General features: G+C 41.8%; 2 protein-coding genes across 8 annotated transcripts; one reads left to right on the top strand and one right to left on the bottom strand.

Annotated features, from left to right (window-relative positions):
• Positions 1–20984: 20984 nt before the first annotated feature.
• On the bottom strand, positions 20985–100294 carry BTD (biotinidase). 5 transcript variants are annotated; one of them, XM_058433690.1, is made up of 4 exons: positions 100267–100294; positions 31096–31360; positions 24723–24872; positions 20985–22490 (listed from the first exon to the last, which is right to left on the bottom strand). In XM_058433690.1, the coding sequence occupies exons 2-4, from the start codon at positions 31354–31356 to the stop codon at positions 21318–21320; spliced, it is 1584 nt and encodes a 527-aa protein (XP_058289673.1). In that variant the 5' UTR covers positions 31357–31360; positions 100267–100294; the 3' UTR covers positions 20985–21317. The 5 variants fall into 5 exon arrangements, with proteins under 5 accessions (XP_058289673.1, XP_058289672.1, XP_032000167.1 ...); XM_058433689.1 differs by lacking the exon at positions 100267–100294 and adding an exon at positions 68079–68210; XM_032144276.2 differs by lacking the exon at positions 100267–100294 and adding an exon at positions 67956–68035.
• On the top strand, positions 68212–107183 carry HACL1 (2-hydroxyacyl-CoA lyase 1). 3 transcript variants are annotated; one of them, XM_032144275.2, is made up of 17 exons: positions 68212–68343; positions 68532–68636; positions 73272–73312; positions 76672–76752; positions 78755–78827; positions 81543–81620; positions 82804–82898; positions 85168–85280; positions 88147–88282; positions 93047–93152; positions 94889–94972; positions 96264–96365; positions 99438–99592; positions 100022–100180; positions 103275–103382; positions 104396–104582; positions 107031–107183. In XM_032144275.2, the coding sequence occupies exons 1-17, from the start codon at positions 68263–68265 to the stop codon at positions 107061–107063; spliced, it is 1737 nt and encodes a 578-aa protein (XP_032000166.1). In that variant the 5' UTR covers positions 68212–68262; the 3' UTR covers positions 107064–107183. The 3 variants fall into 3 exon arrangements, with proteins under 3 accessions (XP_032000166.1, XP_058289669.1, XP_058289670.1); XM_058433686.1 differs by lacking the exons at positions 68212–68343; positions 73272–73312 and having other exon boundaries at positions 68548–68636; XM_058433687.1 differs by lacking the exons at positions 68212–68343; positions 73272–73312; positions 76672–76752 and having other exon boundaries at positions 68560–68636.
• Positions 107184–108658: the final 1475 nt, after the last annotated feature.

Raw genomic sequence — 108658 nt, 5'->3', positions numbered from 1 at the left:
CAGAAAGCACCAGACCCAGATGGATTCACTGCTGAATTCTACTGAACACGCAGGGTGAAATTATACCAATTCTCTACAGTGTTTTCCAGAGATAGAAGCAGAAAGAATATATCCTAACTTGGTCAAAGAGGCCAGCATTACCTCAATTTCAAAACCAAAGATTATAAGAAGACTGTAGGCCAGGCGCGGTGGCTCACGCCTGTAATCCCAGCACTTTGGGAAGCCGAGGCGGGCGGATCACCTGAGGTCAGGAGTTCGAGACCACCCTGACCAACATGGAGAAACCCTGTTTCTACTAATAATAAAAATTAGCCAGGCATGGCGGTGCATGCCTATAATCCCAGCTACTTGGGAGGCTGAGGCATGAGAATCACTTGAACCCAGGAGGTGGAGGTTTCAGTGAGCCAAGATCACACCATTGCACTCCAGCCTGGACGACAAGAGCAAAACTCTGTCTCCAAAAAAAAAAAAAGTCAATATTTCTCATGAACGTAGATGTAGTAATTCTCAGCAAATCAAAATACTAGCTAGATACAACACAATCATGATAAAAATTCTCAGTAAACTAGGAAAACGGGAACTTCCTCAACTGGATAAAGAACATCTATTTAAAAAAAAAAAAAAAAAAAGCTCCAGCCTGGGCAATATGATGAAACCCTGTATCTACAAAAAATACAAAAATTAGCGAGGCATGGCGGCACACACCTATAGTTCCAGCTGCTCAGGCGGGTGAGGTGGGAGGATTGCTTGAGCACAGGAGGTCATGGCTGCAGTGAGCCATGATCATGCCACTGCACTCTAAGATCAGGAACAAGACATGGATGGACCCCTTCACCACTGCTTTTCAACATCATACTGGAAGTTTTAGCTAATGCAATATAAGACAAGAAAAGGAAATAAAAAGTATGCAGGTTAGAAAGGAAGAAGTAAAACGTTTTCACAAATGACATGACCATTTATGTAGAAAATCAGAATGAATTTTAAAAGTTGGAACTAATAAGTAATTATACCAGTATTGCAAGATACAAGGTTCATATACAAAAATCAATTACTTTCTCATATGCCAGCAGTGAACAGTGAATTTGACATTTAAAACACAATACTATTTACATTTGTACCCAACATACAAAGTACTTAGGTATAAAACTTGTAAAAATGTATAAGGTCTATATGAAGAAAACTCCAAAACTCTATTGGGAGAAATCAAAGAAAAAATATGCTGCAGAGATAGTCCGTTCATGAATAAAAAGACTAAGATGTCAGTTCTTGCCAACTTTATAGATTCAGTGCAATCTCAATTAAAATCCCAGCAAGTTATTCTGTGGGTATCAACAAACTGATTTTAAAGTTTATATGGAGAGGCAAAAGCCAAGAATAGCCAACACAATATTGAAGGAGATGAATAAAATGAGAGGACTTACACTACCCAACTTACACTACCCATACTATAAAACTACAGTAATCAAGACAGTGTGGTATTGGTCAAAGAATGGACAGATCAGTGGAACAGATAGAGAACCCAGAAATAGACCCACATAAATATAGTTAACTGATCTTTGACAAAGGAGTAAAGGCAATGTGACAGAGTGAAGACAGTATTTTCAACAAATGGTGCTGGAATAATTAAGACAACTACATGCAAAAAGTGAATCTAGACACAGATCTTACATCCTTCCCAATAATTAACAAAATGAATCAGAGACCTAAATGTAAAATGCAAAACTATAAAACTCTTAGGAGAAGATCTACCTGACCTTGGGTTTCACAATGACTTTTGAGATATAACGCCAAAGGCGCCACCCATGAAAAATGATAAACTAGACTTCACTATAATTTTTAAATTTCTGCTCTGTGAGACACTGTCACAGAATGAAAAGGCAAGCCATAGACTGGGAGGAAAAAATTGCAGAAGACGGATAAAGAACTATTATCCAAAATATACAAAGAACCCTTAAAACTCACAAATAAGCACACAACCAACTTTTAAAATTGGACCAAAAACCTTAACAGGCATCTCACCAAAGAAGACACAGGTGGCAAATAAGCATATGAAAAAATGTTCCACATATCTCATCAGGGAAACAAAATGAGATACCACAACACACCAGTTAGAATGGTGGAAATTCAGAACACTGACAACACCAAATGCTAGTGTGGATGTGGAGGAGCTCTTTTTCTTTTTCTTTTCTTTTTTTTTTTTTTTTTTTTTTTTGAGACAGAGTCTAGCTCTGTTGCCCAGCCTGGAGTGCAGTGGCATGATCTGAACCCACTGCAGTATCCACCTCCCAGGTTCAAGTGATTCTCCTGCATCAGCCTCCTGAGTAGCTGGGATTACAGGCATGCGCCATCACGCCCGGCTAATTTTTGTATTTTTAGTAGAAACGGGGTTTCACCATGTTGGCCAGGCTTGTCTTGAACTCCTGACCTCAAGTGATCCATCCTCCTTGGCCTCCCAAAGTGCTGGGATTACAGACATGACCCACCATGCCCGGCTTGGAGGAACTCATTCATTACTGGTGGGAATGCAAAATGGCTCCGCCACTTTGGAAAACATTTTGGTAGTTTCTTACAAAACTAAACATACTTAAACCATATGATCCAGCAATCCTACTCCTGGGAATTTAATATGGCATGCTGGAAAAGGCAAAACTATGGGGGCAGTAAAAAGATCAGCGGTTGCCAGGGGATATGAGAGAGGAAAGTAATAGGCAGAGAACAGAGGATTTTTAAAGAGCAAAGTTACTCTGTATGATACTTTAAACAAAACCACCTGTAAACTTGCCACTAAGAGATCATAAACACATAAGCTGGTTTTACATTTTCCAAATCTATAACTATGAATATGAGTCATTTTTAAATGGAGTTATATGTCCAGTTTGTAACTTTTCTATTTGCTGTAAATTTCTGTGTCAACACATTGTATATAAACACAATAAATATGATCCTTGGTGGCTTCTTAGTGTTCAATTGTAAGACATTGGATATGTAGGCTATTGTGTTTTAATATGGATTCAAATGAAATGAAAAGCAGAGGGTTCTGAAATAAGACTAGACCTGTGTCTGGAGTCGAATCAGAAGTGGAAAAGGTCAGTTTTCCTGAGTTGTAACTCCCTTCATGGGTAGCAATGGATGCAAACAAAACCATATGAACAGCAGCTAAGGTAAAGCACCTTTCCGTATGGCTGGGACAGTATTGCCATGAGTGGGAGGCAAGAAGGAGGGAGCACATGGGCTCTTGGAGCCAGTAGGTCCCAGCAGGAATTCTGGCTCTGCCACTTCCTAGCTGGGTGACCCTGGGCAAATCTCCTAATTTCTGCCCACCACAGTTTTCTTGTCTGTGAAATGAGGACAATAGTATCTCCCTCATGGGGTTGTGGCAGGAATCAAATGAAAAAATACATGGGAAGTGCCTGACACCTAAGCGTCCAGTAAGTGTTAGCTTTTCTTATTCTTGCTTATATTTTCCACTGGGTTTATGGGAAGAATTAAATGAAATAATAAACAGTCTAGAATCTGAACGCTGTCACTTTTTGGCTTTGTGACCTTTGGGCAAATAATTTAACCTCCCTGAACCTCAGATATCCTATCTATGAAATGATAGGACAGTCATCAGTAGGATGACCTATCAGGATAATAGGAAAGTCATCCTACTGATCTCACAGCACTGTTGGAGATTGAAGGGAAGACTGCATATAAAGGACTTGGCACACTGCCTAGTATGTGGGACACACTCCTGAAAGGCATCTTAGAAAAGAGGGATTTGCTGCTCTGACATTCAGTTCCCTAATCTACATGGTCATCTTAGAGTGAATAGAAGTAAAGTCATTAATGATAAGGAAATGAATAAAAAATTGAAATATCAACTCTGTTAGTCTGGGTCTTCCAAAAAGCAGATGTCAAGACAGTTTTAAACATGCAAGAATTTTACTAGAGAAAGCGCCTGTGTGAAAGGAAATAGAGATGATGGAGCCAGGGGTGGCTGAAAAGCTGTCAAACCACAATGCAAGTCTAACCCCAGTGAAGGAGATCTAGATCAAAGGTTGAGTGGGAACATCCTACCTGCCACGTGTGTCTAATGAACATTTGGCAAAGCACTTGGGAGTCTTTGAACTGAAGTGAGCCACTGACCTAGAATGACCCCCTTCCCAGGCATGGGTCTGCCTTATTATCCCCCTGACACTCAGTCATGGATGAGAAGCCATGTGTGGAAGCATGACCTTCATTATAAGCACAGCAATGGATTTCAAACTGCACCAGGAACCCCAGGTCATTATGCTTCCTAAAGTAGAAAGTGTGTGAGATACACCAATTTTGAGTTAGGATTCTTAGGCCCATAGAGCCCTGGAGATACCCTCAACCTTTATAAACTTGATTCAAGCATTTACTGAGAATGTACTAGGTGCTGGGAGCCTTGCTCAGCACCAGCCCCAGGCCTAATGGAGTTTGCAACCTGATGGGGAATTGGACATGGGGACAGATACATATAGCCCCCTGTGATGAGTGGGAGGCAGCAGGGCTGTGTGGTCAAATTTGTGGACTTTTGAGGCAGACAGGACAACCTGTGTGATTTTTGACAAGTTACATAACCTTCCTGAGTTTTCATCGACTCTGTCAAATGTGGATGGGAAGACTCCATGGTTCTGGTATAAATGAGATGAGTTGATTCCCAAAAGTATTCTGCAGAAAGGGAGTGACATAGTAAGTATTCAATAAGCTATTCTAGAGGAATGCATTGAATACAGATTGGAGAGCAGTTCGTTCTCCCAGAAAAGTCAGGGAAAACTAAAGGGATAAGGTAGCATTGAAGGTGTGCCTTGCCTGGGAGGACTGAGCTCAGTTCCTCAAAGTGTCAAGCAGCCTTGCTATTGGGCAGGGTAGCTTCCTCTCTGTGTTGTTAGGGGATCTTGGATTAAAGGGGTTTGACTCACTCTGAATATCTGGTTTAAAAAAAAATCAGTCTGAAGTCTGGGCAAGATAAAAGTGGGCTACATGTACGAAGGCTATACCTGAGTGCCTGGCAAGATTGCCTTGGTACTATTTCCATGGCACCCAAACATTCCATTGTTCCTGTGGGGCAGCATGGCGTCACTCAATTAACAGGTGCTGGAAAGAGATATTCTCTCACTAACCAGGTAATAGCCATCAGGGGGCTGAAACACATGTTCCACGCAGAACAGGGCTTTGTTAGCTGTGCTGTCTGTAACTTGTCCATAGGACACTGTGGACAGGACCACCAGTGTAACTTGTATTCTCTCTCTGAACTCTGAAATTCCCTCCGTTTTCTTTTTCTTTTTTTTCTTTTTTTTTTTAGATGGAGTCTTACTCTGTCACCTCAGGCTGGAGTGCAGTGGCGCAATCTTGGCTCAATGCAACCTCCACCTCCTGGGTTCAAGCGATTCTCCTGTGTCAGCCTCCCAAGGAGCTGAGATTACAGGCGTGCACCATCATGCCCAGCTAACTTTTGTATTTTTAGTAGAGATGGGTTTTCACCATGTTGGCCAGGCTGGTCTCCAACTCCTGACCTCAAGTGATCCGCCCACCTCGGCCTCCCAAAATGCTGGGATTACAGGCGTGAGCCACCACACCTGGCCCCTTCCAACTGTCTTGTCAATCTGTTATATCTTGGGTTTCTGGTATTTTTTTTTTTTTTTTTTTTTTTTAGTGTTGCTTAAAGACTTTTATATTGTTTGCAAGATTCATGCCTAGAGAAACTGACAAAGATTCCTGTGGAAGGTGCCCTCAAACAGTCCATCACTCACCCATAGGCACAATCTTCTGAGCCCACAGCAAAAAAGCAGCTGGGACCATCCCCACCCAAGAAGGGTGCTTACCTGGAATATGGAAAGGCTACTTAGTTGCATAGTGCTTATAATGTGCCTTATTATTGCTGTAATAATTACATGAAGTTATGATAATAAATAGCCTAGTTAGCTCATTAATTTCCCATGTGCAAACTGCTTATGTTCAAAACCTAGCTCACATACAGCTCTGGGAGGGATTGGGCCAGTTGTTCAGCCTCTCTGTGTCTCAGTTTCTTCATCTGTAAAATGGGGTTAATAAAGATATCTATCTTACAGAGTTATTGGAAAGATTAAAGGAGCTACTATGCCTGCTAAGCACTCAATAAATAAAAACTGACATCAGTACAGCAGCCTACTTTGAGGTAGACTTTAAATAGCCACAAATTCTTTTACACTTCTCCCACTGATGAGTGGGCTCTGTGTTTCCTCTCCTTGAATCTAGAAGGGTGCTGTAGCAACTTTACTGATAGAATATGGCAGAAGTGCCACTGTGCCTGTTTCTGGCCACAGCTTTAAGAAATTGGCAGCTTCCTCTTCCTGTCTCTTATAATACCCTCTCTGGGAAACCTGAGATGTCTTGTTAGAAGTCTGACTATCCTCAGACCAACATGCTGAAAGGCCACATGGAGAGGCCCAGAGGAGCCTTCCAGCTGCCCTGTCAATGTGCCAGGGACCTGAGTGGAGAAACTACCCTGGAAGTGGGTTCTCCATCCCCCACCACTCCGGCCAGAAAGAGGTGGGCTGCATAACTGAGTCCTTCCCAAATTCATGAGCAAAATAAAATGACTGTTCAAGCCATTAAGTTTCATAGTTGAAACTTAGAAACTAAGTGGAACTTAGTGAAACTTAAGTTAGTGGAACTTAATGAAATGAAGTGAAACTTATGCACTTAGCAATAGATAATAACAACACCGATTAAGAAAATCTAAACGTATTAAACAAATGAATGAGTTGGGAGGGAGTGGCTAGCCTCCAGCCTGGAGGGAGAGGATTCATATTACAAACTGAGTCTTTGTTTTTGTTTTATAAAATATTCTATGTTGGATATAAAAATGCTCTAGGAATAAGTGCTCAGTGCCGCAAAGTAAAACCAGCACTCAGGCAAAAGTTTTCTCAGCAAGGCAATTTACTTCTGCAGAAGGGTGCCACTTGAGTCAATCAAGATTGCAAGAGCACAAAGAACAAAGGAGACCAGGCAGTTTTTATATCCTTAATGCAATCCCTACCTCTGTGTCCCTCCCGCATGAGCTGGGGTCAGACTGCGCAATCTGAGCTGACCTGACTGACTACTTGCAAATATTTTTCTAAATATGGAGGGGAAGGGGACGTGAGGTACAGTGGTGAAGCGTGTGAGACATGCAGTTTGAGGGGAACAATGGGTGCAGGTAACCAAGGGAACAGATGTGAGGTATTGACTAGAACTGATGGGAAGGGTGTAGGCTATTTTACAATAACTAGGGGCAAGGAGGAACAGGAAAGTTGAGGTTTGAAAACAAAGGTCAAGGAAGTTAGCAGGCTAAATCTTTAAAGAGAAACTCAGAGAAATTCATTGTATCTTACATCTATAATAATAACAAAGTAGGCTGGGTGCAGTGGCTCACGCCTATAATCCCAGCAATTTGGGAGGCCGAGGTGGGTGGATCACTTGAGGTCAGGAGTTTGAGACCAGCCTGGCCAACATGGTGAAACCTTGTCTCTACTAAAAATACAAAAATTAGCCAGACATGGTGGCAGGAGCCTGTAATCCCAGCTACATGGGAGGCTGAGGCAGGAGAATTGCTTGAACCTGGGACGCAGAGGTTGCAGTGAGCCGAGATCATGCCACTGCATTCCAGCCTGGGCAACAGTAAGACTCTGTCTCAAAAACAAAACAAAGTAAAAACAACAAAGTATTCTCTGTCATACATGAATACTGTTTAGTTTCTTATTTACTATTAGAAAAAGCGTAATTTACAATTAGAAAACAATGAGAGTCTCCAAGGATATTTGAGCTGAAATCATCTAATGTAGCCCCCTCTTTTGCAGAGAGAGGACCTTAGGCCTTGAGAGGCACAGGTACATGGCTGAGGTCACACAACAATTTAAAAGCAAGCCAGGCCTGGTCTCTGGGCTCCCAAGCCAGCACATTCAAAATCTGGGTTTATTTTTTCACTTCTTATTTTTTATGTAAATTTGTAGGAATAAGTCTGTTTTGTGACACATGTCCCTTTTACTATTCAATATACACTGCAACAAGGAAAGATCTGAAACAATTTTCAGTGGCCAATAGAACACAAGGGCCACATTTTGCGGTATTAATTGCAAAACAATGAAATTCTTCACCCTTTTCAGATTCATTTATAAATGCCAAAATACTGGCTTTTATTATAAGTATCTTTATATTCCATCAACCTAATAATTCTCCTTACATACGTCAAACTCCCAGCATGGTTTAACTCCTAATATGCAGCAATTTAGATGAAATGCACATTATAATTCAGAGGACACAGCCTTCTTTGTTCTTCTAATAGTTACTAAACAATTTGGATTGCAACCATTCTTTGAAGATGTGCATGTTTACTGAAAACAAAGCCTTTCTGTTGTGCGTGAATGTAGGGCTTTTCCTCCCATGGCTTTGACGTGTCTGATGTCTTTTAAAAACTGATGCAGGCCGGGCACAGTGGCTCATGCCTGTAATCCCAGCACTTTGGGAGGCCAAGACGGGCGGATCATCTGAGGTCAGGAGTTTGAGACCAGCCTGACCAACATGGAGAAACCCCGTCTCTACTAAAATACAAAATTAGCCGGGTGTGGCGGCGCATGCCTGTAATCCCAGCTACGTGGGAGGGTGAGGCAGGAGAATTGCTTGAACCGGGAGGCAGAGGTTGCGGTGAGCCAAGATCGCGCCATTGTACTCCAGCTTGGGCAACAAGTACAAAATTCCATCTAAAAAAAAAAATTAGCCAAGTGTGGTGGCAGATGCCTGTAATCCCAGTTATTCAGGAGGCTGAGGAAGGAGAATCACTTGAACCCGGGAGGCAGAGGGTGCAGTGAGCCAAGATCGCCACAGAGTGAGACTTCATCTCAAAAACAAAAAAAAAAACAAAAAAACGAATGCAGGACTATATTAGAAAATGCTAAGCTTAACATGAATAATTCCAAAGAAATTTTTTGGTTTTTGTCCCTTAAACTGCTATTATAGATTTTTTAATTGTTATTTTTCTCTTAAATAGCTATTTATTACATTCCCCTCTGTTAGGTAACAAGAGCACCCTAATGGTGCTGGTTCCAGGTTCTTCTTCCTCCCCAACACAGGCCCACCAAAAGGAGCCAATCAGAGGTCACACCTTCCCGCCTCAGCCTAGACCCAGCCCCTCAGCCAACCAGCGACCCCCACATAACGTCCCTAGGCATAAAAGACGGAGGCTGCAGAGCCCTCGCTCTCTTTCTTCTTCCGCTTCGGCTCTCCCTCGGACTCCTCCAATAAAGATCTCTTGACTGCAACCGGTGTGGCGTGGTCTGAGTCTGAGCCTACAGAGTCACCCTTTCATTGGTGCCATGACTCGGATTGGGACTCCCCACCTTTGGTGGGACCCCAATCCCTCTCAGGCTCAGACCAGGCCCTGGTCAGTCTTCGCCCATTTTCCTGTTCGCCACGCTCTTCGCCCACCACCGGCCTCATCTCGGTAAGTTTTCCCCTCCTGGGCCTACCTCTCAGGCAGATCGCCAGACTGTAGCCACTCCCGCGACAAACACATTTCGCCCGACGCCCCTACGGCAGTGGTAGGTCTCTATCATTTGCTTCCCCTCCTCGACCAGAAGGGAACGGAGTTTTCTCCCTCTCCTCCTCGCCCCTCTGGCCTGAGCCTCCGCCCTGCGCCATACTGTTGGCTACATACAAAATCCTGGTACCAGGTGGCTCACGGTCCCTCGGCCATCCTGTTGGCCCTTCAGTCCCTTCCCCTTGGTGACAACCAACCGAAGGCTCTGAACCTGGTTAGAGTGTTTGGCTAATTAGGGGACGCCCTCTTAGCCATCACTGCCCTTTCTCCCACTATGGGAGGCTCCGCATCCCTGCCGGCCGACTCCCCCCTAAAATGCCTTCTAGACAATCTGGCTACCCTAGGCCTTGCCGCCGACCTCAAACCTAAACGCTTAATCAAATTCACAACTCCTTAAACAACCAAAATAAATGACCCATTTATGGGCCTCTAAATATTGTGAATGAACAGGAGAATGGGAAGAGATCCCCTATGCCCACAGCCCCGTATAACCCTCAACATTGTATCGCTGCCCTCACCTTCCCCCCAATCTTAACTCCATATCACCACCCTCAGCCCCACCCTCCAGCCGCCGCCCGGCCAGCGGCAGCCCCGCCCTTTACCACATCCCCCAACCTCTCTCTTCTTTCCCCTTCCTCCACAACCTCCGCCGCTCAGCCCTCCCACCACTCGTTCCAGATCACACCTCTCCATCCTCGCCCCGCGTACAGAAGTTACACGAACAAAATATATTGTTCCTGTCCATGTTCCCTTCTCTGTGACTGTCTTGTCAACGCTTAGGCTCATACACTTCTAACTCCACCTCTTACATCAGAATTTCTCTAACCCCCTCCTTCTCAGGAAGCGCAGACCAGTCTAGGAGCAGGCCCGTACTTATGCAGATCAGGTTCACCAAACAACCCCAGCCTTACCCATCGGGGCGCAGGCAGTCCCCGAACACGACCCTGGCTGGGACTATAACTCCCAGAACGGTGTCTTGGCCCGAGACCACTTCGCCACCTGTTTAATAACAGGTCTCCGCAAGGCAGCCCAAAAGGCAGTCAATTTTGAAAAACTTCACGAAATCATTCAGGAAAAACATGAAAACCTGTCCGCTTTCCTCGCCCGCCTTACACAGGCACTCCAACAATACACCAACATAGACCCCCGAAGCCCCGACGGCAGGCAACTTCTCATGTCCCATTTCTTCGCACAAAGCTTCCCAGACATTCGGGCCAAACTAAAAAAGCTAGACAGAGGTCCCTTTACCCCGCAGACCAAGATCCTCGCCACCGCATTCAAAGTCTACCACAACCGTGATGAGCAGGCAAGGAGGCAAAAGTGCCAGATGTTGGCTCAGGCCTTCAAGACCTCAACCCAGCCTATCAGACGCCATGCCTCTATGTCCACCACTCACCGCCAACCCCCCGGACCCTGCTTTAAATGTGGGAACGAAGGTCATTGGGCCCGTCAATGTCCTAATCCTAGGCCACCCAAAAGACCGTGCCCCAAGTGTCAACAGTCCGGCCACTGGGCGACCGACTGCTCCAGCTTCCCCGGGGGAGCTGGGCCAGACCCCCGTCCTGAAGCTGATTTCATTGGGTTAGCGGCCTACGACTGACGGGGCCCTGGGACCTCTTCCCCGACACACACCATCACCACGCAGGAGCCCAGGGTGCCTCTTACAGTGGATGGGCGTCTCGTCATTTTCCTCCTTAATACCGGAGCTACTTTCTCGGTTCTGCAGGAGTATTGGGGCGCTGTCTCCACCTCTGGCCCTCCCATAGTCCAGGCACGAGGCCAGACCATACGCCCAACGACTACCCCGCCTAAAGGCTCCTACCACGACCCTGAGGAACGACCGCTTCCTCCAAAAAGCATAGGCGAGAGAACTCAGACTGGATAAAATGGTCTCGTTTTCCAGAGCACCCTCTTTACCTTCCTTTTTACTCTTTGCCTATCTGTCCCTCCTACTTCCTTCAACACCTCATACAACCACCTCTCCCCTTCCACTAGCTCCTAATTACCTCTACAAGACTCTCAACTTAACTCACACTCTGTTAAACCAGCCCAATCCTTCCCTGGCAAATGACTGTTGGCTGTGTATCTCTCTATCAACCTCTGGCTATGTTGCCACTCCCATTCCCGCAAAAAAACTAGGTCTTCACCAACTTGACCTACCACCCTCGTTATGAAGGAAAAGACCCTTTCCAACTTCTAAACATGCAGTCATTAGCCGACTTCCCCATCTCTGATACGACCAAAAATACCATGACAGGACGTGCAACCCAACTTTTGCTTTCTCACATTTCCAACACCACCCGTTACACAAACAATAAAAAGCCCATACACGGCCCTGTAACCACAAATACTATTTTAACTTTCCAGGCCCCTTTATGCATACAACGCAACCTGTCATCTGGCCTGCCTCTAGGGCACCTACCACCACATCAGTGTAATTACACCTTACAACTTCAAGCCCCAATGGATCATGCTAGCTTTCAAGTCACCCAAACAGCTCCATTCAACCAGCCTGTCCGCTTCTCTGGGCCCCCCAGAATCATCACCTCCTCCCTACTCAACAAACAGTCCGGGTTCTGTAATGGCAGACATACTCCCTGCATGACCATTCACCCCTGGACTCCCTGCAGCAGCGCCCCCACCACTAGTGAGTGCCTTCTCATCCCCTCTTTCAATCGCTCTCTCGAATGGCTCCTAGTAGATACAAAACGTTTTTTCCTCCAATGGGAAAATAAAACACAGGGAGCCACTCAGTTTACTCCCAACACCCCTTTCCAGCCGCTCACTGGAGCTACCTTAGCAAGTACTCTAGGAGTATGGGAAAATGAAAACAACAAACTCACACACCTTTTTAACATACATAATGAGTTCTGTCTACCCAGCCAAGGCATATTCTTCTTATGTGGAATGTCAACCTATATCTGCCTCCCCACTAACTGGACAGGCACCTGCACCTTAGTCTTTCTAAGCCCCCACATTGACATTGCCCCAGGGAATCAGACCTTATCAGTACCCCTCAAAGCTCAAGTCCATTAGCGGAGAGCCGTACAACTAATACCTCTACTTACAGGGTTAGGAACGGCCACTGCCACAGGAACCGGAATAGCTGGCTTATCCACGTCATTATCCTACTACCACACACTCTCAAAAGATTTCTCAGACAGTTTACAGGAAATAACAAAATCTATTCTTACTTTACAATCTCAAATAGACTCTTTAGCAGCAGTGACTCTCCAAAACCGCCGAGGCCTAGACCTCCTCACTGCTGAAAAAGGAGGACTCTGCATCTTCTTAGGGGAAGAGTGTTGTTTTTACACTAATCAGTCAGGGATAGTGCGAGATGCTGCCCAGCGTATACAGGATAAGGCTTCTGAGATCAGACAACGCATCTCAGATTCTCGTTCCTTCTCCTGGGACACTCTAAAAACGCCTCTTTTAGCTTGGGTCCTACCGTTTCTCGGACCCCTCTTAGGCATAGCGGCCTTGTGTATTCTCCTCCCTTGCCTAATAAAGTTCATACAACAACGAATCTCCTCCTTATCTAACCAGACTTTTAAGCAGCCTCTCATTAGGCACTACCAACTCCTAGCAACCGAGGAAGACTACCAGGACTCCCGTACCTATGGCCTCCGCCTCCAGGACCTGTAATTTCTTAGATTTCCTCCAGGCCCTCCAAGAAGATACGTGGCTCATAGCAGATCCTTCCCTGCCATACGGATGGCTCGCGTCCATAGATGACCTCTACTTACAAGGGACATTTTAGACTTCACACCCCGGGAAGTGTTCACCTTCAGCGCCGTCTTCTTTGGCCTCCTGCTGTTGCTCCGCCCCTACAGTCCTCCAATATCCCTTCCCCACGACGCCCCCGTTCAGCAGGAAGTAGCCAGACGAACACCAACGCCCACCTCCCCACTTCTTAAAAAACAAAAAAGGGAGGAATGTTAGGTAACAAGAGCACCCTAATGGCGCTGGTTCTGGGTTCTTCTTCCTCCCCAACACAGGCCCACCAAAAGGAGCCAATCAGAGGTCACGCCTTCCCGCCTCAGCCTAGACCCAGCCCCTCAGCCAACCAGCGACCCCCACATAACGTCCCTAGGCATAAAAGACGGAGGCTGCAGAGCCCTCGCTCTCTTTCTTCTTCCGCTTCGGCTCTCCCTCGGACTCCTCCAATAAAGATCTCTTGACTGCAGCCGGTGTGGCGTGGTCTAAGTCTGAGCCTACAGAGTCACCCTTTCACCCTCAGTGAGTCCTCATGGCTTGGACATGAAGCGTGACTGACTTAGGAGGAGGTGAAGCGTCTGAAAACCTGTCATCAGCCAGAAGAATCATTTTAAATGACCATGTTATTCCCCTGCCTAATCCCCTGCAATGCTGCCTGCCCACATAAACCCTAACTCTTCCCCCAGCCTGCAGAGCCTGCAGAACCAGCCACTGCCCTCTCCCCTGACTTCATGCTCCTTCCCTCCCCTTCACTTGCCCCAATGCCCAATGTTGCCTTACTGGCCTTTTACATTTTTAAACTTGTTCTTCAAATATTGTTGTAGCCATTTGGAAAAATAAAATCTGCACAAATATCCTTTAGCAATTTGTTTTGGGGGGTGTGTATGTATTTAAATCCTATGTTTATATGAACACTAGGTGATAATAAGCTCTCTCTAAAGGTAACAGTCTTGGCCAGGCACGGTGGCTAACGCCTGTAGTCCCAACACTTTGAGAGGCTGAAGCAGGCAGATCACTTGAGATTCAGCCTGGCCAATATGGAGAAACCCTGTCTCTATTTTAAAAAATATATTTTAAAAAACAGTAACAGTCTTATGTGACTTTGCATCCCCCACAACTTCTAGCACAGTGTTTTACACGGAACTAATGCTTAATTTTCACACATGATTTTTTGAGAGTTGCAAGACATCCATAGTTGGATCAACAATTTTAAAGAATTAGAACACCCCCAAAGTTATATCTTATCTTACAAATCACATTATACATAATTATATCTTTCTTTAGTTATGAAAGAATCACTTTAGAACCTTAGAGTTCTTCCAGATCACCGAACAGGAATTTCAACGATTACATTCCAGTACTTAGAGAAAATGTAAATGTAATTCCCTTTAGTCAAACAAAACAAAAATAATATATTTGGATGATGAATGACTCACCCAGAAAGGGCTCAAAATTAGCATGACAGGGAGAGAAAACATTTCTGGGTTGGCGATGTGGAAACACTGGCTGTGCATTAGTCCAGGGGTGGGAATTCCAGGCTCGTCCTGTGTTGCTGGGATTCTGTTTAGTCTCGGGCAAGGACTTCCCTTCCAGGCCTTAGTTCCTTCTTCTGTAAAATGGACACACTTGCCTGTTTCAGAGGACTAAGGTGATGATTAAGACCCGTGCACCTGCTTTGGTATGCACCACATTAAACAGTGGGCTCACACTTGATTAGGATCAGAATCACCTGGAGGACCTGTTAAACACAGATTGATGGGCCCTACTCCCAGAGTCCGATTAAGTTGATCTGGGGTGGAGCCCAAGAATTTGCATTTCCAACAATTTCCCAGGTGCTACTGGTGCTGCTGCCTGGAGCCCACCTTTTGAGAGCCCCTGGTCTGCACCATACCAGGCTGTTGGATAACTCTGTCTGGGGTGGATTAGACAAAATTCTGGGGGCAGGAGATTTTCCTGGACGCTGTCAGAATACCTCCTCTAGAACTCCCGATTTCAAAGCAACCAAGTTCTGTTCAGCATGGACCCTTCTTTTTGTTGTTCTCCCTCTATCTGAGAACATCTCCCTGTTGCATTTTGCTATTCAAAACCAGAAGAAAAGAGAGTAGATGTAGATGATTTCTGGCTTTGTGTAACCCAACAAATAATAGCCACTGATAGCACTTGATATATATATATAGTGGGAAAGATACCTGTATAGAAGCAGTCAGGATAGCTGGGAGATTCAGTGTTGGATGAATTTTAACTTTGATGTGGGAGATTAAGGTGCTGGTAGCAAGATTATTGTATTAGTTATCTATTGCTGTATAATAAATTACCTCAAAACCTAGGATTTTAAAACAACACACATTTATATTTTATAGTTTCTGAGACTTACGAAATCAAGAGTGACTTCGTGGGATGGTTCTGGCTCAGGATCTCTCATGAGGTTGCAGTCGTTCCCCAGGGCAGTGGGTCATCTGGAAGCTTGACTGCAGCTGGAGGATCCACTTCCAACATGGCTCACTCATGCAGCTAGCTGGTGGCTGTTCCTTGCCAAATGGGCCTGTCCATAGGGATCCTTGGTAGATGGCAACTGGCTTTCCCCAGAGGGAGGGACCCAAGATAGCAAGTGAGCAACCAAGATAGAAGCTGCAGTATCATTTTTTAATGGAGATGGAGTGTCGCTCTGTTGCCCAGACTGGAGTGCAGTGGTGCGATCTCAGCTCACTGCAACCTCTGCCTCCCGGGTTCAAGTGATTCTTCTGCCTCAGCCTCCCGAGTAGCTGGGACTACAGGCATGTGCCACCACGCCAGCTAATTTTTGTATTTTTAGTAGGGACAGGGTTTCACCATATTGGCCAGACTGGTCTTGAACTCCTAACCTTGTGATCCGCCAGGCTTGGCCTCCCAAAGTGCTGGGATTACAGGCGTAAGCCACCGTGCCCGGCCTGCAGTATCTTTTATAACCCAATTTCAGAAGTAACATGCCATCGCATCTGCCATATTTTATTGGTTACACAAAACGACCCCGGAAAAATGTGGGAAGTGTTACACAACGGGTACCAGCAGGTGGGGAGCACTGGGAGCTAATCTTGAGACTAGCTACCAAGGTTATTTTCATTAAGAAGCTTCTCTCTCCCCTAACTCCTCTATTTCTTCTCAGATGAACTGGTCTACGAGCTTGCAGAATGTTCTGGAAGAACCATGCCAGGGCTGCATTTGTCTTCCCTGCATGCTCTACCCCTCTCCATTCTGTTCTGTGACCCCCAACACTCACTTCTAGATAGCACCAACCAGATTCTCTTGTCCTCTGCTTTCCTGTTGGGTCCAGCCAGTGGGAAGCCGCAGCAGGAGTCAGGAGCGGAGAAGAGAGAGGAAACAGGATATGGATCACCCGGCTCTCTGCCTGTCACACCACTATGGTCTGGCTGTCTCTCTCACAGCCCCTGCTCCCGCCGGCCTGCTCTCTCCATAAGCTTCCCTCTCCCGCTGCTGGTAACCACTTCAGCCCTTCACACCTTCAGGCCTGGGGTGCTCATAGCTCCTGCTGTCGCTAGCCCCTGGGTAGTGCATTATCCTTTCTGGGTTCCCTTACATCCTGCCCACACCTGTGGAAATCACTCTGTTCTTAAGCTGTCCTCAATTAATCAAGATTTGCAGTCTCCCTCCTGCCATGGCCCTTGCAATACCTGACTGGCATCACAGTGAAATTTCTGCTCAGAGGAAAAAAGCCTTGTGGACATTTACTGTTTTGGCCCGATTATATCCCACTCCCCTTCCCCTGGTAACGCTGTCCCAGTGTTCCCCTGGGAAACAGCCCCCACCCCTCAATCCATGAATTTCAGGTCAGAGCTAAGCCTATCATCCCTCACCCTAATAGTGGCCATGTGACTCAGTGCTGGCCGATCAGAATATCACAGCCTTGGCCAGGTACGGTGGCTCACGCCTGTAATCCCAGCACTTTGGGAGGCTGAGGCAGGAGGATCACGAGGTCAGGAGATTGAGACCATCCTGGCTAACACGGTGAAACCCTGCCTCTATAAAAATACAAAAAATTAGCTGGGCATGGTAGCACGTGCCTGTAGTCCCAGCTACTCGGAAGGCTGAGGCAGGAGAATAGCTTGAACCCGGGAGGTGGAGGTTGCAGTGAGCAGAGATCGCGTCACTGCACTCCTGCATGGGCGACAGAGCAAGACTCTGTCTCAAAAAAAGAGTATCACAGCTCTCTGGCCGATCATTGACTCAGGATGGGCATGTGCCCTAAGCAAGAGCCCAGGTTGTTCAGCTCTGAGACTTTTATTAGGGACTGTGTAAAAAGAGGAGCTTCTTCTCTAGAGTTGCTGAGAGGGGCAGATGAAGTCTAGAACTGTCATGGCCATTGTTGCAACTACACGGAGATTGTGTCTGTGGGAGAAAATGATGAGTGCAGAGTAGAGTGCGATACTGTGTCCAGAGACACCATTTGCGCCCCTGGATTCAGCAGTGCCTGAAGAGAATTTATTCTTAGACTCCCCAGTTATGAGTTAATACATTCTCTCTTTTTTTGCTCAAAGAAAGAAAAAGATGAAGAGGAGAAGGAGAAGGAAAATGAGAAGAAAAGTTATCTATGAAAAAATTATATATGCATGATGCCTAGAGTTCATATATTGGTAATTTCATTTTTTTTTTTTTTTTTTTTTTCGAGACGGAGTCTCGCTCTGTCGCCCAGGCTGGAGTTCAGTGGCGCAATCTCGGCTCACTGCAAGCTCCGCCTCCCGGGTTCACGCCATTCTCCTGCCTCAGCCTCTCCAAGTACCTGGGACTACAGGCGCCCGCCACCATGCCCAGCTAATTTTTTGTATTTTTAGTAGATACGGGGTTTCACCGTGGTCTCGATCTCCTGACCTCGTGATCCGCCCGCCTCGGCCTCCCAAAGTGCTGGGATTACAAGCGTGAGCCACCGCGCCAGGCCTGCGGATATCTTGACCGCAGCCTCGGCTGACGTCTTGACTGTAGCCTCATGAGAGACCCGCTTTCCTGCCCCACAGAACTGGGTGAATTAACAATGTCCGTGCTTGTTTTAAGCCATTAAGTTTTCGGGAAATGTGTTATGTGGGAATAGGTAACTAACATTCAAAGGGAGGTTAAGGAATAACTAACATTCAAAGGGAGGTTAGGGAATGAAAGCCTGAAGCCAGGAAACCAGGACCTTTCTCTGGCCTGAGAAGCAACATGGCCCAAGCAGTCCTACTCACAGATCTTCAGGCCACATCAGCTCGTCTCAAATCTAGGCCTTTGTGCACAATACGTTTCATACTTTTATGCCTATTTTGTCCTATATAAATCCACTTTGTTGAGACATTTTTCTTTGAGTGGTCATTTCATTTGAGCAGTTCTGAGTTTCATTGAGAATCGGAGTGGCTGAATCACCGTCGGTCCTCTCTGAGCAGATCTGCTGTGCTGGAACAGCTCCTGGGCTACTAGCCAGTGCTCTGATGGGCTGGCCTTGAGGTAGGTGCCTCCTCCTGGTTCAATATACCATGGCTGGGGGGTGGGGGCACAGCTACCACGCAGGGCCACCTGTGGGGAAAAGTGGCCTGGGTGGGTTTCCCTCAGCAGGGGCCCTGGACAGGCCTGTCTTGAGAGCAGACGTGGTGGGCTCTGGGACTTGGCAGTCTGTGAGGAGGCCTGGTTTTTTCCTCTCTAAGAACAGGGCTTTTAAATCCAGTGTGAATACAGCTCACTGTGCCTCTCACTTCCTGTGTGAGAAAAACCACAGAAAAGCACAGCTGCACCTACATGAGAAACCACGCAAACCAAGCTACTTCCCCCAAGTCTGGTTTAGCCAAAAATGCATTTGATTTCCTGTCTCCGTGTTGTGGTCAAGATTGCCATTTGCTTCCTGAATTTCAGGATCACAATCGACAAAAACATATCACAAACATTAGTCATAGATATATTTTTTCCCTGAGAATGATTTATTTTCCCATCCTCTACTTTGTTCTGTCATCTGGCAGCTACTTCTAATTGTAAAAATTACTTTGTTCTACCACCATTAGTTGCTTTTCCCCTCATTTCTACTTCATGAGCAATTCATTCTAAATTGTTGGTAGAAAATAACTCAGGGAAAGTTCGTGGTGCTCTGCCCAGAAGGGCAGAATGAGGATCCTGCAGGTGCTGATTAGATGTTTACCGGGTGAGGCAGTTCTGCCAAGTTTGTATTTAGCACTGGCCTGTCTTTCTCAGGCTTATTTGAATCATCTTGGCATAAAGCAATGATACGCATTTTTAGGTAATTTCTGTCTCCCTGGGGTTTGGGGCAGGGAAGCAGACTGGGCAGTGGATAGCCACATCTGGGGCTGCTTCTGGCCTGCCAGCTCAGGCCTGGTGGGAGCTGCATTGGGCGGGAAAGCGAACTCTGTCATCTGGTGGGAGAGGTCCTGCTCCCCTTTCAGAGGGACTTCCTAGGGTGTGGGGAACCCAGGGCTTGCTCAAGAATTCCAAGTCCTTCCTGCTTATTCCCTGAGGACTTGACTCATCCCAGACCTTTTCGAGGGATCAGTGAGTCAGCAGGGGCTGGTGCTGGCTCTGCTTTTTCCCACATGGTTTATTCAACGTGCATTCTACGAATCCAAAAACCGAGGCCAGTGAGGAGTCAATGGTGAGGCCGTGCGTGGAAACCCATCAGTCTGACTGTAGAATCCACGTTGTTAATTGTCCTGCCTAAAAGCCAGAAAAGGATCTGGAGGCCCACACTGTGGCGGAATAGGGAGATCATTTCATTTTTCTTGCTTTATAAAATCGTGTGATGTTTAAGCATATACTGTTTAAAAAAACTAAAAAGGAGTTCAAACTAAACGGCCACATTTAAGAGGCAAATCACTGAAGACTAATTATCCATTCTGCACTTAAAAAATGATCTGAAACAGCTACTAGGCATGAAGTCAAAATCCTTTTTAAAATGGCTTTGAAACGTTGGACACAAATTACACAGAAATCAGTGGCCTAAAAACGTCTTCACCGTATTGAATCTGATAATTTTGCATCTGGAATTCCTAACATGGGAAGCTCCTGCTCTGTGCCTGTTGGGTGACTGAATAAATGCCTGACTAAAGTGGGCCACCCTTCATGGCAGTCCTTGCGGCTTATCTCTATGGGGTGCCAGGCATTGCTGCAAAGCAAGGAGATCCTCTATAGGGCTCCAGATCAAATTATACCAGCATCAATCCATCCTGCACAGTCGGGCAACGTGCCCAACTCTTGCCCAAAGCTACTGTGATTTATTAAGGTCCCTGGAATCCCTGGATGAGCTGTGTTGGACAGAAAGAATTCTATTACTCATACCTTCCCATGGCTGCCCCCGTCTCAACATTTTCCAGTCCCCACCTGCCCTTCACCCCGAAGCGCTGCACTCTCTCCAGTCATTCCAGGTCCTGCCTACACATTCCACTTACTGACAGAAAATTCCATTACTGGCAGATGTGAGGAACACTTCTTTTCTATTTTTAAAAGCCATTTTAAGGTCTACATTTCTGACATTGCTGGTGGCGCTAGCACTGCCATTTCATCTGGATAGAGTTCTGGTTGACCAGAATGGGAAAGTTCCCCACAGGGGCCATTTCTAATTGAGCTTTTGCTTTGAGAGCTTGTTTCTTACCTCGGAAAATGTTTAAGGCTTATGAAATATTTACATGTCCTGGGTGTCACTTGATCAACAAGATTAAAAAAAAACCCAAGCCACTGCTTTGTGGATGTGTAAAATATAAACTGACATTTATTTTTGTTTTAGCTGGAGACCAATTGCATACTGAGAGATTTGTTAGAGGAAGATGTGGCTTGAAAAAGATAAATGTGAATAGAAAATACCCCCTAATGTCTCGATGATTGACGTTTAAGAGGAAGACACTGAGGGAATCTGCCTCTCCTACTTGTTCCACAGTTCCCAGGGTGGAATCTGGTGCCACAGAAGTGGGCTCCTGCCCTTAAGGCAGAAAGGTGGTCCCAGGGCTTGTAGCCTGTGGAAGTGCAAGGCTGTCAACATGATGCCAGAGTCCGCCCCACAGACCACATACTTTTCCTAGTCCCTCTCATACAAGCGCCCATAGAGAGCCGCCGTCACCAGCCCGGAGGACAGCCTACTCTTCCTCAGGAAATAGTGGTCATTCTCCCAGCCAAGCTGGTCAGGGACTTCTAGGGTCATCCCTGAGGTCAGAAACAAAGGAAAGATATAGGAAGTACTGAAGTTGCCCCACAGGTGAAACTCAAATATCCCCGTGGCCTCTGTGATCTCCTGTCCACAGGTGTCGAAGCCAAGACCCCCACACCTGACCAGGGCGCACACTTGGATGTAGTAAGTGCCATGTACTGTGTGAAGCCCATCAAAGACCCCCAGGGCATACAGCTCTTTGGATAAGGTGGGCCTCTCGTAAAGTAAATAACAGCAGAGGCCATTGGAACAGACATGGAGATAGCCTTCCTTTCCCCAGACAGGGACCAGGGTGAAATTGTCATACATCATCTCAGAGTGAAATGTGGGAGGAGCATTCACGTTCCACTTGGTGGCTTCATCACAGTGGACTTCCTGAGCATCCTTCTCACAGTACGGATCGCCTGACAAAATTTTTAAAAACTTACTATGGGATGGGTCCGTTTCACCTGTTGCATTCTCTGCACCAATGAGACCCACTGGATTTTTGGCCACCTGGGCAATTATAAGGTGACTTTTGGGATTTTCCATGTCATGGTACCAAAAGGACTCCAGAGGGGTGTGTATGCCACTCCCTGTCATCCCCAGAACTGGGTGGTGGATGTTAGCTGCCAGAACGTTGATGCCAAAGGCAACAGCAAAAGCTTTCTGAATCTCAATTGCTGCCAAGAGCGGGAGCTGGTTCATCCAGGCAGTCGGGTACACAACATGCTTCACCTTGTAGTCTCTGAGGAGTCTGACGGCAGGGTCAAAGAACAATATATCAAAGCATGTGAAGATGCCAAACCTGCCAGCAAAGGGGGTATCAAAGGTGATGTGATCCACTTTAAGAGGAACATCAAATGCTGCCTCAAAGTAGAGGTTGTGTTTACGGTAGCGGTCAACAAGGGTTCCATTATTGCTGAACACGACATTTGTGTTGAACTGGTATCTCCCATCTTTTGGGCACCCTGGGTCACTGCTATGACAAGGCTGCTTTGTCCCAAGATTGGCCACCAAGAACATATCTCCCCTGATGGCCATACAACTCAGGCGCTGGAGCACCTAGAGGAAAAAAAGGTGGAAATAAATGAGTTTTTTGCCTGTAATCCCAGCACTTTGGGAGACTGAGGCAGGCGGATCACGAGATCAGGAGATTGAGACCACCCTGGCTAACACGGTGAAACCCCATCTCAACTAAAAATACAAAAAATTAGCTGGGCGTGGTGGAGCGTGCCTGTAGTCCCAGCTACTCGGAGAGGCTGAGGCAGGAGAATGGTATGAACCTGGTAGGCGGAGCTTGCAGTGAGCTGAGATCGCATCACTGCACTCCAGCCTGGGCGACAGAGCGAGACTCCGTCTCAAAATAAATAAATAAATAAATAAATAAATAAAATAAAATAAATGAGTTTTTAAAATCCTTCCTTTTGCTTCCTCTTCTTTTTTTTTTTTTTTTTTTCAGAGACAGGGTCTTGTTATATTGCCCAGGCTGGACTCAAACTCCTGGCCTCAAACAATCCTCTCATCTCAGCCTCTTAAGAAGCTGGGACTACAGGTGTGCACCATTGTACTTGGCTCTCACAATTTTTAAACATAAAAGTACTTATATTTATCCATAATAAACAGCTATCATAAATCAATAAGAAAAAAGCAACCACTACTGAAAATGTGCAAAGGATATAAACAGGTGATTCACAGAAGAACAAAGAAAAATGACCCACGAACATCTCAAAAGATGCTCAATCTCATTAGTGAAAGAGAAGTGCAAATTACAACAATGAGATAGCTATAATTTCTCACCTTCATAAGACTGGCAAAAATTCAAAAGATTATTCTTTTTCTTTTCTTTTTTTTTGAGGCAGGGTGTGACTCTGTCACCCAGGCTGGAGTGTAGTGGCACAATCTTGGCTCACTGCAACCTCCACCTCCCAGGCTCAAGCCATCCTCCTATCTCAGCCTTCCGAGTGGCTGGGACTACAGGCATGCACCACCACACCCAGCTAATTTTTGTATTTTTTGTAGAGACGAGGTTTCACCATGTTGGCCAGGCTGGTCTCGAACTCATGAGCTCAAGCTATCCGCCAGCCTTGGCCTCCCAAAATGCTGGGATTACAGATGTGAACCACCGTGCCCAGGCTCAAAAGATTATTGTATCTTGCATTGACCAAAGGATGGAAAAAGAGGCACTCATACTGTATCACTGGGGCTGTAAAGTGAAATCAAAGTTTTTTTAAAGGGGAAATTTGTACTCTTTAATATAATTTAAAATGTACATATCCTTTGAGGGATTCCATTTCTTTTCTTTTCTTTTCTTTTTCTTTTTTGAGGCAGAGTTTTGATCTTGGCTAACTACAACTCCTGCCTCCTGGGTTCAAGTGATTCTCTTGCCTCAGCCTCCCAGGTAGCTGGGATTACAGGTGTGAGCCATCGCACCTGGCCTGAGGGATTTCATTTCTAAACGTTTTATTTTACAGAAAAACTTGAACATGTTTACAAAAATATAATAGCAAAAATTTAAAAATGAATAAGCATATAGTATGCTTAAAAAGAGGATGTCAAGGCCGGGCGTGGTGGCTCATGCCTGTAATCCCAGCACTTTGGCAGGCTGAGGTGGACAGATCAAGAGGTCAGGAGATTGACACCATCCTGGCTAACATGGTGAAACCCCGTCTCTACTAAAAATACACACACACAAAAAATTAGCCAGGCATGGTGGTGGGTGCCTGTAGTCCCAGCTACTCGGGAGGCTGAGGCAGGAGAATGGCGTGAACCTGGGAGGCGGAGCTTGCAGTGAGCTGAGATTGCGCCACTGTGCTCCAGCCTGGGTGGCAGAGTGAGACTCCATCTCAAAAAAAAAAAAAAAAAAAAAAAAAAAAAAAAAAAAAAAAAAAAAAAAAAAAGAGGATGTCAATAACTATGAAATGCATAGAAAAGAATACAGCTGAATGCACATCAAATTGTTGATGGCAGTTTCTCTAAGCAAGGGCATAGGATGAGGGGCAGGCTGTGGTGAAGATGAACTTTTCTTTTTTTACTTTTGGTTTGGTTTAAGTATACATTCCTGTATTTCTTGTGTAATTAATAAATGGAAAGATCCATAGATGAATAAGTGCCTTGTAATGTCAGACATTCTTTAATGGAATGAACATGTGGCACGTGGATCTTTGGGAGTTTGGGTTGGATTTTTGGGATCTTAAGGTCTCCTTTCAATCTTAGTTAACATGTCACAGCTTCTGGTCCCTGACTTAGTTCACCTCTGTGTACCCTCAGCCTACTGAGGAAAAAGGCGGGAATCACCTCCGTGTCATTGAAGCGGTGAGGCTCCAGGCATGGGTTCCACCTGACCACCTGGGGAGATGGCATGAGGTCCAAAAATGGATAAATGGATGTTCTTGTAAAGTTGAATCCATGAATGCCATCTTCTGGAAACACTATAATCTGTACACCCTGAAAATGAAAACATCAAAGAGTAGTCTGTTATCAGATGGCAGGAAGCACTGCTGCATTCATTCATTCTTCTGTTCATTCTTTTGGCAACCATCAGGAAGTTACTCTGTAGCAGGAACCAGAGGCACAGAGATGGTGTCTTTACTCTCCTCAGAGATCTTAGTCTTGGGGATACTGTCTCACTTCACCTAATCCCCAAGGAACAAAGTCCTCTAGGAACAACCATTAACTGTGCCTGGGGTCATGTGAGGGAAGGAGGGAATGTGTAAGCTCTGTTGAAGGTAAGCTCAGGAGTTTGACAAGCAAATAGCTAGAAAGGATTTAGAGTTCTTAGGGTACCAGGGGAGATGGGGCTGACTACAGGGCCTTGAATACATTGGGCCCATTAACACATGTGGTATCTTCAGTCTGGTGGTTGTCAACTTTCACTGTGCATCTAAATCAGTTGGGGAACTTCTGAAAAACCACTGATGCTGGGGCCCATCCCTACAAAGTCTGATTTGATTGACTGTGGGTGGGATACTGACAACAGTGTTTGTTTAAAGGTCCCCCGGGTGATTCTCATTTGTCGCCAAGGTTAGGACCCACTGGGCCAGTGGGTAAGAGGCAAGTGTGTTGATCTCAGCCTGGAAACAAGAACTCGCTTGAAATCTCCATTCCCCAACTGGGAATTAGGAGGCTCCCTTTGGGACTCTGACCACCCTAAAGACCTTTTCCCACACCTGGCAACATCCTGTGCTCCCGGGCTGTGATGGCCCAGGACTCCCTGTGACATCTACAGCAACCTAAGAAAATACAAACAAACAGGGCAGCCCTCAGCTCTCAGGGCTGGGGCATCATTCTTCCACTGCTCTCCACTTACAGGGTTTAAAATGTCAAGCTGGGAACACCAGCCCCAGGGAGGAAGGTGGAGAAGGCAGGCAGAGAAGGCAAGAATAATTCAAATTAGCAAAGTTTGAGACACTTATTTCTGGAATGCATTGCAAACTTTTGAATTTCTTTCCTGGTGATAAAAGCTTCAAAAGTTTTACTGTAGAAAATTTGGAAAACAGGGGGAAAAAACAATCATAATTCTATAACTCAGAAACTTATTCTTAATATTTTGGTTATTTTCATTATTTTTTCTCTCTGTATACGTGTATGTGTGTATATAATGGAGATAATAATAAATATATGGTTTTACATCTTGACTTTCCTCATTAAGAACTTTAAAAAATACAGCCAAGCATGGCAGCTCACGCCTGTAATCCCAGCACTTTGGGAGGCCCAGGTGGGCAGATCACCTAAGCTCAGGAGTTCAAGACCAGCCTGCCCAACATGATGAAATCCTGTCTCTACTAAAAATACAAAAATTAGCCAGGCATGGTAGCGGGCACCTGTAACCCCAGCTACTCGGGAGGCTGAGGCAGGAGAATCACTGGAACCCGGGAGGCAGAGGTTGCGGTGAGCCGAGATCGCACCACTGCACTCCAGCCTGGGTGACAGAGTGAAACTCCATCACAAAAAAAAAGGGAAAAAAAAAAATTTCAAAAATACATTTGTATTGGGGCCACATCATATTTAAGAGGACGCCATAGTTTATCCTCTATTACTGGAATTTGAAGTGTTCCCAACTTTTTGTAATAAAAAGAAAACTGTGGTGACCATCTGCATAGTGTGCTCAAAACACTTATTGCATAATTATACACTTCACACAAATCTTTGATTACATCTTTTGATTATTTCTTTGGAATAAAGTCTTACAAGTGAATTTATTGGATCAAAGGGTATAAAAATTAGAGTTTTAAGTTTTGTTTTGTTTTTTGAGAGAGAGTCTTGGTCTGTCGCCCAGGCTGGAGTGCAGTGTTGTGATCTCGGCTCACTGCAATCTCCGCCTCCTGGGTTCAAGTAATTCTCGTGCCTCAGCCTCCTGAGTAGCTGGGATTACAGACAGGCGCCACCACATCTGGCTAAATTTTGTATTTTTAGTGGAGATGGGGTTTCACCATCAGGCTGGTCTCAAGCTCCTGATCTCAAGTGATCTGCCCGCTTTGGCCCCCCAGAGTGCTGGGATTACAGGCATGAGCCACAGCACCTGGCCTAAAAATTAAACTTTTAAGTTCTTAACACACACTGCCAAACTGCTTTCCAGAAATACTATACCAATGTATGTTCCTTCCAGTACAGTATCATCTCATTGCACACTTAGCAATGACCATGTAAAGAAAAATTATCTCAAACCTAAAAATAAGGCAAGATGGAGACGCAGCCTTTCCAAATTATACTAGGGTGTGGTTTAATAGGCTCGCTCAATTATTCCTTAATTAGCTAGAGAATGCACCACTGTTTGACTTTGTTATTTAAAAGATCACCTCAAAGATTACAATTGTTTTGCCCTATAGGACATTACCCAGTTTTGCATCTATTAGGAAATTCATTTCAACAATCACTGGACTGACTGATATACACATTTCCATTCCTCGAATTTTCCTTTGAACCAGCTTTACCATCTTACTGGTTCCTTAATTAATGAATTAAATAAAAGCTTTATTCATTCTATATTTGTATGAGTCATCTTTTCAGATTTTTGAAAATTATATTTGGATAGACATTTTTCTTTATTAAAAATGAAACTTTGAGAGCACTGAATGGTTTTTCATGGAGAATAACATTTAAATTATGTATACATACTAGATTATTATCAACCAGGAATGAGGAGAGGAACCAAACCTGAGCTGGGGCAAAATTTTGGGTCTGATGTGATGAGTAATCCTATCTAGGAAGTGAGTTGCATTCCTGATAAATGGCTTCAGCAATTTTCTGGTAGACCTCAATGAGCTCAAGAGCCCCTTCCTTCTGAGGAATGAAGGTTACAATCCCAAGTGACTGCCCAGCCTAATCATCTCGAAACTGGACTCTGTTTTTCCCCTATGAGTGCCTCTACTGAGACAGAAATGTAGTCATGCACTGCATAATGACATTTTGGTCAATGACAGACCACATATGTGATGGTGGTCCCATAAGATTATAATACTGAATTTTTATTGTACCTTTCCTATGTTTACATACACAAATGCTTACCACTTGTTACAACTGCCTACAGTGTTCAGTACAGTAACATGCTGTAAAGGTTTATAGCCTAGGAACAATGGGCCATACCATACAGCCTAGGTGCGTAGTAGGCCGTACCATATAGGTTTGTGTAAGTACGTGCTATGATGCATGCACAGTGACACAATGGCCTAATGATACATCCTTTCAGAACATATCCCTGTCATTAAGCAATGCATGACTGTATTTCAATTGGTTTGCTCAGGAACCTCTCATAACAACTTTGATGTAAAACTTTCACACAAACTTGCCATCAATTTGTCTTAGAAGTTGCTTTAAAACATATAACCAGATTTGCTTAATACCCTGTACGTATCTTTGATTTCAACCCTTAGTACATGTGGCCTGGTCACTTTGTGGTTAAGAAAGTGTTTGTGGAAGACAAGTCTGTGGCTTGGTGAGTCTGCGTGACCAGCAGTCTCTGATCTGTGCAGGCTATTAATATGTCAGGGCTGCGTGTTCTGCATTTCTCTAGAGGCTGGCAAGGGCTCCTGAACCAGTTGTTTCTGTGCTGCCGGTCTGTAAGGGTTGGAAAGTCCAAGACTTAGGACCCAGTTTCCTTTCTTAGCTGATGTTTTCTGCCAGAACACTGTGGGCTGTTACTTGTCTGAGTTGAAAGTGGTTTGCATTTACACCTGTAAATGTACTCATCTTTTTAATTTACGTAAGGTTTTTCTGTACGCAATTCTCGATGCTTTAAAGAGATGACAACAAATTTTGGTTTTCTACTGTTATGTGAGAACACTAGGCCCCAGCAACACGTCATCGTGTAAGGAAAAATAAAAGTGCTGCTGGAAAACAAACAAAAAACATATAACCACATATGGGAACTGAGATAACTATAAATTCTAAAAGTGATCATATCAACAGCTTCATCCTGGCTCCTAGAAAACAGAGACAGAGTGATGCTGTGCAACTGGCGTGGGTTCAACAAAACCGTGTTAAGTGTTTCCTTTGGGGGCAGATTATTGAAAGGTGAATGCAGGAGAATTCTACAGTCACAGTCTGAGTTTCAGTGTGTCATTTGCCAAATGTCTCAGAATGGTCCGGTGGACAGGGGAGGGAAGAAAGAGGCAGATGACATTTCAGGTGCTGGACTCAGTGCCATGCAGGCAAACATCTCTATCAAGAGAATGCCTGCCCTCTAGGAGATCAGTGTCATCAGGAGGTCTGAGGGCACAGCCTGGGGTTTTTTTACACTGACTTCAGCATAGACACAAATGAGGTGTGTATCATATGTGTGAATGACGTAAAGGTAACTGATACTTGGGATGTCAGTAAAGATCCCTAAATAGCCCAACAGGCTGGAATGATGAAATTTAACAGCATAAATGTGAAGTCTTGCCCTCAGCTTAAATCAATCACCTTTATAAGTACAGGATGGCAATGGCAGCATGTGTGTCTGCTCATGTGAAAAGGTGTTTTAGTTGACAGCAAGTGCCTTATACACCACACTGAGACATGTGGCTGCCAGCAGTTTTCTGGGGACAACATCTAGAATGAGACAGGTGAGAGTTCTCCACCCTGCCCTTGTTAGACAGAATTGGGATAGCTGCATACAGTTCTGAGCACAGAGAAAACGTGGAAGTCTTTAGCAGAAGGTTTGGAAACTGAGTCTCCTAAGGAACTGTGGAAGGGACTGAGGATATAGCCTGGGGGACAGATGCCGGGGGGATCATGACAGTTGTCCTCAAAGGTGGAGAAGATGGCATGCTGTGATAAGGGACACGGTCTGCTCCCTTTAGCTCTGAGGATAGAATCGTGGTGGCAGTTACGGGGAGGCTGACTGCTGCTCACTGAAAGGAAGACCTGTCCAGAAGTTCCCACCATTGGAACAAATGGACCTGTGAGTCTGAGCCACTGAAGGTGTTCAAGGAGAAACCGTATGTCAGGTTGGGACTAAAGAAAAGTGTCACCCTTGCAAAAGTTGATCTTGGTTGAAAAAAAAAGAAGCTGGACCAAGTCTTCAAGTTCCCTTTCAACATCATGTTATACACACATACATACCCCCTGCCCCCAAACACCCCCCCCACCCCATACACATAGCCTTTGTATATATATTATAGACTAAAATTTTAAAATGTTGCAATTTTTTAATTGCTGTGGCTGTCCAGGCCATGCTGACCACCCTGCTCTAAGGCAGGGACTGTTTGGGGCAGGACCTGCTGGTTCTGCCCTTTACGTTCACAGAGAGCAGGAAAGTGTTGCTCACAATGAGTTTACATCCTGTTGAGGCACAGCAGGGCTTCCTCAAGCAGCTGCGCTTGGTCACCCTGCCACCAGAGTTACAGCCCAAACTTCCCTTCGGGTTTGTGTTTTCCAGCAGGGCATTTTCTTAGGCAACCTCTGATATTTCTCTCTTTGCCCCCAGGGGGGCCTCTCCTTTGTCCCCACCCTTCCTGAAGGGAGCAGGAAACTCAGGCCAACCAGGAAGCCTTCACAAAGGCTGGCACTGACCTTCCCTTTGTCAGTTTGGGGTCAGTTCTATCTGGGCGAAGGTCTCAGACTGATCATAGTCCGACATAGAGACCGGAAACGAGCCCCAAACAGTCTGAAGGGAGCAAACGGCATTCTTGCAGATGCTTACTACTTCAGTGAAGCTTTGAATGACTCAGAGAGGTCACCATGCCCAGTCATCTTCAAATTTTTCTGCACTTTAGACTGCCCTGGGGAGCCTTAAAACAATCCCAGTGCCAGTCCACACCCCTTCCACACCAATTACAACGGACTCTCCGGGACCCAGGCAGCCATACTGTTTACCACTTGCCTGGTGACTCTTATGTACAACCACACTTGAGAACCGGGGCTCTAGTCCTGGGCTTCTCATACTTGCCATGTGAGAGCATCACCTGGGGATCCTGCTGAAATGCACATTCTGATTCAGCAGGTCTGGGGTGCGGCCAAAGATTCTGCATTTCTAACAAGCTCCCAGGGGATGCTGATGCTGCCGCTCCACGGACCACTCTCTGAGGGGTAAGGCTCCTAATCCAACTGACTAATTCAACTCAGGTTAACTAACTGGATGATTTTTCAGAGGGTGGTAGGAAGCCTGGGATCACCCAACCACTGATCAAGGGGTAAAGAGCAATTTGCTCTGTATGAGAGAAACTCAGGTTCTGAGGAGCATTCTTGCCTTTTGGGCTGCAGTCATCACTTGCTGTTCATAGATGTCAAGGTTCTGGTTCATGAGCTCCAAGGCCTCCTGGCGGCTGATGAGAGCCAGAGGGTTCAGACTCAAGATGGATGGATGCTCGTACACCGCAGCCACGTAATATTCAGCCTCGTGATGTTCAGCCACGCTCTCCTCCCCCGTGTGGGCTCCCAGGACAACCACGTAACAGCCGCAGAGGAAAAGAGCAAGCTTACTTCTGGTTCCAGACATAATGCAGACCATAAATCTGGAATGTAATGGGGCAAGGGGAAAACAGCTGAATAAAGAATCCTGCCAAGAATTTAACGTTTGCAGCTGTGATTTATTAATCCCAGCAATTAAACTCACTCGCAGTGATACTGCGGCTCAAAGAGTTTGTTTCATGTTCCTAATAAAAGAGTATGTGTTTCTCTCCAAACACGTAGCAAGCCACGTTTAAAATGGCTCACTGTGTTAATAGTCTGGTTTTAGAACATTTCCAAAACAGACTCAACGTTTGCTATGATTTTCTTACCCAGTGTTCAGCAAGACTGTAGTGTGTCACTACCCACTTTTCTAGCTGTGCACTTAAATTTTAAGCAGTGGTAATTATCCAGATTATCTGACATAATTCTGTGATATATTTCACACTCTACCCTCTGCCCTCTATCCATACAAACACACTATAGGTCAGCCATCCATAATGCCTGTGATTGTCATGACCCTAATAACACAGCTTGGCTTTCCTGGCCATCAAAACCTGATGAATTACAATTCTCCTTGCATTTCTTTGGTTAGTAATAAATAATATGGATAACTCTCCCTTTATTCAGCACAAAATTACTTATTTGGTGCCAAGAAACTGCTGACTTCTACATAAATGCCAATAGCTACTTTCTTTTACAGACAAGCAAAGTCTCCCAATAAAAGCATGTTACTTTTTTCTCCTTGAACTTGAGAATCGCCATTGCACATTATCACTTTCTTAACCCCGTCTCTGTGACTCCAAAACTCTTGCTCAAAAGCCTACTCATTTGGAAATAAAATCCTTTTTGCAGTGACAAAATGCAATTTTCTAGAAAATAAGCTACAAATTTCCAGAGAGTAAACTCAGCTTCATAGCTTCTACCAGAAAAGACTAGAAATAAATGACACTGATGTGTGTCCCCTCCTTCCTCCCAGAACAGGAATGTTTCTTTCTAAACAGCGTGTGTTACTGAGTGTTTTAGAGTAAATAGTCCAATTCTGCCTTTAAAAATCAGCCTGGCCTCCCAGCTAAAGCGTCCTCTCAGGCAGAGATTTACTGGGTAGTGAGCCAAGGCCAGGCCACCTGCCCATGGAGATGTCCTGGGGCTGACCAACTGCCCAGGAATCTGGATTAAAAGTCAAGATAACAAAGACAAATCAAAGAATCATATTGCTGCCCTTTAAAAAGAAAATGACACCCTGTCCAAGTCTCAACTCATAACTCCTGTGTTTGCATTTTAAAACCAAACTCCCCAGGCTACAAATTTCTTTATTTTTATCAAAAGTTCCAGAAACAAACCATAGTTCTTTTCATCAACAGACTAAGAACTAGGAATGCTCATCTTGGCAAAATTAAATATTCCTCAGAATGAGAAGTATTATCCCACCCCAACCCTGCTCCATCTCAAACTGTTATTTCTTTCCCCAGGGAATAAATGTACCATCCAAACACCAAACCCCAGGATTTGTTGCCATTCATCTGGGACACTGTAAACAATGTTTTAAGATAAGAACAAGGAGCCTTTGAGTGAGCAGTCATGAGTTTTTGAGTAGAAACAAAAGTATAATTGATAAGCTTTCTTATCTGAATTTTGCCTCTAAAGACAAGCAAGGAATAATTTAAAATGTCTCAGAAACCCATTTTTCCATTCCATCTCTGGTTTCACAATGATAACAGAGAGTGATTTTGGGGGCAAACTTTCAACTTCAAAGTCATTCTGACAATATTTCTGAAGTATAAGGCAAAGGCCTCACTAAGAGGTATGGAAACTGAGGCCAGGAGAGGAGGGTATGAACCAGTCCCCAGTGGAGGCAACTGAGGAGTGCCTGGGGCCAAGAGTGGCATTTACATTACATCTCTTTCTCAACTGAGAGCTGGGTACCACCGATGTCAGGGTACAGAACATTTATTTATGTCCAAAGGACTTGCAATCCAGCAAAACAAGGAAACCGCAAAATCTGCAAGGTATCACATTTCTTTCTTTTTTTTTTTTTGAGACGGAGTCTCGCTCTGTCGCCCAGGCTGGAGTGCAGTGGCACGATCTCGGCTCACTGCAAGCTCCACCTTCCGGGTTCACGCCATTCTCCTGCCTCAGCCTCTCCGAGTAGCTGGGACTACAGGCGCCCGCCACCGCGCCCGGCTAATTTTTTGTATTTTTAGTAGAGACGGGATTTCACCGTGGTCTCAATCTCCTGACCTCGTGATCCGCCCGCCTCGGCCTCCCAAAGTGCTGGGATTACAAGCGTGAGCCACCGCGCCAGGCCTTATCACATTTCTTTCTATCTGGAGAAAATAAAATTTATTTTACAAAAGGAGCCTGGTAGGAGAGCTCTAAGTGGCAATCATTTGTGTGTGAACAAAGGCAGGTCGATAATAAGAGGTTATGCAGATTCAACCAGGTATTCATGCTTGAAAGCACCAAGCTTAATGAGGTAGAAGAGAATGAGTAATTACAATAAAAATAGGTCTAGTCAGCCGGCCCTCAGTATCCATTGTTTCTGCCTCCATGGATTCCACCAACCTTGGATTGAAATTACTGGGGTGGGAGGGGGAGGAGGGAGCCCAATAAAAATAATAGCACAACAGTAAAAAATAATAGCAATTTTAAAAATACAGTATAACAATTATTTATATAGCATTTAGTTTGTATTAGGTAGTATAAGGGATCTAGGGATGATTTAAAGTATACAGGAGGAAGTGTTCAGGTTATATGTAAATTCTACACCATTTGATATAAGGGACTTGAGCATCTGAGGGTTTTGGTATCCACAGGGGTCCTGGAACCAGTCCCAACAGATACTGAGGGACAACTGCACATCAATTTGCCCTTCCCAAAGAAACATTTTACCCAAATTAGCAAATGCTGCTTTTCTCTCTTTGGCATCACACATACCTTCTCAGGAAAAAGTAAACAGGGCCTGCGGCAAGGACTCTGAAGGGCTTAGCAGGCCGCAGCGGGAGGTGCTCAGTTGTAAAGTGGCAGGACTAGATGTAGGGCTGGAGGGGCCCAGGCATCCCCCAGAAGCCTTCCAGCAGCTACCAGGTGCTGGCCCGTGAGGTTATGCACAGGACGACTGGGGTGCGGGGCCTTCCTGGGAACAAGGGGCCCTGGAAGTCATGGGGTTCTTGGAAATACAGCAGCTGACCCATCTTTAGAGCTTGTCAGGACCTGGACCATAAAGAAAATGGTAACTACAGGTGTGACAAGGTGGCAATGTACTTGCTTTCATTGAAGGCCATCCGACATAGGAGAGTAAACTGCAGGAAGGGTCCAGTGTGAATGCACAGTTGAGGCAACCATGTGCATGCCCTCTAAGATGAGGGCCTTGGCTCGTGGGGTGCACTGAACCCCACTTCCAGGGAACAGCAGAACCAGGAGGGTGCTGGCTTCAGATAGCCATGCAATTCCCAACTGTGGGCCAGCCCCAGGGGTAGGCGTCAGCGGTCCAACAGTGGACAAGACAGACCCTTCCTCATGGGGCTCGTGCTCTGGATAACTGTGTCAGATGGTGATTAAGTACAAAGGAGAAACGAGGCAGTGAAGGTGGTAAGGTGAGGCGAGGGGGACAATTTTAAGCAGTGGGGTCAAGGAAGGCCTCAATGAGAGGGTGATGTTTGAGCAGAGGCCTTAAGGGGGTTCAGGAGGAAGTCACGTGGGTCTGCGAGGTGAGAGCATGGCAGGCAGAGAGCCTGAGGCAGGAGCATGGTAGGTGCAAGAAACAGCAAGGACAGCAAGGGGCTGGAGCCAAGGGGACAAGGAGAAAGTGGCAGCAAAAGGAATCACAGAGAGAGAAATGACAGGGACCTGCCCAGTGGTCTCCTAACATCCCCCTGCATTTGTCCTCATCCTCTTCCATTCTGGACTCATAAGAGCAGCCAATGAGATCCAGAGAAAGCCTGAGTCTACCAAGGTGCACCTCTGAAACTCTTCCAGTGACTCCCCAGTTCATGCAGCATAGAAGTCAAAATCCTTACAATAAGCCAATAGGAAGCATCTGGGAGACAGGAAACACTTGGCAGGTGGGGAGATGCAGAGTGGCATCTTGAAGTAAGCATCGTGATCTCAGATGGCCCTACAGAAGCTCTGCTTCTGATTTCATAAGGAAAACATTCCCCCAACACCAGTCCTGATCAGGAAGGTTCTTTCCATCGAATAGGAAAAATCAGTCTCAATTACATGGAAATCTATTTCATGTAAATTTGGTAACATGTCAATCACTAGATATTTTTACACACAAGGGATTTTTCCCCACCTTGCTAAATGATTCATCTTAATAATTAGCTGTGTTTCCTTCCTAGCCATACTATTACAATAGTGTCTTCTGCAATAAAATGAGAGGGATTATTATTAAGGCATTCTTAATAATTTCAGAGGCAGATATATACATTAAAAAATCTTTAAAAGATACATAAAACATCTTTGTAATAAAAGATCTTGTCATTCTTGTCAGGGAGAAAAGCAATCCTATGATTGGCAAAGGAGACAGGAAAAGTTGGCAGAGGAAATGTCACATCCTGTGGAACAAAGCCTGAGGGACCTGCTAAGTCATTAGGAATCGGCATAGTATACATTTCTATGTGTAGTGACTGAATGCCAAGAAAAACAATGGGAAGTTCCAACAGTCTTTAAATTATTGTCATGAATTTCGTGACTTCATTGTGTAAATTCTTTTACATAAACAGGAGAAATAATGTCTATCTCCACCTAATTTATACGATCTGAATTTAAAGAAATCACAAAAATGATCTTTTATTTCCCAGAAAGTCTTCTCTTGCCTCTTGTTATCTGATCGTCACATCTGAGTGTGCTGGTCATGAGCTTGTCCGTGACTGGCCCCTGGAACAAGAAGCTCCACAATGGTTCTCGCGCGGGCAGTTCTGTTTAAACCCACCCACTACCAAGATGTTTGATGTCTCATTCGGAAAGCTCAAGTGTAAACACTTGTGAGTGGCAGCTGATGATTTAGGCCTGAACTCACCAGCAACTGTGAGTAAGTTATCAAGCTAATATGTCCTCTGAGTTGAGGTGGTAAATTGTAATTTCACTTTCAAAAAAATTCCAGCTATTATTTTCAAAAAAGAGAATGATATACACTAGTGTAACTGTGCACTGTGCCTTTGATTAGCCAGTTTCTGCTCCATTGGCTAGAATAATTTATCCTAGGAAACTAAATATGCAATCAAAGGATCTTGACATTTCAACTGACACGTTATTTCTTTCTTTTCCTCAAATGAGAAATTGCCTTCACAATTTAAGTCAAATAAAACTTCTTCCTGAAATGCCCAGGTATTTAATGTAAGAAGGCTTTTTTGCATGTGGAATTTGAGTAACAGTCTGTCTTTCACTTTCTATAGACAGAAGGAACCCCGGCTGAGACTGATTCTCAGACAGTTGCTACTGCCACTCCGTGGACAAACCGAGTATCATTAACCCAAGTGGCTACACATGTGACCTTAGGTATCGCAATAGCAGAGCCATTCTTAAGCAGTAAATGGATGGCTTTTTCCCCCCTTTCCTTCATTTCTAACACTTCATCTATCCCTTTTACAGTTAAACAAGACCCAGAGAGCATCTGATTTTCAAGATTTGAGTTTCACAAAAGCTGTTTTTTATTCACCACACTCCCACGATGGCATCTTTTTGAATTTGTTGCAATTTCATACAATATGACTGGATGTAAAAAGTGATGCTGCCCATTCCCCCTGTGACACACAGCGTCTGCATGGGGAAATCTGTCTGAATTAAGGGATCTACAATCAATGCCACATTGCATTTTACATGCAATATAAACTGTTTGAATATCCATTATTATTTTTTTTATCTTCCTGCCACACAAAGCAGAAAAAGCAGATGGTAAAAATTCCATTTTCATGGTGAGGGAAAACTCCAGGACTGGTTAGTAATGATAATGAGACTGGGAGCCAGGTCTTCTGGCTTCTGGTACAGCCTGCCTAGTGCATGTTGAAGAACCAGGGCAATTTTAGTGGTCAAGCTTTAACGACCACTGCAGGGTGAAATCTTGCCTGTACTAAAAATACAAAAAGTTTGCCGGGCATGGTGGCACTTGTCTGTAATCCCAGCTACTCCAGGAGGCTGAGGCAGGAGAATCACCTGAACCCGGGCGGCGGAGGTTGCAGTGAGCCCAAATCGCACCATTGCACTCCAGCCTGGGCGACAGAGTGAGATTCCGTCTCAAAACAAAACAAAACAAAACAACCACTGCAGAGTCTTCAATATGCTGCAGGGGAAATAAGCAGAAATTTCAAGGTAGCTCTCCCAAGGGAGATTCTGGGTGATCAGCCAGAGCAGAGGGTCTCAAATGTAAGCATGCCATCAGAGTCACCTGAGGGGTTGAACACACAGATCTCTGGAGCCCATGCCTGGAAGTTTTGACTGAGTAGGTATGGAATAGGGTCTGAGAATCTGCATTTTATGGCAAATTCCAAGGTGATGCTGATGCTCCTGGTCTGAGTCACAGTTGGAGAACCAATTGAGTAGAAGATAAAGGAATGTATATCCTGTACTCTGACTCCTATCGTTCCCTTATGTCAAAGAAAGTTATGAGTCAGAAACATCATCTTCATTTCTCAGGTGCCTCCCCAATAGGGCTGATGGAATTTGGGCAGATTTCAAAGTGTTTCTATCATATTTAGTGAAAATAAGCAGCAAAGAAAGCATTAAACACTCAAACTAGAGGGAAAAGTCTCCCCTAAACAATTTGATGCAGGTCAGTTAAAGGACTCAGTGCTTGTCTTGGCTATGGCAGGAATACCATTGAAAAACCAGGTTGTTACTGGTTTTTGCTTAAATAAAGTTCCTGATTTAAAAAAAGGTAGGGGGGGCAATATGGTAAACTAGATAATCTGAAAAATGTTTCAACCATATCCTGCAAAAATGGAACAGATTATTTTTAAATGCATATTTGAGTTTGCAGGAAAGTTAAAGGAAATCCTGGGTGGTCGAAAATGAACTGTGAAAAAGTCTTAAACTTTTGATTGGAGACCTTGACCAGGCAGCAAGGAAAATACACACACATAAGGCTTTTCCACCATCAGTCAGTCCTCGGACACACGAATGGTGGGGGCACTTCTAGCTACTCTGTTCTTCTGGAATGCTTATGGCTTCCAAAAACCATCATGAAATTCTCTGAAATGAGTTTCAATGAGTGTCAGCAATGTATTGCTTTTAAAAGCCTTTGGGAAATTTCTTCCCCATTTCCTTCTTGGACTACCTTAAAGAACCACCTTCTAGATAATGTGGACCTGAGGGCTTGACATCCAGAAGAAAAAGAACCAGTGCATGGAAAATGTGATGTCCTAGAACCACATGTCAAAATTTTCAGGGAAGATGTGCTCAGAAATGTAGGCAATGTAATGGCTTTGTGATTATTAAATGTATGATGGACACAATGTTGCTGATTGTATAGTGCACACAACATCTCTAGATGTATGGTGGATGCAACGTAATGGTATGATGGATACAACCTCTCTAAGCCTGTGGTGGATACAGAATCTCTAAGCCTGTGGTGGATGCAACCTCTGTAAGCGTGTGGTGGATACAATGTCACTACATCAAGTCCCATTACCCTTGTGCTCATCTCTGCCAGTACTCAGGAGTGAAAAATGCAGATGGAGATGCTCAGGATGCAAAGAGTGGAGAACAATGTGGTGGGTAACAGGGCCAAGGAACCCTGTTCCCCAAATCAAAAGAATAACCCATGGGGCTGGGCGTGGTGGCTCACGCCTGTAATCCCAGAACTTTGGGAGGCCAAGGTGGGTAGATCACCTGAGGTCAGGAGTTCAAGACCAGCCTAGCCAACATGGTGAAACCCCAACTCTACAAAAAGTACAAAAAATTAGCCAGGCGTGGTGGCAGGCACTGTAATCCCAGCTACTTGGGAGGCTGAAGCAAGAGAATAGCTTGAACCTGGGAGGTGGAGATTGCAGTGAGCCAAGATCATGCCATTGCACTCCAGCCTGGGCAATAAGAGCGAAACTCCATCTCATAAAACAAAACAAAACAAAACAAAAGAATAACCCTTAATAGGATAGGCTAGAAACACTGACACTGGATGATAGTAGAAATTATGAAAGAAACAATTTAAAAAGCTAAAGTAAACCACCGTGCTGGAAATAACACACCAAAGACCACCTTCTCTCATGCAGAGGCCAAGAGGTATATATTTAGGAATGGCATAGTCAAAATTACCAAGAGAGGCCAGGCACGGTAGCTCATGCCTGTAATCCCAACACTTTGGGAGGGTGAGGCAGGAGGATCGCTTGAGCCCAGGAGTTTGAAACTAGCCTGGGCAACACGGAGAAACACTATCTCTACCAAAAAAAAATTTTTTTTAATTAGCTTGGCATGGTGGCATGCACTTGCAGTCCTACCTACTTGGAAGGATGAGATGGGAGCATCACTTGAGCCTGGGAGGCAGGGGTTGCAGTGAGCTGTGATTGCAGGACCCTGTCTTAAGAGGAACAGCAAAAAGCAGGCAAATGGGTCCTGGTGCCGTAGCTTCTGAGAACCTGTGGATGTGCTCTTGATCCATGCGTGGTGGGAAGCACGGTGAGCCGGCATGCTGTGGCTGCTCAGGGGTGTTTGGTTGGAGGGCAGAGCTCAATCAAGAATGATGGTAACCTTTCCAGATCTGTTCACCAACTTGGCTGTCTTCTTCACCCATGGCATGGCAGATGTGTAGAGAAATTATTAGTATCTCTATCTTTGCCTCTCTTCCTGGAGGCATTGGACATTTTAGTTTTCTTCTGCTTTGGTCAAATGAGTAACAATTTGCATGCCTTTTTTCCTCTGACAGACGGTTCCAAGTCAGCCATAGCTGCATTCTGGTTCTAACACAAGTGCCATTGCCCTGTGCCATCTAGACTCTTAGTAGAACAGACATATGACTAGCTCCCCTATGTCCTATAGCTTCTTTTTCTTTTCTATTTTTTTTTTTTGAGACAGGGTCTTGCTCTGTTGCCCAGGCTGGAGTACAGTGGCATGATCATAGCTCACAGCAGCCTCAAACTCCTAGGCTCAAGTGATCCCTCCCCAACAGCCTTTCAAGTAGCTGGGACTACAGGTGCATGCTACCATGTGTGACTAATTTTTAAATTTTTTGTAGAGATGGGGTCTTGCTATGTGACTCAGGCTAGTCTCGAACTCCAGGCCTCAAGCAATCCTCTCACCTGAAGTGCTGGGATTACAGCTGTGAGCCACCATGCCTGGCCTCCGTCCTACAGCTTTACCTGGCATGAGTGTCCGAGTCCTCCAGAGCTGGGGCTCCCTGAGGGTGTTGGGAGTACAGGGTTGGGTACTGGAGGTTTCAGTGTCTTCCATGGTAGTTGTAGGTGCAACACTCCTCAGTGTTAGAGGCAAAGCAGAGGATCTTCTAGCTCCTTTTGTGAAGAAGTTACTCTTAAAGTAGAAGGAGACTACTACCCATAGCCAGGATTTAACCCAAATCTATTCTGACCAAAAGCCCACATGCTTTTTAATGCAACCACACTCAAAATGGTGGTGGTGGGGGAGGCCGATTGAATATGATACTGGGATGGCTGAATAACAACAGGAATAATAGCATCTTAGGCCATACACAAAAATAAACTCAAAATCAGAAGTTGAATATCAAATGTTAGGAAATCTAGCGTAAATTAGAATTAGGTATCAGATACTTGAAATAACGTTCTAAAATTTGGAACAGTCAAAATAAAAGAAGAAACAGATTGACAAATTAAAATGTACATGCAAAATATAAACATCAAGACAACACTTATAAACAGGCAATGAACAAGAACAGATTTTAACATGAAAATAAATCATAAACAAACACTTTGGAAGGCTTTGAACTTATATACAAAATAAAAAATTAAAACTGGGCCAGGCGCGGTGGCTCACGCCTGTAATCCCAGCACTTTGGGAGGCTGAGGCGGGCGGATCACAAGGTCACGAGATCGAGACCATCCTGGCTAACACGGTGAAACCGCATCTCTACTAAAAATACAAAAAATTAGCCGGGCGAGGTGGCGGGCGCCTGTAGTCCCAGCTACTCGGGAGGCTGAGGCAGGAGAATGGCGTGAACCCCGGGGGGCGGAGCCTGCAGTGAGCCGAGAGCACGCCACTGCACTCCAGCCTGGGTGACAGAGCAAGACTCTGTCTCAAAAAAAAAAAAATATATATATATATATATAAACTGGTACTACTCAAAATATTAATTTTGGAAAAAAATTAAGGGATAAACTAGTATAGTGATAAAGAATAGCAATGTCTTCCTAGTATAAACAAGTTTGAAAACTCATATTATGAGTCACAAACAGTGTATTTCTGGGATTTTATCTTAGGAAGTCATTCAAAAAAAGATATTTGCTGAAGTAATGGCATACCATGGAGGTAAAGAATACGGGCTTTTGATTTTCTGCACATCTGAGTTGAAATCCTACTCTGATGCTTACTTGTTTCATAATCTTGTTATATTTAACATAACTAAACTTAAATTCCTTCCCTGTAAGTTGAAATAAAAACATCTGATGTGGCTGGGTATGGTGGCTCACATCTGTAATCCTAGCACTTTGGGAGGCCAAGGTGGGAGGACTGCTTGAGGCTAGGAGTTCAAGACCAGACTGGAAAACATAGTGAGACCCTTTCTACAAAAATTTAAAAAATATTAGCAGAACATGGTGGCACACACCTGTAGTCCCAGCTACTTGGGAGGTTCAGGTAGGAGGATTACCTGAGTCCAGGAATTCAAGACTGCAGTCAGCCATAACTGCACGACCGCACTCCAGCCTCGGCAACATGGTGAGACCCCCATCTCTACCAAAAAAAAGTTAAAATCCGACATAAAATGCCTCATGTTTAATAAGTTGAGGCTAGCTGAAACTGAAGAATGAATCCCAATAGATGACAGCTAGAAACAAACAATATCCAATAGGAAGAAAATTAGGAAAATGAATGAATATCAGTCAGGTGGAATACTAAACAAAAATTTAAACGATAATTGTGAAGATTCTGAAAATAAAATATGCTTAAGGTGTGCTAAACAAACAATGAAAAATTTTATATATTTACTGTGATAATAGCTAAGTTAAAAATGTATGCATGTAAACAAAGATTGAAAATGAATGTGAACAAATGAAAACATGAAGGTTATTTTATGAGGATTTAAAATATCTTCTTCAATGTTACACTGTTTTTCTAATAAATGAAAACCATAAGGAAAAATAAATAAATAAATGGCTGACTTCAGGTTTTCAGTCCAGCCTGTAAGGAGCTTGGAAGTCGCCACTCCATCCTAACAAGTGGAACACTAAACAAGCTGAAAACCAACAACTCTTCCTAGATATATCAGGGAATTGATGTCACAGGGCAAACTGCTGTCCCCAGTATTAGAGAAACACACAAGCGCATTCAGTCACAACTTACCATAGCACAAACCCACATGCAGAACCTCCACGGGAACCAATACTGGGGTAGGAAAACCTAAAATGTTAACTGATGAATTGCTGGAGGCTCAGTGTGGATGAGTCAGAGGGGGCCAAAACTGCAGAGGGGGCCAAGCGAGGTGACTCACGCCTGTAATCCCAGCACTTTGGGAGGCCGAGGCAGGCAGATCACGAGGTCAAGAGATCAAGACCATCCTGGCCAACATGGTGAAACCCTGTCTCTACTAAAAATACAAAAATTATCTGGGTGTGGTGGCGGGCGCCTGTAGTCCCAGCTACTCAGGAGGCCAAGACAGGAGAATTGCTCGAACCCGGGAGGTGGAGATTGCAGTAAGCCGAGATCACACCACTGCACTCCAGCCTGGCATGACAGCGAGACTCCATCTCAAAACAAACAGAAAAAACAAAACAAAACAAAAAAACAAACAAACAAACAGAAAAACAACTCCAGAGGGGCCCAGTCTTAGATGGAGGCACCCACACTTTTGTAAGTTTTACCTCTAGGAGCTCTACCAGTTTCTCACAATGAAGACTGGAGAAAAAAATCCTCCCATGCTTCTGCCAGAGGAAGAGGGAAAGGAAACAAAGCATTCTGGTCTTTAGCAGGCCTCTCCTCGAGAGAAATTATTTTTACCTATTAGGGTTTTATCAAAGCTTAACTGACCTGGGGGAAGGGAAATACCCAACTCTAGCCCCATTCTGTCCCACCTGAGTGGGGCTGGGGGCTGAGAAGCACTTGTAAAGTTCACAGTCCATAAACACAGGCTCCCTAAAGATCGAGGCCTAATTATAAGACAATAGAACACATTCCCTCCCACCACATTTCAGTTAAATGCCTTTTTACTGCAGTTCCTTTACTTAGTACATCGAATCCAACTTCCAACAAAAAATTACAAGGTATACTAAAAGGTAAAAAATTGAGTTTGAAAACAGAGCAGGCATCAGAACCAGAGTCAGTCCAAGTGCTGTGGCTCATGTCTGTAATCCCAGCACTTAGGGAGGCCAAGGAGCTTAAGGCCAGGAGTTCAAGACCAGCCTGGCCAACATGGTGAAACCCTGTCTTTACTAAAAATACAAAAATTGGCCAGGCATGGTGGCATATGCCTATAGTCCCAGATACTTGGGAGGCTGAGGCATGAGAAATGCTGGAACCCAGGAGGCAGAGGTTGCAGTGAGCTGTTATCACACCACTGCACTCCAGCCTGGGTGACAGAGGGAGACTTTGTCTCAAAAAAACCTCCCAGAAGAATCAGAGTCAGATATGGCAGGGATGTTGTAATTATCAGACTAGCAATTTAAAATAAATATGATGAATATGCCAAAGGCTCTACTGAAATAAAAACAACAGACAACATGCAAGAACAGATGGGTAATCTAAGCAGGGAGATGGAAATTCTAAGACAGAATCAAAAAAGAAATGCTTGAGATTAAAAAACACTAACAGAAATGAAGAATCACTTTAATGGATTCATTAGTAGATCGGACATGGCTGAGGAATGAATCCCTGAGCTTGAGAATATGACAACAGAAATGCCCAAAACTGAAAAGCAAAGAGAAAAAAGACTGAAAAAAAGAAAAAAAATCAACAAACAGTAGAACTACAAAAGTTATAAATATGTATAATGGGAATACCAGAAGGAGAAAGAATAGAAGCAATATCTGAGGCAAAATGACTGAGAATTTCCCCCAGATTAATATCAGACACTAAACCACAGACCCAGGAAGCTCAGAGAACACCAATCAGGTTAACTGCCAAAAATAAAAATTAAAAATTAAAAAATCTACATGTAGGCAAATCATATTCAAATTGCAGAAAAGCAAAGATAAAGAAAAAAAATCCTGAAAGAAGCCAGAGGGAAAAAACATCTTATCTATAGAGGAGCAAAGATAAGAAAGATATCTGACTTCTCAGAAATCATGTAAACAATAAGACAGTGCTGTGAAATATTTAAAGTGTTGAGAGAAAAAAAGTACCAGCCTAGCATTGTGCATCTGTATTAGTCCATTCCCACGCTGCTATAAAGAACTACCTGAAGCTGGATAATTTATGAAGAAAAGAGATTTAATTGACTCACAGTTCCACAGGCTGTACAAGAAGCATGGCTGGGAGGCCTCAGGAAACTTAGAATCATGGCAGAAGGGCAAAGGGGAAGCAAGCACATCTTCACATGGTGGCAGAAGACGGAGAGAGCTAAGTGGGAAGTGCTACACCTTTTAAACAACCAGATCTCATGAGAACTCTATCATGACACAACACTAGAGGGATGGTGCTAAACTGTTAGAAACCATCCACATGATCTAATCACCTCCCACCAGACCAAACAATTCAACATGAGATTTGGGTGGGAACACAGAGCCAAACCATATAAACATCCTACAAAATTAACCTTCAAAAGCAGAGAAATAAGATACTTTCAGACAAAATCATGTGACGAAATCACATAAAATGTTCAATTAAAACACCAAAACTCAGAAAAAGAGTGGAAGACAAAAACAGGAACAACGAACAAAGGCAGCAAGTAGAAAAAAGTAACAAATATGGTAGATAATAATCCAACTAAATCAATAATCACTTTAAAAGTCAATAGTATAAATATATCAATTCAAAACAAGAGATTGTTACAGTAGATAAAAAACATGACTCAACTATATGTTGTCTACAAGAAACCCACTTTATAAAGACACATGTAGATTGTGTAGTAAATGGATGGATATACCATCCTAACAGTAACTGATATGGTTTGGCTGTGTCCCCACCCAAATCTCACCTTGAATTGCAGTAATCCCCACATATCAAAGGTGGAGCCAGGTGGAGATAACTGAATCATGGGGGTGGTTTCCCACATACTGTTCTCATGGTAGTGAATAAGTCTCATGAAATCTGATGGTTTTATAAATGGAAGCTCCTCTGCACAAACTCTCTTGCCTGCTACCATGTAAGACATGCCTTTGCTCCTCATTTGCCTTCTGCCATGATTGTGAAGCCTCCCCAGCCATGTGGAACTGTGAGTCCATTAAACCTCTTTCCTTTATAAATTACCCAGTCTCAGGTATGTCTTTATTAACAGCATGAAAACAGACCAACATAGTCATCAAGAGAAAGTAGGAATAGCTATATAAATTTCAGACAGAGCTGACTTTAGACCAAGGAAATTTATCAGGATTAAAAAGTGGGTCACAAAATGATAAAGGGGTCAATTCAACGAGAAATAAAAATCCTTCATGTGCATGTGCCAACAACAGAGCATCAAAATCCATGAGGCAAAAATGGACAGAACTGCAAAGAGAAACAGATGTATCCACTATTATAACTGTAAACTTCCAACACCCCTCTATCAGTAATGGATAAAATCCAGAATGCAAAAAATCAGTAAGGACATAGTTGAATTCAGTAGCACCATCAATCAACTGTATACAAGGGACATCTATAGACTACTTCATCTAATAACAGCAAAGTACAGATTCTTCTCAAGCTCACATAGAACATTTACCATGACAAAATACACTGTGAGCCATAAAACATACCTTAACAGATTTAAAAGAGTAGAAATAATACAATGTCTGCTCTCAGACCACAGTAGAATTAAACTAAAAATCAATAACATAAATTTAGCAAGAAATACCCAAAATACTTGGAAATAAAACTGCACAGTTTTAAATAACAAATGGATCAGAAAAGAAATCTCAAGAGAAATGTACAAAAGAATTAAGATATAAGATCAGTAGTCTAAAGTTTTACTTCAAGAAACTAGAAAAAGAAGAGCAACTTAATTTCAAAGTAAGAAGAATGAAAGAAATAATAAACACTAGAGTAGAAATCAAAGAAATGTAAAGCAGGAGATCAATAGAGAAAAATGAAACTAAATTCTGGTTCTTTGAAAAGATCAAGAAAAATCAATAAGCCTCTAGCCAGGCTAAGAAAAAAAAAAATGGAGAAGACACATATTACTGACATGAGCAATGAAAGAGGGCACATAACTACAGATCCCATGGACACCGAAAGAATAATAAAGGAATATTATAAACAACTTTATGCCCCAAAATTTGATAACCTAGATGTCAATTTAAGAAACTGATGTCTGGGCACGGTGACTCACGCCTGTAATCCCAGCACTTTGGGAGGCTGAGGTGGGTGGATCACCTGAGGTCAGGAGTTTGAGACCAGCCTGTCCAACATGGTGAAACTCCATCTCTACTAAAAATACAAAAATTAGACAGGCGTGGTGGTGGGCACCTGTAATTCCAGCTACTCAGGAGGCTGAGGCAGGAGAATTGCTTGAACCAGGGAGGCAGAGGTTGCAGTGAGCCGAGATTGCACTATTGCACTCCAGCCAGGGCAACAAGAGCAAAACTCCATCTCAAAGGAAAAAAAAAAAGAAAATGATAACCAATTCCTTAAAAGACAGAATTTGCTAAAACTCACACAAGAAAAACAGACAATCTGAAGAGGCCTATATGTATTAGATAAATTGAATCAATAATTCATAATCTTTTAAAACAGAGATCACCAAGTCCAGGTGGGTTCACTGGTGAATTCTACCAAATATTCAGAAATAAATTATACCAATTCTCTACTATCTCTTCCAGAAGACAGAAACAGAGGGAATACTTCTTTTTTTTTTTTTTTTTTTTGAGATGGAGTCTCGCTGTCACCCAGGCTGGAGTGCAGTGGCGTGATCTTGGCTCACTGCAGGCTCCGCCCCCTGGGGTTCACGCCATTCTCCTGCCTCAGCCTTCCGAGTAGCTGGGACTACAGGTGCCCGCCACCTCGCCCGGCTAACTTTTTGTATTTTTAGTAGAGACGGGGTTTCACTGTGTTAGCCAGGATGGTCTTGATTTCCTGACCTCGTGATCCGCCCACCTTGGCCTCCCAAAGTGCTGGGATTATAGGCGTGAGCCACCGCGCCCGGCCGGGAATACTTCTTAACTCATTCCATGAGGGCAGCATTACCCCAATACTGAAACAGACAAAGATATTACAAGAAAAGAAAACTACTGTGAGGATTAATTTTAGGTGTCAACTTGAATGGATTAAGGAACACTGTAGAAACCTGGTAAAACGTTACTTTCGGATGTGCTTGTGATCAGCATGAGGAGATGAGTGTGTGAGTCTAAGTGGACTAGGTAAAGATGAGCCACCCTCACAATGTGGGCAGGCACCATCTAATAAGCCAAGAGACAAGAGAGAACGAAAACAGAAAAAGCAAGTGTGTTGATTTATCTTCAGGAGCTGGGATATACCCTTCCTCTCCTGCCCCTGCATGTTAGAACTCCCTGGCCTGTGGACTCCAGGACTTGCACCAGCAGCCCCCTGGGTTCTCAGGCCTTTGGCCTTGGACTGAGTTATGCCATTGACATTCCAGGGTCTCTGGCTTGCAGATGGCCTGTTATTGGACTTTTCAGCCTCCATAATTGTGTGAGCCAATTCCTCTAATAAATCTCTTTCGTATATCTCTCTCTATATATCCTATTGGCACTGTCTCCCTGTTATGGGAAGTCAGGGACCCTGAACAGAGGGACCAGCTGGAGCTGCAGCAGAGGAACATAAATTGTGAATATTTCATCTTTTTTTGAGATGGAGTCTTGCTCTGTCACCCAGGCTGGAGTGCAGTGGCGCAATCTCGGCTCACTGCAGGCTCTGCCCCCCGGGGTTCACGCCATTCTCCTGCCTCAGCCTCCCGTGTAGCTGGGACTGCAGGTGCCCGCCACCTCACCCAGCTAATTTTTTGTATTTTTAGTAGAGACGGGGTTCCACCATGTTAGCCAGGATGGTCTCGATCTCCAGACCTCGTGATCCACCCGCCTCGGCCTCCCAAAGTGCTGGGATTACAGGCGTGAGCCACCGCGCCCAGCCAAGATTTCATCTTAATATGGACATTTATCAGTTCTCAAGTAACACTTTTATAATTTCTTATGCCTGTCTTTAATCTCTTAATCCTGTTATCTTCGTAAGCTGAAGATGTACGTCACCTCAGGACCACTGTGATAATTGTGCTAACTGTACAAATTGATTGTAAAACATGTGTGGTTGAAAAATATGAAATCAGTGCACCTTGAAAAAGAACAGAATAATAGCGATTTTTATGGAACAAGGGAAGGCAACCATAAGGTCTGACTGCCTGTGGGGTCGGGCTAAAAGAGCCATATTTTTCTTCTTGCAGAGAGCTTACAAATGAACGTGCAAGTAGGAAACATATCACTAAATTCTTTTCCTAGCAAGGAATATTAATATTAATACCCTGGGAAAGGAATGCGTTCCTGGGGAGAAGTCTATAAACGGCCGTTCTGGGAATGTCTGTCTCGTGCAGTTGAGATAAGGACTGAGATAAGCCCTGGTCTCCTGCAGAACCCTCAAGGCTTACTAGGGTTGGGAAAACTCAGCCCTGGTAAATTTGTGGTCAGACTGGTTCTCTGCTCTTGAACCCTGTTTTCTGTTGTTTAAGATGTTTATCAAGACAATACGTGCACCGCTGAACATAGACCATTATCAGTGGTTCTGCTTTTGCCCTTTGCCCTGTGATCTTTGTTGGACCCTTATCAGTGGTTCTGCTTTTGCCCTTTGCCCTGTTCCCTCAGAAGCATGTGATCTGATCTTTGTTAGACCCTTATCAGTGGTTCTGCTTTTTGCCCTTTGATGCATGTGATCTTTGTATCTACTCTCTGTTCTTACACCCCCTCCCCTTTTGAAACCCTTAATAAAAACTTGCTGGTCTGAGACTCAGGCAGGCATCACAGTCCCACTGATATGTGACATCACCCCTCGCGGCCCAGCTGTAAAATTCCTCTCTTTGTACTGTCTCTCTTTATTTCTCAGCCAGCCGACACTTATGGAAAATAGAACCTACGTTGAAATATTGGGCGTGGGTTCTCCCAGTATCTCCCTAGAGAATTCTGACTAATACAACCACAGAGCAATATCTCTCATAAATATAGATGCAATAATCCTTAGCAAAATCCTTAGGTTGATGCAAAAGTCATTTGCCATTACTTTCAATGGCAAAAACCACAATGACTTTTACACCACCAATATTAGCAAATTGAATCTAATAATCCATAGAAGAAATTATACACCATGACTAAGTGAGATTTATCTCAGGTATGAAAGGTTGGTTCAATATTTGAAAATCAATTTATGTAATCTATCACATTAACAGGCTAAATAAGAAAGATCACACGGCCCAGGAGATGGAGGCTGCAGTGAGCTGTGTTTGTACCATTGCACTCCAGCTGGTGCGACAGAGTGAGACCCTGTCTCAAAAAAAGAAAAGAAAAATCACATGATTATATCAATAGACACAGAAAAATAGATGTCAAATAGATGTATCTGACAAAGTACAATACCCATTTGGAATGATAATAACTCTCAGTAAACTATGAATAGAGGGGAACTTCCTCAACTTGATTTAAAAAACCACCTACAGCTAACATCACAGTTAGTGGTGAGAAACTAGAGGCTTTATACAAAGATCAGGAACAAGGTAATGATGTCCCTTCTCAGCACTGCTTTTCAACATCATACTGTAAGTCCTAGCTAATGCAAAAAGCAAAGAAAAGATACACAGACTGGGAAAGAAGAAATAAAACTGCCTTTGTTCACAGATGAAATTGTCATCGATGTAGAAAACTGGAATGAATTAATAAAAAATATCTGGAATTAATAAGTTATTATACCAATGTTGTAGGATACAAGGTTCATATGCAAACATCAATTTAGTTCTCATATATCAGCAAAGAACAGTGGACTTTTAAATTTAAAATATAATACTATTGGCTGGGCGCAGTGGCTCATGCCTGTAATCCCAGCACTTTGGGAGGCCGAGGCAGGTGGATCACAAGGTCAGGAGATTGAGACCATCCTGGCTAACACAGTGAAACCCCATCTCTATGAAAAATACAAAACATTAGCCAGGTGTGGTGGCAGGTGTCTGTAGTCCCAGCTACTCGGGAGGCTGAGGCAGGAGAATGGCATGAACCCGGGAAGTGGAGCTTGCAGTGAGCCGAGATCGCACCACTGCACTCTAGCCTGGGCGACAGAGCGAGACTCAAAAAAATAAAAAAGAAAAAAATTTTAAAACCATAATACTATTTATATTTGTACCCTACATATGAAATATTTAGGTATAAATCTTTTAAAAATGTATAAGGTCTGCATGAAAAACCTACAAAACTCTGTTGAAAGAAATCAAAGCAGCACTAAATAAATGCAGAGACTCAATATTGTTAAGATGTCAGTTCTTGCCAACAAATTGATCTCTAGATTCAACACAATCCCAACTGAAATCCCAACAAGTTATTTTGTAGGTATCAACAAACTGATTCTAAACTGTATATGGAGCAGTGGCTTATGCCTGTAAGCTCAGCACTTTAAGAGGCCGAGGCAGGAGGATCATTTGAGGCCAGGAGTTTGAGACCACCAGCCTGGGCAAAATAGAGAGACCCCATTCTCTACAAAATTTAAAAAAAATTAAGTTAGCTGGGCAAGGCGGTGTGTGCCTGTAGTCCTGACTATTCAGCAGACGGAAGTGGGAGGATCACTTGATCCCAGGAGCTCAAGGTTATAGTGAGCTATGATCACGCCACTGCATTCCAGCCTGGATGACAGAGCAAGACCTGTCTCTAAATAAATACATAAAAATAAATTGTATATGGAGAGGTAAAAGACCAAGAATGGCCAATACAATATTGAAGAAGAATGAAGTCAGAACACTCACACTACCAACTTCAAGACATTATAAAACTGTAATAATCAAGACAACATGATATTTTATCAACTGGCCAAAGAACAGACAAATAGATGGAACAGAATAGAGAATCCAGAAATAGACCCACATAAATACAGTCAACTGGTCTTATTTATTTATTTATTTTACAAATGAGGTCTCGCTATGTTGCCTAGGCTGGACTCAAATTCCTAGGCTCAAGCAATTCTTCCACCTCAGCCTCCTAAAGAAAACTATCGACTCGGCCGGGCGCAGTGGCTCACGCCTGTAATCCCAGCACTTTGGGAGGCCGAGGCGGGTGGATCACGAGGTCAGGAGATCGAGACCACCCTGGCTAACACGGTGAAACCCCGACTCTACTAAAAATACAAAAAATTAGCCAGGCGAGATGGCGGGCGCTTGTAGTCCCAGCTACTCGGGAGGCTGAGGCAGGAGAATGGCGTGAACCCCGGGGGGCGGAGCCTGCAGTGGACCGAGATTGCGCCACTGCACTCCAGCCTGGGCAACAGCGAGACTCTGCCTCAAAAAAAAAAAAAAAAAAAAAAAAAGAAAACTATTGACTCTACTGAGCAGCTGGGAATACAAGTGTGCACCACTGCACACCAGGCTATAGTTAATTCATCTTTGACAAAGGAGCAAAGGCAATGTGATGGAGCAAAGACTGTCTTTTCAACAAATAGTGCTGGAACAAATGGACACCCACATGTAAAAAATAAATCTAGATAAAGATCTTATACTCTTCACAAGAAGTAACTCAAAACAGATCATAAATCTAAATGTAAAGTACAAAACTATAAAACTCTTAGAAGATAACATAGGAGAATAGCTAGATGACCTTGCATTGGGCAGAAAAGAAAGAATTGATACACTGGACTTCACTAAATGTAAAACTTTTGATCTGCAAATGAAACTATCAAGAAAAGAAGAAGATAAGCTACAGACTGAGAGAAAATATTTGCAAAAGGTTTATCAGATAAAGGAATGTTATCCAAAATATCAAAGAACTCTTAAAACTCAACAATAAGAAAGTAAACAACTTGATTAAAAAATAGGCAAAAGGCCGGGCATGGTGGCTCACGCCTGTAATCCCAGCACTTTGGGAGGCCAAGGCGGGCAGATCACGAGGTCAAGAGGTCAAGACCATCCTAGCCAACATAGTGAAATCCTGTCTCTACTAAAAATACAAAAAATTAGCTGGGTGTAGTGGCTCGTGCCTGTAGTCCCAGCTACTCGGGAGGCTGAGGCAGGAGAATCACTTGAACCCAGGAGGTGGAGGTTGCAGTGAGCTGAGATTGCACCACTGCACTCCAGCCTGGGTGACAGAGTGAGACTCAAAAAAAAAAATACATAAAATAAAATAAGCAAAAGATCTGAACAGACATCTCACCAAGAAAGATATACAAATGGCAATAAACTTATGAAAAGATGCTCAGCATCATATGTCATAAGGGAATTGCAAATTTAAAAAATCAGATACCACTATGCATCTATTAGAATAGTCAAAATCCAAAACACTGACAAGACTAAATGCTTAGTTTGGTGGAAGGAAAAAAACAAAACTTTTTTTTTTTTTTTTTTTTTTAAGACGAAGTCTCGCTCTTGTCCCCTAGGTTGGAGTACAATGGTGCAATCTTGGCTCACTGCAACCTCCACCTCCAAGGTTCAAGCAATTCTCCTGCCTCAGCCACCTGAGTAGCTGGGATTACAGGCGCCTGCCACCACGCCCGGCTAATTTTTGTATTTTTAGTAAAGACAGGGTTTCTCTGTGTTGGTCAGGCTTGTCTCGAACTCCTGACCTCAGGTGATCTGCCTGCCTTGGCCTTCCAAAATTGCTGGGATTACAGGTGTGAGCCACTGCGCCCGGCCCAAAACAATTTTTAAAAAGACTAAATGCTGTTGAGAATGTAGAGCAACAGGAAGTCTGATTCATTGTTGATGGGAACACAAAATGATACAACCACTTTGGAAGACAGCTTGGCATTTTCTTACAAAATGAAGCATACTCTTATCATATGATTCAGCAATCGTATTCTTTGTATTTACCCAAAGGAGTAGAAAACTTATGTCTCCAAAAAAACTGCACAGCAGTGTTTATAGCAGTTTTTTTATAGTTACCAAAACTTGGAAGCAATCAAGATACTCTTCAATAGGTGAATGGATTAATAAAGTGTGGTACATTCAGACAATGGAATACTATTCAATGCTAAAAAGAAATGAGCTATCAAGCCATGAAAAGATATGGAGGAACCTTAGATGTATATTACTGAAGGAAAGAAACCAATCTGAAAAGGCTACATACTGTATGATTCCAATATGTAACATTTCCAGTGGTGGAAAAAGCAAAATTGCAGAGATGGTAAAACAATCAGTGGTTGCCAAGGGTTAAGGGAGAAAGAAGTGAATCCTAATGTAAACTATGGACTTCATGTTATAATAATGTGTCAATGCAGGTTCATTGATTATAACAAACATACCATTCTAGTCTGGGATATTGATAACAGGGAAGGCTATGCATGTATCAGGACAGTGAGTATATGTAAACTTTCTGTATTTTCTGCTCAATTCTATTGTGAGCATAAAACTTCTCTTTAAAAAAAAAGCATTTAAAAACTAAAAACTAAAAACAAGTAACTGAAAACTGGAGTGGTGAGGTGATACTGGAACATGCCCCAATCTTGATATCCAAGGGGTTTAGATTTTAAAGACCATGAAGGACAGAAAGACAAGATGTGGAGGTTGGAGTGAGATCTGTGCATATAGCTAGGAACCTTAAGGAATGATTCCTTTATTGAAAGGATGGACAAAAACAAACAAATATCTGCCCGCCTGCCAAAGTAACTATCTGACGTAGAAACTTGTACATCTCATCTTGGGCTCTGAGCAGGGGAAAAAAGTACTCCTTGAAAGTCATAACCAACATAATCAAAGGTTCTCCGTATGTGGGTTCATGATTCAAAAACTCACAACATACATGACCCAGGTAACTCTATGCCAAGAAATGAGCACAAAGTGATTTTGAGATGTTATCAGTCCTAAGATGCCTGGACAAGCCTATCCACATACTCTCTTCTTGAAGATTGAGTGTCCTGGGTTGAAGAACAAGGTAAACAAGAGCTCAAAATTCAAAATTACAAAACACACAAGGAAGCAAATATTATGCAAGAAAGTTAAAGAATACAGCAAAATCAGGCCCCCAACAACTTCAGATGGAAGGATTACTAGTGCAAATTGTCAAATAAGTACACTGAAGATGATTAAAGAAGTACTCAGAGGACTCTAAAACAGGTAAAAGAGTAAGATATTGTTGGCTGGGAGTGGTGGCTCATGCCTATAATCCCAGCACTTTGGAAAGTCAAGGCAGGAAGATCACTTGAGGCCAGGAGTTGGAGGCCAGCATGGGCAACATGGCAAAACCCCATCTCTACAAAAAATACAAAAATTAGCTGTGTATGGTGGTGCATGCCTGTAGTCCCAGCTACTTGGGTGGCTAAGTAGGGTGACTGCTTGAGCTCAGAGGCAGAGGTGGCAGTGAGCTGAGATCACACCACTACTCTAGCCTGGGTAATAGAGAGAGACTCTGTGTCAAAAAAAAAAAAAAGATATTGTCAAATAAAACCAAATGGAGACATTTTGTGTTATGGGAGTTAGAATCATTAAAAAATTGTTTAGAATGTACCACAGAGACGACAAAAGGGAAAAAAAGAAGATGAGACATGGAAGACATACATGATGCTCCATGATATTTCTAATTGGAATTTCAGAAGGGGAAAATAGAGGCTGGGTGCAATGGCTCATGCCTGTAATCCCAACACTTTGGAGGTCAAGATGAGAGGATCAGTTGAGGCCAGGAGTTCAAGACCAGCCTGGGCAATATAATCTCTACAAAAAGTAAAAAAATATTAGCTGGGCATGGTGGTGTACACCTGTGGTCCCAGCATCTCAAGAGGCTGAGGTGGTAGGATTGCTTGAGCCCAGGAGTTCAAGGCTGCAGTGGGCTATGGCTGTGCCACTGTACTCCAGCTTGGGCGACAGAGAAAGACCTTGACTTAAAAAAAAAAAAGAGAAAGAAAGAGGGAGAAAATACACAAAATGACACAGGACACATTACACATATTTGAAGGTATAATAAGTGAGAATTTTAACAATAAAATACAGAAATCCATAGATTCAAGACAACAAAAAGAAACCAGAACACCAAATATTTTAAGAAGAAAAAAATCTTGGATGCAACCAGAGGGAAGAGAGATTGCCTTCAAAGATATGATGATTTGAAAACAGCAGACTTTTCAAGAGCAACAATAGAAGTAAGAAAACAAAATCCTCAATGTGCTAAGAAAAAATAACTGAACCAGAATGGCATTGTTCACACATAAACCTCCTACAAATAAACAGTAAAAACTCACTCAAAATGAGTAAACAAAAAGCTCAAGATCTTTTGAAAGATACTATAAGAAAACAAAGGTTATACCCCAGAAAATTGCCACAACACAAATAAAAACTGTGACAGAACATTCTGCCATGAGTGAAAAAAAACTGCTTATATTAAATAGAAGCACGAAATAGACCAAGAGAATTAAAAGATGAAAGGGAAAAAGGGGAGAAGGGGAGGAAAGGAGGGGAAAAGGAAGTGAGGAGGGGGAAGAGGGAAGAAGGAAGAAGGGAGTGGGGAATAGAAAGCTGGGAGACAGATGAAATATTATCTGGCAGGGCTCAGGAAAGAAGCAGAAGAAAAAATTAAAATGTCAAGAAATTATGGCAAAGATAGAAGCAGCAAAAGAAATCAGATGATGCTGTAAATAAATAAGCAACATGAATAGAAATACAGAATTGAAAAGGAGTCCACAGAAAATGATAGACAGGGAGAACAGTGACAGGGAGAACAGTGAACGGGAGAACAGTGAACGAGATTCATCATATGCATAATTGGAAAATGCATAAAAGAAAAAGAAATAATGTGTGGTGGACACACCCTAAGGTGACTCCTTATATAATCCTCTTTTCTTGAGTGCAGGTGGAAATTGTGCTCTGTTTCTAGCCAGTAGAATACGACAAAGGTGAAGGGCTTTCACATATGTAGTTAAAATCCTAAACCAGTTAATCTAGTTAATCAAAAGAGATTATCCTGGTGGGTCTGACTTAATCAGGTCTTTAAAAACAGAACTGGGGTGCTCCAAGATTTCAGACACACTCTCTCCCCGGCTGACCCTGAAGAAGCAAGCCACCATGAATACTACAACTGCAAGGAAATTCATTCTTTCAACAATCTGTTGAATTTGGAAGAAAACTCAGCCTCAGATGAGACCATGAGGCCAGCTGACAACTTCACTGTAGCCTTGTGAGATGCTGACCAGAGGATCCAGTAAAACTATGCTCAGACTCCTGACACATAGAGACTTTGAGATAATAAATGGGTCTTGTTTTAAGCTGCTAAATAGGTTGTAGGGTAAATTTTTATACAACAATAGACAACATACAATGAAGCAAAAAAAATTAAAGACGTAATTGAAGAAAACTCATCAGAAATAAAAGCATATTTCAATTTATAGCTTGAAAAGAGATAGCAAAACTCAAGAAAGAAAGGAACAGAACGTCAACATCGGCAGATAGCCTAGTAAAATTCTTGATCTTCAAAGATAAAGTAAGAATCATTTGGGAAGCTAAATGAAAAGATCAAGGGCATTTATTAGGGACAAAATAATCAGGCTGTCCTCAGACTTTACTACAATAACACCAATGCCAGTAAAAGCCTATAGAATCCTTCCGGAAAATAAAATTCAAGCCAGAAATTATATATTATGCCAACCTACAGTTGAAGCAAAGAAAGAAAAACAGATGATAGGTATGAAAATGTAAGAACTCAGGGAATATTATTCTCATCGGTCTCATCAGCCTTCTTTAAAAAATGCATAGAAGGTAATCTTCGGCCAACTAAGAGGTGAATGGAAAAACTGGCAAGAGCCTTGAATATAAAATAAACATGAGGATTATATTTATAGAACACAGTGCAAATGTTATTAACTCTGGCAATGTAGAAATTGTAAAACTAACAAAACGTGGTAACAGTGAGGAAAAGAGTAATGGCATGCTCAAGACAGCAAAAGGAAGGAAATAAAAATGAGTGGAAATTAAATTAGACAACAGAAAAATGAGAGAACGAATAAGTATGTCCAAGGAGTTGTTGTTTAGAGAAAAAAAAAAGTAAAGACAAATGATCAGCTAACCTAATTAAGAAAAAAAAGAGAAACAAATACACAAAACAAATAATAATAAAGAGAAATCTATAAATGCAGAAGAAATTTTTTTAAAAAAGAATAATCACCTCATTCAATCCTATATTGATAAGCTTGAAAATTTAGATGAGTAGTTTCCTAGAAAAAAAAATACATTATTTGTTTTTTCTTTTCTTTTTTTTTTTTTTTTTGAGACTGTCTCACTCCATCACCCAGGCTGGAGTGCAGTGGTGCAATCTCAGCTCACTGCAACCTCTGCCTCCTGGGTTCAAGCAATCCTTGTGCCTCAGCCTCCAGAGTGGCTGGGACTGAAAAATATATTTTTACCAAAACTTCAGATAAAAGAAAAAACTAAACCATGCCAACAATCATAGAAGAAATAGTTACAAAACAATTATTCCCTCCCATTCTCCACCTCAAAACAGGCCCAGATAGTTTCTAGAGGAATTCTTGCTAACTATAAAGGAAAAAATAATCCTAATGCTACTCAATGTGTGCGAGAATATAGTAAAAGAAGGCATTTTTTTCTTATGAAGTGATAAAAATCTGATACTAAAACCTAACAAAGGCAAGAGTCATGTAGGACCCAGGATCCCTCTCTTTCTGGGCCTAACTTCTTGGCATGTAGCTTCCATCTTCAGAGTCATCTTGTGGTTCCAAAATGACTTCTACAACTCCAATTATCATGTTGTACAGAGGAAGAGTACAGAGGGTACCTGTCAGTTTCATCAGATTTCCTAAAAGCCCTGCCCAGTGACTCCTATTTAAATTGCTTTGGCCCATGTGTGGACACGTGACCACTCCTAGCTACAAGGAAGGCTGGGCAATGTAAACTGCATTATCACCTTGAATAAAATCAGGATTTTTCCAGGTAAAATACAGGTGGCCCAGTTAAATTTAACTTTCAGATAAATAACTATGTTGGAACATACTTACACTAAAAAAAATTATGCATTGTTCATCTAAAGTTCAAATTCAACTGGGAGTTTTGGTGTCCTGTTTTTTTTTTTCTAAATCTGACAACATTACCTATGAGAGATCAAGTTAGCATAACCCTGACTTTTATAGTCATCACTTCTTTGTTTTTTAAAATAGCTTTATCACCCAATGTGCATCCCTAGACACTGTAGTTTAGTCTTGTCCGTTAAAAAATACCCTATCTTTTAAATCTCTTTTAATCTAAAGGTTCCTCTTCCATCCCTTCTAGTTTCTTAAAACTAATATAATAAACAAGATGGCTTCAAAAGAATGAAGTCCAGGGACTACTTGTCCTACCAACATCAAGACTTATTTTAAAAATATAGAAATTAAGATAGTGTGGGATTGGTGTTAGGATAGGAAAAGAACAGAGAGTACAGAAATACACCATAAATATGTGAGCTTGACATTCCGCAGAGGGGAAATTATGTATCACTGGGATGAACTATATTATGAATGGTGCTTGGACAACTGGATGTTATGGTAAATTGAGTACAAAAAAGGCCAGCAATTGCTCCCCTCTCTGTAGCCATGTTCCATTATCATGTAACTCGAATGCCTTTAACTCAGAGTCTGAGCCCAGCCACATAACTTGCTTTGGCTAATGAGATGTTAGCAAACACTGCACATAGAGGCTTGCACAATGAGGCTCATTCCCTTTTGCAACCTGCTGCCATCGAACGAAGAAGTCCAGCTAGCCTGCTGAGTGGTAGAGCTATGTGGCTCACTGGCAATATGCCCGCTACCCCAATGGACAACTAGCTAACCTCCAGGGGCTGAGTGACTCAGTTCACTGGCAACTGACCACAGATACACAAGTGAGCCCAGTTGAGCCCAGCCTCATAGGAATATATGTTAAATAAATGGTGGTTCTTTTAAGCCACTAAGTTTTGGGGTGGTTAATTACACAGCAAATCTAATTGACATATATTATATGGATTCCTACTTCTCAACATACAAAAATCAATTCCAGGTAGAGACTTAAATATAAAAAATAAAACTTTACACTTTTTGATATAGAAAAAATCTTCATAACCTCAGGTTAGAAAAAGTTTTCTTTAGCAAGTTACCAAAAAAAAAAAAACACACATAAGGAAGACGAATTGTCAAATGTGACTACAAAAAAACCCTTTATACCTCTAAAATCACTATTAACAAAGTTAAAAGACAAATAATTAGCATTCAGAATACATAAAGGACATCTACAAATCAAAAAGCAAAAGATAATGCAATAAGGAAATGGGCAACAGATGTAAACAGGTAATTTACAGAAAAAGAAACACGCATGGCCAATATATACATACAAATATAACTTAACCTCAGTGGTAGTCAGAGAAATGGAACTGAGAAGCCATTTCACATTTAAAAATTTTTAAAGCTCCACAGTTGAGACTATGGAGAAAGGGTAGCTCTCATACACACATGTTGGGAGTATAAATTGGTACAGTACTTTGGAGATCAAATGATGACGACCTCCACCTCGATATATATGTAGAAACTCTCACACATGTGCACAAGAAGGAAACATGCAAGAATTTCAGAGCACACTGTTTCCAAAAAAACTAAAAATGACCAAATATTCATCATCTAAAGAATGGATAATATGGGAATTATAAACACCAAATTCAAGATAGTGGTTACCTCTGCAGGACACGAAAGGAGGTGTAATGCGGAAAGGACACACGGGGGCTTCATTATATTTGTGGTGTATTTCTTAAGCCAGGGGCTCGGTACATGGGTGTATATTAATCTCTGATCCTATTCATGTGTCTGAAAGATGTCATAAATGTTAAATGTATTTTTTTGAAGTGAAAAGAATAAATCACAGCTAAGCTCCAAAGAAGAACTCAAAGATTATGATGTAAAAAGAAGTTTAAGGGCTTAAGTTTGTCATGAAGATGTCCCCAGTTCAACCCCCAAACCCTGGGAATCACTCAGAGATTCTTCCCTAGAGATAAGTCTTTGTTTTGCTGACATGGAGAATAGATTAAAATCAAAACAAAGCAATAAAGTACAAATTAAAAAGTTACAGGAAAGGGCTGTAATGAATGTTAATGGCAGAAGAAGCAAGTGACAGCAGAAAATATTTCAACACTAGTACCATATTTCATGGGTGATAGCTGCTCGCCTACCCTGTGGGACACTCCCCCGAGTACAGAATTCCATCATACAGAGAAATACCATGATTTCTTTCTTTCTTTTTTTTTTTTTTTTTTTTGAGACGGAGTCTCACTCTGTCACCAGGCTGGAGTGCAGTGGCGCAATCTCGGCTCACTGCAACCTCTGACTCCTGGGTTCAAGCGATTCTCCTGCCTCAGCATCCCCAGTAGCTGGGATTACAGGCGTGCATCACCACACCCAGCTAATTTTTGTATTTTTAGTAGAGACGGGGTTTCACCATGTTGACCAGGATGGTGTCAAGCTCCTGACCTCGTGATCCACCTGCCTCGGCCTCCCAAAGTGTTGGGATTACAGGTGTGAGCCACCGCGCTGACCTATATTATGATTTCTAAGCCACTTGAAATAAATCTCTTACATCCTCATAGCACAACATACAGTTACCACTATTTCCTGGTACATTTTACACAAGTAAACGTCCTCATCAGTGATGTAATGACTGCTGCTGTCAAACTATCTCAAATGTTCTTAAAAAAAAAAAAAAAAAAACCAAAACCCATAATATATGAACACAAAGCTAAAACGACGGAACAACATTCCTTCTGTTTTCTTCCCATAGCACTCCCTGCTCCAGTCCCAGGTCTCCCTGGCATTAAAATGTAGAGTAAAGGCACAGGGCTTGCCAGCCCAAGCCAAAGGCAGGAATCCAAGCTTTCTCTAGGTCACACAGGGTACCTGGGGAAACCTCCCAGTGTCTGTCAACTGGCATCAGGCACTTGGAGTTTTTATTATCAAGCTTTTTTATTAGTGAGTTATTACTGATATCAATCCTCAGCTCAATAATAAAGTTGCTTTTCGGTGGGTTTGTTTCAAGCCTGTTGCTGAGCTTTGGTACTTTGAAGTCTGCAAATTTAATGAGAAGCAAAGAAAATCAATTTAACCCACTTTATTCAAAGAACCTTTTTATTACATTATTTTACTTCCTATGTTGACGTATTTCCTACAACACATTTCCTGCTGTACAGTTTTTGCATTGCTATAAAAAATAGTGTTCTACATAGATTCCTTTTTTTGTTGTTTCCGTCTTTTTGTTTTTAAGATATTCAGTTTCAGTTTTATCTTCTTTATGTCAGGCAATTTCATTTTTAGCTTCTATAATGTATCACAAATGACCTTGATTCATTTCCTCATTTGATAAGTAAACATTTCACATTTTGATAACTCATTTATGAGAATACTTAATCACAAGTTCAGCTAGTGTTATGCTTTAAAATAATCACAAGGATTTTTAGTGTCCTTGTTAGTATATTCAAATTAAAATGCACTATCCCAATTTGGGGGCTTTAAGAGTTACTGCCTGTAGAAGCTGCAGTCTTTAGAGAATAAATTGTCTCCAGGCACTATATCTGCAACTCTTACTAAATTACCTGGTTGCCTGGATATCTCGTTGGCCCTGATAGAAGAAAACCACCAACTTGCTCTTTTTCATAATCTCAAATCCAGAACCCACAAATAGAGTAATTGGTATGCAGATTCTTTGCTGACTAGCCTGTTCTTTGGAGAGCATGTTACGAATATTTTAGCCTTTTCTTTTAAAAAGGTTAGATTTATTCCTCCTTTGACTTCCTCCCACCAATCAGTAAATAAGCAAAAACAAGTAACATTTCAGTAAAATATCTAACAAATAAAATTTTATACCTATTGCCAATGAAAGTAATAAAGAATGTGGATAGTGCTTACAGAGTATGCACAGAGGGCCTCTGAGAAATTACAAAAGAATCCTGGAATCCTGTCAGGGGTATCCAATCTTTTGGCTTCCCTGGGCCACACTGGAAGAAGAAGAATTGTCTTTGGGCCACACATAAAATACACTAACACAAATTATAGCTGATGAGCTAAAAAAAAAAAAAAAGGGTCGGTGCATAAATCTCATGTTTTAAGAAAGTTTATGAATTTGTGTTGGGCCACATTCAAAGCCGTCCTGGGCCAAGGGTTGGACAAGCTGGCTGTAATTACAATTGGATTGCAAAGGAGTTGCTCCTTGGCCCTGTTAATCCAGGGAGCCAGAACTCAAATCACTTCTTTCTGCTGAATCATCAAGCCCAAGTTAACAATTGAACACTGCATCCTGAACTGAAAGGTGTAAAGGTGAAACCAAGTTTAAACAATCCCAATGATTTTTCTCTTTGTTAAATGGCAGAATCCAGCCAGTTGAGTATTTATCCTTTTACAAAACCAGTTAACTGAATTCCAGGTATTTGTTCCAATTCAGATTTCAGTTTTCATTGCATTTCATACTGAGTGGCTCTGTCAGTGTTTCTTTTGACACAGAAGTAGGCCCAGTGAACTGACTACCATCGATACAGCTTATTCTGTCAATGTCAAATCAGCTTTGAACATGTCAATCCAAATTAATCAACAGTATTACTTTGGTGACAGGCAATTGTATGTTTAATTAGTAACTCATGCTTCTGGCATGAATACAGAGCTAGGGTTCTCAACTCTGGGCTGCAAAGCAAAATCAGGTAGCAGCTTTTAAAAAATACAGGTGCCTGACTTGTCCTAAGATGCTGATTCAGGAGATCTGGGGTAGGGCCCAAGTAACTATTTGGAAAAAGCTTTCCAAGTGACTGTGATGCCACAGGGGCAGAGACTGTCACAAAAGGTACCGATATAAATAATACATGATGGAAGAGGGTGGGGTCTGTACTTCTTCAACAAGGACACGAGGCATTGTGTCAAGGACTACTCAAAGTGCGAAGATGATTTCACATCTTTTTTTTTTTTTTTTTGAGACAGGGTCTTGCTCTGCCACTCAGGCTAGAGTGCAATGGTGCAATCTTGGTTTACTGCAACATCTACCTCCCTGGCTCACGTGATCCTCCCACCTCAACCTCCCAAATAGCTGGGATTACAGGCATGTGCCACCACACCCGGATAATTTTTGTATTTTAGTAGAGATGGGGTTTCACCATGTTGGCCAGGCTAGTCTCGAACTGCTGACCTCAGATGATCTGCCCACCTCGGCCTCCCAAAGTGCTGGGATTACAGGCATGAGCCATTGTGCCCAGCCCATTTCACATCTTTCTGGAATGTCAATTTTACTTGACAGGTAAGCAGTTTAAAATGTCATTTTTATTTTGGGTGGTGATTTCATAGGTATATATATATATATATATGTCAAAACTCATCTGACTAACATTTAAAATCTGGACATTGAATTGTATCTTTATTATACCTCAATAAATGTCATTTTAAAATTAAAATATGGATACATTCTAGAGTATAATGCAAAATCTGCATTTTCTTTATAGATACACTCTGAGACTTGAAAGAAGTCACCCTCTGAGATGGGTCCCTGATATGGTTTGGTTATGTCCCCACTGAAATCTCATCTTGAATTATAGCTCCCATAATCCCCACATATCATGAGTGGTACCTGGTGGGAGGTAACTGAATGATGGGGGAGAGTTTTTCCCCTGCTGTTCTTATGATAGCAAGTAAGTCTCACGCTGTGATGGTTTTATAAATGGGAGTTTCCCTGCACACACTCTCTTGCCTGTCGCCATGTAAGACGTGCCTTTGCTCCTCCTTCATCTTCCACCATGATTGTGATGTCTCTCCAGCCATGTGGAACTGTGAATCTATTAAACCTCTTTTTCTTTATAAATTACCCAGTTTTGGGTATTTCTTCATAGCAGTATGAAAATGGACTAACACAGAAAATTGGTAATGCAGAGAGTGGGGCACTACTGTAAAGACAGCTGAAACTGTGGAAATAACTTTGGAACTGGGTAACTGGCAGAAGTTGGAACAGTTGGGAGGTCTCAGAAGAACATAGGAAAATGTGGGAAAATCTGGAACTTCATAGAGACTTGGAGGGCTCAGAAGACAGGAAAATGTGGGAAAGTTTGGAACCTTCTAGAGACTTATTGAATGGCTTTGACCAAAATGCTGATAGTGATATGGACAATAAAATTCAGGCTGAGGTGGTTTCTGACGGAGATGAGGAACTTATTCAGAGTTGGAGTAAAGGTCACTCATGCTATGCAAAGAGACTAGTGGCTTTTTGCCCCTGTCCTAGAGATCTGTGGAACTTTGAACTTGAGAGAGATGATTTAGGGTATCTGGCAGAAGAAATTTCTAAATTGCAAAGTGTTCCAGAGGAAGCAGAGCATACAAATTTGAAAAATTTGCAGACTGACGATGCAGTAGAAAATAAAAACCCATTTTCTACGGAGAAATTCAAGCTGGCAGCAGAAATTTGCATAGGTAATAAGGAGCCAACTATTAATCACCAAGACAATGGGGAAAATGTCTCCAGGGCATGTCAGAGACCTTCACAGCAGGCCCTCCCATCACAGGCCCAGAAACCTAGGAGGAAAAATGGTTTCATGGGTCAGGTCCAGGGTCCCCCTGCTGTGTGCAGCCTAGGGACTTCATGTCCTGCATCCCAGCCATGCCAGCCATGGCTAAAAAGGGCCAATGTACAGCTCAGGCCTGGTTTCAGAAGGTGCAAGCCTGAAGCCTTGGCAGCTTCCACATGGTGTTGAGCCTGCAGGTGCATAGAAGTCAAAAATTGAGGTTTGGGAACCTCTGCCTAGATTTCAGAGGATGTATGGAAATGCCTGGATGTCCAGGCAGAAGCTTGTTGCAGGGGTAGAGCCCTCATAGAGAACCTCTGCTAGGGCAGTGTGGAAGGGAAATGTGGGGTAGGAGCCCCCATACAGGGTCCCTACTGGGGCACTGCCTAGTGGAACTGTGAGATGAGGGCTACCGTCCTCCAGACCCCAGAATGGTAGATCCACTGACCACTTACACCATGTGCCTAGAAAAGCTGCAGGCACTCAATATCAGCCTGTGAAAGCAGCTGGGGGGATGGGGTGGTTGTAGCCTGTAAAGCCACAGGGGCAGAGCTGCCCAAGGCTGTGGGAGCCCACCTCTTGCATCAGCATGATCTGGCTGTGAAACACGAAGTCAAAGGAGATCATTTTGGAGCTTTAATATTTGACTGCCCTGCCAGATTTCAGACTTGCATGGGGCCTTTAGCCCCTTGGTGTTGGCCACTTTCTCCCATTTGGAACAGGTATATTTACCCCACACCTGTACCCCCATTGTATCTAGGAAGTAACTAGCTTGCTTTTATTTTTTTAATTTAATTTTATTATTATTTTTGAGATGGAGTCTCGCTCTGTCCCCCAAGCTGGAGTGCAGCGGCCCGATCTCAGCTCACTGCAAGCTCCGCCTCCCGGGTTCACACCATTCTCCTGCCTCAGCCTCCTAAGTAGCTGGGATTACAGGTGCCTGCCACCACTCCCGCCTAATTTTTTGTATTTTTAGTAGAGACAGGGTTTCACCATGTTGACCAGGATGGTCTCCATCTCTTGACCTCAGGATCCGCCCGCCTCGGCCTCCCAAAGTGCTGGGATTACAGGTGTGAGCCACTGCGCCCAGGCACTAGCTTGCTTTTGATTTTACAAGCTCATAGGCGGAAGGGACTTGCCTTGTCTCAGACGAAACTCCAGACTGTGGACTTTTGAGTTAATGCTGAAATGAGTTAAGACTGTTGGGAGGGCATGATTGGTTTTGAAATGTGAGGATATGATATTTGGGAGGGGCCAAGGGCAGAATGTTTTGGCTGTGTCCTCACCCAAATCTCATCTTGAATTATAGCTCCCATAATCCCCACATGTGGTGAGAGGGACCCAGTGGGAAGTAACTGAATCATGGGGAGGGGATTTTTCCCATGCTGTTCTTATGACAGTCTCATGAGATCTGATGGTTTTAAAAAGCGCAGTTCCCCTGCACACGCTCTCTTGCCTGCCACCATGTAAGACATGCCTTTGCTCCTCCTTCACTTTCTGCCATGATTGTGAGGCCTCTGCAGCCATTTGGAACTGTGAGACCATTAAACCTCTTTTTCTTTATAAATTACCCAGTTTTGGGTATTTCTTTATAGCAGTATGAAAATGGACTAACATAGTCTGCATATGCAGGGAGGCAACCACTTCACTCTCCTCTGCCTGGGGTGGGGTTGAGGGGTTGAGAAAAAGAGGGGAAGACCTTTTGAAAAGACCCAGGACTAGAGTTTGAAAATGTCTGGGTTTAGAAATCCTTTCACTTCCAGTGCTTCTCATTCATTTCACTACCCATGACCCGCTCCCCTCTCATCTCTTTACTGTCCACTTATCACTGTTCTTTTTGCTTAAAATGACTCCAAATCCTCAAAAAATTAAAAGTTCCACTGTTTATTACAATTGGAAATTTTATGTTTATTGTCACTGAGCAGAGGGTCTAATGACTCCAAGGCAGTAGTTTCAGATATTGCATATTGCAAACGATTTTCACGCAAAAATGTTTTAAAAGGCTATCGGGTGCAGGGCTGGTTGTAGGTAGGGACCCAACCTAAGAATTATGAAACGCCATAGTTCCTAACTTTGGAAAGATAATAGCGGAGAGTAATATGTATTAGTAGCAAGGGCTGGAGAAAACAGTGCTCTATACTACCTTCAAGGTGCTCTTTTCATCGCTTGTGACCCAATGGCTGAATAGTGGGTAGGAAACAGGATTCAGGGTCTCAAGCACGGTCTGGATCTATTGACTCTGAGCATCATTTTATCTCTCGCTGGGGTACACATCTGCTTCTGGATTTAAGTAACGTGCGCTACAATAATTTAAGGACTATAAAACCACAAGGTTATGAGAGCGTAAACCACAAAGCGTGTAAGTAAATACCTAGAAAACGCAACGCCGTACCACAGCAGCAAAGCACAAAGAGCCCCAGCATGAGACGCGCGCCACGCTTCCCAGCTCCCGGCAGCCTTTGCGCAGCCCTCCCGCAGTCCCCTGGGCGGCCCGGGGCGGGGTCCAGACCGCACGCCCTTACCACGCCCCCTCACGCCCGCGCCGCCCCACGCCCGCGCCGCCCCACGCCCGCGCCCGCGCCCGCGCCGCCTCACGCCCGTGCCGCACCACGCCCGCGCCGCACCACGCCCCCTCCGCACCTGCTCTTAGCGCGCCTTCCGCCCCGAATATGCGCATGCGCCACTCTCCCTTTACAGCTCCGAAAACGCTCCGGCTAACCGACTCGGAGACAATGGCGAGAGGCCTCAGAGTTCGGCTTCTTACCTGCTTTGCATAGGCAGCAATCTCCTGCTAGTCCCGCCTCCCTCTGGCACTCTGGCGCGCGAATGGAGGAGCCGGGAAGAGAGCGCAGTTCTGATTGGAGAACGCGCGTGTTTACATTCTCACCTCTCCCGGGGAGTGGACGAATTTAGACCGCCTCTTCCTTCCCGTTGTTTAAGGCAGTTGGTTGCCCTCCTGTCCGTCAGAGGTGCAGTCCCACAGGTGGCGTGCCGTCGTCTTCGCGTTTACCTTGCTGGGTGATTCCTTTTGTTTGTCGGCTGCATGAGTGCCTAGAGCTTTTCGGTGGAAGATGCCGGACAGTAACTTCGCAGAGCGCAGCCAGGAGCCGGTGTCTGGTGCTAAAGTCATCGCCCAGGCCCTGAAAACGCAAGTATGATGGACCTTCCTGGAATGAAAGGCTCCTACGGAAGCTGGCGGGGACTGCGGTGTTGTCTTGGAGACGAGTAGAAATGGGCGATGGGATTCGGGGGGGTTTCCTTTTAGCGCCCGGGAGGGAGGGAAGGATGTGGCGATGTGGTGGGGCCTTGGGAGTTTACTCCCCTGTTCTTCGTCCCTCAGGATGTGGAGTACATATTTGGCATCGTAGGCATCCCAGTGACCGAAATCGCCATTGCTGCCCAGCAGCTAGGCATCAAGTACATCGGGATGAGGAATGAGCAAGCGGTGAGTATGGACGCAGGTGGCTGAATCCGTTACTGGGAAGATCAATAATAGCGGTAGGTATGCATTGCAAACACTCAGATAGCGCTTACCACTCTTCTGCTGCTTTACACATATCATATCAATCACTGTTGAATATTAACTGTTGTTATACCTAGTTGACAGATGAGAAAAGACACAGGTTAAGTAAAACTTGCCTTTGGTGACACAGCTGGTAGTAGCAGAGCCAGGGTTTGAACCCACGTATTCTGGGTCTGAGTCCATGCTCTTACTACTATACTGTATGTCATTATTGGAAGGGACAGTTTATGAGTAAAGTCTGACTTCCCTATTAGGCTACAAGCTCCATTAGAGCAGGGATATTATTTCTTCACGACACATCTGTACCCCCAGTGCTTAGTGTGGTGCCTGCATAAGAAAGGTGTTCAGAGATTACCTGTGGCATAAATGAGTGAAGGCCAAGTCTTTGTTGTATGACCAGTTCGGGGCAGGGTGGAGGATATCACAAATGGTAAAGCCTTGATGGAACTCAGATGTCTCAGATCCTAGCCTGATGCTCTTTCCACCACATCATGCTGCCACCTTTCTTAGAGGCTTATTTGGAAGCAGGATAAGGAAGATACGACATTTTGTCAATCCACTTTTAAATGCATCCTCTGCCAATCCACCTTGCCCTTCTCTCAGTAGTGCTGGCTTGAAAGATCAAGAATCCACTTCTGTGATATCACATACTCTCAGTCCAGCTGAGGCTAAGTATTCTTGCTTTACACTCCTACTGTTGCCTTCTAATTTAAATTCTTGCCTCCTCTTGCCCAAACAACTGCCTGGCCGCCCTAAGTGGTGCCTTATGCCATCATACGTGAGTGCCTGGAGGGCAGAAGTTGTGGTTCATTTGTTATATCACCACAGTGCCTGGTTTGGTTGGTGCTTTCACATGGTGTAGATGCTTAATATTATACATTATTTATTAATTTAATGACATTCTTTATTAATTAAATGACATTCTTTATCTACAAGATTTGAGATTTGTATTTTTTAATCTTAAAACTAGCAAGTCTTGAGTGTTGCTTCTGCATTTTACTTGTCTTTGTTAGAACAACATTCTGTTCTTTCATCTGTGTGAAAAAAATGAAGCTATTGACCTATGAATGGAAACTATATTTAACTGTTTTTGTAGAGATGACATATCTGCCACTGATTTCTTCATACAGCATACATTTATTGACCAAGTACTGTATACTAAGGATTGTGCTACATAACCTGTAGGAGAGAGGGATGTAAAGGAGGAGTGAGGTTTAGTCTTGATCTTCAAGTTGATCAATCCTGGAAGGTGAGGGTAAGACTTACAGAAAAAAACTCATCTATTATAATTCTCGCAATAGATGTAGTAGCACAAAAGGGGTGACTGGTTCTCTTTGAGGACAGAGAAGATTGCCTGTAGAGGTAATGTTAGTTCATGTGGTTCCATCAAGGTAGGTAAAAGCATGGTGAGCTGTGAGACTGGTAGGCAGGCTGAGGGGAGGTTGTGGGGAATCTAAAAAGAGTTTGAACTTTTTTTTTTTTTTTAACAGTAGGCAATGGGAGAGACTAAAGGTTTTTCTAAACAGGTGGGAGATATAATTAGGCTTGTACTTCAGAAAGATGATGCCAGGCATGGTTGTACATGCCAGTAATCCCAGCTACTAAGGAGGCTGAGGCAGGAGGATTATTACTCAAGTCCAGGAATTAGAGGCTGCCTGGGCAACATAGCACAACCTCTGTCTCTAAGTTTTATTTCAGCCCCTATAAGCTTAGTTCAGGGTTCTTTAGGTCCCATGTGCTGTGTTGGGTGCTGGATACAGAGATGAATGATAGTTCCTGGCTTTAAGGGGCTTACAGCAAAGCTGTGGAGACAGACACAAACAATTGTATTATAAGGTGGTAAGTGCTGTGATAGAGAGATACCAAGGGTACTATAAAGCCCAGAGAAGGAGTACGCAGGCTCAGCTTCCCACAGGAGATGATGTCTGAGCTGTTCTGAAGGCCAGGCATTAACCAGTTAGGAAGGAGGAGGCAGGCTCCTCTGGAGATGATTCCCAGATTTTGGGCTTGCTTGATTGATTGTGTGGATCATAGGGTCTGCGACTGAGACTGGGAATGTAGAAGGAAGAGCCAGTTTGGAGGAGAAAGGTGATGTTCAGTGTTGAACACATGAATTTGAGATGTTGGTGGAACATCCCAGTGCATATGTCCCTCAAGTGGCCTGACTCTATGGTAGTCAAAGGAAGACTTAAATGGTACCTGAACTGAGGGTAGTGACAGAATGATTGGGAGGGAACATGAAAACAGGCTAAGGCATTCAGGAGCAGGTTTGTGCTAAAGAGAAAGATGTAGTTGAGTGTGACTTCATTGTCTTTGATTAGATCCATAGAGTAATCAAGACATACTGACCAGCTGGCCAGCAAGTAGGCAGATTGTCAGCAAGTTCATTGTTTTTGAGAGCTTACTGTGTGTGGGCACTATTCTGAGTGTTTTACACATACGAACTGATTTCATCCGCACAGCAGTGCTTTGAATTATTTTCATTTTATAGATGAGGAAACAGAGATGTAGAGCAACTTGCCAAAATTACACAGTAGAAAGTGGGGAAGCTGGGATTTAAATCAAAACAGATTGGCTCCAGAGTCTGCTCTCTAAGTACCATGTACACTGTTCTGCCTGTGAATGGAGGTAGTTTAGTAGAGGGACAGATCTTTTATGGTCATAAAACCAGTTACGGCCAGGCTTGGTGGCTCACCTCTGTAATCCCAGCACTTTGGGAGGCCGAAGCAGGCAGATCATCTGAGGTCGGGAGTTTGAGACCAGCCTGACCAACATGGAGAAACCCCGTTTCTACTAAAAATATAAAATTAGCCAGGCGTGGTGGCACGTGTTTATAATGCCAGCTACTCGGGAAGCTGAGGCAGGAGAATTGCTTGAACCTGGGGGGAGGTGGAGGTTGCTGTGAGCCAATATCGCGCCATTGCACTCCAGCCTGGGCAATGAGCGAAACTCCGTCTCAAGAAAAACGAAAACAAAAACAAAAACAAAACAAACAAAAAAAACAGTTACCTCTCAACTTTTGACGTTTCCTACCAGAGGAATATACTTTTTGTTACATGTCGTTGTATATTTTGCATTGCCTAGCAACATTTCTTACCTAGCTATTATAAGTGGGCAATTCTTTTGGGTGTCTAAATAAAGTGTTCTTATTGCAGCAGGTATTTACATGCCTGCATTTCTTAGGAGTTGTCTTATTCTCCTTATGTGAATTTGGCCTTATGTGCAAAAGGGAAGAGAGACGGGGCCAGTAGAGAATAGCAACACAGGAAAAGAGCAGAGTCTTTGTGCAGGTTCTCAGTGGGTATATGATAGTAGAGCCAGTTAAGATTATGATCCATAAACATTTCCTTTTTTTTTTTTTTTTACATTTATGTCCTTAATGTGGATTTTTTTAAGACAGTGTACTACTTCATTTAAAGCTGAATGAAGGCTAGGAAATACACAATTTATTGTTATTTCTAAAGAAATGAGAAGAAATAATACTGGGAAAAAAATGATGTCCCAGACTAAGAAGAAGAATTTGAGAGAGCACTCAGCATTTTCCCAGGTTATCTTGTGTGCATTTAATTTAGTGCCCCCTCTCTTCCTGATTATGAGCTGAAGTAGAGTTACAAGGTAAAAACTATCCATATGCAGGCCATAAAGGAAATCTCAATAAATTGCCAAGGATTGAAAGCGTGCAGTATATGTCACGTGACCATGTGGAAGTGGCACTCAATAAGAGATAACTAAAAAGAATCTCAGACGTTTGGAAATTAAGCAACATACTTTTTGGTATTTTGTAAATATTTGAAAAGATCAACAAAATGAATAAACTTCAAGATAGACCAATTGAGAATAAAAGAGAAAACAGATTACCAATGTCAGGAATGAAAAAGGAGATATCACTACAGATCCTAGTTAACCAGTGGGTTGAAGAAGAAATCACAATGGAAAGTAGAAAATATTTTGAATAGAATGATAATGAAAAGATGTAATCTCAAACTTGTAACCTATAACTAAAGCAGTTCTTGGAATCATTTTAAACAAATCTATTAGTAAAGAAAATTAAAAACCAGTGTTCTAAATTTGTATTTTAAGAAGCTAGAAAAAGAAAAGCAAATCAAATTCAAAATGACTGAAACAGTAAATACAAAGAACAGAAATCAGTGAAATAGAAAACAAGCAATAGAGAAAAACCAACAAAGACACAAATTTGTTCTTTGAAAAGATGGATAAATTTGATAAACCCCTCATGAGACTGATGAAGAATGAAAGAAAGAAAACAAATTACCAATATCATTAATAAAAGAGGACATTCCTGTTGATCCTGTAGATATTTAAGCAATTGTAAGAGGATGTTTTGAATAACATACATATGAACAAATTTCCTGAAAAACTAAAAATTAGATAACCATTATTTGAAATTTATGTGTAGAACATTTATTACTAAGGTGGGAAGTGTTTTAATTCTGCTTTTACCATTATGTTCTTGTCCATTATTTAATAGTAAGTCGCTCTCATGAATGTACTGTAAGGATCCCAATATGCTCAAGTCCCAGTGTTCTTTTCTCGTAGGCTTGTTATGCTGCCTCTGCGATTGGATATCTGACAGGCAGGTAAACTAAAAATTTGTTTCACTTCAATTACTTTAATATTTTGGGGTAGAACTATTACGTCTTTCAGCTGAAGGATGAGTTCATTTGGAAAGATTATAGAAGAATATATTAAATAACAAAAGATAAAAAACATTTAAAACTCTCTAAGGACCACATCAAAAGAATAATGATACCAGAAGTGTTTTAGAGTGGAACACATTGCCATTTTGCAGAGTGAATCACCGGTGATCAGATAGTGAGTTGATGTATGATACCTTCCTTGTCTTGGATCTCACAACTACCCCAGCACACTTAATACAAAAATGCTTGGTTCAAAATGTGACTGTTGAGACCTGTTCCATGCATTCTGATTTTTTAGTGTGTATCCATGTTACCTAACTACTACCCCCTTTTTATTATTAAAAATTAATGCATTTTTAAAATGTCCATTTTGGAAAACTTGGAAAATAATAGAAAGCATAAAGAAGAAAATGAAAATCGACTAGGTATGGTGGGTCACGCCTATAATCCCAGCACTTTGGGAGGCTGAGGCGGGTGGATCACCTGAGGTCAGGAGTTTGAGACCAGCCTGGGCAACATGGTGAAACCCTGTTTCTGAAAAATATAAAAACTAGCTGAGTATGGTGGTGTGCACCTGAAGTGCCAGCTACTTGGGAGGCTGAGGCAGGAGAATCGCTGGAACCTGGGAGGTGGAGGTTGCAGTGAGCTGAGATTGCGCCACTGCACTCCAGCCTGGGTGATAGAGTGAGACTCTGTCTCGAAAAAAAAAAAAAAAAAGGAAAAAAGATGAAGAAAATGAAAATCACCTGTGTGATCTCAGAACTGTTAAGAATTGGTCATTTTCTTCCAGTTTTTTCCCCTATCTGCGTATTTTTTTAAGCAGAATTTGGACTCTCATGGGACTGTGTATCATACTTTTTTCATGTATGTTAGTTTTAATACATTTTTTTATTTCCAAAAATGAAACTAGTAATTCAGTGGCTAAGAAATGCAAACTAATAAGATCTCAAAGTCTAGACCTCACCAGAATAGGTTTTTTTCTGTGATAAGGAACTTGTGAATTTGAGCCTGAGAAAAATAGGCCGTCAAGTAACACTATTGTCACCATTTTCTGCCACTTCATTTACATATGACAAATATTTTAATCTTTTCATTTAGCTTGGAAAGCATTTAAATTATAGTTATTAATTAATGCCTTAATGTAAAAAAATGCTAGAACAATGATTAAGAGAATGGTTAAAAGTTCATACTTTTTTTTTTTTGAGATGGAGTCTTGCACTGTCACCTGGGCTGGACAGTGCAGTGGTGCAATCTCGGCTCACTGCAACCTCTGCCTCCTGGGTTCAAGCGATCCTCCTGCCTCAGCCTCCCCAGTAGCTGGGATTACAGGCATGTACCACCATGCCCAGCTAATTTTTGTATTTTAGTAGAGATGGGGTTTCACTATGTTGGCCAGGATGGTCTCTGTCTCTTGACCTCATGATCTGCCAGCCTTGGCCTCCCAAAGGGCTGGGATTACAGGCGTGAGCCACCATGCCTGGCCTAAAAGTTCATATTTAAAACATTTTTGCTATTTGAATGAATGAACTGGAGCTGCACTGGCAAGTATAGTAGCCATGAGCCATATGACCTGTTTACATTTAAATTAGTTAAAATTAAATAACATTTAAATCATAGTTTATCAGTTTGTAGTAGCCACATTTTAAGTGCTCAGTAACCATGTCAGTAGTGGCTACCGTATCATACTGCAAATGCAGAACATTTCTATTACTATACAAAGTTCTGTTGGATAGTACTGTTCCAGAAGTTTAGTTTACTTGGTGGTAATTACTTATTTTCAAGTCCGTCTTAAACAGAAATTTTTAAGAAATTATTTTATAAATGTAAAATGGCAAACTGAATTATATTGAGATACCTTTTCCCCAAGTGGTTTAAGCTTAGAAAGTCACACCAAAGGGTAAAACATTCAAGTTCAATATTTATTTATTTGGAGTCTCACTCTGTCGTCCCCAGGCTGGAGTGCAGTGGCACCATCTTGGCTCACTGCAACCTCCACCTCCCAGGTTCCAGCGATTCTCCTGCCTCAGCCTCCCAAGTAGCTGGCACTACAGGTGCACACCACCATACTCAGCTAGTTTTTATATTTTTTAGAAAGAGGGTTTCACCATGTTGCCCAGGCTGGTCATGAACTCCTGGGCTCAAGTGATCCATCTGCCTCAGCCTCTCAAGATGCTGGGATTACAGACGTCAGCCACTGTGCTCAGCCTCAAATTCAGTTTTAAAAGATTTTGGGGGCCAGGCGTGGCGGCTCATGCCTGTAATCCAGTACTTTGGGAGGCCGAGGCGGGTGGATCACCTGGGGCCAGGAGTTTGAGACAAGCCTGGCCAAACATGGTGAAACTCCGTCTGTACTAAAAATACAAAAATTAGCCGGGCGTGGTGGCACATGCCTGTAATCCCAGCTACTTGGGAGGCTGAGGCAGGAGAATCACTTGAACCTGGGAGGTGGAGGTTGCAGTGAGCCGAGATCACGCCATTGCACTGCGGCCTGGGGGACAAGAACGAGACTTCGTCTCAAAAAAAAAAAAAAAAAGACAAAAGAAAAAACAAAAAACCATTTTGGGCAGAGCACTGCATTCAGAATTACTTTCCTATCAAAGATCAGTTGACATTATATTTATTTGTTAAGAAATGAAGATAAAAAACCTTTTTTCGTACAAAAATGAACTCAGCAGTCAAAAATTTGCTTCTGTATACCATTAACTTGATTTAGTCCAGATATAGTCCAGATCAAAATAAGTGGCTAGAGATACAAGGTGTGAAAAATGATAGGTACCTTATTTCTCGCAAGAAATCTGATATAATCTTTCTTTTTTGGGGCCAGGCATGCTGGCGTATGCCTGTAATCCCAGCACTTTGGGAGGCCAAGGCAGGCAGATCGCTTGAGCCCAGGAGTTCAAGACCAGCCTGGGCAACATGGTGAAACCTCGTCTCTACCAAAAAAAAATACAAAAAATTAGCTGGGTGTGGTGGCATCTGCCTGTAGTCCTGGCTACTTGGGAGGCTGTGGTGGGAAGATCACCTGAGCCTAGGAGGTTGAGGCTGTGGTGAGCCCTGATCATGCCACTGCACTCCAGCCTGGGCAACAGAGTGAGATGCTATCTCAAAAAAAAAAGTATATATGTATATATATTGCCTTTTTTTAAATTAAAAATATTCTAATAATTGTTTTATCAGTTATAGTAAAGACTTGTATGTCCTTCCTTTGAAGTCCAAGATTGCCATGTTTCACACCAAAGTGTTATGAATCTGTTACATTTGACCTGATTTTAATAAAATAAATTCTGTTTTGCTTTTAGGCCAGGAGTCTGCCTTGTTGTTTCTGGCCCAGGTCTCATCCATGCCTTGGGCGGTATGGCAAATGCAAACATGAACTGCTGGTAATGACATTATTATTACTGAAAACATTTTCTTAAAAAGGACACTGCAGGATTTTACTGAGTAGAGCTAATACTGATCTAGGGTAGAAAGATTTGGAAAAAAAAACCCTTTAATTCTTAGAAACTGAAAGTAGAGTTAGTTATGGGGCAGGGAATGAGGAGGAGGAGGGGGAATAGGGAGATAGGTCAAAGGGTACAAAGTTTCAGTCAAGTAGGATAAAACCTGGAGATCTAATGTACAACATGAAAGCCATAGTTAATAATATTGTGTATTGTAAATTTGCAAAGAGAGTAAATTTTAGGTACTTTTACCAAAAAAAGTGACTATTTCTACAATATATTAGGAAAAAAAGTAACATGAATATGTTAATTTGCTTGACTATAGTAATCATTTCACTATATGTATGTCAAAATATCATATGGTATACCTTAAATAGATATACCTTAAAAAGGAGTATTAGGAAGAAAATTCAAAGCACCAGTACTTTATTTACTTAGAGATAAACACTTTTTTTTTTTTTTTTTTTTTGAGACAGAGTCTCACTCTGTCACCCAGGCTAGAGTGCAATGGTGCAATCTTGGCACACCACAACCTCTGCCTCCTGGGTTTAAGTGATTCTCCTGCGTCAGCCTCCTAAGTAGCTGGGATTACAGGCCCCCGCCACCACTCCTGGCTAAGTTTTGTATTTTTAGTAGAGACGAGGTTTCACCATGCTGACCAGGCTGGTCTCAAACTCCTGACCTCAGGTGATCCACCTGCCTTGGCCTCCCAGAGTGCTGGGATTACAGGCATGAGCCACTGCACCCAGCTGACATAAACACTTTTAACATTTTAGAGTTCCTAATATGTGTGTGTATGTGTGAATGTGTATGTAGTTCTATTTAAGTGAATAATTATTTTTTTAAAGATCTCAGCTCAGTGTGTAAAATGTGGCTAATTTTTCACCTTGTTTTGCATAGGTAGGAAGATATTTGAAATTCTTATATTCATTTAGTTTGCTTTATATATATAAACTACTTAGTACTTATTCTCTGATCTTGCCCTTAACTCCATCTCTGGCACTTTACCAATGAGATCAGGTTGAGGGGGGTTAGGTTCTAATCAATTTGGAACATATTTAATCTTTCCAGTGGAAAGGACATTGTTTTCATTCTTGCTCTGTGTTTCTTATAGTTTCTTCTTTACTTTCCTTTTGATCTTTCTCTTCTTTATCTACTTTAAGATGTTATGTTTTTTAAGTACCTTAAGGTTTCCCATATCTTTTTTTTTTCCACATTGAAGGATAAGAATTTCATTGCTGAGGAATGTCAGTTATTTTGCAATTTCTAAATAGATTCACTTAGGAAAGTGTAAAATTTTTCTTCCCCTTATCCCAAGAATAAGAAAGGCATAAAAATTTATTTTATGTCAATATACCTGGAAGCTTAGCATCAGCATCCAAAAGGGGAAGGGGAAGAAGGGAAGGAAAACATTTACTATACATTTTGTCTTTTTCTGATATTAAGGAAAGTTCTCTCATATCAGGTTGCTTCCTAGATATTTTTTAATCTACAATTTCTGTCTTTCTTTTTTTTTTTTTTTTGAGACAGAGTCTTGCTCTGTTGCCCAGGCTGGAGTGCAGTGACACAATCTCGGCTCACTGTAACCTCTGCTTCCCAGGTTCAAGCAATTCTCCTACCTCAGCCTCCCAAGTAGCTGGGATTACAGGCGCCCGCCAGCACGCCCGGCTAATTTTTGTGTTTTGTAGAGCTGGGGTTTCACCACGTTGGTCAGGCTGGTCTTGAACTCCTGACTTCAAGTGATCCACCTGCCTTGGCCTCCCAAAGTGCTGGATTACAGGCGTGTGCCACCTCACCCAGCCTTAATCTACAGTTTCTAAGAGAGAAATACAATATTCTCTCCCTTTAACATTTATTATTTGTTGTGAATTAGACACTGTGTTTAGTGTTTTACATGATGATCTCATTTGTAATTATCTTGTTAAAAAAATGTTTGTTTCAGGCCCTTGCTTGTGATTGGTGGTTCCTCTGAAAGAAACCAAGAAACAATGGGAGCTTTCCAGGAGTTTCCTCAGGTATCCAACTTTAAGATTTTGTTTTTTTTATTTTTAATTTTTGAAACAGGATCTTGCTTTGTTGTTGAGGCTGGAGTGCAGTGGTGTGACCTCAGCTCACTGCAGTCTTGACCTCCTGACCTCAAGCAATCCTCCCACCTCAGCCTCCCAAACAGCTGGGACTACAGGTTCACACCACCACACCTGGCTAATTTTTGAGTTTTTTGTAGAGACGAGGTTTCACCATGTTGCCCAGGCTGGTCTTGAACTCTTGAGCTCAAGCGATCCACTCACCTCAGCTTCCCAAAGTGCTGGGATTACAAGCATGAGCCACCGCACCTGGCCTGCAACTCTTAAGATTTTAGTAGCACAATACATACACACCATTAAGAGGTAGAGAGAAGATATAAAAAAAGCCTCCTGTTTGCAAAATAAAATAAATAAATCAGAAGTACCTGAAGTAACTTAAAGGTAATTATCTTGAGCTACTATAAGACAACTTCAGGGTGGATATTAAGGGTTAGCTTAGGCCCTGCTTAGAAACAAGCTTTCAAGAAATACACCTTTGTGACAGGATTTTAAGCTCTGAAAATAGGCTCTTAAAGGAGTCAAGAAGATGTAGGAATAAAAATGATTTTGAACTATGCCTCCCAGACTTTAGGGAAATAAACAAGAGGAAAAAACTTACTCAAAATGATTATCAGTAGACTCTGGACAGGTATATTTTTATTTTAGAAGGAGGAAAGAAAGCATTTCAAAATTAAAAGAAACTTGAAAGAATATGTCAATAAAATGCTACAGTTTTAAGCATAAAGCTGCACACGGTGGTTCGTAACTGTATTCCTAGCTACTCAGGTACTAGGCTGAGGCGAGAGAATTGCTGGAGCCCAAATGTTTGAGACCAAACATGTCTGTGCAACATATTCAGGTCTTGTCTCTATCTTTCTTTCTTTCTTTTTTTTTTTTCTTTTTTGAGACAGGGTATGGCTGTGTTGCCCAATCTGCAGTGCAGTGATGCGATCTTGGCTCACTGCAGCCTTTACCTCCTGGGCTTAAGCCATCCTCCCACCTCAGCCTCCTAAGTGGCTGGGACAATAGGCACACGCCACCATGCCCAGATAATTTTTGTACTTTTTGCAGAGACAGTGTTTTGCAATGGTGCCCAGGCTGGTCTTGAACTCCTGACCTCAAGTGATCCACCCACCTTGGCCTCCAAAGTACTGGGATTACAGGTGTGAGCCACCACACCCATCCAAGAGACCATGTCTTTTAAAAAAAAAAAAAAAAAAAGAACAGTTGTTGGAAACAAATAGCTGAAAGTGAATGATTGACACTTAAGATATAAATATATTTGAGCATTTATGGGACAAAGTTAAAATCATTAGACAGCTGGGCATGGTGGCTCACCCCTGTAATCACAGCACTCTGGGAGCCCTAAGCGGGTGGATCACCTGAGGTCAGGAGTTTGAGACCAGCCTGGCCAACATGGTGAAACTCTGTCTCTACTAAAAATACAAAAATTAGCTGGGCTTGGTGGTGGGTGCCTGTAATCCTCACTACTTGGGAGGCTGAGGCAGGAGAATCACTTGATCCCAGGAGGCAGAGGTTACTACAGTGAGCCGAGATCATACCACTGTACTCCAGTCTGGGTGACAAGAGTGAAACTCCGTCTCAAAAATAAATACATAAATAAAATCATTAGACAAGGTCTATTTGTAAATCAGAAATCATTATTGAGAACTTCAAAAAATAAAATTTCATATGATAAACTAAAATATTGAACTCTAGTATAGGTTAATGCAAAAGTTATATTTTTATACTCTTAGAAGGGAATCAAAGTTTTATTTAGTTAATAGACGGTAACAGTTATTTAAAAGATGCTTATGTGTTCAGAAAATAAGTAGAGCAGATTAAGCTAATTAAAAGGAAATCTAAAGTTACTGCAGAAACTATATAGGTGAAAAAGAAAACAGGATAAATGCCCACTACATATTTTTTTCCTGAAATGGAAAATAATAGTTTATTAGATCAAATTTAAAAACAGAAGAGAAAGAATCCAAATATCTGGTTTTTGTGGAAGTCCTTAAAACTAAAGGGCATGAACATAGACTGAAAATCGGGGGGTGATCTTAATTTTGTCATGCCTGTGGGACTATCAGTTTTTCATAGATTTCATACTAAAACATCAAGAGAAACAGTTTCTGTATAATGCCTCAGGATATATTAAACAGTGAAAAATTATCACTACCGAATTCATATGTTCTAAACACCATAGCAAGAAAGTATATAAAAGGAACGCTGGCAGAAATGTAAGAATAGATTATTATTATAACAATATAACAGATGAAGTTTTATATTCTTACCTGTGAAATTGCTGGATCCAAAGATATGCTGATTTAAATTTTTTGTAGATTTTGTTAACTTTCTTTCCCATTTATAGTCTCACCAGCAGTTTATAGAAGTGCCTATTTTCCTGTGTTGTGTTAGATGGTGGGTATTAACAAACTTTTGCATCTTTGCCAAAAGATTTTGCATCTTTGGTATGATATGCTTCCTGAATCATACCAAGGCAAAACTTTGTACTTCGAATAGGCTTTTAAGGGACAGTCTAGGCAATGCATTTTCTCCATCTTGCCTCTAAACATAAAAGAAACTAATGACTTAACATTTTGTCTTCTTTCAGGAGAGTAATATGATTGTGAGCTGAATTTTAAGTGATTTTCATTTTCCACGTAGGTTGAAGCTTGTAGATTATATACCAAGTTCTCTGCCCGCCCAAGCAGCATAGAAGCTATTCCTTTTGTTATTGAAAAGGTACGGTATTTAATAACAAGCTCTCCAAGTCAACTGATTTTTCTCAGTTGCTCATGCTTAATGTTATTTTTATTCTCAAAAGAATGAGTGACAATTAGGAACATACCCAGGCAGTTAAAAATGGCATTGTTAGAAAGCTATTTACATTTTAGTGTTCACTGTCATTACATTTAATTATAGAAAGGTAAAATAAGTTATTTTTGGAAAAAGTTTCTCCTGTGTTTTAGGTTTTAAAATTACCTTTTTAATTATACAAAAGTAAAGAGAAAGGTTTATAATGAATCCCTGAGTACCTTTTCTCTTGTGCTTTTGCAAAAGATTATTTTTGAAAATTGGGACTAAACCAAAACCCTCTAAGACCCTCTGTTAGTTAATTAAACAGCATACAGGTTGATTATTCCTTACCGGAAATGCTTTTCAGAAGTGTTTCTGACTGCAGATTTTTTCAGATTTTAGAATATTTGCATATATATAATGAGACATCTTGGGGATGCGACCCAAGTCTAAATATGAAATTCATTTATGTTTCATATGTACCTTATACACATAGTCTGATGATTATTTTTCCCTTGGGGATGCTGAATAAACCGTTCAGACACCTGCATTTTGACTCTGAGCTATCACATGAGGTCAGATGTGGAATTTTCCACTTGTATCATCATCTTGGCACACACTAAGTTTCACAATTTGGAAGATTTTGGATTTTTGGATTACAGATACTCAACCTGTATTATAAATTATAATCAGCATTTATACGTGAAATTACATTTTAGCTGTTTCAAAACCAGGAGTTACAGAAACCATTTGATACGTGTAACAGCATCATAGTTTCTGAAAACACTGCCAGATTACTAAGATTAGGAAGCAGATGAAAGTACATATTACAGTGCAAAAACTTGGCAGGCAGAGCCTGGTGAATAATTTCCAAAACTAAAGTGTAATAGAACATGAATTTTAAAGCCCTAAATGAATACTTTCTTATCTCTCTCCCTTTTAAACAAAAAATCTTTAAAAATGTAGTCAATAGAGGACATTTCAATTTTCATCATAATTATTTTTTTCTCTACCTAAGGATGTCCAGAAAAATGAAAAGTGTTCATTTTCCAGTTTTAAATTATCTTTGAGTAGAATATGATAAGACTGAGATTTTACAAATCTTTTCTTCTACTTGTAATGAACGTAGGCAGTGAGAAGCAGTATCTATGGTCGTCCAGGTGCTTGCTATGTTGACATACCAGCAGATTTTGTGAACCTTCAGGTGAATGTGAATTCTATAAAGTGAGTAATAGTTATGCTGGAATTCTTTCTTCAATGTGCATGTATTATCATAATGCCTACCTCTTTAGAAGAATTTACCCAGCAGTTTATAAGTTAATTTCCATTTGTCTTAACTTGATTATTTAGTAATTAAACTGAATCCTAGCCAAAGGGTTAATTCTCTTAATTAAAATGATATTAGTAGTTATTTCTGGATTTAATTACTAAAGCAAATACTTAGAACTTCCTGAACTCCTCATTGAAATTATTCCTCTAGTAACCATAAATATACATCCCTCGTTAATGTAGTATGGGTCCTTGAGAATCTTTATAATGTAAGCCAAGAGGTTGGGTGATTATTAAAAAGTATTAGGACTCAGGATAAAAAACATCTAGCTGTCTCTCTCTGTGGTTAACAAATACTCCAATGTAGAGGTTTCTATGATTTCTCATATTCTCATATTTCTTAAATAAACACTAAGTGAAAAGAAGTACAAAAAGCATTTTTCACTGGTATCTAAGTCATCCCCTGATAGAGATAGGTACTTAGGGTTAAAGCATCATGGGTACTGTTTAGTGCGTTTCTGCTGTTGTGGACCAAATGGTTCTCTAGTGAGTACAGAGAGACAGTGGGTCTTACTGTATACTCTGTGTACCAAAGAGTGATTTTTTTTCTTTTATTTGAGACTGAGTCTCTCCCTGTTGCCTGGGCTGGAGTGCAGTGGCACGATCTCAGCTCACTGCAACCTCTGCCTCCTGGGTTCCAGCGATTCTCCTGCCTCAGCCTCCCAAGTAGCTGGGATTACAGGCGCCCACCACCATGCTCCACTAATTTTTGTATTTTTAGTAGAGACAGGGTTCCATCATGTTGGCCAGGCTGGTCTCGAACTCCTGACCTTGTGATCCGCCAACCTCAGCCTCACAAAGGGAGGATTACAGGCATGAGCCACCGTGCCCAGCCAGGAGTGATTTTTTATTTCGGAGAGTCGGATGAAAAAGACATTTGTTTATTCTGCCTAATACCTGAACATGATAATCAAAATACTACTAAGGGGAGGAGGGTAAGCTCAGGTAAGTTAACTGTGTAAGCCTTCTTTTAAATTTTATACAGATTGTCCTTTTTTATTATATGTCTAAATATTTTGACAATATGTCTAAATTTTATACAGTATAATTTATATTAATTAGAATAAATGACTATCACAGGACTTGGTGTCCAGAAATACTTAACTGTTTAGAAATATTCAAACTTTCGAATATTTCTTTTACTAATGCATATTGTGATATGAAAATATTAACACCCAGTGAGTGGAAATGTAGTGGGGCCAGGTGCGGTGGCTCACGCCTGTAATTCCAGCACTTTGGGAGGCCGAGGTGGGTGGATCACCTGAGGTAGGAGTTTGAGACCAGCCTGGCCAACATGGTGAAACCCCATCTCTACGAAAAATACAAAAATTAGCCAGGCTTGGTGGCATACGCCTGTAGTCCCAGCTACTCAGAAGGCTGAGGCAGGAGAATCGCTTGAATTTGGGAGATGGAGGTTGCAGTGAGCCGAGATTGCAGTGAGCCAAGTTCGCACCACTGCACTTCAGCCTGGGTGACAGAGTAAGACTCTGTCTCCAAAAAAAAAAAAAAAAAGAGAAATGTGGTAAAGTGTTTAAAAGCATGGACTTTGAAGACAGAATGACTGGTTCAATCCTGTCTCTGCCACGTGCCATCTGGAGATGTCAGACAAGTTACTTTCTCTGAATCTTTTTTTTTCATCAGTGGTGAAATGGAGATGATGTTGATACCTAACCTTATTGTTCTGACAGTTAAATGAGAATAAATGACACGTAGCAAATATTAGATTTTATTATGTTTTTACTGTTATGACAGCTACTACTGCTACTACAGTACAAAGCCATTAACTCAGATTTTCTGTCAATGAATTGGCCATTTCACTGGCTATTAGACGATATCAGGGAATAACTGTTAATTTACTAGATGTGATAATGATGTGATAGTTGAATATAGGAGAAGGTCCTTCTTATTCACAGCTGCATGGAGAAATTTTTAAGGGTGAAGTGTCTTGATGCCTATTATTTAAAATAGTTCACGAAAAATAAATGCATGTTTATGTGTGTATATATGAAACAAATGTGGTAAAATGATATTAAGTTGTTAGATCTACATGGGGGTGTATGGAGATTTATTGTACTATTTTTTCTACCTTTCTATATATTTGAAATTTTCACAATAAAAAGATCATAGTTGGCCTCTTTTAATTAATAGGGCTCTTTTTTTCCAGGTACATGGAGCGCTGCATGTCACCTCCTGTTAGCATGGCAGAAACCTCTGCTGTGTGCATGGCAGCTTCTGTTATTAGGAATGCCAAACAACCCCTTCTTATCATCGGGAAAGGTAGCATGAGTAGAACTCTAAATCTTGCTAGGCTTTTGAAAGTGCCAATTCTTTTTACAAACTTTCATTGTTTATTAATGTCTGTTCTAATGTTTGGAATTGGAATAAGAATTCTCTTCATCCATTTAGCATTATTTGTTTTGAAATTACAGACTTATTCTTTAACGTCCAGAGATCTCACCCTTTTAAGGAAATACTACCTATTTAATTTCTTTGGTCTTATTAGTGAAATGTGTTTATTCTATTATAAAACATTTTGGAAAATCAAGAAAAGTAGAAGTTCCTTCATCTAAGGTAACTATTTTTAACATTTAGTGCATTTCTATTCCTTTTTACACATATATTATGTACTGTGCTCATATTATAGACAGTTTTATATTCTACTTTATTCATTTAAGATTATAGTATTTTTCATCTTAAAAGTATTTCCTAAATATAATTTTTAATGTCTCTTCATGTGTATGTTAACACTTACTTTCTTGGCAAACATTTAAATCTTTGCCAGTAACTGTTTATTTAGAGTAGCTGTGGCAAACATGTTTGTGCCTAAAGCTTTTTCTATATTTAGGATTTAAGTTTCCTAGAAAGAAAAGTTAGAGGGTATGAATATTTTTAAGACTTTTAGTACATACTGTCATATTGCTTTCTCTGGAGGTGTTGTACCAACCAGTTTATACTCCTGTCAGCAATTTATTATAGTATCCATTTTGTGTTCTGGAACTGAGGCTGCTGGGATCACCTATGACCATGCTAATCAATTATCAACTGCTTAGGAACTAAATCTGTAGAAACTAAAAATAGTTTGATAGTGTATGACAAAAAAATTGAGGTCAGAACTGAGTGGAATGTGTTGTGTGATGTATTAGCTCTGTGACTTTGGGAAACAACTGCTTTGAGTCTCAGATTACCTCACTTGTAAAATAGGGATATTAACTACCTCAATAGGGTATAATTAAATAGCAAAATATGTGGAAAGCACTCAGTGGATGCTAGTTTTCATTCTTCTTTTAACAAACATTTGATAAATGCTTATGATAAGGCAGGGATTACACAAAACATTCATGAGGGATACAGAGAAATAGTGGTTCCTACCTATTGGGGAGGGGAGATAGACCTGGTAACAAGTAAGTGCGGTATGCTCTTGTGCGATGTGTACAGAGAGGTTGAGGTGGGTTTTCAAGGAAAGCAGCAACAATTTGCTTGTGTAGATAGTATGGAAGGACTATCCAGAAGAGATGACACAACAGCTGCATCTTGAAAAAGCAGACAGTAGTTCACCAAGTGGACAGAGACCAAAGGCAAAGCAGGAAGAGAGAACTGAGTGTACAAAGACATTGAGACAGGAAGGAGAATACAAGAAAACTTTCTGGATGAAAAGAAAAGGAACTATTTTTCATCATATGTGTATGAGAAGGGATTTTAAGGTAGTTTTGTAGAGTGGAGCATTATATTGAATCTGCAAGTGCGTGATACTATTTACTAGTATTCAGTAGAGAATTATATATACAGAATATGGAATAATATACTAGCCTTGAAAAAGTATAAAATAGCAAAAAAAAAAAGTGGTCTTGATGACATTAGAAATGGAATATTTGAACAATAAGGTATTTTTAATGTCCTTATTATTCCAAGGGAATAGGGCAGAGGGTTATTCCCAGGCACATAACTGTGAAAACAAATGATAACATGGGCCGAGTGTGGTGGCTCACGCCTGTAATCCCAACACTTTGGGAGGCTGAGGTGGGCGGATCACCTAAGGTCAGGAGTTCGAGACCATCCTGGCCAACATGGTGAAACCCTGTCTCTACTGAAAACACAAAAATTAGCTGGGCATGGTGGCAGGCGCCTGTAATCCCAGCTACTTGGGAGGCTGAGGCAGGAGAATCGCTTGAACCCGGGAGGTGGAGGTTGCAGTGAACCGAGATCGCGCCATTGCACTCCAGCCTGGGTGACAAGAGTGAGACTTTGCCTCAACAACAACAAAAAAGATAATGTGTCCCACTGGGGTTAGCTGTGTTACAATCACACAATTATAGAGCCTGTAGAAAGATCTGCAGATCTTTAGAAACTTAATGCACCTTAGAATTTCCAGGCCTGGACTAGGAGACCTTGTGTAGAGGAAGTTTACTGGAGATGAGGACCAACATATGAGGGTAGAGAGAGCCTTTCTCTTTCAGGGCAACATTTTTCCCTGGCCACCTGGGCCTCTCAAGATAGTGTGTTCAGGGACTTGTAGAGTGTAGTTCAGTAGGACCATAGCATAGAATGGGTAAGTGACAGTAGCAAGAGTTGTGAGATGTGACTTTTGTTTTGGGATAGACATCCTTCAGAATAATTGAGAGGAAATATTGGTGGAAATAATTGAGAGGAAATATTGGTGGAAAATTAGAACTCTTACTTTGTTAAGCGTTTTAAAATACCAGTGATAAAAACTGTACTCACAATTTGTTTTGAGTTTAAGCCCAGGTATAGGCAGAAGGAGAGTATTTGAGAAGATCTACAAGCAATTTCTTAGGAGGTCAAGGAAGGAGGATTGCTTGAGCCCATGAGTTCAAGACCAGCAGAACAGGCTGGGCGATATAGGGAGACCTTGTCTATACAGAAAATTTTTAAAGTAGCTGAGTGCGGTGGTGGTGTGTGTCTGTAGTCCCAGCAATTCAGGAAGCTGAGGAGGGAAGATTGCTTGAGCCAGGGAGGCAGAGGTTACAGTGAGCCAAAATCATGCCACTGCACTCCAGCGTGGGTGATAGAGTGAGTCCCTGTCTCAAAACATAAATAAGTAAAAAGCAATTTCACATGAACTTTTTTAAGGGTCACAGTGCCTATAGCTTAACTGAATTGTCCAATACATTTGCATTTCTTACAGGTGCTGCTTACGCTCATGCAGAAGAGAGTATCAAGAAATTGGTGGAGCAATATAAACTGCCATTTTTGCCCACCCCTATGGGGAAGGGTGTTGTCCCTGACAACCATCCATACTGTGTAGGTGCAGCCAGATCCAGGTGTGTGGCATTCCAGATTTTAAATACAATGGCTTAGTAGATTTTAGGCTAATTTAAATTATTTTGTGATCTTCATCTAGGATGGAGTTCTGAAAGAATTGTGGAATTTTAAGCATACCTGTTTATTTTTGGACTATCTTCTGGCTTTCATTTCATAGGAGAAATCTGCAGTCATTCAAATTATTATTGCTCTGTACATAATATGTTGTTTTTCCATGGCTGCTCCCAAGATTTTCCTTTATCTTTTGTTTTCAGCAGTTTAAGTATGATGTGTCTGGACATGATTTATTTTAATTTAGCGTTTTGGGATTCTCAAATCTTGAATCTTAAAATTTATGTCTTTCTCTAAATTTGGAAAGTTTTCATTATTCTTTCTTCAAATATTTTTTCTATGTCAAGCTTCATCCATTTTGATATTGTCTGACATGTCCCTGAGTATCTATTCATTTCTTTTTAATCCTTTTATTTTATATTTTGTTTCTCTGCTGCGATCTTCTATTTTTACATTTCTTTCAAGAATATTTTTCTATAATTCATGATGGAGTAAGTTATAATAGTTTCTGCAGTCTTTGTTTATTAATTCCAACATCTGAGTCATCTCAGATTGGCATCTGTTCATTATCTTTTCTTTTGAGAGTTGATCACATTTTTCTGGCTCTTTTTGTACTGAGTAATTTTGGATTATATCCTGGATTTTTGAATATTATATTTGGAGATTCTGGGTCATATTAAAATCCTCTGTAGAATGTTGATTTTTGTTGGTTTCTCTTAGCAATCAATCAACGTGATTATATTAGCTTGACTACAAATCGAAGTGTGAACTTAACCATATGTAAGTAGTTCCAGGGTCACTTCAGTTTCAGAGCCTTTGCTGTGCTGTTTTGAGTCTGTCTGCACATGTCCAGCTCAGGGGTGAGCCCCAGACGTGTACTGGTTCATACCCAGAATTAGGGATTTATTTTCTCTCCTCTGTAGGCTCCACACCCCCACTCTCCCATTCTCAGGTGCCCCTTTTCCTGGCTCTTGCTGCTCCCTTATAGTATCACATAACTAAAGCTGCCCTCTGAACAAGCTGCAGAAGAAAAAAATAATGGGGATTGTCCCCATACTCTTCAGACCACAGGGACCCTTTTTCCCAATCCCTCTTGCATCAAAGATGATGTTTCTCTTGGAATTTTAGCTGCTTGGGAGCCACCACCATGCAGTTCTGCAGTAGGGCTGCCCTCAGAGCAGAGCTGGGAGATAAAGAAAAAAAAAAAATCTGACCATTTCCCCCCATACTCTCCAGCTTGCAGTGGCCCTTTTCCTGATCCTTTGGCCAAAAAAACAGTTTCTCTGTAAGTTTTTGCTGCATGCAGTTCTGCAACTAGGCCTGCCTTTGAGTCAAAGCCAGGAGACAAAACACGGGGGAGAAATACCTTGGAAACTCACCCTCTGTGTGGGTTGCTTCTTCAAACTTATCCAATCTTGGCTAGTATTGGAAGTTTCCTCTTTTTAGATTTTTAAGACATGCTTTTTAATGTACTGTAACTTTTTTCTTTTTAATTTCTTGAAATGTCTTTATTATGAAATATTCTAACTATACACACAGGAAGAGAGAATAATGAACACTTACATAACCACCACTCAACTTTATCAGCATCAACATAAAAAATACAGACAGATGAATCTCTCAGTAGAAAAGGTTTCATTTGGGAATAATGTATAAGAAGTAGGATTACATTAGTTATTAACATTATTTTATATTGCTTTAGGGTTTGTTTTGTTTTGTTTTTTTTTTGAGACAGAGTCTTGCTCTGTCGCCCAGGCTGGAGTGCAGTGGCGCGATCTTGGTTCACTGCAAGCTCCGTCTCCTGGGTTCACACCATTCTCCTGTCTCAGCCTCCTGAGTAGCTGGGACTACAGGCGCCTACCACCACGCCTGGCTAATTTTTTGTGTTTTTAGTAGAGATGGCGTTTCACCGTGTTAGCCAGGATGGTCTCGATCTCCTGACTTTGTGATCCGTCCGCCTCAGCCTCCCAAAGTGCTGAGATTACAGGTGTGAGCCACTGCGCCCGGCCAGTTTTTGTTTTTTTTTTTTGGAGACAGGGTCTTGCTCTATTGCCTGGACTGGAGTGCAGTGGTGCGATCACAGCTGATTGCAACCTCTGCCTGCTGGGCTAAAGCAATCCTCCCACCTCAGCCTCCCAAGTATTAATAGCTGGAACTACAGGTGTGTGCCACTATAACCCAGCTAATTTTTGTATTTTTTGTAGAAACGAGGTTTCACCATGTTGCCCATGCTGGTCTTGATCTCCTGGGCCCAAGGAATCCACCCACCTAGGCCTCCCAAAGTGCTAGGATTACAGGCATGAGCAGACCATACCTGGCCTAAGGTGTTTTTTTTTTTTCTTTTTAGGAAGCAGAAAATTATGGATTCATTTGCAGTCCCCTAAATATCTTTTTTGATCCCATTTCTTCCTTCCCTTTCTGTAGTTTTTACTGTCACGTATTTGGTGTTCTTCATATTTTCATTCATGGGTTAAAATTAATTCTGAGGGTTTTTAATTTTTATTTTGTAGAGACAGGGCCTCACTGTGTTGCCCAGGCTGAACTCAGACCCCTAGGCTCAAGTGATCCTTCCACCTTGTCTTCCCAAAGTGCTGGGATTACAGGTGTGAGCACCTGGCTTCTGAGGGCTTTTTAAATATAATGTTTGCTGCTAGATTTTTAATTGTTCCTCACTTAATGCTATCTTAATATATCGTCTTTTTATTTATATTACTATATACAGTAACCAAGTTAATTCTTACACTATTAATTTTTTATACTTAGGTTGAAATGAAGTTTATCTTCAATCTAGCCAGATTTTAAGAGGATAATATTAATGACATTACCAGTGTAAAAAAGGTTGCAAGGGCCTATAAATAATTGAATCAATGATTTCAAGAGTTTTAGAGTATCAGTAAGCAAGTCTGTCCTGCTGATTGCAGTTATCTGTTTGTTAAATTGGGTCTCATAGGACTAATACAATATTGAAGATGATTTTTGAGTATGTACTTAATTTTTGAGTATATAATTTATGTGAAAAATTGCATTTATCACCGAAGAAGACAAAAGCAGTAAATACAGATCCTGTATGGCAAAAGACAGGAAAAATGGGAAACAGATAAAAGAAGCAGAAAAATGAGAAGTGAAAAACAAAACAAAACCCAAAGCAATTATGATAATAAACTCTCCTGGAAAAAGGCAGACATTCAGATTAGATTAGTAATAACAGCAACTATATGTGTTATAAGAGCCACATCTGAAACATAATGATACAGATTTAAAACAAGACTGGGCAAAGATATGTGAAGTAAAGAAAAAGAAAGCAAGGGTGGTTGTATTATGAAAGTAAAAATCATTAAAAGATTAGAAGTTATATTGACAGAAGTATTAGAATATATAAAATAAAACATAGAAATCTAATTGGTATAATATTTTAGAAAGCAATTCTGGAATATCAATCAAGTCTTAAAAATAACCTGCTTCTAGGGACCAATGTGAAGAGTGCCTTAAGACTTAAGTGTGAAGATGTGCAACCCAGCACTATTAATAACAAAATATCCAGCAATTGAGAAAACATTAAATAAATTTTGGTATATTGTGTTCAGCAAAATATGTAGCCTTTAAAAGTTGTATTTAAGAACTTAATGAGAAAGGAAAACTTTTTTTTTTTTTTTCGAGACAGAGTCTCGCTCTGTCGCTAGGCTGGAGTGCAGTGGTGTGATCTCAGCTCACTGCAACCTCTGTCTCCTGGGTTCAAGCAATTCTTCTGCCTCAGCCTCCCGAGTAGCTGGGACTACAGGTGCCCACTACCACGCCCAGCTAATTTTTGTATTTTTAGTAGAGACGCGGTTTCACTATGTTGGCCAGGGTGGTCTCCATCTGTTGACCTCGTGATCTGCCTATCTCTGCCTCCCGAAGTGTTGGGATTACAGGCAGGAGCCACTGCACCAGGCCAGGAAAACATTTATGTAAGCAAAAGTATATGAGACAGCCAGGCGCAGTGGTTCATGCCTGTAATCCAAACAATTTGGGAGGCCAAGGTGAAACCAGGAGTTCGAGACTAGCCTGGGCAAGATGGCAAAACCCCATCTCTACAAAAAATTAAAAATTAGCCAGGTGCAGTGGCACGTGCCTGCAGTCCCAACTGCTCAGGAGGCTGAGGTAGGAGGATCGCTTAAGCCTGAGAGGTAGAGGGTGCAGTGAGCCATGATTGCACCACTGCATTCCAGCCCGGGGAAAAGAGAGAGACCCTGTCTCAAAACAAAACAAAAAAAAGTGTATGAGACAGTATTATAGTATATAAGCTCAACTATGTAAAAATATATTTGCATAGAAAAAAAAGTAGATGAACATTTGCCAGTATATTCATAATAGTTTATAAGTTGAACGTATTATGGGGTGATTTTGTTTTTTGCCTTATACTTTTTCTGTTTTTTTCTGGATTGCCTACAGTGGACTTGTACTAATTTTTCTAATTATAAAAAAGTAATAAAAGAGTGTAGATACAGCTTATGGTAATTTTTTTTTTACTTAATTTATATTTTGGTTAACTATTTATATAGAATGGTTTTATAAATTATTTTAGCTTGAAAGATCAAATATACCCTAGAAGCTGATTCTGAAGTCTGATGTAAGCTCCAAATAATTTAGACTTTTCAAATACTTTAGAGATAAATTTTAGAATAATTCAAATAAGAAATATAGTTATACTTTCATATCAATTTTTTTAATAGGGCTTTGCAATTTGCTGATGTAATTGTGTTATTTGGTGCCAGACTAAACTGGATTTTACATTTTGGACTGCCTCCAAGATATCAGCCAGATGTGAAGTTTATCCAGGTACTTAGAGAGGAGGAACTTAAAATCAGAAATGTCTGTGTTCATTATTCTCCCTATCAGCCGTAATCAGCTCTGTTTTCTTCTTGATTTCTATAAAAAAAACTGTTCTCTTTTTACACAAGTAGAATTTTATAAATTGTCTAACTTAATTACAGGTACCAAAATAAGCTTCCTTTTCTAGCCTATGAAACATAATGTGCCACTTCTAGCCAGAAAACCTTTCAAAATCAAGTTTCAAATAGTTTAAAAAGCATAATTTGTCTTTTCTTCACAATTCAAGTATATTTAAAGGTAGAGAAAAGAGACTTGAGTAGGATGGTAGACTAGAACAAAACATTTGGCCTTGTTAGGGAGTGAGGTTTTCTTTCAGATGCCAAAACTTTCACCTTTCCGATGGGAATTTCTAAATGACACTGTTTTACATGTCATTAAACAGCATCCGGAATGTATTCTGACCTGCCTTTGATGATTCTTATATCATTATGACCCACCTTATAAGCCAGTTTCTTTACTGGTGTGGAAAGTACTACCTGCATAGTGGCATGCAAACCTTTTTGCCCTACACGGATTGGCCCCATTTTACTTGATGTTTTTGCTTGGTTGTTGTTTTTGAGACAGCATCTTGCTCTGTCACCCAGGCAGGAGTGCAGTGGCATGATAATGGCTCACTTCAACCTCAACCTCTTGAGCTTAAGTGATCCTCCCGCCTCAGCTTCCTGACATGCTGGGACTATAGACGCTTACAACAATGCCTGGCTAATTTTAATTTTTTTGTAAAGACAAAGTCTCGCCATATTGCCCAGGCTGGTCTCACACTCCTGGCCTCAAGCAATTCTCCTACCTCAGCCTCCCAAAATGCCGGATTACAGACTTGAGCCACTGTGCTTGGGTTGCTTGATGTTTGATGAGCCAGCTACAGTTGCCCTTTTCTCAGTCTACCTTTTACTTCTTAAGAAGTCAACTTCTAATTGCTCCTTTCCCAGCTGAGCCCGTTGAGAACTAAAACCGCAGACAAGCAAGACGGAGTTACCTGGAAGATGCCAATACCTCTTGATTGCCCTCTTGATTATAGAATGAGATACATCCCCTTTGGGGTGGCTAAAGTATTCCTCTTTGCAGAAGCCATTTTCATTTGTCCATGGCCATCCAGACATGGAACTTCTGAGTAAATGGAGAAGTAATCGTGCCATGTTCTTGGAATGGTTCTCTAAATGTGGTTCCCTGGGCCAGGCACGTCAGCACCACCTGCGAAACCTGTTAGAAATGCACATTTCTGGACCCTACCCCAGACCTATTAAAATAAAAAACTCTGAGGTAGACTTCTACAGTTTATGGTTTATCAAGCCCAGAATATACCAGGTGACTCTGATAATATGCTCATATTTGAGAACCCACACTCTAGATAGGAATTCCAAATGTAATTCAATAGAACTTACTGATTAGATGCAAAACTATAATTGATCAGGTCAAATGCATTCCCTATGGGTATAATGAAGCAATATCCAAATTCCATAGAGTAGATTTTTAAATGAGGGAAGATAATGAGGCTCTCTATACTAGCTATGATACTAATATAGTTCTGTGGACTTTTACTTTTTTTATTAAGGAACTTCTGAATATCAAATCTTCTTTATCATGTGTTCTATATACACAATTCCTTTATTCAGTCGTAATTGACTTCTTACATATTTTTCAGAATAAACATGGGTTGTTCTTTAGCCTTGTCTCTTTTTTAGGTTGATATCTGTGCAGAAGAATTGGGTAATAATGTAAAGCCCACTGTTACTTTGCTAGGAAACATAAATGCTGTCACTAAGCAGGTGAGAACTTTTGTTTTAGTTTATGTGGAGTGCTCATTAGGGAATAGTCAATTCTTGAAAATGTTTTAATCTTGATTTACTTGGTAACAGGTCTACTATTCATATCTGTTTTAAACAAAATGTATGATTGAAAACTATCCTTAAATACAACTTTGGAACTTGTTAAGTCCAACTTCTGGTACATAGCTCATTTTTATGCAAGTTAAGCATTTTTGGAAGGTGATTGAAAATGTAACATCTTTCAATAGGCAAACAGTAATTTACTAAATTTACTAATTTACTAAATAGCATCCAGCTATCTGAAAAAGTATACCTTCCAAAGGAACTGAACTTACTGCCAAGAAATGGCTTAGCACTGGAAAAATCTAAAACTATTTCTTCAGGTGAAAAAGAGCTTTTTACTCTTCAAACTAATCAGTGACTTTTCCAGGTTGTTATTATTTGTACATAGTTTGTACGTTTCACTGTGACAGGAGATAAAATATAGGCACATTTATCACTTGATTTTGGATGATACAGTTTGGTACTGTTGTCATGATTACACAATATAGGATGTAATCTCGAATCACATATTAAATCACTCTGGAGCATTTGGTCTGTACCATAGGAGTGCGTGGTTATTTATTGGTTTTCCTACAAGAGTTCTGTGGAAGGAGTGGTTTTCCTTCCAGTGTCAAAGACTGAGGAGGGTCTCAGAGCCCCTGCTTGAGGTGTGGAGGAGGTAGCACTCCAGTCTGTCCTATGGGCATCCCAGCATCTGGCAGAAACCCACACTGACCAAACAAAAGCCTTCCATCTTACCCATTGATCTTCTATCAGGTGTTTACTAACTGGAAGAAAAAAAGAGTCTGAGTAATGTGAAGGGTAGTATGGCCATATAGTCTTCTTTAAGAAGATATTTCCGTGTTAATATGATTTAAATTTATTTTTAAAAAGCAGACTGGGCATGGTGGCTCATCCCTGTAATCCCAGCACTTTGGGAGGCTGAGATGGGTACACCACCTGAGGTCAGGGGTTCCAGACCAGCCTGGCCAACATGGTGAAACTTCGTCTCTACTAAAAATACAAAAGTTAGCTTAGCGTGGTGGCAGGCACCTGTAGTCCCAGCTACTCAGGAGGTTGAGGCAGAAGAATTGCTTGAACCTGGGAAGCGGAGGTTGCAGTGAGCTGAGATTGTGCCACTGCACTCTAGCCTGGGTGACAGAATGAGACTTCGTCTCAAAAAAAAAAAAAGAAAGGAAAAAAGGCAAAGAAAAAGTTTATGTGTTTGTGGTTGTTTTTTTTTTTTTAGCTTTTGGAGGAACTTGATAAAACACCATGGCAGTATCCTCCAGAGAGCAAGTGGTGGAAAACTCTGAGAGAAAGAATGAAGAGCAATGAAGCTGCATCCAAGGTAAAATGGGACCTACTGAAGCTCAAGAACAGGTCAGGCTCATGATTCAGTTACTTCTGCCATAATGTGACATGTGCATTCATAAAAATCACCTTGCTGTGCAAAATTGTGCAGTGAAAACCCCAGGGCTCATGGAAAAAGGGATTTAGTGGCACAACTCTCAAAAACTTTGTGTAACATAAAAATAAGATGAGAACCTAATGTTTTAAACATGTTAAATGGTTAAGAAATATATGCCAATGAATATAGCATTTTACCTTGAAAAAGACCTGAAGTTTCTGAAAAGTTATAGCTTGTGAGGTACTGTGAGCTGGTGGAAGGAAGGTGATCGGACATTGGATGGAAAGTGATAATAGTGGAAGTGGATGGGTGTGTCTTCAGTTTGATGTTGGCATAGAACATCACAATTAAACACCTGTAATCCTAGTGCTTTAGGAGGCCAAGACAGTAAGATCAATTGAGGCCTGGAGTTTGAGACCAACCTGGGCATAGCAAGACCTTATCTCTACAAAAAAAAAAAAAAATTAGCCAGATGTGATGGCACACACCTGTTGTCTCCTCAGGAGTCTGAGGTTGGAGGATTGCTTGAGTCTAGAAGTTGAGGTGGCAGTGCAGTAGATCATGCCACTGCACTCAAGCCTGGGTGACAGAGTGAGACCCTGTCTCTAAAAGAAAAACAAATTAACAAGTGGTTTTTTTTTTTTTAATCCTTAAATCTTGGGTTGAGATGTTTTTCTGCTTTTAAGATATAGGTCCTTCAGGGCGTGCTATTATAATAGCTGTTTCATAAAAATTGAAATTTTGATCCAATGTATAGCCTTCTTTTTTATTTAACTTTTGTATCACTACTGGAAATTTTTTTGCAGCACTCTCATTTGCACTCTTGGCTTTGCCTGGTAGCTACGGTTTTGGAAATTGTAGTGATACTAGAAACCATCAAACTATCTACTACTAGCACTAAAATGAGTCATTGCTGCAGGATTTGGCGATTTCTAGTAAATGTATGTGTGTGCGTGTGTGCGCGTGCGGGTGTGCATGTGTGTGTGTATTGTGCTTTCCCTATGTGAGAAAGGTGTTTTTTTTTTTTATTGTTTTGTGTATTCCTATGTATCTTTGTTCAGCTGGGTGCAGTTTTCTGTGTCTTATGCGTGATTCCACCAGTGTTTCTTGCTGGTGGAATCATGCATAAGCAAATATAAAATTTGAGTTATGCTCACTTGGTTCCCTAATATATCAATTGTCTTAGAATAAATTCACATTTTCACATCAAGCATTATAGCAGAATTGATTGTACATCAATCAAAAAATTGGAAATTTTTTTTTTTTTTTTTTTGAGACAAAGTCTCGCTCTGTCGCCTGGCTAGAGGGCTAGAGTGCAATGGTGTGATCTCGGTTGACTGCAACCTCTGCCTCCTAGGTTCAAATGATTCTCCTGCATCAGCCTCCCAAGTAGCTGGGACTACAGACGAGCGCCACCACGCCCAGCTAATTTTTGTATTTTTAGTAGAGATGGGGTTTCACCATGTTGGCCAGGATGGTCTTGATCTCTTGACCTCGTGATCCGCCCATCTCAGTCTCCCAAAGTGCTGGGATTACAGGCGTGAGCCACCGTGCCTGGCCTACACTGGAATTTTAATCAATGACTGTTTCTATCCAGAGCCAGTCTCAATTTTTTTTTTTTTTTTTGAGATGGAGTTTTGCTCTTGGTGCCCAGGCTGGAGTGCAGTGGTGCAATCTCAGCTCACTGCAACCTCTGCCTTCCAGCTTTAAGCGATTCTCCTGCCTCAGCCTCGCAAGTAGCTGGGATTACAGGTACACGGCACCATGCCCGGCTACTTTTTTTTTTTTTTTTTTGAGATGGAGTCTTGCTTTTGTTGCCCAGGCTGGAGTTCAATGGCACGAGCTTGGCTCACCGCAACCTCTGCCTCCTGGGTTCATGCGATTCTCCTGCCTCAGCCTCCCAAGTAGCTGGATTACAGGCATGTGCCACCATGCCTGACTAATTTTGTATTTTCAGTAGAGACAGCTTCTCTATGTTGGTCAGGCTGGTCTCGAACTCCCAACCTCAGGTGATCTGCCCACCTCGGCCTCCCAAAGTGCTGGGATTACAGGTGTGAGCCACCGCACCCAGCCAATTTTTGTCTTTTTTTTAGTAGAGACAGGGTTTCACCATGTTGGCCAGGATGGTCTCGAACTGCTAACCTCGTGATCCACCTGCCTCGGCCTCCCAAAGTGCTGGGATTACAGGCGTGAGCTACCATGCCCGGCCACCAGTCTCAATTTTATTTCCTGAGTCATATCATGACTAATCTTTTCTTTCTCATAGGAACGATGTTGGTTTAAGATAGAAGAGACTTGCCTCTCTTCTTTGGTGCAGGAGTATAGGAGGGTCCCTCTTTACCTTGGGTATAATCTCCAGCACAACAAAGTAGCATAGGTGAAGAGGCAGTCCTGGGGCCAGATGGGACTGTTGCTGCTAAAGCTCTCTATGGCTTTTTCTCAGCCCTGAAAGGCATGTGGCTAGACAAAGGCGTTTACCTTGCTGTTTTTCTCTCCATTCAGGGACTCTTTAGAATAGTGGGGGTAACATCTCCTTTACTCTTAAGTGTGTTGGGGGAAAAGCTAGATTTTCAGATTGTATTCTAAAATCGTGACATTTTAAGTTTAGGGTCATAGTTCAGATGAAAATATTCTGGAATAAATTTCATTTTTTCTAAGGCACCATTTTCCTAAGAGTGCTCAAATAAGAACATTTAGTTTTATTTAACCCAGTGCTTCCAAGCTGTCTTTACTATAGGACTTCTCAGAGTCTTTAATACGCTCCTGTGCATTGCAGATCTCCAAGAGGAGGGATATTCCCGAGCTTATTTAATTGTGTTCCCAACTGGGACTGTGGGACACATGTCCCCCAGGGCTGTTCACAGGTCAGCCAACTTCTCAGAGTGGCCATTTGGAAACCTTGTAGCTTGTAGTTGTTGCGTATTTCCAAATAAGTTTGATAGTAGCTTATTAACATTGGTTATTTTCATTGTATCCCAATTTAATTTGATTATATTCCCATCTACTTTTCAGGAACTAGCTTCTAAAAAATCCCTGCCTATGAATTATTACACAGTATTCTACCATGTTCAAGAACAACTACCTAGAGACTGTTTTGTGGTAAGCGAAGGAGCAAATACTATGGACATTGGACGGACTGTCCTTCAGAACTACCTTCCTCGTCACAGGTAAGACTTCTAAAAAAGAAAGAAGTCGTAATTCATTATAATGTGTTTAATATGAAACTATAATAGTGCAGATTAAGAAGACATTTGAGAATTAATACATGTTTAGTATGTAAGGACATATTTCATAAAAGTATCCTTAGGTGAGGTTTTGTAGAGTTTTTATGCTTGATATGTTCTTCGTATCGTGATAATTGTTTACTTAGTGTTCTAGGAATATGTTTATAGTCTTCCAAGCAAACATGAGTGGCTTTTTTCTGTCCTTGACAAATTAGTTCCTAGCAGTCTAAAGATTTTATATTGAAGAAAGAGAATGTTTTTATGGTTCTTCATTTTTCCATCAACCATGTAAATATGACTAGGAGGTTTGTGCCAACCCCATCCTCTATGACATGCCCCAGAGGGTTTCATTTTAGCTTTGTTCTCCAACAGGCTTGATGCTGGTACTTTTGGAACAATGGGAGTTGGTTTAGGATTTGCTATTGCAGCTGCCATGGTAGCTAAAGATAGAAGCCCTGGGCAACGGGTCATCTGTGTGGAAGGAGACAGTGCATTTGGGTTTTCTGGCATGGAGGTGGAAACCATCTGCAGGTAAAACATGATCCTGAATCAGAGCATTTGATTCTCTAGAATATGAAAAATGACACACAAGACCCAGTCACCTGACAAATACTTACCAAGTGTTCACCAGGTGCCCTGTGCATAGCACTGTGTTCTGTCCTGAGGATGCTAGTGGCAGCAACCCACGGTCTTTCTATTCCAGAACCATATCTTACTGGCCTCCTCACTGTATGGTAAAAACCTGTAAAACTGTGGGGAGTGGTTTTGAGGTCACTGAGAAAATAGTGTTGGGGACTGAAAGAAGCTTGTTTCCTGTAGGAAATAGCAAGTGTGGTGGTTAAGAGCATGGCTTCTGCCAGGCGTGGTGGCTCACACCTGTAATCCCAGCCCTTTGGGAGGCCAAGGCAGGCAGATCACTTTAGGTCAGGAGTTCAAGACCAGCTTGGCCAACATGGTGAAATCACATGGTGATGATGCCTGTAATCCACCTTCGGAGGTGAGGCAGGTGTTGAATGGAAGTGAGTTGCAGTGAGTGAATCACACCATAAGCGAGACTCCATCTCAAAAAAAAAAAAAAAAAAAAAATAGCAGCATGGCTTGTGGGACAAATGGCCTGGATTTAAATACTGGTTCTATCAAGTCAGAGCCATGTGACTTTAAGTCACTTACCCAAGGCTGGGCGTGGTAGCTCATGCCTGTAATCCCAACACTTTGGGTGGCTGAGGTGGGCAGATCACCTGAGGTCAGGAGTTAGAGACCAGTCTGGCCAACACGGTAAAACCCCATCTCTACTAAAAATACAAAAAATAGCCAGATGTGGTGGCGCATGCCTATAGTCCCACCTATTTGGGAGGCTGAGGCAGGAGAATTGCTTGAACATGGGAGTTGTAGGTTGCAGTGAGCCAAGATCGCACCACTGCACTCTAGCCTGGGCGACAGAGCAAGACTCCGTCTCAAAAAAAAAAAAGTCACTTAACCAAGCCTCAGTCTCCTCTCTTCTAAAGCAGGAATAGTATCCTTTAGGCAGAAATTCCTTGAAAAAAAAAAAGTAGGAATAGTAATAGTTCCTACCTTAGAAAGATGATTATGAGAAACAAATGAGATAATCCAAGCAATCTTTTTTTTCAAGATGGGGTCTTGCTTTGTCACCCAGACCGGAGTGGAATGGCACAATTGTGGCTCACCGCAGCCTCAACCACCCAAGTTCAAGTGATCCTGCCTCCTTAGTCTTCCGAGTAGCTGGGATCACAGGCATGCACCACCATGCCCAGCTAATTTTTTGTATTTTTTTGTAGAGACAGGGCTTTGCCATATTGGCCACACTGGTCTCAAATTTCTAAGCTCAAGCAATCCACCCGCCTTGGCCTCTCTAAGTGCTAGAATTACAGGTGTGAGCCACCATGCTTGGCCCCAGCTAAATTCCGAGGTGATGCTCAGTGAACATGAGTCATTTGGATCATGTGTGTAGTTACGAGAATTCATGGAGAAACTCATGAATTGTAGATCCTAACTATAGAAGGATGGGGGTTTTATTTTTCCAACTATATTTAAACTGTAGTAAAACCATTCTATTCTTAGCCAGGGCTCTCATTAGGGCTTTTGTGAATCATGTTTTGGAGTGGGCAAAGCTTTGGTAGATAAAACGTTCAAGATTTGGGAAGGTATAGTTGTCCCTCTATATCCATGGGGGATTGGTTCCAGGATCTTCCTCAAATACCAAAATCCAAGGATGCTCAAGTAAGTCCCTGATATAAAATGGTGCAGTATTTGCAAATAACCTACACATATCCCCCATATATTTTTAATGATCTCTAGATTACTTTAAAATACTGAATACAATATGAATGCTATATAAATAATTGTTGTGCTGTATTGCTTAGGGAATAATGACAAGAACAAAGTCTGTGCATGTTGAGTACAGACCCAATTTTTTTTCCCAAATATTTTTGACCCGCAATTGGTTAAATCTACGGATGCAGAACTCAGATAATGAAGTCTGACTGTATGTGTCTGTTAGAGTGTCTTTACTGACAACCAAGTGATATACACAAAAAAGATGACTTACAGGGAAGTCAGCCTTTTAGTGGATAATGATTCCTTTTGAGCATGGAGAGCAAATAATTACCACAGTCCTGTTATTTAACAGTATGCAGTTTAGTTTTGTTTTTACCACTTGCCCTTGGAAATTATGTTAGAATATAAAACCTACATTCTTTTCAGTCAATAACATTTAATCAACCTTTTCTTTTTGTCTTTGCTATACTGTTTAGCACATTGTTAAATACTCCTTTTCTGTACTGACTACACCATGTAACGTGTTTCTGATTATGGGTGTGGTAGTTTGAGTGCAGATTGTGTGTGCTAGTCACTTGTGTATCTCCCACAGCATCTAGCAATGGCTGGGTGTCTGTGGGAAGCTCAGTAAATAGCAAGGTACTTTTCAAACACTGTTCCTAGGAACCAACTAGAAGTGGTACGTTAGAGAGTATTAAATAGGGAAGGTGTTCTTCATATACCATCTAGACTTACGAAAACCCAGATTCAGAAAAGCTCAGTGATTTGTCTGAGGTTCATAGCTAATAGCTAAAGGACTATCAACTCTTTTTTTTTTTTTTCCTGAGATGGAGTCTTGCTCTGTTACCCAGGCTGGAGTGCAGTGGTGTGATCTCTGCTCACTGCAACCTCCGCCTCCCGGGTTCAAGCAATTCTTCTGCCTCAGCCTCCCGAGTAGCTGGGACTACAGACACATGCCACCATGCCCAGCTAATTTTTGTATTTTTAGTAGAGACGGGGTTTCACCATATTGGCCAGGCTCGTCTTGAATTCCTGACCTTGTGATCTGCCTGCCTCAGCCTCCCAAAGTGCTGGGATTACAGGCATGAGCCATCGTGCCCAGCCAGGACTAACAACTCTTAATCTTGCATTCTTTCTGCCTTTCCATGATGTTTCTGTTAATTATTTGATATTCTTTCTTAGGATAATAAATGCTTGATTTTTAGTCTTCCTCTAATAATACAAAAAGCTTATAGAAAACTATTCATTTTTAAGTTAAAATTTCAACCCAAAGAAAAGAAATTACTTTAAAATGAAGAATGATTTCCTTCATATTTTACTCTCACTTTAGGTACAACTTGCCAATCATACTCTTGGTAGTAAATAACAATGGAATTTACCAAGGTTTTGATACAGATACTTGGAAAGAAATGTTAAAATTTCGAGATGCTACTGCAGTGTAAGTAACCAAGACCAATGTCTGTTTACTTTCTCTTACCCATTTTAATCTCTTTTAAAAAAGTCTTCTATATTGGCAGTAATGTTCCTACATGGTATGAGTATTGTCCGTTTTGATTGTCAGCCCTTCTAAAGAGCAGGAATCCTGTCTTAGTTCCTCTTTGCACAAATATCCATGATTAGGTGCTTCAATAAATAGTTAATAATCAGGGAGCCACTGAAGACTCAGATAAATGAGTGTGATGTCTGAGCCTTGTTAATGAAAAGGCTTATTGCAAAATGCTCCCAGGACTGGGAGCAATAGTAGGACTACTATTCCTCTTACACCATGTAGAAATGTGGATGTTTACATATTATTTATGTTCCAGAGGTCTACCTTCCTTTCACCACTTAGCTAAATCTTGATCATCTGATGGCAGAGCCAGATTAAGATGGTATTGTATCTGGCCATAGAATGTGAGACAGATGTGAATTTGTGAGCCAGCCTTGGGGTGGAACAGGGTATGGGTGTGTCTATTTATGCCTCACTAACTTTATTTGTTGTTTTCTTGTTATGTGTTGTTTTGCAGTAATCTTTTTTTTTCATGTTTTTCTTCTGGATTCATAATAGTTGATAGTGTAGCCTGTGCTGTCTAGTATAGTAGCCACTAGGCATGTTGCAACTGTTGCAATTTAGATTTAAATTACTTCAAATTAAATGAATTTAAAAATTTAGGTCCTCAGTTTAGTCACATTTCAAGTGCTCACTGCAACAGGTAGATAGTGGCTACTGTCTTGGATGGCACAAGTTTAAAACATTTCTATCATCACAGAAAGTTCTATTGGACATTGCTATATAGACAATTATAAATATAGGAAAAACTCAGTATACTGGCATCTCAGCTTAAGTGTTGAAGATAAAAGTATGCCTTTCAGTTCAGCTGAAATTTTTTTAATGAAGTATTTCAGAGAATGACTTTTTTTTCTGCAAGGTTTAAGATTTAAATTTCATTGACTCATGACCTTGTTTTTCAGGGTCCCTCCAATGTGTTTGCTGCCAAATTCACATTATGAGCAAGTCATGACTGCATTTGGAGGCAAAGGGTATTTTGTACAAACACCAGAAGAACTCCAAAAATCCCTGAGGCAGAGCCTAGCAGACACAACTAAACCTTCTCTTATCAACATCATGATTGAGCCACAAGCCACACGGAAGGCCCAGGTAAATACAGTTGCTAAGCAGAAAACAAGACATGCATCTGCTTCCCCTATCCCCCTCCAAAAAGTATCTACCAAACAGAACACCCTCTATCATCCACAGAGGTTTTTCTAAACCATTTCTGAGTTTGGCAGTTTCATGTATTTGTTCAGTGAATTTTGAGATATGTGTTAGGTGCTACGAATAGCATGGTGAGCCAAACCAGGCTCAGTCCTCACTTTCATGGAGCTTTTATAGTCTGGTAGGGGAGAGGGACAGTCTGGTAACCTCACAACTGAACACACTACGAGAGAGTGAAGCAATTGCTTGGAAGGAAAAGAACCCAGTTCTAAGCAAACGTACCACAAAGGAATCAGATTTATGTTGGGGTTACAGGGAAGGCTTCTCAGAGGAGGTGATTCTTAAACGGAGATCAGAAAGATAAGCAGAGACTAACTCGGCAAAGGGGAGAGGGAAGAGATGTGCAACAGGCTCTGTAGCAAGAGGAAAGAGGAAGCATGGCAAGTCTGAGGAAGAGGGAGATGCAACTGTAATATGAGGATTTGTGCAGGTACATTCAAAATTAGTTACTTTGACCTCTAAGGTGAAACTACAGTGTTGATTACAGCAGTAAAGTAAATGACAAAGTTCATAGCATGAGCCTCTCCTATCCCAGAGTAAGTTGCATTTCATACTTAATTTTCTACTGCCATCCTGGTTCTGCCACTTGCCTCCTCATATAACCTGTCTTCCGTGCGAACACTTTGCGTATCAGCCACTCTTTTCAGAGCAGATATTTTTTCCAAGTACTTTCTGTCATGGTTCTTATACATATGGGATCTCTTTCTTTTGTGAACAAAGCAGTGGATGAATGGGTAAACAGATACCTGGATAATAACGAAATATAAATTAACTAATTTAGACACTAAAATATATAGAATTCTACTGAAATTCTATTTGTGTAAAAACAGATTTCAACGACTTTGGCATTTACTTCCTAGCAGAGAGAGGAGATACTCAAGAAGCCTAGTGATGAGGAAGATGAATGCAGAAAAACTAGGCCAGTAAGCTGAAGGGCAGGGGGCATTAGCAGGGATTTCTGTGGAGCAAGCAGGCAGACTGTTTTAAGGGAGGGTCAACCACTTTCAGAATCTATCTGTACTCCTGTGGGTTTGTGGATTGCCTTTTCTTTTTTTAAGTTCTATTTAAAATGATTTATGCTAGTCAGACACTCAATAGACAGGCTTTTTCATCTCATGCCACTTTATGGATTTATAACTAGGTTTATACTTTCCAGTGACTGGGATGTTTGGTAACCAAAAACACCCTCCTCCTGGCATCAGGCCATCAGAGCACTGGGGAAGCTAAAGCCACTGTAAGAAGCTTAATGAATACAAATAATCTTGATGGCTGGGCACAGTTATCCCAGCCCTTTGGGATGCTGAGGTGGGTGGATCACTTGAGGCCGAGAGTTTGAGACCTGCTTGGCCAACATGGTGAAACCTGTCTCTACTAAAAATACAAAAATTAACTGGGCATGGTGGTGCATGTCTGTAATCCTGGCTACTCAGGAGGTGGAGGCACAAGAATCGCTTGAACCTGGGAGGTGGAGGTTGCAGTGAGCTAAGATTGTGCCACTGCACTCCAATCTGGGTGACAGTTAGACTGTCTCTCAATAATAATAATCATCGTCATCTTGAGACCTATGTTAATCACAGAAAAGCCCTAACAAATTCTGTCATCTCTGATAGTGAGTTCACGTTATTGATTTGCTTCCAATGATCTGTTCTACAATTTCTCTGTGAATTTTGTTTGGATATTGCTGGATATTGCTGGAGAAATATGAGTTCCCGTCTTCCTCTTTTACAATTCTATGAGGATTATCTTTATATTTCTTATATTTATCACTTTGAAATTATTTATTTTCATTCCAGTGGAATTTACATGCATTATACTTTCCAAACTGTTGATTTTTGTCTGTCTGTCCATCTGCCATTTATCATTGATTCTCAGTGTAGGCTGGCCACTTCCTGCCTCAATATGGGAATGCCTATATCTGTGCTTGTGTCCAGGCCGTATGTGTAGGATGGTGTTAGTTCTGGAAAAGACTTCCGTGCACAGTTCTTCCTACTCATGTTCTCAGACCCGGGAGCTCAGCCCTCTGTAGGCCTCCTTCATCTCCCTTTTCCTTCTGAGTGTACTTCTGGTTCTTTTAGACTATAGTTTTTGTGCTCTGATTACTGTTAATGGAAGAGGACCCAGAATGCCATTTTAGGTTGTTTTATAGGACACAGCAGGAAGATTCACTAATAGGTTTTTAGGTCCTTTTTGGGAAAAGCACCAGAACAAATACAAGCCTCATTTTGCCACCATTGTGTAGGACTTTTAGGTTTTAGAACAAGTGAAACAATGAGGATATAATTTGAGACAATCATTTCTTTTGACTGAATGTTTGTTGTCTTCTTTTTCTAGGATTTTCATTGGCTGACCCGCTCTAATATGTAAATAAAGACGCCAGTTGGTGGTCTTGAGTTTTCTCTTTCTTGCAAGATGAAATTTTATTTTCCACAGCAAAATTACTCTACTGTAAAAATTGTGCAAAATAAAATAAACATTTTAAAATGACATTTTACAGTAAAGGAATTGATTAAAAACAGAAAAAGTTAGAAAAAGTAACAGAAAAAGTTATTCTGCCACAAAACTACTTACAGATGAATGGAGAGCTTTTATTACATAATAGCATTGTAACTGCCTAAATGTTGATTTACATATCAATATTATTTTACTGCTATATCTTGGATGTTTGTTCCCCAAAACCTCATGTAGAAATTTGATCCCCAGTGGTGGAGGTAGGGACTAATGGGAGGTGTTTGGGTCGTGGGGATGGATCCCTCATGAAAGGTTTGGTGAGTTCTCAGGGTAATGAGCTCTCGCTCTATTAGTTACCACTATAGCTGGTTGTTAAAAGGAACCTAGCAGCCAGGTGCAGTGACTCATGCCTGTAATACCAGAATTTTGGGAGGTTGAGGTGGGCGGATCACCTGAGGTCGGGAGTTCGAGACCAGCCTGACCAATATGGAGAAACCCCATCTCTACTGAAAATACAGAATTAGCTGGGCATGGTGGGACATGCCTGTAGTCCCAGCTACTCAGGAGGCTGAGGCAGGAGAATCACTTGAACCCAAGAGGTGGAGGTTGTGGTGAGCCGAGATTGCACCACTGCACTCCAGCCTGGGCAACAAGAGTGAAACTCCGTCTCAAAAAACAACAAAAACAAAAAGGGCACCTAGCACCCCACAGGGAACCTAGTACCTTCCCTGCCTCTCTCCTGCTTTCTCTCTCCCCGTGTGGACTCTGCACACACTGGCTCCCCTCATAAGTGGAGGCAGCCTGAGCCCTCACCAGATGCCCAGTCTTGAACCTTCCAGCTATCAGAACTGTGAGCTAAATAAACCTCTTTTTAAAACAAGTTACTTAGCTTTAGTAAATATTCCTTTATAGCAACACTAAACAGACTAAGGCAGTTACCTATCTTTTAAAAACTGAAGAAAAAAGCTGTAAGAATTATCTAATGTAGAGACATGTTCAGTTAGTTGAGATACGTAGGCTCTTACTGCTTCCTATTTTATTTTTTGACCACTCAGTACCTAAGTGTCCCCAGTATTTAATGGGGCTGGTCCTATATTTTATGAGTTTTTTTTTTTTTTTTTCTGGAAAGAATTTACTGAGCCAAAGGCAAAGTCACATCACACCCAAACTAATAATTTCAGGATATATTTGGACTAGTGACCTAAGTTCAAGCATACCACATTTAGACCAACAGAGTTAACCTTAATCTATAAAGAACTCAGACTGGGGACAGTGGCTCACACCTGTAATCCCAGCACTTTGGGAGGCTGAGGCGGGTGGATCACTTGAGATCAAGAGTTCAAGACTAGCCTGGCCAACATGGTGAAACCCTGTCTCTACTAAAAATAAAAAAGTGGCCGGGCGCAGTGGCTTACACTTGTAATCCCAGCACTTTGGGAGGCCGAGGCGGGCGGATCACGAGGTCAGGAGATTGAGACCACGGTGAAACCCCGTCTCTACTAAAAATACAA

Source organism: Hylobates moloch, unplaced genomic scaffold, assembly GCF_009828535.3.
Source record: "Hylobates moloch isolate HMO894 unplaced genomic scaffold, HMol_V3 SCAFFOLD_22, whole genome shotgun sequence".
Taxonomy (NCBI): Eukaryota; Metazoa; Chordata; class Mammalia; order Primates; family Hylobatidae; genus Hylobates; species Hylobates moloch.
This window is presented reverse-complemented; position numbering and strand designations above follow the sequence as displayed.

What these genes read in the sequence shown, in the direction of transcription:
- HACL1 (XM_032144275.2), top strand. Translation starts at nt 68,263, where the DNA reads ATGCCGGACAGTAACTTCGCAGAGCGCAGCCAGGAGCCGGTGTCTGGT. An exon ending in GGATGAGGAATGAGCAAGCG is followed by an intron (nt 68,637 to 73,271) that starts GTGAGTATGGAC and finishes CTTTTCTCGTAG; the next exon opens with GCTTGTTATGCTGCCTCTGC. An exon ending in TAAATGCTGTCACTAAGCAG is followed by an intron (nt 94,973 to 96,263) that starts GTGAGAACTTTT and finishes TTTTTTTTTTAG; the next exon opens with CTTTTGGAGGAACTTGATAA.
- BTD (XM_032144276.2), bottom strand. An exon ending in TGATGACTGCAGCCCAAAAG is followed by an intron (nt 24,873 to 31,095) that starts GCAAGAATGCTC and finishes TTTCATTTTCAG; the next exon opens with GGTGTACAGATTATAGTGTT. An exon ending in ACCGCTTCAATGACACGGAG is followed by an intron (nt 22,491 to 24,722) that starts GTGATTCCCGCC and finishes TTTTTCCTCTAG; the next exon opens with GTGCTCCAGCGCCTGAGTTG.